General features: G+C 38.7%; 10 protein-coding genes and 2 long non-coding RNA genes across 16 annotated transcripts in view; 8 read left to right on the top strand and 4 right to left on the bottom strand.

Moving 5' to 3' along the window:
• LOC149095628 (protein kinase C-binding protein NELL1-like) overlaps window positions 1-13,026 on the top strand; it is a 31,514-nt gene extending 18,488 nt beyond the window's left edge. The window contains exon 13 of the mRNA XM_089281845.1: window positions 12,662-13,026. Within this exon, the coding sequence (XP_089137971.1) occupies window positions 12,662-12,753 (92 nt within the window). The 3' untranslated portion in view covers window positions 12,754-13,026. The remainder of the gene's footprint in view (window positions 1-12,661) is intronic.
• Window positions 1,103-2,819, top strand: LOC149095629 (uncharacterized). Of its 2 annotated transcripts, XR_016204803.1 has the most exons (3): window positions 1,103-1,233; window positions 1,384-1,444; window positions 2,326-2,819. It is a non-coding gene; the product is annotated as an uncharacterized LOC149095629 (long non-coding RNA). The 2 variants fall into 2 exon arrangements; XR_016204802.1 differs by lacking the exon at window positions 1,103-1,233 and having other exon boundaries at window positions 1,250-1,444.
• A 5,384-nt stretch (window positions 13,027-18,410) lies between the features above and the next one.
• Window positions 18,411-19,541, top strand: LOC149095630 (uncharacterized). Its single transcript, XM_089281846.1, has one exon. The coding sequence runs from the start codon at window positions 18,411-18,413 to the stop codon at window positions 19,539-19,541; it is 1,131 nt and encodes a 376-aa protein (XP_089137972.1).
• A 12,865-nt stretch (window positions 19,542-32,406) lies between these two features.
• Window positions 32,407-40,907, top strand: LOC149095631 (uncharacterized). Its single transcript, XM_089281772.1, has 3 exons — window positions 32,407-32,655; window positions 32,891-33,319; window positions 37,722-40,907. The coding sequence occupies exons 1-3, from the start codon at window positions 32,539-32,541 to the stop codon at window positions 38,073-38,075; spliced, it is 900 nt and encodes a 299-aa protein (XP_089137898.1). The 5' UTR covers window positions 32,407-32,538; the 3' UTR covers window positions 38,076-40,907.
• Window positions 38,795-40,277, top strand: LOC149095632 (uncharacterized). The gene is made up of 3 exons (XM_089281847.1): window positions 38,795-38,897; window positions 39,068-39,459; window positions 39,768-40,277. Exons 1-3 carry the CDS (start codon window positions 38,795-38,797, stop codon window positions 40,275-40,277), a joined length of 1,005 nt encoding a protein of 334 aa, XP_089137973.1.
• A 7,168-nt stretch (window positions 40,908-48,075) lies between the features above and the next one.
• On the top strand, window positions 48,076-59,416 carry LOC149095633 (uncharacterized). The gene is made up of 4 exons (XR_016204795.1): window positions 48,076-48,195; window positions 57,394-57,571; window positions 58,386-58,476; window positions 58,848-59,416. It is a non-coding gene; the product is annotated as an uncharacterized LOC149095633 (long non-coding RNA).
• A 5,538-nt stretch (window positions 59,417-64,954) lies between these two features.
• LOC110056344 (DNA excision repair protein ERCC-6-like) lies at window positions 64,955-84,622 on the bottom strand. The gene is made up of 22 exons (XM_089281760.1): window positions 84,450-84,622; window positions 82,881-83,059; window positions 81,941-82,173; window positions 81,465-81,590; window positions 80,886-80,992; window positions 80,087-80,130; window positions 79,359-79,487; window positions 78,987-79,079; window positions 78,066-78,259; window positions 77,120-77,228; window positions 76,094-76,212; window positions 75,470-75,686; window positions 74,824-74,937; window positions 73,687-73,735; window positions 73,527-73,572; window positions 72,416-72,559; window positions 71,288-71,436; window positions 70,774-70,874; window positions 70,012-70,269; window positions 69,329-69,447; window positions 68,887-69,054; window positions 64,955-67,161 (listed from the first exon to the last, which is right to left on the bottom strand). The coding sequence occupies exons 1-22, from the start codon at window positions 84,532-84,534 to the stop codon at window positions 67,029-67,031; spliced, it is 2,916 nt and encodes a 971-aa protein (XP_089137886.1). The 5' UTR covers window positions 84,535-84,622; the 3' UTR covers window positions 64,955-67,028.
• Window positions 84,623-84,675: 53 nt separating this feature from the next.
• Window positions 84,676-93,478, top strand: LOC110066151 (uncharacterized). 3 transcript variants are annotated; one of them, XM_089281780.1, is made up of 7 exons: window positions 84,676-85,139; window positions 86,086-86,135; window positions 86,775-86,895; window positions 87,737-87,851; window positions 89,735-91,860; window positions 92,274-92,541; window positions 93,286-93,478. In XM_089281780.1, exons 5-6 carry the CDS (start codon window positions 91,762-91,764, stop codon window positions 92,505-92,507), a joined length of 333 nt encoding a protein of 110 aa, XP_089137906.1. In that variant the 5' UTR covers window positions 84,676-85,139; window positions 86,086-86,135; window positions 86,775-86,895; window positions 87,737-87,851; window positions 89,735-91,761; the 3' UTR covers window positions 92,508-92,541; window positions 93,286-93,478. The 3 variants fall into 3 exon arrangements, with proteins under 3 accessions (XP_089137906.1, XP_089137905.1, XP_089137907.1); XM_089281779.1 differs by having other exon boundaries at window positions 84,676-84,979; XM_089281781.1 differs by having other exon boundaries at window positions 84,676-84,979; window positions 92,274-92,510.
• A 658-nt stretch (window positions 93,479-94,136) lies between these two features.
• Window positions 94,137-99,618, bottom strand: LOC110066150 (mediator of RNA polymerase II transcription subunit 20-like). Its single transcript, XM_020773353.2, has 5 exons — window positions 99,184-99,618; window positions 98,642-98,790; window positions 97,898-98,061; window positions 96,388-96,477; window positions 94,137-95,365 (listed from the first exon to the last, which is right to left on the bottom strand). Exons 1-5 carry the CDS (start codon window positions 99,195-99,197, stop codon window positions 95,153-95,155), a joined length of 630 nt encoding a protein of 209 aa, XP_020629012.2. The 5' UTR covers window positions 99,198-99,618; the 3' UTR covers window positions 94,137-95,152.
• Window positions 99,619-101,124: 1,506 nt separating this feature from the next.
• On the bottom strand, window positions 101,125-109,258 carry LOC149095634 (uncharacterized). Its single transcript, XM_089281762.1, has 9 exons — window positions 109,007-109,258; window positions 107,822-107,948; window positions 106,938-107,102; window positions 106,317-106,389; window positions 105,064-105,393; window positions 104,366-104,463; window positions 103,378-103,461; window positions 102,915-103,124; window positions 101,125-102,174 (listed from the first exon to the last, which is right to left on the bottom strand). The coding sequence occupies exons 1-9, from the start codon at window positions 109,072-109,074 to the stop codon at window positions 101,734-101,736; spliced, it is 1,596 nt and encodes a 531-aa protein (XP_089137888.1). The 5' UTR covers window positions 109,075-109,258; the 3' UTR covers window positions 101,125-101,733.
• Window positions 109,259-109,341: 83 nt separating this feature from the next.
• Window positions 109,342-114,079, top strand: LOC149095635 (mesencephalic astrocyte-derived neurotrophic factor homolog). The gene is made up of 4 exons (XM_089281777.1): window positions 109,342-109,556; window positions 110,996-111,120; window positions 111,585-111,726; window positions 113,138-114,079. Exons 1-4 carry the CDS (start codon window positions 109,466-109,468, stop codon window positions 113,296-113,298), a joined length of 519 nt encoding a protein of 172 aa, XP_089137903.1. The 5' UTR covers window positions 109,342-109,465; the 3' UTR covers window positions 113,299-114,079.
• A 1,210-nt stretch (window positions 114,080-115,289) lies between these two features.
• On the bottom strand, window positions 115,290-141,948 carry LOC149095636 (uncharacterized). 2 transcript variants are annotated; one of them, XM_089281764.1, is made up of 11 exons: window positions 141,800-141,948; window positions 139,360-139,400; window positions 138,733-138,860; window positions 137,526-137,592; window positions 137,311-137,383; window positions 136,290-136,370; window positions 134,934-135,288; window positions 133,917-133,990; window positions 132,416-132,511; window positions 120,010-120,201; window positions 115,290-118,673 (listed from the first exon to the last, which is right to left on the bottom strand). In XM_089281764.1, the coding sequence occupies exons 1-11, from the start codon at window positions 141,938-141,940 to the stop codon at window positions 118,602-118,604; spliced, it is 1,320 nt and encodes a 439-aa protein (XP_089137890.1). In that variant the 5' UTR covers window positions 141,941-141,948; the 3' UTR covers window positions 115,290-118,601. The 2 variants fall into 2 exon arrangements, with proteins under 2 accessions (XP_089137890.1, XP_089137891.1); XM_089281765.1 differs by lacking the exons at window positions 115,290-118,673; window positions 120,010-120,201 and adding an exon at window positions 123,118-123,329.
• Between the last annotated feature and the right edge of the window lie 848 nt (window positions 141,949-142,796).

Genomic DNA, 142,796 nt, shown 5'->3' on the forward strand with positions numbered 1-142,796 from the left:
GGCTCACTGAATCACTGAGACACTTGTTTGGATTAATTTGGCCACTCACGTGGCGTTTATTTAGAACCATTCAAATGCTAAGGTGTCAAATTAATCAATTAAACATCGCTATATTTGATTCAAAGAATAAAGTTGGGGCGAAAAACAGCCACAAGCCACATCCTGTGGCGAGCCCCAACCCAAGCCGCAGGCGCGGCAGGTATATTCTGCAGGGTGCAGGGTGCAGGGTGCAGGGTGCAGGTTGAAATTTAATTATAACTGGAAAACCGCTGGCACTAAAAATAATTAATAACCTACATACTCGTCAGGGGCTCTTACATAAATTAGTACGCCTCTTTCACATAGTGAAGACACGATCGATCCGCGGTAAGTGTCGCGATAAGTACTTATCGATCGACACGCTGAGACCAGTGAAATCTCTTGAAAACCATCTGGATGGCCGCTCGACAGATGTTTCCAGCGATTCCAGATTTGGCTCGGATCTTCCCTCAACAACAGAAGATTGCCATCACAAATGAAGCAAACAAATGAAGAAATGAAATAACATAAGATTTTAACCGACGGAATATACTAGCACAAGCTCAGTGTGCTTTCATTTTGGTACTCACAGGGAAGAAACCAAATTCAGCAGATATTTCAGATGATATTTCAGATGATATTTAAAATCATAGGAATATACGCTCCTCCCATCGCTTCGGCCGGTTTGGCACTTAGGTGGAAGCTGCCTTTCTGAGCGATTGTAAGCAGAGTCATGTAACAGTCAAGGTAAGTCTACCAGCTGTACGTTTCTTTTAAGTGCCAGCGGTTTTCAAGTTATAATTAAATTTCAACTTGCAACCTGCAACCTGCGCCCTGCAAAATATACCTGCCGCCGCAGGCACGCACGCACGCACTATGAAATAGTGCAGAAACGACCAAATATAAAGATAATGGAAAATATGTAATATGAGGGCATCAGGAACACCAGGCCCTTCTCTGACATGTCCTTGAAGCCCCAACGAGTAACGGCTAGTTCTCGGGCTCGATGGGCACGGCGGAAAAACTGCTGATTGACTGAAAAATCCGTTGTCTTGGAGCATGCTCAAGCGCTCGCCGCTGACAATTTGCGGCTGCAAATGAGTTTTGAAAATTTCTGAACATTTTGCAAGCGGGAGCATCGAACAGCAAGAAATATTGTGGACTTTTACCCAGTTAGAACTTCTACCTGTCACAGAGAATGCGGATTAAGCACAAGTAAGTATGTTGCAAATGTTAGCCTGGTTTTGTCGCTTTCTTTGAGTGTTATTCTTTGTGTTGTGATTTATTTTGTTCGTTGGTGTCGTGTTCATTTTGTGCCAAGCGGAAGCACCTTCTTAGTTTATTTACAATACTCTTCTGCTGCAGATATTGGTGTACAGATGACTTAACACAATGAACACAGCATAATGGAAAGTTATGTTGAAAGGTAAGCCAAGTTTTCCTTCCTTTCCTTCCGTAAATGGTTGATTTTTGCAAGTGGCAACATTTTCTAGTTCGTGTGTGGCTTCGGAAACTTTTTGGCTCGATGAGTCTACAGTTCAAAAGTTGAAGATTTTGTTCGCTATCATTTGAATTACCCGTGATATCTTGACTTGCCTCTGCCTCTGCTATGTTCATATAAATGAGTGACGAAAACCGTTGACACTGTACTGTAAATGAGCTTAATTTTGTAGATTTAAGGGTATAAATCTTACATGCAATGAATGTTTTAAACGCGTAGCCCACTTATGTTCAGTCCGGATATCAGCATACTATTCAAGGTGACACATTTCTTTCTACGTTTGGATATATCCTCTGGCTTTTGTTGTCTACAATTTAAAAGTTCTTGCAGCGGTGCAAGAATCTGATATGACAGATGTACGCCAAGTTTTTTGTTTTGTTGTTATTGAATGGACTAATTGCGTGGTTTTGAAAGAGTTTTTAAAAGTTATCTTGTAAAGTTATTTTTTGACCTGAAGGCAGACTTTTTTGAGTTTAATTAGTCTGATGATGATAAGGTTAATGAAATGTTTTTATTTATTTATTTTTATTGAGTGAAACCTCAAGAAGTAACATTCCTTTTGTTGTACTTCATGATTATGTTGTACTACATGATTTAGATTTCCCGGTTACAAAGCAGGTATTCAAAATATAGGTTGAAAGAAGTTGCGTAGTCTTCAATGCTCTAGGCAGTATTGTATATAATGTATGAACAGTGCAGATACTAAGTTAATGACATTTCTCCTTGCAGTGTAATAAGTATGCAAAGGATGAAGTTAAAGTATAGCTTAATCTAATTTTACATTTTTTCCTCTTTTTTTTAAACAGTCAGACCTCAGATTTTCACAGCTCTCCTCCTCTCTTTCAATTACTTGATTCTCTGGCTGGAGACAGTGTGATGTGGCCACGTACATCAAATTGAAGAAGTTTTTTTCATGGGTGAAATGAATGCCATCTTCCTTGGAGAGGATACTAAATGATATGTCCCCTTTTATAAAAAGATTAAGGAATAATAAAATGGATAATTAAGGAACCAAATGCATGGAACAAGTATTTCAGGATTCCCCAGTAATTAATAAAGAAAAATGTTTGAAGACAGAAAAATTACAGTTTGGTAAACAACTTGGTTGGGATTTGACTTCTTAAAAATTTGTAAATCATAATATTTTGGTGTGGAAGTTTATGCGATATTTAACAATTATTTTTTGCGATCGAGGTGAATAGTGGCTGTTATTCACTGAGATTGACAAGTTTTTAGTATATGTACAAAGTGATCTCAACAACAGATGAAAAGGAAACCATTAAAAGATAATTTAATTGAACTCTCAATTCATGCGTGGAAAACATGCAAGCGGCATGAAGATGTGCACAATTCCTTACAGAATCTTCTAACATGGCAAGTCTAGTTAACCTGCGATAAAATCCTCGTTGATCACAATCTAGCAAAATGGTCTTTTAACACTTTTCAAATCAGCAATCTAAATGAAAAGTCTTTTTGCAAAACAATTTCGTTGTTCAATCAAAATTGTCATTTTCACTTGAAATGAAAATTCAAAATTCAAAACTTTGAAGACTTTTTGGTATTTTCTGGTACAGTATCTTCTTGTATTCTCAGGATTTCCATTTCAGAAACACTGGCAGAACATAAGTTTTTGCCGGCCATTTTGTTATTGTTTGGATCACGCATCATTCACTTGTTAGGGAGTGAATAATTATCAATTATTCCACGAGAGCGTGTTGGATATGAGATAATAGATAGCCAACAAGGCGCGTAGCGCTGAGTTGCCTTTAATCTTCTCATATCCAACAGGCACGAGTGGAATAATTGTTTTTTTAAACAGGCCCCCAAAATATAGAAAACTAGACTTAAATAACAATAAAAATGCTCAAAAAATCATGCATACGCTTTCCATATTTGTAGAGCATGGTATAATGGCTCATAACCCCTGATGGCTAAAACAATGAAAACTCTCAAATTGCATTATCCAATGATCCAGTTTTTTAATGATGCTCATTGCTTGTGTGTTTGTGTTGGATTTTATTTTTATTTCAGTTTAGTTTTCTATATTTGAGGGGTGTTTTTAATGAAACAATTCTAGTCACGCTTGTTTGGTCTTTTTGTTTGGGAATGGGAGAGGTTAACTTAACAGTAGTTTTTACATGTAGTTATTTTGGAATTGTAAATCTCCAAGTTGCATTTTAATTAGATAAACATTTTGCTAAGACATCATTTGCCTGATCTGATTAATTTACTAAAAGGTGAATTGTGGTGCCAGAAGATAACCATATCCACCTCAAGGGAGGTCAATGGAAATTCTGAGGAGTGGGGTGGAGGGGGGGAGAATTCAAAACTTAAAATTTTGAAACGGAAAGTATGAAGGCGAACTGGCATTTTCAGTGGGGTGTTCAGAGGAAGGGGTTTGCTCCAAATGCATGTCTTATGATATGAGCTGTTGTTGCTTCACTGATGTTGATAGAGATTTGAATATCTTCTGTATCTGCTATAGTCTTATTTTCTACAGTACACCCAACCTAGAAAGCCAGGTGATCACAATTTGTCTGGTCCCTATCCTTCAACCTACCAGAAATACAAGACTCCAGCTGACATAGCTCATAGGGTCATGGATACAAAAACCATCCCTCCGCAATAAGGTGGTGATCCCATAGGATGGTTGAAAGTTGGGGGAGGGAGTAAACAAAATTTGGTGGCAGGGTCTGCCAGGGTATGGAATTTATCTGGAACACAATATGAAACAGTAGAATTTTGTTGCAGTGTAGGCTACTGAACCTTCTCCTTAAAAGTATCTGGGAGAGATGGCATACGGTATTTGCTTGGAACAAGACTTAAACTTACTACTGGGGGAGGAGGGATGGTCCAGTTTTCATGTGTTTTCACACAATGGTGCTTTTTGCAAAAAAAGCATGCTTTCCAATGTGGTCAGTGTAAGATGCAGACTTTGGACTGCAGGCCAGGTGTTAAAATGCAGACTGTAGACCTTTTAAGTGTTACTGTGTGTTAACAGTAAATAGACCAACCTTATTCAAGCCAGAAGAAGTGAGAGTTTAGCCTAAATAGTTCTAGGGTTAGACTGAATATCACTCGGGTTAGCTGGGAAGGATCTAGGGGGATTTGGCTGGTTCGGTCGAACCCCCTAGATTAAAAAAAAGAGATAAAACATAACAAGCTAACTTGGCCTCAGAATAACAAAAATCCCGTTTCCAATTCTAGGACCACAATTTCAAAAATTTCCAGCGTGAAAGCCACCGGTCCCTGTACAGGGGACCGCCTTTTGGCAGTTCGTATCTCGAAACCACTTCTCTGTATCCGGATTCCCTTCTCTGTATGGCGGATTACGTTTTTCGTTAACACAACGGAGAAATGTTTGCAATAACGAAGCCCACAGCTGCGGGGAAAGCTGCGTAGCCAAGGAACAAGAGTCGTAGTAAGTGCGAAGTAACATAAGCCATCATATCAAACACAGGCTGACATAAACAAAGAGCAATTTATTTTATCCTTCAAGCTGTATTACATATACAATACAACTTTCTACAATGCCATATTAAACCTCTATAAGCTTACTACAAGTTTTCAGCTCATGGCAGTACATGGCATCCACTGAAGCGGCAAAACAAGGCACGAATGAATAGCACACAAGCGAAAAGCACAACGAAATTAGGCATTAGTGTGTACTACTTACGAATTCGTCCTCCACTTTCCTTTCTTCAGGCAACGATACAAAAGTCCATGAACAAATAGCATTTAAAAATTTTCATCAGCACGAAAAAAAAAGTCATATTTTATATGTTCCGTGAAATTAAACAAGCTACAAGAAATTGCGGTTCAAAACCTTAAAGAACTTGACACGACCTTAAGAAAAGGAAAAACGGTACCTCGGGTGAATATGGAAAAGCTGAAAGTTTCCTTTCGGAAGAGCTGTCTTTATCGCCAGAGAAAACTGACAACACCGTTTCGATCCTCTCGATCACAGTCAAAACATCAGCACGGATCATTACCCAAAGTAGCCGAGTTGTTTGTAACTGCTTTGAGCGAACAAGATGTTGCCAAAAGCCATAACAATGACGTGTTCGTTTTTGATTCGTCGTCCGCCATTTTGAAAATGGAAAGGCCTGAAGACGAACCGAAATCTACTGCGCATGAGCAGCGGTTTTTCCGCCGTGCCGGGCTCGATAAGAGCACGTGTTCCAGCGCTCTAGATGAACAACCACTCTAATATAAAATTGTTGCCCCAGCCCTTGTCTGACAGGCAAACTAACTCTGGAGATAAGCTAAATTGTGGATCACGTTATGATTAATCGTAATAATAGTAAGAACACTTATAATGATATTAGACAAAGCCGGCACTTGCCCGGTCTTTGTCGGAATAAAATCCGGAAAGCCGTCGCAAAATCTCAAAACTTACGATTATTACATCTCACTGGAAAAGTTGAAAATTTTAGGTCAATTTTAATTTATAGTATGTAAATCTTGATTTACATTGTTTGTAGATTACAATTTACATGTTAATGTTTTGTAAGATAAAATTACAGGAAATTTACAGCTTTTAATACAGCATATAAATGTTCTGTATATAGTGATTTATATTGTCTTTGTCGACAACGATTATTTCAAGAGCATGAAAAAACCTGTAAAATATTTTACGCATTTTTGCAGTATATCCCGTTGTAAAAACCATGTAAATTGCTTTACTAAACCATGTGAGAAACGTGTAAATAATTCAACCGAATACAGAGAAAAGTCTGGAAATGTTATGTTTGTAACCCTGTAAAAACCATGTAAATGAAAAAAGGGGGCCTGTAAGAAACATGTTATATATAGATTTAGCCAAGTGTAAAAGCGGAGCTTCTGGGCCGGGTTGTTCAAAGCCCGATTAAGCTAACCCAAGATAGGCGAGAATTTTAATTTGAGTTTTGAAACTTTACGGTGGAGTTTTCCATTTCTGTTGTTTGGCCTTCTGTTTTGAGTTTCAATTATCTCAAGGTCCTCAAAATACACAAAAAGCAGTGAAAAACGTTTGTATACAAGAAAAATTATACTTCAGTTAACTTTTATAATCCTGGGTTAGCGTTAACCGACTTCCGAACAACCCGGCCAACAAGTTAACCTGACATGAGCCCGCGATCTAATCGAAACCAACACTTAGTCAGCGGTTAACTTAAAAAAAAGCACGTAACCTCGATGAGCTCTAAACTTGAGCCCGCGATATGGTCACGTGATACTGGTCAGCGGATACCTTGTTTTGACAAATGTCAATTGACCATAACATGGATGTCCAATATTAAAGAGGTAATTACGCTACAAACTGAGGGTGCATGTCTCTGTCAACCTCGCTTAGCTGGAGTATGGCCGCCATGTTGGGCAACTCCGCTGCTGTCGTCGTCGTCGTCGTGCTTACGCGCCCACGAGCAATACCGCTAGCCATGAAAACCATGAGAAAATCAACTCATGGGTTTCTTTTTCTTTCCCATATGAGTATGGAGCTCCGCTAAAAATTATGTGAATGAAAAAAGGGAGCGTGTAAGAAACATGTAAAAACCAAGTAAATGAAAAAAGGGAGCCTGTAAGAATTATATAAAAACCATGTAAATGGAAAACCTAGAGGATGTACCGGTGAGGTGACATGTAAATCAAAAAGGGGGACCTTGCGAAGGCTGTCTAAAAAATTTAAATGAGATAATGGGGGCTTTTTGCAAAACTGTAAAGACCATGTTAATGTAAAATGGAGACTCTTAGAAAGCTTATACGGTAAAAAACCATGTAATGGAAACGTGGGGTTATTGAATAGAACTCTCGTGTAACGGCTCAACCAACGGAGAGTGTTCAAATGATGTAAATTCCAAGTTATCGGCGAATTGGAACTTTCACAGCTCGAAATGGCAAATTTGCTCAACTTAACGACAAGCGTAAAGTTGCCTTTAAAGTTGGAGAGACCTTTACGGCAGTATTTGGCCCCAGTTATGTTGTCTGGGGTACCCGGGGGGTATCTGGGGTATCTCTGTCTCTCTCTGTCTCTCTCTGTCTCTCTGTCTCTCTCTCTCTCTCTCTCTCTCTCTCTCTCTCTCTCTTGCTCTCTAAGGCAACTTTATCGAGCGTTTATATCTGAAAACGTTGTCCCTGTAGTCCGAGTCAAAGTTGACCCTACATGATTACTCATAACTGGCCCTTATAGAATAATCAATTGTGCAAACATCCCTCTTTGTTTAAGTTTTCCTCGGTCATTCGATCAAAGTGGCTTTTGCGGAGTTAATTTTTACTTCTTTGACACTAATTTCTGCTTTAAATCCTAAATCTAGACATTTCGTGACACTCGCCACGCCAAGAAATGTCTCGGTTAGGCGAGCCAAATTGTTCATATGAAAAAACGTTGTCTCCCCTGCCAGGGTTACCCTACCTGCCGAGATGAGACAACTCGCCCACCCGTGTTGTCTTGCCCCCTGACGGGCTCGCGATCCTCTTGTAAACGGTTGGTTGAATTTTGCAAGGAAATAAATAAAAAGTTACCTCGGCCAGGGTAACTTGGGGGTGGGGGACAGGGAAAATAGGAGGGTTGTCTCAGGTAACCGAGACAATATAAATGGGGCCTTTTAAAGGCGCGTTAAGTTAAAGTGTAACACCTCCGTTTAGCTCCGTAAACCTACCGTGGAGCCCCCATTAAGGTGCCTTTTACGCTGAAGCATTTAAATTTCTCTAAAGTCCAAGTGTGTGCAATAGTATGTTTTAAGTTGAAGTTGGACTGGAAGGTATGCACCAAACGACATCGCTGCATTGATCGACACTGCACTAAGCTGTCTTCTTGTAAACTTTCGGTACACCCGAACTACAACAAAACTAGAATTGTTACTGCACATGCAAGCGTTCCAAACTCACGTCTCGGGAAAAGAGAAAAATTAATTCTCGGACACGTACGTATTTATTTATGAAGGTCCATGAAAGCGTCACGCGCTGTGTGAGTCCAAGACGGAAAAAGCCCTGGTGACTGAGTTTGAACTGACGAGGTGTTAGGTTAGGCAAGGAACCGTTGAGAATGAACGAAATATCATCGATTTAGAGCGTTAATTATTCCGAAATATGACCATTATATTTGTACGATTAATACAACTAAGTATGCCCTTGTACGTTCTCTGTGGGCGCGATCCATTCAACCAAAATTTCCGAGCTGATGTTTGAAAATTTCTCGGTGTCAAATGGATTGTGACGGGTTCGACCGGTCTCATTCCATTCCACTTCGCGCCTGTTGGGTCACTGTTTGCTAAGGAACTATGGCATAAACGCAATAAGGTGTAAACTTTAATGTTTGTTTAATTAATTAATTTTAATTAATCAGTTAGCCTTGTGGAAGGGAGGCTGGGTTGGGTAGCTATAGGTACCCTTGTGCATTACAAAATGTGTTATATTTACGTTGGTTTCATTGATAACATGGCAAAAATATATATTTGGTTTTGGAAATCGTACGATATCCTTGTAATGCTATTCTCTGGAGAACAAAAGCAATTTGCTCCAAACGCATGCGCGGATTAGTTAGCGTCAAAGTCGACTATATGTTAGGTGAAGGATATATTTCATACAGGACTACCCGCGAACGTTGAGTGCTTTTCCTTGTGGTAGAACATAACATGTAAGACGCATGCGTTCTAGCATTGCTGGTGTGATAAACTCCGTTCTCGAGTTCAGATGCACGCTTTTTTTTATTTTTTGTTATTAACAATTATTCGCCAAAGGCGAAGTGAACATTGGCGAACATTCACCGAGACGAATTCGAGATAAATATTCACCAATGTTCAGTATAATTTACAGAGGTGAATATCAAGGACTAAGAAATAAAAAACGCGGACGCAATTGTTCGTGTGCATACACGTATGCAGTTGTAGTTTTAATAATAATAAGCTTACATGTACATCGATTGTCAATCAATTTACTCATTGAGTTCGGCAGTAAAACAAACGAGCGAAACACTACGAAAAATAAATTCATGCGGTACCTTTGTTTTACCGTTGCTGACTTCATTCACAGTTGTCATCATCGTCTAAAAATGAGTAGCTTTACTTTGAAGAAAACTAAATTTCGGTCAATCGGTCTGACCTGCTGGCGATCAACGTAACCACTGCGTTTTCGATTCTTAAAAGCCTTGAATACGAGTTCTTGAAAAGATGTTTGGTCCAAGGGCGACAGCAGTCGTTTTGAAAATTCTCCATCCTTTCAATTATCCTAGACTTGGAGTGATGTCTTTCGAAAAAATGAAAACTTCATTCAGCAAATGTCCGCCATATTTACGCGGGATATAATTTCGGTCAAGCAAAGATCTCTTCCTTCGATACTTCTTGTTGAAACGCTCCTCAGCTGTATTACTTGATAGAATTGTGCATTAGTTTGACGGGGTTGCATTGTTAACTCCAAAGCTGGCAACAGAATAAGAATGCACTGTTCCTTGACTCGACGTGGCTAGTTGACAATTAGATTAGGCCTTGTTTATCGTGAAATGAGAATTTGCCTTTTGAATAAAACAAAATCGTAAGGTTCCTCTTCGACTTTTCAGCAGATATGTATATATATTTAACTTTTATATTCCATTTACCTCCAGCAGTGAGTTAAAAAATACACATCTTTAGGCGAATAAAAAGCTCTGTAATTATAAGATGTGAGATTTTACTATCTCTTTACGGGTGCGAAAACCTTTTTGGGACCTTCGAGAAACTGAACCCTGGTGCATTACACTGTAACATGGTGACCTTTAACACTTTAATATGCTCTGGCAGCTTTATGGCATAAACTCAACCACTTCAAACATTATTTTTAATGCTTCGAAATATCACTTACCTGTGTTAGTGAAATAGCGTTAAATTTAAATATCTTAGATTATTAGATTGACACTTATTGTTTGATACAGCAGCTCTAAGGTTTCATCATAGAAAGGAAAGGCTATGTTTACATACATGTAGTACCAGAACAATAATTTATTAACTTATGTTGCGTGATGGGAACTATGGTACTAGATAGGCCTTTCCATTTCAACAGACCCCTATAAATTGTGTTTTTTTTTTTTTTTACACTTTATCACAAAAACAGCAAGTAAAATTTTAGATCTTTACCGGTCTGAATACTGTTTACAGTAAATGTTTTTCAGGGATCCAAAATGTTTGTACTGTTTGGATTCCATACATTTTTGGAAAAAAAGAGGAAACTGTGACTTTATAAACATAGCCTAAAAGATGTCTGAAGCCTTAGTTTGTGTTATGCAATGTAGTATGCCTTTGGCATCAAGGTTTTATGGTGAGTCTAAAATGTCAATCTCTATCTTGTGGTAAACGTTTTTTTTTTCTATTTTCTGTTATTTCAAAAGAACAATTCACTCTATGAAAAAAGTTGATCAATACAAGTCTGTATACGAGCAACGTGGCCCAACAGCCTTGGGCTTATCCTGCTTTCTGTCGCATGGAGTGACTAGGAGTATTTCTACTCCCCCCTAGATGAGATGCTAGTCGATCGCAGGATTACCCCAACATTAAATTCGCTGGTTTCCATTTATACACCTGGGTGGAGAGGCACTGTCAGAGTGTCATGCCCAAGAACACAAGAGAATGTTCTGGTTAGGGCTTGAGCTCGGATCGCTCGATCCTGAGTTGAGCGCATTAACTATGAGGCCATCGCGTCTCCCACATTTTTCATAAAAATAATCAAGGCTAATTTAATCCTACAATAATTAGTAAGAAAAAACAGTTTATTCATTCATTTTATGACAAAGTTATTATCATTTCGTTACATTTGACTTTGTGAATTTAGTATATATTTAAGACAGTTATCCATTCGCAAACAATTTTAATTTAGTAATACGCATAAATTGCAAAATTTTTACTAGTTGTAGCTGACATCAGTATAGTTCTTAATCATTTTATTATTTACAAATTGAATAGGGCTGAACTTGACGTGGTTTCGCACAATCTAAAAAAGGTCTTAAACTTTAGTCTTCTTGAAAAGGGCTTGAATTCAGTTAAAGGAGCTCAGTCATGGTATTCTGAAATTTTTTGGCCATGCACAAAATTACATTTAAGTCATCTTGTTATGGATAGAAAGAAAAAGAAACATGTTTTATTTGCTACAATATACATTGTAAACCTTATTCATGACTTATAAAAACTATTTGCATTTTACGGAGTTTTTACTGACTGCAAGAAATTTCTCATTCTGTATTTGTATATTTTCTACTATTATCATTAAGATCGACAGATTTGATTACAATATAACAGTACATTCCATGCATTTTTCTTCAAGTCATTTATCGATAACGGTTTCTGCCTTCGTTTTTCGATTTACATGCTATTTACAGGCTCCTTTTTCAATTTCCATGTTATTTACAGGCTCCCTTTTTTGATTTCCATGTTATTCTCAGGCTCCCTTTTTCCATTTTCATATTATTTACAAGCTCCCTTTCTCAATTTACATGTTATTCGCAGGTTCCCTTTTTCAATTTACATGTTCTTTACAGGCTACCTTTTCCCATTTTCATATTATTTACAGGCTCCCTTTTTCAATTTACATGTTATTTACACGCTTCCTTTTTGGATTTCCATGTTATTTACAGGTTCCCTTTTTTGATTTACATGCTATTTAAAGTATTTTGGCAATCTCTCTGCCTTAAATTTACAAAAAAAAGTTATTTCACAAGAAATTTACAGGCTATTTACAGCATTTGCAGGAACAGTTTACATGTCATTTACATGATCTTAGCCCTTTGCTTTAAACAATTTACAGTGTTTTCTCCATCATTTACATGTTTGACTTGAAAATTTACATGTTGTTTGGAGCGTCAGAAACATGTAAAAGAGGAAAATCATGTCAATTATTCTTTACGGTCTCTTTTGGATTATTTACATGTTAATTACATGTTATTTATATACTCTGTAAATTTTCAACTTTTCCCGTGGATCTCTGTTTTTAGATACAAATTAATTAAAAATGGCTTTGCGGGCCCGAAAAAAGATTCCAGGACTTTCGAGAAACGGGACGTCTGCAAATTATGTGAAAATTTTTTTAGTTCTCCCAACTCAAATTTTTGTTGTAATACTCTATTCTGACACTGGATTACTAAGAACTAAGAGGAGTCACAAAATTTTTTCATGCCTGATTTTCGTTTTCTTTTTCCTTATTTAGGTAAAGGTCTCCGAGGAGGCTCCGCCCAGGTCAGCGGCTACCTAACCACCTTTTTTCTTGGTGTGCTTGGGAGCCTGGCCCTCACAGCATAAATGGGACTTCCCTGGCTGCTTGCTTAGCTGTTGCTAACTGGAATCTTTTGAATTTTTATTAATTGAAATAATATCTGTAAACTTCCCACAAGTTAAAGTCTTTACACGCTTAATTCGATGATTTATGAACTGGACTTCACTAATTCAATTAAAACCTGTTTCGATGTCATAAAAGACTTGTAAGGCCCACTAATTTCTGCAATACTGGTTAAGCTCAAAACAGGAAAAACACTATTTATTTTTAAGACAAAACATTTACATATCGAAGAGAAGACTTGTATATGACAAATTTCTCAAGTCTCTGTTTGGCTCATGAACGCTATGGAAATATTTTACATTGCTATGCTGTTTGTTTACAAATATTTTCATGGCTGTTTACAAATATTTTCATTGGTTGAGTTTAGTTTCCGAGCTTCTAACCAAAGGAAACGTCTGTTTTAAACTAGCATTTGGTTTTTTAAAGTGTATTTATGCAATTAAAAGTCTCTCTTCGAAAGTCTGGGTCTGCAGATGTGTTTCGCACCAGTCCGCAAAACCAAAAGTTGTAAGACTGTAACGAGTTTCTAAAGCCAGTGTTGTGGTGCGTCGGCGTGCAAGTTAAACACTAAGTTGATTAAGCTAAAGTGGTAAAGATCGTAAAGTAACCACGGTAACGTTGTTTTTCAATTTGCTACGTCAAAATGTCATCGATTTCAAAAAACAACTGTTGCGCCAGTAGATCTATCCTAGCTTTACCATCTGCTTATCAAGGATATCTGGTGACATTTAAATTGATGACGTCAATGGCAGTAAAAGGAGCACGACCATTAAGTGCCAATATATGGCTACTTGGGCGTCAAAGGGTTAAAAGAAGCAGGATTACGTCACATGCTCAAGATTTTGCGCATGTGACGTATTCATTAAGATATATGCTCAACGTTTTGGTCGCGGTTAAAAGGTATGACTCGAAAGGACATCATTAAATATTCAAAACAATGACGTCAGACGATGCGTCCCGAAGAAGTGGTTTTTTTGAGGGAAGAAAACACCACTGATTTGACAACTAATTACCAATGATGGGTAAAGCTGATGAAGGTAGGTAGATAACAGAACGACAAATTTACAAATATTATCCAGCTTTATCAAGATGCACCCGTGAGATAGCCCCTTTAAATTTAAGTGAACTTTAGTTCACCTCTCGTACGATGTAGGTCGGTAAACTTGTGTAACTGGTAACACACAATGAAAAAAGGCCTCAGTTATTTTTTGTCACTGAAAAAGAAGCGTTTGTTAACATGAATAAATAACTTCACCGCAAAGATCAAGCCAAAAGGAATCGCTGTGTGGAGTTTTAAAGCTACATTCCTTTCTAGGTACTAGAGTAAATTACAGGGACATGTATTATCTAAAAATCGTAAAAATGAGGCTAGACAGGCCGTGGTGATTTTTTCCATACAAATCTTGCAAATTTAGATAAGTCACAGCTTTACCATCTTTAAACAAGTACCGAAATGTTTCAGTGTATATATGTTATTTGCCGGCTTTCTGTCGGTCCGTATGGTGAAAAACTGTGACCGAGGCAGCATTTTCAAGCCCGAGGTCACAGTTTTTCACCATACGAACCGACCGCAAGCCGGCAAATAACATGTTTATTTTTTTTTTCCTGCAGTAACTCAGATAGTAGACAAAGAAAGATGTATTAAAAAACAGATTTTTTTCGAACTACTTTGTGTTAGTTGCATTTATTTCACTAGTTAAGTTCTCCAAAATTGCTTTTCCGGTGTGAAATTCCGTGCAAAGTTTGAAGTTTTACTACAGAAACAATTTCTGTCAGTCGTTGCTTTTGAAATCACTTCGTCACTTTTCTACTGTAAATTGAATAGCAGAAGGCGAGGAAATTCGTTAAGTGTATTCCACAGCAATTCTTCTAATTACAGCAACGATCAGAGAGGTAAACTCGACTGAAATTGACTCAAATTTTACGGCGAGAGAAACAAAGGATTACGCACCATTACAGCGCCAAGCTACAAACAATTAAGCAGACTCTCACAACTTCAAAACACTCAATTGAATTTACTTAGTGACTTTCCTTGCCATTTTCAAGTGAACAGAGATAAACTTGCATTGACTAATCGTCTATGGATGTGCAAAAAAGGCAAAAGATTGACGATTACCGCTAACTTTTAGGAGCGAGATTTAGGCAGCGGGAAAAAATCCGGCCCGTGGGCCGTATCGTAAAGAGCTGGACAGGTCACGTGCGTATGATTAGCCAATCAAATTCGAGGATTTAGGATTCCGGCCCGCTCAGATGCTTGAGAAAAAATAAAGTGTGTTATGCCACTTCCTTGTGATGTTACCCGGTGAGTGCTTGTAGAAACTTGACCAGATAACGGAAGTCAATGGCAGCCATTTTTGCATAAGGTTCGTAGGGATCCTTTACACGTGAAGGCAATCACAATTTGTTTGTACTTTTTTTCTTTCTGTGTAAAGATCTCAGAAAACACGGAGAAAAGAAGAAAAAGGGCCTCTGAGCAACTCAGGGATGACATTACAAATGGAAAGGCGAGGGGAGAAAAGCAGGTATATGTTGAATTTCCACGGGATTCCTACCATGCTAATCATTTTTAGGACAGGTATGTCTGTTTGTTAAAGGCCAAAACAAGTAAACAGGTATCGCCCGACCGCTACATTTTGTTACAGAATACACGAAACAAAATGATGCCTGGAGTAAACAAAATTCTGCTTTTGGGCTACAGGTGGCTGGAATATCTCAAAGAATCGACCCAAGAATAATGGAAAGAATACAAGCTTTCGCCGGGAATGGTGTCCGAGATGTAAACGAGATGAAACGTTACATCCATGTGTATTCAAAGAATAGTCTATTTCCGTGAAGCACACCTCCCCTTAAGTCTAATAAACGCTTCTGCCCCAGCAAGAGTACCCTAAAAAATCGCATGTACAATGCAGTTATCAAATAGCGTTTTGGCAAAGGTTGACCAGGCGAACCTCATTGAAAAAATCAAAGTTTGGCGAGCTGAAAACAAGGGTGATTTTCGAATTTCGTCCCTATGTTGACCCAGAATTCAAGGATGCCGCCGCGGACAGTGAAGACAGTGTTGAAGAGGGAGAACTTGAAGCGGACGATCTGGAGGAAATGATAGTGGACGATTGCACCTCGAATAAAGGCGTGCTATTCGTCCACAAGACGAGCTGGCAACGACGTCTCCTTAACAGATATGGGAATGAGCTGTCCCTTTTACATGCCACCTATAGGACAACGAAATATTCTCTGCCCCTCTATTTCCCTGTTTTACACACGAATATGGAATGCAAAGTCGTAGCTTCGTTTGTAACACAATCGGAAACCACTAACGCTGTTAAAGAAGATTTGTCTGTCATTAAGAAGTGGAATCCTGATTGGGCTCCAAAACACTTCATGGTTGATTATGCTGAAGAAGAGATTTTGGCAGTGGAAGATCTTTTCCCAGGTACCTTTGACATGAGTGGAAATTGGTAATATCGTGGGTTTTTTGTTTGATTGTTTTGTTGTTGTTGTTTGTTGAAATATACTTTAGGAACATCCCCGGTCATAAAATAGCTTAGGCACAGCGCATACAGAAGAAAAACAGTTCAGCGCATGCCCGCAATTGCAATAATGTGTAGATCGACGTGTTGATCGAGGCTGCCTTATATTGGACAATAAAACTACTTCTCTTTTATTAGAATGTCTGATCTACATATGCGACTTTCATAGAGATCAGGCGTGGGAGCGTTTGCTGTCAAAAATCAGCAACGGAATGAGCCATTTAAAGACGAAAGCCCTGGCTGCAATGAGAAGGATTGCCCGTGCAAGCACAGTTGAGGTGTTCGAGCAGAGGGTGCAGCTACTTAAAGACGACGAGGAACTTTGGGGACAGTCTCTCTTTAGAAAGTGGTTTGAAAAAACTTGGCTGAGACAACACAAGGTAAGTCTATTTTCCCACTGTTTGTTAGTGTGACTTTACCTCCAGCGACTCGAATGCATTATTTCATTTTTAAGCGTATATCTCTTGAACGTTTTCCAGATTCAAGACTAGTCGAAAAACGGAATTTATTTAAAGTGATATGTGTGGAGAAGTTTTCTTCCCAACAAAGTGGACTACCGGGTGATGGTAGTTCTGAAAAGAACTGTCGTTGGTGACTAACGTTTCGACAACGTGAGCAGAAGTCTCCTTCAGAGTCAAGCGACTCACTTGACTCTGAAGATGATAACAGTTCTTTTCGGGATCAACCATCACCCGGACGATCACTCCAGATTAACCACTGATAATCCTAGGTTCAAAATGTTTCCTTAAAATGGACTACCTAGTAAGGCATGCGCTAAAATAAAAACTACATGCCTGTGATGTTTTATTTATCACATTCCACGCGTAATCCGCTACAACAAAACTACAACATGTTTATACTCATTCTTTTTGTTTGTTTGTTTTTTTGTTTGTTTTTCAGCGCCGGGTTTGGGCATACCGCAAAGACAGAATACTAGTCAATGTCAACATCAACAATGGCACCGACCGCCAAAATTGGGTTTTAAATCAGAATATTTGGTGGGAAGACGTAACTCCCTTGAGTACTATGCTTAGAATTCTCATAGAAGAGCTTCTCCCAGAAAGCTGCGACAGGTAATACACTAGTTAAAGGTCATAATATGAGTCCGTAATATCACGTCGTTTAAGTTGCTCGCGTCCACACGCCTGTAAGAAAGAATCCCAGCCAACGATTTTTTTTCGAAATTGCCTCTTCTGTTTTGTTCACTAGGTCATTCCCGAGCGGTCAAACCCCCTCTTATTTTCCCTCCCACCCTAAAAAAAGAAATTTAATGGGGAATTAGCCTTTTAACCCTTGGCGGGCTGTAAAAGAGATTTGAAAAAGAAGTTCTGTTCAACAACGGTCTGAGGGTAAGTACCTCCAGCAGTTTTCACCTTTTAGGTGCTTATATCAAAATAATTAGTACAAGTGACATCAGTAATAACTGATAGCAACGAATAATAAATTGATTAGCCAGTGACCTGTCATTGATTGATTGATTGATTGATTGATTGATTGATTATCAATTAGTCAATGATTACTCATTTGTGTCGGTTGGGTTGAATAAATTTACCTCGAGTTTCAGAACAAAAGTCATTTCTGCAGTTTTACTCCCAACAGTTATGTCGAAAACAATGTTAGACTTTCCAGTCAGTACCGCCAGTATAATGCTGATGTGCCACATTATCTGCACGATCGTCCTCCTTCGCTTGTCAATCACTTCTTGGATAGGCCGTCTTCAGCTGTCGAGATAGGCCAAGAATGCATTCAAGTGAGAGATGAAGAACGAGGCACATTTAAAGTTAAAAGCTTGGATCCCAACACCCAGGGTTGCTGGTATTGCTTGTCGTTTGATGATGGTGAAAGAATGCCACATTGTGAATGTCTTGATTGGGAGAAGCACCGCCCTCCTTGAAAGCACTTCTTTGCTGTGTTTAGGTATTTCAAAGGTTGGGGATTTGACAAATTCCCTGCGCATTACAGAAAATCTGCTTTTTTAACTTTGGACCATGTTGTCGTGTTTCTTAAAGAGCCAATTGCTAAAATTGACGAGGGAGAGGAAGCGGAAGATGCGATACCGGAAAACAAGGCTCGTGACTCAAATGTGATTTTCGATGACGAGCCTTCAAAACTTCCCGATAGACAGAAATCATGTAGAACGTACCAAAAAGGGTGTGAGTGACTGTGGTTTTGAAACTGAAATTGTCTCAATGGATTTAGATTACAAAGCTGATCCAGTTACATCCGATCCTAACCCTGCACCAAATTCAACTACTCCCACTGGGTTACTGGAAGCTAAATCCACTACATGTACTGAACCTAATGTTAAACCTTGCGTTCAAGTTGCTCCTAAACCACAGAACCAACCTAAAGGAGACTGCGACATCCAGTGCACTGCAGTACCACCAGCTACTCCCACTGCAGTAACACCAGCTACTCCCACTTCAGTAACACCAGCTACTCCCACTTCAGTACCACCAGCTACTCCCACCGTAGTACCACCAGCTACTCCCCCTGCACTACCACCAGCTACTCCCACTTCAGTACCACCAGCTGCTCCAAACTCTGTCCTTTCCAGCACAGCCAGTCCTATTATTATTGACGATAATTCTCCTGATCCTTGTTCATGGCTTGAAAACTGCTTTCCTGATGATCCTGATAATAAACTTGTTCTCTACCCTGAAAGCAAAGCAAGCATCTTAAAAGAGAACTACTGGCTTGCTGATTCAGAAATCCATGCAGGACAGCTGCTTCTAAAGAAAGATTTTCCTTATGTAGATTGCTTTCATGATCCAGCAATAAAAGGTTCACTTGTTGTGCCTGCAACATCAGAGTTCGTACAGATTCTGAATACTGTGTCTCACTGGGTGTGCCTTAGTACAATTTCAACAGCACGTAGTACTGGCACAGTCAAAATCTTTGATAGCATGTATCAAAGGCCCAATTTAATTGCAATAGAACGCGCTTGTCGTATGCTGATGTATCCCGGTTCTACAGTCAATTTCATTAACGACAAGGTCCAGAGACAAGTGGGTGCCAATGACTGTGGCTTATTTTCACTGGCCTTTGCAACTGATCTGAGTCATGGCTTGGACCCTGTCCATCTAAGGTATGATCAAGGATCTACGCGGCAACACTTTGTTAACTGCCTAGAAAATGGAGCGATGAGGCTATTTCCCAGAACAACACGAAGAATACCTTTTCATTTGGGCTGCAACAAATCTGCTGTGCTATTTACTACGTAGTGCAGCTACAAATGCAAAACATGGTATCATCCCGCATATGTTAATGTACCAGCATGGGCAGTAAACAGTGGTAAAAAGTGGAGATGTAGCAAAAGCAAAGATGCTACGCAAAGCAATACCTCTCAGCAAAATCTGACTGAACGGTATTGGCATTACATGTACGTAGATATATTCCACTAAATTTAACACCTCAACATCCCTTCCAGACAGCTCCCTCCCCCCCCCCCCCCCCCTATGCATTTGACATTTAAATTTTCAGTTTGTCAAATGCCCCTGCCCCTGCCCCTGGGACATACTTGGAATAAAAATGCCTGCGAGAAAAGGAGTTTTTGTGATTTTCACATGGAGATAAAATTTTAATATACTGTAATGAAATTGATATAGTGATTGCACGAACTAAGGTGCGCGTGCTAAGATGTATAACGGTTGTATTTGAATGTATGCTCGCACAAGTTCTAAGACCAAGAGACGGTTATATGGCGAGTACGGAATGCGCAGTGTACTCGTAATACAGGATATATAAGAGAATCACGTTATGTAGTAGCCGGTGTGTGTGAGTAGACTTGCCGTGTACAAGTAAGCTGAGCGTGAGGAGCCGAGTAATTAACCTCTTTGAGTGGAATTAAACTCTTTGAGTGGAAGTTGTCGCTCGCGCGCGTTACATTTGGTGTCAGAAGTGGGATCGAAGCACAACCAAAGTCAGCTGAAGTTCAGGTCAGATCGTTTTGTTTTGGTGTAGATAGTTGTCCTGCGAACGGCTGTTGTGTGGTGGTGTAGTAAAGCTACACGACGAGATATTTTGACTTGTAGTGGCGTACTGGTTGTTATGAAACACTTTATGTGGTAGTTGCCGTTGTTTGGTGGTTAAAAAATATATTTTAGGACATTGTTTATTGGTTGCCGTTGTTAGTTCTGGTTGCCACTAGTTGTTGGCGTGATTCAGGCGACCGTTAAAGTTTAGTTTAGTAGCGTTGTTTGAACATTGAGCTTCTTTGTGATGGCCGCGGCTGATCAGAGTTATTGCGAAGTCCAATTGGGTGCAGAAGAAAATTATTTTGGAGAATTCCATGTGGAACAGGACGTCGTGCAGAATTCGGCCACTCCGAACGAAAATGGTTGCTATTCCCTCGGTCAAGAATCACCAGCTTCGTTTATGTCAGCTCTCCAGGAATTGGGCAACAGAATTTTGAGTACCAGTGAAGACATAGAGCGACGAATGGCCGACAGATTTTAAGAACAAATCGACTGGCTCGACGGAAAAATATGGCGGCTAGATAATGCGGCCCGCGCAGGACCTGGCGGCGAACCGGAAGACGATTTAAATGGCCGAGAACCGGAAGTTCTTCCAGGAAATGCACGAGAACTGGAAATTGGCCGTAGGAACGTGGAAAACCTCCCTCCCTCGGCAAAGCCCCTAATTACGCCTTCGCCGTACGATGGAAAGACGTCTTGGGACGACTATCAAATTTAATTTGAACTAATTGCGGAATTAAATGGCTGGAATACGTCTACAATGGTCATTTACCTCGCCGCGAGTTTGTCAGGGTGTGCACAAGCCGTTCTTGCTGATTTGGACTCAAACTGGAGAAGGAACTATCAGGCCCTCAGGGAAGTATTGTCGCTGCGGTTTGGTAACGGTGGAAAGATGAAAGTGTTTAGATCACAACTGAAAAGCTGCATCAGAGGAAAGGACGAGTCACTTCCAGAACTTGCACAAGCGATCCAGCGACTCGTAAGGCAAGTATATCCAGAAGCACCCCTATCCGTTCGGGAAGTTCTAGAAAAGGACTACTTTGTCGTATATCCGAACATCAACGTCTCAGACCAGGCCGACTGACTGCGAATATGGTAGATGCACAAGTTTCAGACAAGCAACGCGATACCTTCGATTCATCCATCAGCAAGATACTGTCCGAAATGAAGAAAGATCGAGAAGAGAAGAGGCGTCTAATGGAGAATTTAATGAAGAAAATTGAACGTCCTGTCTGGAGCGTCCTGCCTGGAATGGAGCTCGCTAGCTCGTGGGGCCCAAGACATGTCGTTGTAGGGAATTGCTGGAACTTTGGGAAGCCTGGACATTTTTTCGCGTAATTGCCCAAATCTCTGTTACAACCAGGGAAACGAGAACGGGCCTAACCAAAAGGCCTAAGTTCGGTCCCGTGACGTTATCAACGGCCCCTGTATCCAAGAGCAGGTACTCTGCGTGGAAATGAAGATCAGCTAGGACTGTACATCTCCAGTAAGGTAGAGGGAGTGGACATCAAGTTTCTGGTGGGTACGGGTTCGGACATAACGATTTTGAGCCCAGCAGTACTGGAGAAGATCAGTGCACCTAGGCGACCAGTGCTTGAGAAAGTCGAGAACCGTATGATTTTAACACATGGCAGTGCAAAAGGAGGTGTGGATTGTGGACATGGACTTGGAAGGGATTTTGGGTATGGATTTTTTGTGCCGGTATGTTTGTCAGATCATTGCAGCTCCTGGAGGCCAGCTGGAGCTATTCATCCCCGAGTTGACAAGTACAAGTGGAAGTGGAGCAAAACTGGCAGAGGAGAGGAAGCTCAGCAATTATCAATGCTTAAGGGTGGTAGTTGAGGATACGGTATTAGTCCAAGCAAATAGTGAGATGATAGTAACCGCAAAGATTCTGGGCAAGTGTGATGGGGGTCTGGCAATTCTGGAACCGACACTGGATTTTGTTCAGCAAAGAAAACTTAGTCCACGTACATCGTTTTAAAATGTTCTTTAATAAGGTAGTTATGTATTGGATCTTTTTCATCATTATCAATTGCTGGTTTTCAGTGTCACGCAATTCAAAATAGATAAAATAAAAATCAAAACCGGTCAATAGATAAAGTCCAGAATCTGGGAAATGAAAGAAAGTAAATATGCAAAGACTCTCGCCAAAATTCTGGTCACAGCAATTTTTCTTATGCGAGATAAGCGGAGAAATTTTTTACCCAAATTTACAGAGATTTGTATAGAGACGCCATGCTGGTGCCCATCCGTATGGGCACTAACATGGCGGCCGGAAACCAACATAAACATCTGTCACTGAGTTTTGCTACAAAAACGTGAATTTATTCCTCGAGATACTCTAAAACATTAAAATAATACTTTTTCTAAGACATGAACTGTTCAGATAGCCAAGTTCCCAGAAATAAGACACGTTTTTAACCATCATGACAGCTCTCTAGGCCGTCACGTAAATGCCGCGTCACGCAAAAGCTTAGAAATTCAAGCGTAGTGTATCACAAAACCAAGAGCCCATTCGGAGCGAAAATTTGTATGAATATTAGTTTTCAGCTGTTCTTATACATCATTTAAGTAAAATCTCAGGAAAATCAATAGCTGGTTTTCACATGACGTCACTAAAATTCGAACTACAAAGCTATTGATCTTTCTGAGATTTTACTTAAATGATGTATAAGAGCAGCTGAAAACTAATTTTCATACAAATTTTCGCTCCGAATGGGTTCTTGGTTTTATGATACACTACGCTTGAATTTACAAGCTTTTGCGTGACGCGACATTTACATGACGGCCTAGAGAGCTATCATGATGGTCGAAAAAAGTGACTTATTTCGGGGAACTTGGCTATCTGAACAGTTCATGTCTTAGAAAAAGTATTATTTTAATGTTTTAGAGTTCCTTGAGGGATAAATCCACGCTTTCGTGGCAAAACTCAGTGACAGATGTTTCTGTTGGTTTCCGGCCGCCATGTAGGTGCCCATATGGATGAGCACCAGCATGGCGTCTCCATACAAATCTCTATAAATTTGGGTAAAAAATTTCTCCGCATATCTCGCATAAGAAAAATTGCTGTCACCAGAATTTTGGCGAGAGGCTTTGCATATTTACGTTCTTTCATTTTCCAGATTCTGGACTTTATCTATTGACCGGTATTGATTTTTATTTTGATCTATTCTGAATTACGTGACACTGAAAACCACCAATAGTTTTGTAGTTAGAATTTTAGTGACGTCATGTGAAAACCAGCCATAAGGTCATCAACAAAAGCCCTTCGTAAATTATGTTTATGGCAACTGCGCCAGCCTGAAAACTCATTAATAGGGTATCTAATTCTTGGTCAGGTCATCAGGATAGGGTACAAGGAAATATCGCAGATTTTGTCATAAATAGGGTGAGGGTTTTGTTAAGCGAGCCGCACATCCCCACCCGATTTTTCTGGGAGTATCCCCGCCCACCCGAGGGGCCTAACCTTGGGAAAGCATATGAAGAGGTGAAGCTAAAAAACACCTAAATTGCCTCTGATTGGCATAGAAAACCTCACGGGAACCAAAGAAACACACACGTAAAGCGATGCAGGTTTATCTTTATTCATACTTGCTATTTTTCAGGCTTAAGAATACAACCTTTTTTCCATAAATATCCTTAATATTTCGACTGTCGCGTAGCCTGAGTACTAGTGTATGTAGCTCCATGGACGCTCATTTGCAAGCTTGGGCCTCCTGTACGTCATGCTTATGATTTCCTTTGAACGGTCTTTCGTTTTCAAGATATTATATGAAACACTGGACACATAAAAAATAAAGATTTTCCAAAAAAATATTACATTGCGCATGGTATTTGCATCTCTCCTCTAGGTGAAGAAAGTGTCTCTTGTATTTGATCATGATGAATTGTATTAATATTTAGGAAATAGACAACATTTTCCGTGTATCTGCGAGTTATAGAAACACGAGTGGAAGTTTAATAGAACCGAGAAATGCTGTGGGAACCCGAGCCGCTGGCGTGTGTTTCCAAAGCTCTTTCGAGTTCTCCCAAACTTTCACCAGTTTCCAACTATCGCGCGATAGAAATCGAAAGCGAATAATCCAATTGTTCTAGTATAAATTTACTAGTCGTTCGAAACTTTATCTAAATCCTCTTCACACTTCGAAAACGCCAAGAAGCGGCCGTCATTTTGTCGACAAGGACCCACTCCCTCGGTACTCGCTAGCTATCACGGAATAGATAGTGAGTAGCGTAGCCAATCAGAGAACGGCATTCGCGATAGAACGCTAGTAGATTTATACTAAAACTCGATAGAAATACGGAGAATACGTTTTCTAATTCTTCTAGAAAACACCGCGACGAGAAAAAAAAGGAAAACAACTTGTTTACTTTGATTATCAAAATGAAAATTCTCTTTGCTCGTGCCATCATCACGTCAACAGCTCGTGCTAGTTCTGTGTTTCTATCGGGTTTTAGTATTTATTAAATCCATTTTGAAATCACTGGTTATCCTTGCAATCTGATTGGCTCTCCGTGGTGCGATTTATTCACGAATCGCACAATTTTTTGTTCTAAATCGCATTTTTTTTTTCTCAGCCACTGACAATGGAACAGTAAAACAAAACAACCAATCATATTTCAAGTTTAGTTTAAAGTAATCAATAAAATTTCAAGAAAGTGAAAGGCAAAAAGCCATTGTGTGGAGAATTTTGCCATTACTATTGCCAAAATTTTGTTGTCATTGTTGTTTTTTTTTTCCAAAAAAATTGACGAATTTAATTAATTACAGTCTCTGAATGACGATCATGAGCTCCTTCAGACTGAAGACCTACTCTAATGGAAGTTTCCAACTTTCATTGTCCACTTTGACGAATATTTTGGCGATTTTTCTTCAACAACTGCTCATGATCCGTATGATACCATAAAATAACATAAACAAACGAAAACCACACAACAACAAATTCAGAGCCGTCTCAAGAAGGTAGATGTTTCCAGGTTTCCGGTAGTTTCAAACGAAGCAACAAAAGAGCTCGACTCTGTCGCTGTGAATAAACATAGTCAAAATACGCCCCGCTCCACACAACAGTGAATGAATGAACGTCTTACGAAGCTGGTGCTAGTCCCGCCATCTTGGAAATATCTTGAAACAAATGGCCCCGCAAGAACTTGACAAGGTCCTAAGTATTGAGGCTTTGGCCGAGGTCACACAAAGAAACGGAGATGATAACGAGCTGGACTCCCTTAAAATCATGCCATTAAACGGTAAGAAAGAAAAAAAAAAAAAACTACCATCCACTGGGCATCGTGCACTCGAGGGAGTTTCACAACTTAAAAGAAATCCATCGCAGAATTACGCAGGATGCACCTTCAAATTCCTTCTCCAAAGACAATGAAAAGTCTCAGTCTCAACCACAGAAGAAAGAAAGGCCTCCCATCATTGATTCAGGCGACGAGAATTGAACTTTTATACCTGAAGTAGACTAGAATACTTTCGTTATGACTTCAAAACTGCTTGTTTCTTTGTCATGCTCGGATGAGTTTTCGTCACGTGACATCGTTTGCATACTAAATGAGACGTCAAGGCGTTTCTGGTTCCGCTGTTTTTTAACAAACCGGCTACTGGAACAATACACCAAAAATCTAAAAATTAAGGCGATAAAATTGTGCGATTTCAAAATGGACCCAATAAAGTGGCAATTGAACTTCGTGTCGTACAATTTTGGTCTGAAATCATACTTGTGATTTCAAATCGAACTTGCGCTGCGCGCTCGTTCGATTTTGAAATCACGCGTATGATTTCAGACCAATTGCACTCCACTCAGTTCAATTACCATTATAAATCTGCTAGCGTTCTATCACAAATGCCGTTCTCTGATTGGCTACGCTACTCACTATCTATTTTGTGATAGATACTGAGTAGCGTAGCAGTCTGCCCTTCTTAACAAAATGACGGCCGCTTGTTGGCGTTTTCGAAGTGTTTGTGAAGAGGATTTAAATAAAGTTTTGAAAGAATAGCAGATTTATACTAAACAATTCGCTCTCGATTGAGATTGAGATTGACTCGCAGCCCGAGTCAATTATCGTGATAGAAATCTCGAGCTGATAATCTAACTGTTAAATAGAAACACGATTATTAACCAATCAGCCCACGTATTTTCTTAGGGCTGTTTTCTAAATAATTATATATTTAGCTCGTTAAGGCAGTTTTTTACAACCAGATAAGTATATAATCGTAAGCAACATGGGCAGACGCATTAAGGGGCTGTGAAGTTCTGGAAATTATCCTAACAAAAAACACTGATTATGTCGATCAACATTTTGCTGTGTCTCCGTATGTTGCTGAATCTTATGCTTATGCGGCATTGAAAACCAGCCTTAACACAAACGGACAGAGAGGACTCCGCTACGAGATGGCGAAAGACAACGACTTGTTTCCTAACTTGAACTCTGTTGATTGTTATATGACTGATGTTGTAACTACTCATACGGCTTTACAGCTTTAATCTTAACCTTTAATCATTCTTGCTTTTTTCTTTTTTCTTTTTTTGGCTACAGCTTTTCTGCATTTTTTTTTTTATTACAATCTTTTTTTTCTCCGTTTTAGGACTGCTCTTTTAACAAGCTGTATGACAATACGGCACTCAAAGTCTCTTACCAGGGGACCATTCGAGTGTACGGCGATGATGCTTGCAACAGATGGTATTTTAAGTTTAACGGCAATGAATGTAGTGGTCCCATGCCAATTGACTCGGTGCTTTACACTGACTGGGTTAACATTGGAGAGATCCCAGACAACCACCGTCATCATTCCTTTGAAGGTTACTGTGAAGACATTCCACGCGGCACAGTTAATGTTCAACTCTGAGTAGGCAAGTGCCGTAGTGTTACACTGGGTGACGCCTTCACAGGATACGGTTCAGTGTCCCGGATTATGGTCGAAGAAGTACCGCCATCCCAGTAGCCAGACGTTTTGGGGAAAAAAGAAAAAAAACGAGTTTTATTGTTACATAGTCAATAGAAGGAAATGGTTTGGAAACCTGGCAAAGTTCTTTGTTGTATGTTTTTATTGGCCATTTTGGGGGTTAACCCTGCACCAAACCTGGCAAAATACAAAAGGTGGTTATATGTGCTCATACAACTAACTAATAGAAGCAATGCGATTATGTAATTCATGTACTGTAGTCAATGAGCTCAAACAAAACATGTGCAGGGTCAAGGACCCTTTAACATAAATCTTAGCCTGTTTGTTTGCTTCTTTGATGTTCACCGGACTTCCTAACGCTTTCACTCTAGTAACTATGATTGGTTAAATTATTACACCTTACACTCGACGTCAAACTTGATGGCAAACCCAAATTTATATCTGATAGTTACTTTTCATTCTTTGATTCAGTAGCTCTTAGTAATTTATTACTAACTACTGATGTAATTCTTAGCCCTAGTTCCTATTTTTTTTCTTTGAACAAAAAATGACTCCTGTTACCTTCAATTGAAACACGGGAAGTCGTACCCTACTTAGGCGGTAAATGAGTCTACGATTACAGTGATTTTAACTATGAACTGTTTCTTTAAAATTGTGACTAAACTTGTTGTGGCGTAGTCAAGTGCTTTACTAACGAGTTGCCATCACATGGAATGGTATTAAATATTGTGAATAAGCAACAGTCTTCCGATGAAATAAACTAAAACAAACTAAGATAATGCGAAGAAGTTGGAAACTCGTTAACAAAACGTTTGCAATCTATTGCTCAAAGTAAACAGATTTTTTGTTAGGTAGGAACTTTCACCTTCATGTTTTAAGGGCAATTTTATCGAAAAGTTCAAAAAAGCGACGCGAGAAACGCAAATAAATGCGTTAACTTTCGCGCATTTACCGAGAATGGATCGCCAAGACGCATCAATTGATCAAAAAAAAAAAAAAAGGCATTATCATAAATACCTTATTGAATTTGCTTTGCTTGTATGGGAGAATATTGGTCTCGCTCTGTTTTTTATTTATTTATTTATTTATTTATTTTTGTTGCATGTTTATCGAGCTCACACGCATCTCGGTCCATAAACCTGCAACAACAACAACAAAAAAAAGAATATAGCTTTTAATATCCTTCGCGAAAGGAAAAATGAACGAAAACTATATTGGCCCAGTGAGCCCGGCAGGTTTAAAGGGAGAGAAAGTAGAGGTAACGAACATGGACCCACGACAACGAACTAACTGGAAACAATGCGCATTGAGAGGATCAACGAGTACAGACAAGGGGAAAATAAAGTTGGGTTACAATTGCGTTTTGTGGAGGTGCGGTGGCCTCGTGGTTAGTGCGGTCATCTCCGGATCGAGCGGTCCTGGTTCGAGCCCTGACCGGGGACATGCATTGTATTGTGTACTTGGGGAAGACAAGTAACTCTCACAGAGCCTTTCTCCACCCAAGAGTATATATGAGTACTGGTGAACCTAGTGCTGGGTTAACCCTGCTATGGCTTAGCATCCCATTCAAGGGGAGGGGGGAGGGGGGGGGGGGGTTAGAAGTACTTCTAGTCACTTCATGCTACAGAAACCAGGATAAGCTCCGGCCTGATGGGCCACTTCGCTCGTATACAGACCTTACCTCTTAACCTTACAATTGCGTTTCACATGGTTCCCTTTTTTTTTTCTTTTATTTATCACTTGCATGCCACGTTACCTTTTTTCCATAAGCAGCACATGAGGGCATGCTGCTCATTACAATAAAGGAACCAAGGCGTTTATACTCATTTTAACATAGGCCATTGAATGACTGTTAGCTTGGTAATCGCATTATCAGATTACCGGCATCTTATTAACGCGGCTTACATCAAGCAAGTGAGACAACACGGGCTAGGTCATCCAATCTTATAGGCAATTCAATTTAAGCTTTTTCCTTCTGGTCCTACAACTAACTGTAATATCACAATAACGACCTAAAATTGTGGAAGAACAGAAAAGATTAACTCAGAAAAAAAAAAATTAAAAGCCAAAAACGGGCATGGATAGGCAAAATTGGAGAATATTAAAGGGAATTTCGTTAGGGTAAGCTAAAAGACAGCGGCACAAATCTGTTCAAGTCAATCTCAGTTTGTATGAAAGTGTTATTTGCAATGCTCCGAAATGCGCTGTGAAATGAATACCACAAGTCTTACGCTGGTTATTTCCTGCCAAATTTATCCAAGGACAATTGTAATAGCAAATTGTAAATAGCGCGCTTTAAACACATATGTTGACATAAGACAATGCCATGGGAAATCTTGCTAAGGCACAGTAGCCACTTTCAAAATTGAAACAAGCAGCGAAAAACTGACATAAATGCTTATCCTTACCAGTAAAGTAAATTCACTTGGAATAAGTCATTAAGTCTACAGTAAACTTGCAGTGATTTTTTCGTAAAAAAAAAACTCAGAAAAAAAACATAGAATAAACCAATTTTGCGAAAATTCTTTTTTCCAGTTCTCAGCGACTTTTTAAAAATTTAGGCTTGGATAAAAGCGAAAAGAAAAACCACGAGAATTTTCAACACTTTCTATGTTTCTTAACCGTAATTATACGACTTTCAAAAACAAGAAGGGGCCTCTTGTTTGTGCCAAACTGTTTTTTCTTCAGCGAGAAGTCCAATTAAATATGTTGCCAAACGAAAGATTCACTGAACCAAGCAAATCTCGGACTTATAGGGTAACCTTTCTGCGAAGTCCTCCATAACGAAAAATAATGAATGCCAATTGCAATCAAAAGTTTACTTCTGTTTTAAATTCCCTTGGTTTTTTTTTTTTTTATTTATTTATTTTTTTATATATATCTGCTAAGGTCTGTAATCGAAAGATTTCAGCCAGAAACCAACCAGAGGATTCTTTCAGTTAGGAAATAAACTTTCTTTTAGTGAAAATCTAGCCAATCAAATGATGTGTCTCGGGTTAGAGCCATCTTCTCCTCGTGCCAAGGCTCCGCCGGCTAAGAGGGACAAGCGGCTCTGGGGACTAGAATACGGTAATATTGTATAAAGACTCTATCAATCCCTTTTTGTCGCGTGCGGACTCCAAAGGAATCCTCGTTCTTAAAGGCTTTCTTAATCATTTCTAGAGCAAAAATGGGAAAACATTGGCCTATAGTCGTAGGGTAGTTAAAGAATTGTAAATGACTTAAATCGGACCGATAAGTTTGATCCAAAGTTGCTTACCGTCATAGGTTTAGCTGAAAAGTGAAACTGAAGATTAGAATTGATACCTTTCTCACCTACGCTCTGATGCGACGCTGATTCTATCGCTGACAACGCTGATGGTTGTCGAGCTTAACATAACACTGGATGAGCTTACGGTGGGTATTGTTCGTTTATATCATAATTAAATGAATGCGCGCTCTCTGAGTGGTCAATTGACGGGAACTGTCGTGACTGCGTAGCGTTACAACCGGATGTCATATTTAGTTCTTAGATGATTAAAGATGATTGACAAGTGAAATTGTAATAAGAGACAAGTATTGTGAAATAGGTAAGAGAGGAGAGACACGAACACAACGCAAACAACACGAGGATCGAGAGAGAAACTATTTTGTATTATTTTCGTTTCGTTTTGTCATAAAACCCGGGAATTGTTCACAACATCGAGAGTCTTTTGTGTACCGTACAACTTCGGGACACAATCAGCTATGGTTTATTGTGCCAGTAAACTCATGGAAATTTCGCGTGTCTTCTGAATTATTATATAAAAGCAATAGACTACAAGTTTCTATTGTTTAGAGGCATGATAAACCATAAAAACTTGTGGTCCATTGCTTAAATAGATAGTTCCGGTACGATGTAGTAACCTCATTCATTGCTAGCCTGCATTGTTTTTTGTTTTGTTTTGTTTTGTTTTTTTGTTCACTTCCGGATCAGGCGGTGTCTTGTCACATACATATCTCTGTCTAGGTTTCACTTCTAGTCCAAGCCAGATAAAACACGTGCGGCGACTTTTTTTTTTAAATTTGGAGCCATTATTTTCATAGCTAGTGCCCTGGTTGTTAGTATTCTGAAGCGGGTAAACTTTAATTTACACCGTGAACTAGTTAGTTTAGTTGCGCTATGATAATAAGTCTAACACATGTCAATTTCCTTGTTGTTTTGTTGCTAAGTAAAAAGAAAAATAATAACAACAATAGCTCACGAAGGGTTGCTACTTTAAAAATAACAGATTCACATCGAAGCACATAAACAACATCACACATGCACTCGTGTACTTTTCTTTGTTTCGGCGGTGTTCCTGAAGTTTTATTACTGTTCTTTCGCGTTTCTACATCTGACACGATCGGCCGCCTGGAAATACGTGAAAACAAATACAGTATCAGGCAATGGATTAACAGGAATAGATTAAAGGAACATATCTGAAAGAGGGTGGTCGGGCGGATTTACTCGTTTAAAATACAGAACGTGAACCGGCTCGAAGGATAATCAGCATAGGGTCGCAAGTGAGAGAGGTCAAGCGAAAGTGCCGTAAAGTATTAATAGCAAAAAGCGACCAACCACAACTTCGTAATAAGCATCCTCCGACACCTAACACAGAAAATGCAATGAGGAATGCGACAATAAAATACCATCGCGAAAATGTATTTACATCTGGCACGATCGGCTGATAATGATACCACATGCGGTTATCCATAACATAGATGGAGTTATTGATTACCAGTTACCCGGCTACAGTAGTAGCAATGTTACTGCGCTTAATCTCTCAGGTAAAATAACATGATCTGAATGGCTGACAGTTTTAAGTGTCAGAGTATTTATAGAAGTAAGGGCTTTTATTTCCATATTTTCTTTAGCCTCTCATAATTGAAATAGTTTCACAGAATAGGCGGACGCGTACGGAACGACAAGCCTGGTCCAAAGTTACTGGATGTCATGAGTTTAGCTGTAAAATGAAAATGAAGATTAGAATTGAAACGTGTTTCAGCTAAGCTCTTATGCCACGTTGATTCTAGTGCTAACGTGCACACTGCACGTGAGCAGAAGGTAACCAATCGTTTGGTTTCAGATTGGAATGAAGTTCCTGTTTTGCGGAATCGTGCTGAAAGGACACGGCACGATCGTTAGTTCTACTGCTAATGTGCGCACTACACGTGAGCCAAAGGTAACCAATCGTTTCGTTTCAGATTGGAATGAAGTTCCTGTTTTGCGGAATCGAGCTGAAAGAACGGGAATATACATAATAAAGAACATCTCCTTGGCTCTTCCAAAGTTCATTTTCTCAACGTTTTGAAGGCAAGCTAGTTCGTAAGAACCACATGCGACTAAACATAATGGATGTCTTCTCTTCATTGTTTATTGCTGTTTTCTTGTCGTCCTCGACAAGAACAAACGCCAAGGAACTGAAGTCAAACGCTTCGACTTCTACATGCAAGGTAGGTACAGGACTATTTCTTAAGGAGCGCGTAATTTTCGACTTGAGGGTATTCAGTTACAACGTACGGCGAACAAGAAAAGCAAAGTGAAAATAAAGGAACAAGATTAAACAACTGAAACTTTTTTCATAAGTTAGCACAGAGCTTTATCAGTAGAGCTTTAGCGTAATTCCCAGAGCAACCGATTATGAACATTTTACGGCTTATAGAAACATTTCCTTTTTGACTTCAACAGCCATATCCTCCTTCTGGAATACCAGGAATGCCGGGAATGCCCGGAACAAATGGCGCCCCAGGAATACCGGGAGCTCCGGCCGCTCCGGGTGCTCCGGGTAGAGATGGCCTCAAAGGAGAGAAGGGCACCATCGGAAAGCGGGGTTCACAAGGCGCTATAGGAATCCCAGGGAAAATTGGACCACGGGGTCCTGAAGGATCCAAGGGGGAGATGGGAGAAAAAGGAGAAAACGGTACGATGGGAGCAAAAGGAAGTGCAGGTATCCCTGGGGATGTTGGCCCCAGGGGCTTAAAAGGATCCAAAGGAGAAATTGGCATTGGAACAAAGGGAGAGAAAGGAGATACACCAAACAGGGACCCAAGACAGAGGGCTAATTGGAAACAATGCGCATGGCGATCTCAAACGGATATTGACAACGGTAAAATAAAGGTAAGTTATCGTATTAGGATCTACTAAACGTCTCGGCTTAAAACTTGCGGTCTATGAGGAAGTAAATTCCAATGATCCCATTACTGGGCATATTGGTCTTTTTGAACCCACTTCATCGTTGTGTAGGCCGGTAAGAAGTTTGGTAAACGTAATAAATGTTTATATCTGTCCTACATGATCGCTGGCACTGAAAAGTAAAATCATGTCTGACTGTACTGAAAACTTAAAACAAGTCAAATGTTCGAACTGGAACTAATGATATACAAACAGATGGAAACGCTCCCCGAGATGACGAAAAGTAACTTGTCTTCTTCTGCACTGCAAATAATAAAATTGAAGTCCTTTTTTTTAGGCTTGATGATTGATATGAGTTATCCATCGATTCATCGATTAATTGATGGATTGATTTATTGATTTCCGTGATTGACTGATTCGCTGATTGATACTTACTTGATTGATTGTTTGATTGATTGACTGACTGACTGACTGATTGATTGATTGATTGTTAGTTGGTTGGTTAATTGGTTGGACAATTGATTGATTGATAGGATTGTACCCTACCTATGTATATAGCCTACGATTAGTCTCTCTTTCGCTTAGTCCGTCATGCGTGACGCGAAAGAAAACCGCGGGAAAAAAAAAAAAAAGACGCGAAATCCTGCGGGCGAGAAACTACCGACAAAGCCAAAGAGTTTGACCTTTCTTGGCCGACAGAGTTTTTCCATGTAAACTTCTGCTCTTCTTAACCGTATTCAATAGGATTCTTCATCTTGGCTTCTTTTCATTACCGCTTAACCTCGGGAGATGTGTCGAAGAAAATCGCTCTACAAGTCCGCTACTGCCAAAGACGTTGTGAAAAGAAGACGAAATGGGCATCTCGCAACACGTTTTGCCGCTTCTGTAGGCGTAACTCTAAAAGCTATTACGAAGATTTCAAACGCAGAATTTCATTATGTGTTTAGATATTAAAACAAGCAGGAGCGTCAAAATGTAGTCTTGGTCACAGAACTTGGTTTTTCTCCCGACAAAAAACGTATCTGAATCAAAACCGAGCGAGTGACAAATGTGTCACTAAAATTTGGATCGTTGTTGAATTCGTGAGGTACAATATTATATCTGAAGGGAGTGGATTTCGTGCATCGCAAGATCACCGAACTGTGATGACATATTTGCCGATAACGGAATGTTCAGGCGAATATCCGGTTTGCCACGTTTAGGAAATTCTGGAAATTTAATCAGAACAGATTCACCAAACGAGGAAGAAACTTCAACGATTTGACTTAGGTTTTATTTTTTTTTTTTATCTCAGAAAAAGAGGTTAGTAAGCACATTGAAAACAAGATAAGCTTACGTTTACATGTTAATCTCACTAATACATCGTTCAAACTAATTACAAGTAAATCAGCATCCCATCTAATTTACTATGTTTCAAGCGTGTGCAATGATTCATTGACAACAAACATTTTGATGTCAGGCGTCAAGAGTTCGGATGTCAGCAAATCCTGAAATTTCTCCGACAGACATCGCTCCAGAGAGGCGCACAACCAACCTTTCACTCAGAAATGGCTGTCATACATCCGGGGGGGGGGGGAGGGTATTCCCAGAAAAATCGGGTGGGGGTGTGCGGCCCCCTTCCCAAAGTCCTTACCCTATTTATGACCAAAATCTGCGATATTCCCCACCCTAGTTATGACCTGACCAAAAATTCGAAACCCTGTTTATGACCTAGACCTTAAATCAAAACGTTGTTTCAGGCGTGCGTTATAATTAGTTCCCTAGTACAGACCAATGTTAAATTACTGTAAACATATTTTGTTAAGGGCTTTTGTTTATCTTCTTTACGGTAATGATGAAAAAGTGGCTTTTTCTTAAAAACATACCCATATCAGGGCTACAATGCAAACGCCATACTCTATTTATGACCAAAATGGCCAAAATCAGCTAAACTCGATACCCTATTTATGACTAAAACTGAAAAGCCATGCCCTTTGGGGCCACACGTACCTATATAGCCCATATAAGGGAGTACCCCCCCCCCCTCCCCCACCGGTCATACATTTAGGCTCGATTACCAGATTTGCGAGCGCAGCGGGAATCGAGCCTATCATGCATTTTGTATCGTGCATAAAGGTCAAGCACCGTCAGTTCACTGACTTGTTCTGTGGTTGCTGAGCGGCGAAATCACTAACCCACTCGCATTCTGGTTCAAAGCGAAAACCTTCAAAAACACTTGATAAATAGGACTAGGTTTACACTAGAGGAAATTGTTGCGAATTCGTGACGAATCCGGAACATTTTACTACCTGATTCGTTTCGCCGTTTACACACAAGTGGACGAATCCGATACAAAAACTCCCCGGTTTGGTCGTGTCTCCAGAGATTTTGAATCCGGAATTTAAAGTAGGAACTTTGAATCCGGAGAGTTTTGTCGTGTAAACGATATTCTCGACGATTTTCTCTCGAATACGAATATTTTCAGTCTGTGATCTTTTGAGTTTACAGTAGAACCAAATGGCGGATCTGGTAATATAGTCGTTGTCATATTCATGGCGGTCGCTGGTTGCCTCATTTTGCTTTAGGTCCAGGAAATCACTTTTATTATGGTCTCTGTCATATTCTTCAGAAACCGAAAATTTCGACGCAAACATCGTAGTCGTCCTCCACACTTGATAAGCGATGACGACGATGGCACGCGATCGAAAACCTCGACGGTTCTGGAGAAGACCAGAACAAATGACTGGTGGGACAACATGATGAATTAGGCCCGGTTCATGCGTCGCATTTCTGCCGTGTCGAATTCAATTCAACGAATTAAATTCGACAGAAATTGGACGTCTGAGTCGGCTGCCGCATTTCGGCCGCACGTTCGACCGTTCTTGTCGCATTATCCGACAGAAATGCGACACCGATTCAGACGTCGAATTTCTGCCGTGTCGAATCTAATGCATACATTGTGTTAATGTATTGAGCATGCGTAAATGTGTTCCCGCCAAAGAAAAAGAAGAAACTTAGCCATTCTCGACCTAATGCAACCTGAACATATTGCAACACATACTGCTCCGTTGTCAGCCTTCTCCTTCTCGTTCCATTGGCGGACAATGTTTAGCAAAATTAAAGTCCTTCGTCGCTCAGTATTTCGTCCGCCATATTGAATACTCTACGTTTAAACATTTTCCGCTGGCCGACATACCCGACAGTATAAATTCTGAATTAAGTGCGACACAAGTGCGACGTATGCATCCACAGTCGCATTTCTGCCGCACTTAATTGAATTGAATTCGACATGGCAGAAATGCGACGTATGAACTGGGCCTAACAATAGCGAGGTCAGCGAGTGGAAAGGAAACTTCAGACTGTCTCAAGCTACTCCTAGCCTTCTTTTTGGCGGTATTTTGTTTCTCGTTGTGGAGGCAACAAACAGCTTGTTAACCATTCCATCATGAATGTTCTCTGAGTTGTCATTGTATGTTAATGGTCAGGAATCCGAATATCCTTTCAGTGTAAACGTCTACGAATCCGAATACTCTAAAATTGATGAATCCGGAAACATTTACGAATTCGGAAACTCCTCTAGTGTAAACAGAGTTCAATACTCTTTTCCAAGCCTGTTGACAGAATCGCAATAACATCATGGCCTGCGAGATGCGATTCCAACACTTCGATTTGAAAGATTTCAATTCTCGGAGATCAAGATAAACATTCCTGCAGGACATCACACTCCTTTGCGCCCTTAGGATTTCGCACGGTAAGTTTTTTTCTCGCGGTGTTCTTTCACGTGACGAACGACGGAGGAACTACAAGTACACATTTTTTTTTTTTTAAATAAGGGTTTTGTTTGTTTGTTTGTTTGTTTGTTTGTTTTTTCAGCGGAGGCTGAATATTCTTGTTTTCCTGCCGATTTTAGGATGAAAATATTCTAGTAAATATTCTGATTTCTGTTTTCGAATGTATTTGGTGTCTGGATGTTGGAGCCAGCCTGCGGATATTAAAGCCTGAAATGAGGGACATATCTTCTTTCAGAAATGTTATTAGTATCGAACATACCACTAGTGCTTTTTTTTTTTCTTGCTAGCTCTACCGTTTACAGAAACGAAGATTTTGATACAGTTTATTTAAAAGCATATCATTGTGTTGTATTTACACATTTTCAACAGACAAATTATATTCCTTTAATTTCAAATCACAGCCTCTCGTTTATTCTTAAAATATTCTTAGTATTTCGCAATTTTCGGCTTCGATATTCTTATAAAATATTTTCTTATAAAAAAAGAGTGTAGTCTGCTATCTATGTGGTATTACAGCTTTTGCTTAAACCTCCCTAATTTATGCATGCAGTTATTCCTTTGTAAGCTGTGTCAGTATGCAAACCGATCCTTGGTCATTTTTTTTTTTAATATTTCAGGAATGTTCTTTCAACAAGCTGCACTACAATACCGCTCTAAGAGTCTCCTACCACGGAAACGTTCGAGTCTATTCACATCAAAAATGCAACAGATGGTATTTTAAGTTTAATGGCAATGAATGTAGTGGTCCCTTGCCGATCGAGTCAGTTGTTTACACTTACTGGCGTGGAGGGCTTTCTAATATTCATCGTAATCATTTCTTTGAAGGTTATTGTGAGAACCTTGCACGGGGCACAGTCAGCGTTGAACTCTGGGTAGGCAAATGTGCTCACGGTGAATCACTGGGTGACGCTTATACAGGATGGAATTCAGTGTCCCGGATTATGATTGAAGAAGTACCGCCATCCCAGTAGTGCTATTTATATTCATAACTGGGAAGAAGTGTAGTTTTAGCGGTATAAGGGATCAGTGTAAAAAATTGATAGAAATACAGTTGGATTTAATTATTAGATTTAATTAGGGAAAATACCATATATGCATATCCAAGTTTATATACTGTCCGGCATTATAACTGTTTGCTCGTGAAACAGCCGTGATATAACTGTGATATAACTCGTGATATAACTGTTTGCTCGTGATACAGTTGTGATATAACTGTATATAACTCGTGATATAACTGTTTGCTCGTGATACGCATAGAAATGTTACTGATATAATACATTGTAAGATACATTTATGGCAGAACATGATCATTTTAATCTGTATCTGATCTTGACTGTTCTCTTTGAAGAAAATACGTCGTGTAGTGGCTTAACCTATATTCTATAGGTTTTATAGCTACACATATTACAAAAAGCTTTATTGAAGAGAAAAAGAAAAGGCAATAACAGACTGAAGCTATACGGAAGTTATGCAATTTTCCTCGCCCATATTTTACATTCTGTTTTTGCAAAATTGTGCATAGTATTAACACTTTACTGGACAGTGCCTCCTAAACAGATAAAATGAATAAATAGATAAAGTTTGGAAGGACAAGTGGCACAATGGTTAGAAATCCGGGTACTTATGACTATGAGGTAGTGTATCGTCCGGGAGCCAAGCATGGGAATGCAGATGCATTGTCGAGGCAACCATGCAGTCGTGCGGAGTGTGGATTTCCGACAGAATCGAGGCAAGGCATACACCCGAGGATGATTCGTTTTGTGGTGCAGTTACAAGGAATGGAAGTCGGGAACGTAATTTAGGAGCATGTTCCTCTCAAGAAATGGAAAGCTGGATTGATGGAATAACGAGAGAAGAACTACAAAATGAGTAACGATGCGATCCATCTTATCACCCGTAATATGCTGGCTGGAATCTGGACAGGGACGACCTAAGTGGGAGTAGATTTCTTCTCTTTCTCCAGAGCATAAAGGCTATTGGGCAAAGTTTGAGAGACTTATCCTGAAGGAAGGAATTCTGTACTGCAAGTGGGAGGTCGCAAGTCTCCGACAAGAGCAAAGCTTAAAATTGGTCATTCCTAAGAGTCTTCAAGAAAAATTGTTGTTGTCTCTGCGTAACTCAGTGAAGGCCGGTCATCTGGGAGTGAAGAAGACCCTAAAGCGTGTCAAGCAGCGGTACTACTGGTGTGGAAGCAGCCGTGATGTAAAGGCGTGGTTCCGAAACTCCCTGCGAAAGTGCTCATCTCGAAGAAAACCGCAGAAAAAGTTTCAAACCCCACTTAAAGTTTACAATGTGGAGGCACCCCTTGAGAGGCTCGCCATTGATGTATTAGGACCTCTGCCGGAAACAGACCGGGTAATTCGGTACATTTTGGTACATTTTCGGTACATTTTTCTCGCAATGGGTGGAGACGCTTACCATGCCTGAACAATCTGCAGCAGCTTTGGCACATCCCTTGGTCACTGAGGTTATTTCCAGGTTTGGTGTTCCCTTGCAAGTTCACACTGACCAAGGACGTAACTTCGAATCGCTGCTGTTTAAGGAAGTTTCTCGGCTTCTGGATATCGAGAAAACTCGGACAACCCCCTTGCACCCACAATCAGATGGGATGATGGAACGACTAGATCGTACATTGGAGGCTATGTTATCCAAATTTGTCCAAGAAAACCAGCGAAACTGGGATTAGCGACTACCTCTTTTTGGCCATGCCTTATCAGTCTGCGATACATGAAAGCACTGGCTGTGCACCAAACGAGCTAATGTTTGGACGCGATGTTAGGCTACCTGCAGATCTGGCGTTCGGTTCTCCTCCGGTTCCAGTCACACCACCAGATTCCACCGACTTTGCCTGGAACCTGAGGGAACAGGTCAGAAAAGTACACCAGCTCGCTCGTGACAATTTGGACATTGCAAGCCGACGACAGAAGCGATTATATGACCAAAGATCTCGAGCAAATTCTTATCGGGATGGGGAGAAGGTGTGGTTGTACAATCCTCAGAGTAAGAAAGGCAGAAGCCCTAAGCTGCAAACTCCATGGGAGAGTCTCTGGGAAGTTACCAAACAAGTTACGGACGTAGTATATCGGATCCAGAGGACCCCCAAGGGGAAGCCAAAGTTTTTTCACCATCACCGCCTGAAACCGTTTCTCGAAAGGCATATGTCCAGCCAATGATTTTGAAAGTTGAATCCAGGAGTGCCATTTGTCAAGAGTTACCATTTCAGTTTGATTAAGAGGTTTGGAACGGTTCCTAGTTACACTTAAGTTACATTTAAGTCAAGAGTTAACACTTCAGTGTGATTAAGACATTTGGAACGGTTCATAGTTATATTTAAGTTACAATTAAGTTTAAGTAAGACATTTTCAACGGTTCCAAATTACAGTGGAGGTATTTTCGGGAAGGATGTTTTTCAAATCAATGCTTTCTCCTTCGTCGTTGTTTTTGTTGTTGTTGTTGTTTTTGTTTTTGATTATGTAAAATAGCGTTGTTGGCTTTAGAATGATCCTTGATGCGAGGACGCATCTCTTTTATTGGAAGGGGGGAAATCTAATGAAATTGATATAGTAATTGCACGAGCTGAGGTGCCCGTGCTAAGATGTAGAACGATTGTATTTGAGTGTATCCTCGCACAAGTTCTAAGACTATAAGACGGTTATATGGCGAGCACGGAATGCGCAATGTACTCGTAATACAGGATGTATAAGAGACTCACGTTATGTGGTAGTCCGTGTGTGTTAGTAGACTTGCCCTGTACAAGTAAGCTAAACGTGAGGAGTCGAGTAATTAAACCGCTGGCTGTTGGACTCTTTGAGTGGAAGTCGTTGTCGCTTGCGCGCGTTACAATACTTCGTCAAAGGAAATAGAGGCAGCACTGTATATTTTTCCTCAAAATACACTGCACATCTTTGGCTGGCCTTTTTCCTCCAGCCAGGATATCACAAACAAGCATACAAACACAGCTTGCCCAAATCCCTTCCCACTCCTTCAATATGCTGTCACAATTTTTTAACTCCATTTACTATAGCTTAGTGATGGCAAATTTCAACTCCCTAACCACGTCAAGGATGAATTCCCTGCGGGGGGGAGGGGGGATGTTGCTCACTTTTGATACCCACTCCTCTATAATAATAACAGGAAACAGAAATGTAAAGAAGATTAGTATTTGGGCATGAGATTTCATTTTATTTCAATTATTTTCAAGTGTTGTATTATAGACATTAACTCTCCATGCAAGGTTCTGCCATGTGTAATGATAAATGATGTTGTAATCTATTTGCTTTAGTGTTGAATAGAAAGACACCTCTGAAGCTTTTACATATAATTGTTATGTTGCAAAACATTCCTCAACAAATATATTTGATATGAGTAATTCACACTGAGATGACTCAAAAGGACCAAGGGGTGACTCAAAAGGACCCCTATTGACTGCAAAAATACAAGTTTTGCACAAAATACACTTTGCAAAGAAAAAAATATTTAATTTAAATTAGCTAAGCTTCGATACTATGCAAACAATTATTTCATGAAGATCAACTCTGAAATACTATAAATGTTTTAGCTTTAATTGCTGAATTGTCTAGAAATAAAATCTGTTCGATGAATGAACTATTTACACCGGGATGACTCGAAAGAACCCCTCTCGACTTCAAAAATGCATTTTTATATGTTTTCCACAAAATACTTCTTACAAAGAAAAAAATCTATAACTTACATTTATATTATTTAGTATAGTGTGATGTATAATGAAAAATCAAGGAAATTACAGCTAGGCTTTGTTATCATTTTATGAAGATTGACAATGAAATGCTATTATTATAAATTTTTTGGCTTTAATTGCTGAATTGTCTAGAAATAAAATATATTCCATAAGATCTTTACACACCGCGATGACTCAGGAGGACTAACGGATAACATGAAGGGACTCCTCTTGACTGCAAAAATACGTGTTTAGACATTTTCACGATAGAAACTTTACTAAGAACAAAAATTTTACATTTATAGAATCCTTAATACCTACCTTAAATGATAATAATTTCACAGAGAACTGAGAAGTACAATATATGAAAGAATTGGGATTTCTCACAACCGCCTCAACACTTGGCTGCCATATTGGTAGCTGCCGAACATTCTTCGGGACGCATCAACTGACGTCAGTGTTTTAAATATTTAATGAGGTCCTTCCGAGTCATCCCTTTTAACAGCGACCCAAAATTTTGAGCATGTATCATTGAGGCGCAAAGCACTATAAGGAAGAGACAGGAACCAAAAACAGAGAGAGGGAGAGAGAGAGAAAGAGAGAGAGAGCTTGATGAAATGGCACATTGGTAACCTTCTTGTGGCAAATTGGTAACTCAGTATGGCACACGTGCACTCAGTGTGGCACATTGGTAACCAATGGAGGACATTGGTAACCGATGTGACACATTGGTAACCGATGTGGCACATTGGTAACCGATGTGGCACATTGGTAACCAATAGTGGCACATTAGTAACCAGTGTGACTACATTGCTAAAATTAGAACTTATTGAAGTGTTTGTAGGATCACTAATTTCTTAAAGTTCTCCCGTCACTGAATAACTGATTGTTATTGATTAACAGAGGTGAAACTGAAATCAACCAATTTGCAATAAAACATCATTATACATGGCACTGAGTGTTTTATATCAATTGTTGAATAAAGCAGTGACTTGTGTTAAGCACCTCGTATTACCTCGCTGTGTGCGCTGTACGCGATAATCTTGCAGAAAAAACAGTGGAAATGACGTTATTGTCAGTATGGCACACGCTACCACCAGGAACCGTGGGCGAGTGGTTTCATTGTAAAGTTTTTGATATTTTATGGTGTCATTTCTATGGTCTAGGAGAGTGTTGACCATGGAAAATGTGGTTCATTTGCTTTTTATAATAACAACGAAAATTTCGCCAATGAGTTAGTGGCGAAATGAGTGCAAAATTGCGAGTGCGCACGCGACAGCACACAGATAACTTTTCTGCTTGAAACCAATGTTTACGTCGAAAATTTTGCCCAGGTGTCTTAATCGATTTTTAACAATTCACTGCAGTGACAGTTGTGACAGTTTGTTATGTCACGTCCAAAGGTTGTCTTGCGTTGTACTACTGGTTATGTCATTTTTATCGTCCATACTCTCGTCGACCATAGCTCTCGACTAATGAGGGTGCATGGATTGTCATAGTTATCGCTACCGCAGTGAGTGAACCTGAAGCGAACGAACGAGGCAGCAGATCTAATTGATGCATACGGGGGAAATTAAACACTTAACACTTAAACGCAAGGAATTGTTGTCGCCGGTAAGATCGAAGACGAAAGGAATTGTGGGTATGCGCGAATGGAAAAATAAACATGCGCTATTTTCCATGTGCTCTCTCGCGATGAAGCAAAAGCCTAAGAAGGGAAAAAACAACAGCTCAACCAACCCCAACGGCCACCTTTCTATAACGTACACCTCACTATAACCACGACATATTTCCTTAAGTATCATTTTAAATTTTTTTTAAGCTGTCTAACCGAAATATTGGGCATTAAATTTACCCTTTTCAGCCGTCCGGTCAGCCCTTCAATTGGTTTTATGCTTTAGAATTTTTCTTACCTACCGTAAACCGACCCATTAATTTTACTCTTATTGAAACCTACACCTCCAACGACCGCCTTCGTAGAACGGCTAGAGTGGCCGTTGTAGAGAGGTTCATCTGTATAGACTCAAAATGCACTCGCAAAAATTCACATGCCTACAAAATTGCCTAGCACGTCTAATCATTTTAATTAGGCTAAAGGAATTTCTTCTAACCGGACAAGGGCTTTGAATCGACTGGTCCTTTTCACCCTGAACATCTACTCATGCAGGCACAACTCATCGCAGAGAACGACCCCACCCACTGCAGGGTTGTTTAATTTGCAGGGTTTAATAACTCCTGTAATTAAACTGTTCAAAGTTTATTTTTATCATGAACCCGCCTCCAATTACAACGGATGTGTTGTTACGGTATCGCTTGACCGCCAGAAAGATATACTACGAAACTGTTCTACGAACCCAACTTATTTATTTAACAATAAGAAATATAATCTTAGCTGCAAAGGAGTGATTTCTTAACAATACAATCTACTACCAAACTGCTAAACTTAAGTCACCACTGACACGAGCTCACAACAAATCTCGGTGTCTCCAAAGAGATCTCCTTGCGGTCCACTTGACCTTGAACACAGTTCCTCAATAGCTTTTACAATAACGATAGCACTCTATAGCTTCTCCACTCGGTTTCTACCGAGAACTACTCACGAGACTTTATGGCTTCTTCTCTCGGTCTCTTTCGAGAACAACAACGAGACAATCTATACTACCTAGATGATTCTTTATATACATTTATGTAATATTCTAGAACATTCTTGGAGCTTCTATTTATGTAGCATTACATTATAATGACATTATTCTGGCACAAACATTACGTGACTTGACATTCTAGAAGTTTCCAGAGACTTACATATTTACATCCGTTCTCCATAACAGTATTATTTTCCTGAACCATATTTTTGGAATACCAACGTTAAAAGTCAAATAATTATAACACTGCTGCATGCACGAGTGAAACTGAAGGAAACGCCGGTTTGCTTGTGGCGTCATTTTACTACAACTACCAGGACTCATTAAATTTTAGTCCCGGTGAGTGTTTCAGGACAATTTAACAATTTTAAATGTAATTTAAGTCATTGGAAAATCTTAACATAATAAAAGGAACTATTAAAATTAGGGAAAACTAAAGCTTGAAAGACTGAAATATCAATTGCTTACACGGAGCTCTTAAACTTAATTAGTTTTGAAGAGTGTTCTATGTTGTGTTATCAGCCACACTGTAGCAATAGGAACGGTGAACGTCTATGAGATATACTCGCGAGCCTTCGCACTTTGATTAGATGTTGCTGAACTCACGATATGGCTAAAAGAACATACCATGAATTTTGAAGAGTGCAAAAGCTTGGTTATTATTTCTTTTCATGTTATGTTCCAAAATTTCATTTTTAATTATACATTGTTAATGTTCTACAGTGAATTAATAACAAAAGTATGGCACAATGTCTTTGTCTTTCCTGATTTTATAAATTTTTATCTTCTTAAGCCGGTTTCATTTATGTTAAATGTAACAGACTAACTTATAACCCATATTCTATACTTCTAAATATCACAGTTGTGAATCCAAAGGGAGTACTCCTTATGATCAACTACATATGAAGCTGCGCTACCTTTTTCAAGCCAGACGTATAGAAAAAAAAAGTGGAGAATTCGCGACTTCTGGCACAGACTTAACATTCGGGGCAGACATTTAAGCAATAAGTACAATCAGGAGACACAAACAGAGCTATTGATGCTTTACTCTCTCGCCGATATTAAAACACAAGAGAAAACATTGGAGAAATGATCATCAATCTCTGTAAGTAGAATTATGTCTCAGTCGTGCAAGAAAACTCATGGCACCGTCCTGACCCACTCATGTTGGTTTTCACGTCATATGACGTCATAATATCCACAATCATGGATCTAACATGTTGGATTTCTTAGCTTTTAAGGAAGTTGGAAAATAGCAAGTAAAAATAATCCAGAATGATGATTACTGACAAATATCAATTATACAATACCGCTTAGAAAAAAAAATCCAGTTTTACTCAATCCTCATGACGTGGAGACACAGTTCGCACATCAAAATCTCAACGACGAACAAATGAACAGGCAAGAACGTTTTGGTATTATAGGGGGTACCATTTTCAAGGAGGCAAGGCAGGGTTAGCATTTACCCCTCGTTCGTTGCACGTCCAAAAGAGAACCCAGCGTTTATATTTCTAAGACTGATGAATGTCTGGCTTTTGACCCAGTCAGCGACATTATTAATCAGCTAACTCATAAATTCACATTTACTTCATGTTATTGTTATTTCTGGAGCTTTCGAACTTTCACAAATTCTAGGGTAATTATTTTCATTTTTTAAGAGTACTTATTTGATAATCTAAAAGCTAGTGAGTGCAAGGAACAACACAATACATTATAACAACGCGACTCGAAGAAAAACTAGTCATACAGGTATTTCAGATTGTTACGGATTGTCATCGTCTCGTACACTCCATTGAAAGGTTATTTGCCCCCGTAAGATTTTTTTGACGCACACGAGAGTCTTAATTAATAAAGACGGTTTAATAAATCATAATATCACTTCCACATAATGACATAATGACAATGATTATACTTTTAAAAACACAGTACGTACTTTTAACCAAAGGCATTTTTCTGATTCAATTACAGAGCTCAATCCTTAAGATCGGATGTAACTCGCTGAATTAAAAAAGAAGAAGAAGTGAAACACAGGACGTTTTCCATTCAACCAAAAATTCCTAAAATTTTGAAACGGGGACAATTGGTACGAAAATCTCCACAAATTGTTGAATTTCCTTAAAGCGAGTCATTCAACCGAAAGTTCTGGAAATTTCGGCAAGAAAATCCAAAATCAAAATCAAAATTCCTGGTCTTTTTCGGAAATTCTGGAAAATGCTATTCCGTTCGGCACTGGAAATTCTGGAGAATTCAAACCAGACTCTTTCGACGAATGAAAAGTGCCCAGGGAGTTTAGCTGGAAAAAAAGTTAATCGAGGACTTCATGTAATTCTCTTGGTTATGTTATCGTTGTCACGCATGTCACTTTGAAAACGTGTTGGCCCCTTGTAACTACTATAGAAATAATAAATAGAAACATAGAAGAACATTAACAGCAACGACAACTAATCAGGAAAATATCAATAATCAAATGTATCCATTTCAATTTTATTTTATAGAATGACTGAGCTATTACGCGCGCACTCATTGGTCGATGGGTATGTTCAGAGGAAAGTATGTAAATACGTTTGTCACGTGTTCGCGCGTATTTTTTTAGCAATATTTAATGAAAGTAACACAGGGCCTTTTTCGTGATTACATAGCCTCATCTAAGCACTCGGAGGTTGTGAGAATTCTTGAAAGTTATGCAAACCCTCGACTGTGTCTTGGCATAATTGTCTCGAATTCTCCAAAAACCCCTAGTGTTTAGATGAGGCTATTTTAAGACGGGAAAAAGTTCAATATTGCTTAAAAAAAAAACTTATCCAAACAAATGTCATTTGCATAGGCCATAGAATGGTTGAATTTACAAATAGGTTACTTTGGAAGAATTGAACGATTTATTATTCAACCGTCTACATATATGCATTTTTTAGGTGTATATTTTATAGGTTTGCTTCAAGAGGACTTACGTGGGAAAAAATAAACGTCCTTAAAAATGTTGCCTTTTTTGGTCCCTCGATAATGTGACGAAAATCTGTTACTGAAGTGATGTTTTCTTGGTTCGAAGCCTAGCACTTCTAGTCTTTTCATTATCGACAGATTAGACAGCGCTAGTAAAGCATCATGCGCCACAACCCATTCACTCTAGGATAAATATGTCGTCCCTGTTTTTCTTGGGTTTCTCTTTTCTTTCTACTGAAGAGATCACTTTAGCTGTTCCATTTGTCCTATATCATATTACTCAAGAAAATAGCTATTAATTTTCTTTTTTGGTCTAATCATATTATTCGAGTTGCCTCGAAAGCGTTTTTCTTTTATAATGGGAAAGGAGAAACTCCGATCAGGTTCAATTCTCGAGAAAACAAACTGATCCACCCCGTCAGTTATCAAATCATAGAAATTGAGCGCGAGTAATCTAATTGTTAATTCCCGAAGTTAGTAATCGAACCAAATCAAACGTTAGATTAATCGACACAATCGACATCTCACAACAAAAGTGATAATCATCATCATCAGCAGCAGGAGCAGCAGCAAATGCAATCCATCGTTCGATTGTTGTAACGTCGGGTTAATTAAAATGATTCATTGCCGTTCTCGCCGGGTCCAAAATTCTTATTAGGCACCTCAAGCAACAGACGTCGCCGGCCTGACGTCGGCAACCGGAAACGTGACATTTCTTTCGAGACGTCACTGCGCATGTACAACACGTTGTGACCTGACGTTGCCCTGAGGTCGAGAACGTGAGAACGTGGAGTTTCACGTCGCGACGAAAACGTGAGTACTTAATCTTTTGTTTTGATCCCTTTTAGCTTACTTTTGTGCTACTTTGGTGCCGAACCAAGGTAGAGCTGCATAATGATTGCCTTTATGCTTAAAACAATGTTCTGGAAGTATTCCTGGACTCATTTTTTCTTGACTGAAAAATTGTTTTTGGCATGTCAAACTAGCCTTCAGCGAAGAGGTTGCTTTCATCCAACGTAATGCCGCTCAGTATAATTAGTTTTTTCAGATTTTCTCAACTTATAATCGGTAGATTGCTATAGCTTGAAATAACATTGATTTTATTTTGGCAATACCCTCGTCTTGGTATTTCGTTTAACGTAGAGGCTTTTTTAATCGACTCGATGAATTTTGTATTCGAACAGTGTGTACATGTACATTTTTAATGTTTACAAGAGCTGGCAAACTTCGCGCTACCAAATTGTCTCGCCTGGATTTTATTTCTTGTAAATACAAGATTATTGCATCCTTCGCAGAATGCTGTTTACGATTCTTTATCAAAAGAGCTGGCGAAACTCCTGTATTTGAGCGGCCGATCAGTCTGTCGAATGAAAAACGCAGTGAGCTGAGATTTTGTTCAAAATATATGTGTGTGTAATCTTGGCAGTCTGAAAATACACCTGTTTTTTTTTTTTTTCTCAATGAGCGGTGATACAAACTTTGGTTAAAAATCGCAATTAATTGCTTTAGCAATACACGTTTTACAAGTAAAATAATTTTTGCTCTTTACGTTTGACATTTCAAAGCAGGCAAAGTTTATAAACTTAAATTGTTTCGTTATTTTTCGCAATGATTTTACATCTCTTAGTAAAACATGAATAGTATAAGGTTTAATTCCATCGAGTTATTTTTAAACTATAGTTTATCTTCAACTCGTAGACGGAGTGAACAAAACAAAAAGATATGATGCTAGCCCGAGAAATCCTTCTTTAAGGATGGTAACTTGCTGTCGCGACCGCAACCTGAAGCCGTTCTAGCCCCAGTTTCTTATCGGTCGTCACGTCGCCGTCGTCAACGAAAACGTCTGTTGCTTAAGGTGCCTGTTGGGTAGTTTAAGTAACCACGACGGCGGCGCCCAGGATAACGTCGATTAAAAAAGATGAATTTATATTTTACCTACGAATCTCGCAGTACTCTTTAGTCATTTACTTTGTTATCACAGTCAAAACTATCACAAAACTCAGTCAGGAACACAGCGATAAATTTAAAATGGAATTTAAAAACAAAATGGTCGTTGCGGCTCACGTTCTCAAGAGAACGCAGAATTTGGTCATGTCATGGCTTTGATGTTTTACAGAGGACGGCAAAGAAATGTTCGAAGAGTCATGACACAAGTGCACAACCATTGTCCTGCTCAACAAATCTTTTGTTTAGCGACGTTCCCGTTGCCGTTGCCGTCGTGGTTTTCTTAAACTCGCTATTAAACTCGAAGTAGGTGTTAATTTAACGCTGAGTTATTATCATGACCAAAGGAAACTAACCAAGGCAACGATAATATGCTCAGGTTTTTTTTTTCCTTTTTTTTTCTTATTTTGCCAGCTGTAGATATAACATTACGAAGATGTCAGGCTTAACGCGATTGGACAAATATTATATTTCAAGGACCTTAGGAAAATATTATTCGCGGAGGTAGGGAGGTGTTCGACTGTAGCGTCAGAAAGACTACAGATAATCTCTTAGTACGTTCCCGAACACTCAATTCGAGGTTTATTACACAGCAGAATAAAAAATATTACTAAAACCTCGGTGGAAACTTTTGCCACCGAAAGCAAATGACTACGACAATAACAAGAGAATTGAGTTGAGTTGCTCCCTCTCTATATTAAAGGTGTAAGCTACTTTCTTACACTCAACTTATTTCATAGCGTCGTTTATGTATAATGAGTTTTTTTCTTCCTTGTCATCCTCTTCTTTCTGTCTTCTTTTTCTCTCAAAACTGTGATATGAACTGATAGTGTTGGTGACGGATGCTCGCTTTTAGTTCCAACCCAACAGCTGCAGTTATGCCTCGGTTTTTGTTTTTTTCCTGTAAAATGTTTGTGAGGATTTCACCTAGTTCAGTTCATTTTTGCTGTGTAGTCTCATCACAGTCAGGTCGCCAGTAAACCCAGATACCGGTTGAAGATGGTTGCAATCCAACTGATAGAGCTCGTCTCCTTTGTACTTGGTATCTCACAGGGATTTTTGCCAATACGACCCGAGCTTGTTCGTAGTATTCCTCTTTGGAGTAACTAATGCTCTGGCCACTGACAACGTTTGGAACCAATGTGCAACTTGCTGAACAAACCCATGACTCAAAAAAAAATGTTGAGTGTTTATAAGAAATATTATTGTTGTTTCTTGTCGTTAGAACATCACAGTTCACTACGAAAGCAACTTGAAGACCAGGCTAAAATGTAAACTAAGGAAACGCTTTTATAATAGGGCTAAAATCTGTTTTGAAAACATCTCCATCGTTACTTGGCCGATTTATTGCTTTCCTGCAATATAAACTCGTTTCCACGGCAACAACATGTATTGTTACGTTTGCCCGTTGTGACAGCAAAGCCAGAATTTGCTTTATTCAAGGACCGTTTCTACGGCAACAGTTGCCAATAGTTTGCTCCGTTACTACAAAACAGCCACGCATAGTTTTGTCGCTATTGTTGTGCTAAATAGGCCAAAATAAAGCGGTTTGCTTAATTAGCAGTTGACGTCATATATTACACCAGTGGATAGGATCAAAGATGCCGCGTTATATTATACCTGGAAAAGTTTCGTCTTCGTCGCTGAAGAGGCTTTACATTGAATGTCATGTACTTAAATCCTAAATTCCTTATTCTGTCAGATGGATTAACTGTGATTAGTTTGTTAAATATGTCCGTCAAGGTTTTGACTTAAAGTGGTTCCAGTTTCATATTGGCAACCAACGATATGATTGACGACTATTGCAGCCATAGAAATCTCCCTCACTAGAGAGCGACTAACTGTTGAGAAGATGTGCTTCAAGATTCTTCTCCATCTTTCTAACTCGATGATTTACTAGAATCGCAGTGACGAAATTAATGTTTTTACTTGATTTACACCACAAGCCTGAACTTTTACCGGGGTAGTGCCTTAAATATACGTACATGCAATTAAGGTTACAGTATACCTTCGGGTCGGCAATTTTCTTCAAATTTGGATTTTTGGGTCAAAATAGTGGTTGAAGAATAATCTCTAATTTCTGAAAAAAATTTTTGAAAAAGGCTAAATATTGGCGGAGAAATGGCGGTGTTACGTTTTCACCGGAAGTAAAAGTTTACTTCTTGATTGACAGCCCTATGGCGCGTATGCAATCAACCGAGACGATTTTCGCGGGAATTACCTATATGGATGTCACGAATTGACTACTCAGTTGATCAGCATTGTTGTTCTGATTACCCAGCATTTTTGGTATTAGGCGTGTCTCTATTAAGTTATAAGTAAACATAGACCACGTTTAAACCATGGACCGGTTCGAAAAAGCGAAAACAGCGAAGAACGAATGAAAATACATCAATGGGTGAAGAAGCGAAGGTTCGCCACGCGGATGAAGCTATAGTTACCGTATAAGACGGGCAAATATTCGTGGTAAGAGAAAAGAAAGGTTCTGTAAAAATTTCGGAACTTGACAGCAATAACAGGGATGCTGACAGAGACTCTTCTGATAAGTCCGATATCGACGAATCGTCGGACTCATTGAGACCATTTGAAATATTATCCATGCACAGTTTCCCACACACAGTTGCTCTCGGCGCTTTCTTTTGTTTGTTTCCTTCGCTCAGCCACTCTAACGTTCGTATCCTTTTTAGTCTTCCCCATTTTGCCAGACCAACTTCAAGAAAAACCGAGCTACAGAAAAATTATCTCTCTGCCTTCGGTTCCTTGAGCGCATTGCGAAACACAAGAGTTTTTTAGAGATTCGCGCGTAAATTTCACCAGGAGGTTAACGGTAGTAAACTTTCCCTGCACTGATTGGCTTAGTTATCTGAGAACCCAGTTGAAGGCGTTTGTGGGCGGAGTTTGTTTGCGAAGCAGAGAATTTTTCTTAACGCTGCTTTCTCGAATAAATTTTTTCACTTGAAGCAGACACTTTAAAGAGTTATAACTCAAAGGGAATTTGTTCAATTGCTCTTAAATTTGGACAGTGGCTAGCTTAACATATAAACTACAAAAGCGTGTCTGGGAATTGTTAGTGACGAAATACTTTTTCTTCGAGAGCGATTTTTGTACGATCACTCCACATTTTTTAAATCCTATTTCGAAAATGTTCTGTAACTTTTTACTGCAATTGAATATGCCAAAACGCAGACACGTTTTTTAAGCGCTTTGGGCCCTGAAACCGAGGAAAACATTAAATTGGCGAAAAACGAAATTCGCTTTGACTTGTAGCTTTCGAAAGGTGATTCAGGCGCTCGCATTTAGTGGTCGTGAAAAATTCCACAATTCATTTTCTTTCAAAATTCTTGGTATGGTTTGATAGCCAGCTCCATAAGCTTTAATTTGATATAGGGGTTTAGGTATCTACAGCTTAAACTGCACGCGCTACATCGCTTGCGCGCGAGACACCCCTGAAGGTGTACTGTAACCTTAAGTCGCTTGTTATTCAACTGCAAATATATTTTAGAAATGTCTCATGTTGCGCCGAAAGGCTAGCTATAGAAGCTAGCATTATTTTAGATTATTTTTCCACTGCCATGGTTCAAAGGGTCATGCATAAGTAATAAAAAATCTAAAAAAAGGAAGGTTTACAACAGCAGGATCTTTGTCATGTAATATATCAAACACGAAAAACCGTGTTTGACCACCTTTCCAAACACCGAGAAGAGAGTTGAAAATACGACGCGTAGCGGAGTATTTTTACGCACTTCGAGGTGTTTGGAAATGTGGTCAAACACTGTCTTGAGTGTTTGATATATCTATTAACCGAAACTAAAACTAATGAGAAGATGGAGAGATAAAATCGTAAAAATCTATGCTAATTAAGATCAGATATGCAAACACCGTCTCGGTCATAATTTTCATTGTTCAAACTTGACGAATTATTAATAAACTTCATAACGTATTTTCAAATATGTCCTCAGCCTCTGAATTTCGATATCTATTACTTCGTCATCTACTTTAGAACCTCTTTTTTCAAGACTTAGGTTTGCTCTTCGCACCGTCAACGAATATGGTTATTTACATGATATTACATGTATTCGAGACCTTTCCTACCTAAAACATTTTTTTTTCAGAAATCCATAGGAATCTCCCTAAATAGAGAGCGACTAACTGTTGAGAAGATGTGCTTCAAGATTCTTCTCCATCTTTTTAACTCGATGATTTACTAGAATCGCAGTGACGAAATTACTGTTTTTGTACTGGCACCGTAGTCCAGGGTTATTTACCATTTACTTAGAAAAACCGGTTCGTCAACGAATTGTTGAAATGGTAAGCAAATATTACTGATGGTAAGCTGCGTTCAGATTGATCATTTATCATTTACGTAAAAACCCCAATTTACCAAGAGGGCCTAAGATGAGTTCGACTACCCGGTCAGTTCCTAGATGGCGGCTGGTTTGGTAACGAATTGCAAATGTTAAACATTTTTTATTCGGATATCTGGACTACCTGTCCGTTTATTTCGGATGTTTTCAGGTTGGTCGAGACAAAAATGTCCAACCATTTTCAATCTGACCGAAATTTCCGGAATTTTTGGATCAATGGTAAACAACCTATATCTCCGAGGAGCTATTCAAGCTAACCCAAAGCTGATTTGTGACGGTACCGGTAAAAGAAAATTTGCATAAATCAAGCCTCTCCTGTCAAGGCTTGAACATCCAACTCTATATTATTATCTCGGTATTAATGTTGGTGCCCATATGGATGGGCACCAGCATGGCGTCTCCATACAAATCTCTATAAATTTGGGTAAAAAAATTTCTCCGCATATCTCGCATAAGAAAATTGCTGTGACCAAAATTTTGGCGAGAGTCTTTGCATATTTACCTTCTTTCATTTCCCAGATTCTGGACTTTCTCTATTGACCGGTTTTGATTTTTATTTTTGATCTATTTTGAATTGCGTGACACTGAAAACCAGCAATTGGTTGTATAAGGTCACTACAGAAAGTGCAGATCGGGTCGAAGGACAAAACAAATTAAAGAGAACAAAAGCAACAAGTCATTTTACCTATCTTTACTTATTTGTCCTGTAATTTAACCAAAGTTCTGTACAAGCTTTCGACACATTACCTCCTCTTATATATAATATAATATGTATTTTAATCTAGGCAGCAAAATTCTCACAGTGAGCAGATGATGACATCGTGCTTTGATTGTCATTTTACAATGAGTCCTGCTGCTTGTTAAAACTTCTGAACCTCAATACGCGAGGGGAGTCTCCTTGATATCGGTTCTTGGTGATGTTTTTTATTTTATTTTTATTTTCTTTTAACACTAATCATAAAATTATAATTTCCTCGATTGTGATTGGTTTAAAAAACTCCTATTTTTCACTTGCCAAGTTGTTAAGGGACAGTTTGTTATTGGATAGTTTGTTATCCGACAGTTCAATAAGCCAATCACATTCAAAGCTATAGTTACGTGCGTGCGTGTGCGCGCGCGCTTTTGTGTTTTTGGCGCCTAATTGCCGGTAGGAGGCACGGTGGGCTTAGAATGCTTACATCTCCTTTGTAGGTATTTTCCCTTTCTTTCATAACTTGGCTATTCTTCTTTTCTCGGAAATTGTAATTTTTAGCGGACCTCCGGCGGCCCGAAGGGCCACCAAGCGGAGCCCCATACTCATATAGGAAAGAAAAAGAAACCCATGAGTTGATTTTCTCATGGTTATCATGGCTAGCGGTATTGCTCGTGGGCGCGTACGCACGACGGCGACGACGGCGACGGAGTTGCCCAACATGGCGGCCATACTCCAAATAATAGCTTGACAGACATGCAGCCTTAGTTTACCGTGTACTTCCTTGATATTGGACATCCATGTTATGATCAATTGACACCCGTCAAAACAAGGTATCCGCTGACCTGTATCACGTAACCATATCGCAGGCCCAAGTTTACAGCTCCTCGAGGTCACGTGGTTTTTTGAAGTTGACCGCTGACCAAGTGCTGGTTATCCATTGGATCGCGGGTTCATATTAGGTTAACTTGTTGAAAACAGGGCAGGATTGTTCGGAAGCCGGTTAACGCTAACCCAGGATTACAAGTTAGCCAAATTATAACTTTTTCTTCTGTACAAATGTTTCTGCTGTTTTGTTTTGTGTATAGGGTGATTATTAAAACATAAAACAGAAGGCCAAACAATATACAAAAAACCTCACCTCAACTCAAATCAAAATTCTACCTTTTTCTGGGTTAACTTAATCGGGCTTTGAACAACCCAGGCCAGGAGCTACGCTTTTAGGCTGGCCTAAATCTATATATTATGATTAATTGGTAATAATACTTCGTGTCGTCGAATTCGGTCTGTAATCACACTCGTGATAAACAAATCGGACTCCCGCTGCGCGGACGTCCGATTTTGTTATCACTCTTATGATAACCGACCGAATTGGACTCCACTCAGTCCTATTACCTTAAAAAAAATATCTGTCCCCACCATTTGACTCGACGGTTCTTGTTTAGATGTACAGTATACCCGCTAAAACTTAGGGTGAATATGACGAAGTTAATGTGTATAATAAAGGAAAAGTAGGATAAGAGTTATGGCCATTTCCTTTTCCAGCTCTTCATTTTACATTTCAACTAAATTTATTTTTTAGTCCTGCCATCGTGTTATCTTTTAAAAGTTCTACCAGCTTGCCATTTTGTATTGATGGAGACTACAGTCTGTCAACCCGTGCACCAGAGTACCTCTACCGTAAAGCATATTGTCTTTCAAGAGCTCTTTCCTAGTTTGCTTACACCGGACAAACTGTCGCCAAACTGACACCGGTTTTAATCAGAAAATTCTCTTAAGTTAAATCCATATACCTTTGTTATTACTTTTTGTCCGAAAACCTTTTATCCCATTAAAAACAATCAAACTTGCTCATTTTAAGTACGCGATCGTTTTAAAAAGAAAAATCAGCTTTCCAGGGTAGCGCATACGTGTTCTTGTCAGTAATACGTGAACAAACGCACGTTTGAGAAGTGTAAAAGAACATTCTTACCCTTTAACTCAAAATTTCCCTGGTGCCTTTCGTTTCGTGCATGATTTGTAGGATTCAAATCAAACTACTTCCTAAAATTAAGTTCCCTGTCAGCTAACAGTGACTTTCTTTTAGCTATACGTGCATAATTTTTGTCGAGTAATTACTTGGTATCTGAAACCTTATATTTATAGAAATACAATCTACCACACTGACATATAATATTCTACGTTAATAAAGAATGAAGCCTTACGATTGGCTCAGGCATGTGTGGTGTACTTTTTCAAACAGTCTGTGGGGTTCCCTAGACCATTTCTCCATTTTTCTTGTTCTAAAAAAAAAACACTAGATCTTTACTTCAATGTACGAACGGATTTCTTGGGGCTTCGTGTGTCATTTGCCAGGATCGTTGTTAAGTCCAATTTTATGATCCTTGGTTTCAATTCTGAAAGCAATTGATGGTCCTTGTCGAGGACGAATACTGCGTCTCACAAGTTATGATAAGTCTAACATAAAGTACGCTAGGGGTAAACTTCGAAAGGTTAAATAATAATAATAATAATAATAATCTATTATTTATATATTCAAAGTATTCACGAAATTACAAAATGTCGTAAGTGTTACTTACCGATAATAAAAATGTTCAACTTCGTATTGGGTAATTATATAACTGATTTCAGAAACCTTTTACCTCGTGACATTCAAACCATGAATCTTAATATACCATTTACGTGATATTTATCACGGATTGTAGCGTCAGCTATAGTTCACGATAACAATGGCCTGAGTTAACTGAATGTATCCTTCGTTGAAGTATCGCGCCATATTTTAGTATCTCCAACAAATGTTTGTTCATTTTCAAGGAATCCTGTGGCTTGAAAAAGTTTTGTTCTATAGCCAATACGCGTTCTTTTCATGTGTTATTAGCTTGCATGACAAATTATCTATCGGACTGCGTGTCTCCACGACTATTACTCGTAATTAGTACTTCGTCAGAACCTTTATTTCTGCGTCGGAACTATGACATTAATTTAATTTTTTTTTTCTATTAATTCCACTAGGTGTTTAAAAAAAAAACGCATTCGACTGAAGCCTCAGTTGGGATCAGACTGTCAACTCAGAATGGTTTCCAAAGCTGTTCTTATATGTGCGGTGTTCCTCATGCTTTTTGCTACAGTCCATTTGAGCAGTTCAATGCTTGTGCACGGAAGAGTTAGGAAGAACAAGCGCCCAACCCAAGTAAGAGCTGTAATGATATCTAGCGTACATATTGATAACCAAGCATGGACACAAACGACCACTGCAAACTGTTTTGAAGCAAACTTTATGCCAGATTAGAATCAGGTTGCTCGCGTTTGTTTAGAGCCAAAAAGAAATCGCAAAACCCTTCCTTGAGAAACATTGGGCGAAAGGACCATTGGGCGAAGGACCGTGTGCAAACGTTGTCTAGAGATTCATTGTTGTGTTTTCAAGAGAGGCACTTTACTATTGCAGCTAGTACCTCTTTAACGCAGCTTGGCAGCTTTGGCGTGGTAATTACAATTAACCCCACCGATCACTTATACTGGAACAGGTTTGTAGAGCATGTATCTTATTCCAACGAAAGCAGGCAGAATTCTGGCTTTGTGAGAAATGTACCGGGTAACAACAGGGAAGGCACGGTGGCCTCATGGTTAATGCGCTCGACTCCCGAGCAGGTGGTCCGGGTTCGAGCCCTGGCCGGGGACATTGTGTTGCGTTCTTGAAATACTCCTAGTCGCTTCATGCTACAGAAACCGGGATAAGCTCCGGCCTGATGGGCCACTTGGCTCGTATTCAGACTTTACCTACCTACCTACTGGGTAAAGATAATGTATGATATTTTATTTTTTACGGGACTTGGCATGGGCATTGTAACCTTATATTGACGGTTTTTTCTTTCCAAACTAGATGTTTCTCTTTTTCAAAGACAAGCTAGGACTTTTCTGTGCGAATCTTTCATTTCAAATCATTTTACGTCTTTCTTTTATGATCTGTTATTCATAATTTTACAAATCAAAATTTTATACTTTAGAAGCAGATCAAAGCAAACTGGGAGAAAAGAAAAAAGATGGAGATCAGTCTCGCAAAGTTGATGAGTCCTGACACACAAGTGACAGAAAGAGGTTAGTTACTTATAGATCACCCTGCCTCGATGTAAATTTTGTTCATGTTTTACTATTTCCTGATCTTTTCCCTTTCCAAACATATTTTGTTGAGCTTTACGCCCCACGTATTTCTTTTAGTAACCAGTTAAGTTGAAATTTCCGCAACCTTTAAATCTATTATTAAAATCATTGAAATGCTTATCCTTCATCTTACTTACGGTCTCTATTGCCAAGAGTCTGATTTTTTGGCTTTCCATGTCTCTTCTCTTTCGTTATTGCTATAGTTAAATGATTTTAACCATTATTCTTTTTAATGTTATTTGTTTTTACAAGCGCACAATTACTTCATTGCGTGTCTCATTAAAACCATTTTTTTTTTATTGCAACAGATCACGCAAATAAATTTCAGTATGGACTGCTGGATAACTAGCCACTGACGTTTATCAAACATGGATTTTTGATCGTTTACTGAAGTATAGGAGAATCTTTAATTGTTTACAGTATTTGCCTCATTAGCATAAGCAATATAGTTTTGGATGGAGCTAGAAAAAAACATTAGTTCTGAATATTAAAAGGGCACCGGCAGCACGATTAACTTTCCCAAGGAATTTGATCCCGATGTATTGAATACTTTTTTTGCGACACGAGTTTAAAAACTCGAAATTTTACAAAGTATGAGCTCATTAGCGCTTTTGCCACCCAGAAATTTTGCAGTTTTTGAGGGTCAATTTCTCCTCGAATATTACACCCAAGGAGCCAGAAATTTTACCAATCACTAAGTTTCACACACTCTTTAAATGTTTGTAGTCAATTTGAGTCTAGCGTGATGCCTTTTCTGCGTAAAGTCCTATGTTAATGAGGAAAAATGTAAACAATGACGTCCGAAAAGATTCACCTATACGGGTAAAGAGTTGGAAACATCTAAGAGTTGGAAATAAAGATACCACTCAAAACATGATTAGTTGCACATATATATAGTTTCACATTCCTTATTTAAAGTGTCTTTCTTTGACTGTCCAAGTCGTCTCAAAAAAGCAAACTAATTCTCGGACGTGAAAGATGGGGGATCACACGAACGGTGGGGCTTCAAATCTTCTTATAATTTGACAAAACAGACTTCGCACAGGGGATCTTTTCTGAGGTAAGCTTTCATCGTTGGGGGATCTGTGATTCTTTTTCATGACCGTCGAATAAACCTGGACAAAATCCCCCCCCCCCCCCTCCCTGGACCAGTAAAATGTACACCATTCTTGCCCATAGACAACACAACAGTTTCTTGTCTGTAACAAAGCACCTTTGGAGTATTTTAATTCCTACAGCAAGTAAATGAATTATTCCTCTCTTTTAAAAACAACAACCTTTAAGTTTTTAGCTAAGGCATTTCAGAGTGGGACTTCCTCTAAATTAACCGATTTCAAATTGCAGTGAAATCGTTCGGGTCGCCATCTACCACAGGCCCCTCGGACAAACAGAGTTCAGTCAAAATTAAGAATGAATGCATTCCTCAACTTCGTTTTGCCCAAAAAGGTAGATTCTCGGGTTTGTTAAAGTTTTTTATTTCCCTCTATATACCAGTCATTAAATCTTGTTTCTTTTCACTGCTAATTAAGTTTGCGACAAGCAGTCCTTTCGCACGAGTATCCATATTCATTCTTCTCGTAATAATGGTACAACTCTTCGCCAGCTTTACAGCTAGGTGCCCGGACAGGCGGACACGTGGGAAAGTACGGTCTGGGGCCCGTACCCATTGCAAACACAGTACATGGTGCAATCCTCGCTAAGGACGCAGTTCACCCACCGGGAATAGTTTTCCTTTGTGATAGCAGCCCTTAAAAGAAAAAGAAAGCTCGTTTCTAAGCAACAAACAAAACCTTATCCTCATGTTAAAGCTCATCTTTTATAAAAAAAAAAGTTCATTGAATGTCTTCAGACAGGTTGTTTTGATCTAAGAAGTTTCTTTTGGGGGGGGGGTGGCTAGTAATCATAGGAAGAACAATTTATAACAGATCACACTAATCAATTTCTGTATGGATTTCTGCGTAACTGACCACTGAAATTTATCAAACATGGACTAAGTAAGTAAGTAAGTTGATCGTTTACTGAAGTATACGAGGGTAAAGAGGAAGAAACATCGAAGGGTTAGAAATAAAGATGACACCCAAAATGTATGACTGATTATTCAGATATTATGAAAATGTTCATATTATATTATTTTTTATCCCTGCATTTCCAAACTTAAGTAAAGAGCCTTTTTTCCCACATATTCCTTCTACTAATCTCAACGTCATTTCATTGGGAAACTAATGAAAAATATGTATTTTCAGTAACATATTTTCAGTAATGTATTCCCAGTGATATGTTTTCTGTAATGTATTTTCCGTAATATGTATTTTAAGTAATGTATTTTTGGTAATGTGATTTAGAAAGGTGTTTTCAGTACTATACTTTCAGTAATGTATTTTCCGTAATGTATTTTTAATGATGTATTTCAGTAGTTTATTTTCAGTAATATATTTTCAGCAATGTATTTTCAGTAATGTATTTACAGTCATTTATTTACAGTAATGTATTTTCAGCAATGTGTTTTCAGTAATGTATTTTCAGTAATGTATTTTCAATAGTGTATTTTCATTAATGTATTGTTAGTGATGTATTTTCAGTAGTTTATTTTCAGTAATATATTTTCAGCAATGTATTTTCAGTAATGTATTTTCAGTAAAGTATTTTCAGTAATGTATTTTGAGTAATATATTTTCAGTAATGTATTTTGAGTAACATGTATTTTAAGTAATGTTTTTTAGGTAATGTGTTTCAGGAAGGTGTTTTCAGTATTTTCAGTAATGCATTTTCAGTAATGTATTTTCAGTAATGTGTTTTCGGTAATGTATTTTCAGTAATATATTTTCAGTAATGTACTCCCAGTGATGTATTTTCAGTAATGTATTTTGAGTAATATATAATTTAGGTAATGTATTTTCAGTAATTATAATGTGTTTTAGGAAGGTGTTTTCAGTACTGTATTTTCAGTAATGTGTTTTCAGTAATGCTTTTTCAGTAATGTATTTTTAGTGATGTATTTCAGTAGTTTATTTTCAGTACTGTATTTTCAGTAATGTATTTTCAGTAATGTTTTTTCAGTTACGTATTTTTTGTGATGTTCTTTTAATTGTTCTACCGCATTTAGCTTAATATGGTGGTAACCAGCTCTCAAGCCAATAGCTACTCTGGTTACAACGCTCATACCTTTTTAGTCATCCGCTAACCATATTTTAAAAAATATATATTTTTCTTTCTACATTTATAATACTAACTAGTGCACAATAAATTAAGTTGAAGTTGAGGTTGAAGTTCGTAAAAGAGAGATTTTTAAAATGATTTGAAAATGTAACATTTGTAAGGGAAAGTTCGAAACTGTCATTGCAAAGAGAAAAACGCTAGTTTGGAAAAACAAAACCCTCACTATATGATTGCCATGGCCAAATCAAGTCCCGTAAGAAAAAACACTTCATACATAATTAATCGTTGCTCACGACATTGTAAATAAAATCAGCAATTCTGCCCGCTTTCGCTGGAATTAGATGCTTGCTTTAAAAACCTGTTCCAGTTTAACTGATCGATGTGGATATTATATGTGCCACGTCAACGCTTCCAAGTTGCGCGAAAGAGGCACTGACATAATTAAAGTGCATTCCTTGAGGACACGACCATGAGTCTCCCTCTTTCGCTGGAATAAAATGCTTGCTTTAAAAACCTGTTCCATTGAAACTGATCGATGTGGATAATTACATGTGCTGCGTCAATGCTACCAAGTTGGGCGAAAGAGGCACTGAGAAAGTAAAGTGCATTTCTTGATGACACAACAATGTGTCTCAAAAATTTTTTTTCGTTTATGCATATTTCTCCCACTGTTCTCCACGCCCAGGACTGATATTTCGCTTCCAAAAGAACGCATAGACTGGCATATAGTTTTCTTCAAAACAGATTGCGGTGGTCGTTTGTATCCTTGTGTTTAACAAAATGTACACTAGATATGATTTATGTTCTTACTTTGGTTTGGCGCCTGCCCTTCCGAACACTTCTCTGTACCAGCATTGTACTGCTCAAATGGACTGCAGCGAAGAGCACGAGGCACGCCGCAAAAATAAGAACAGCTTTGGAAACCAATATGGATCGCTGAGAATCTGAACGGATCTGAGGTGTACGTCGAATGTGCTTTCTTTTTAATAGCAATAGCCCTTTTCGCGGTCAATTTTTCTCATTTGCTTTACAATGTAATCCAACGTGGATGCGAGGCAATTTAGGGCTAAGACTACATACAAAAAAGCTCGAATTTGCCTCACATACATGCTAGATTTTATTGTAATGCAAATGAGCAAAGGTAACCGTGAAAAGGGCTATTAGGATTAATGACAAAATGTATGCAAATCAGTTTTATAAGATGCTAGCGACTGACAAAGTACTTATGAACGGCAGGAAGGAAGGAAGAGGAAGAACCGATGATGTTTGGATCATCCAGCAACACATCTAAGTACTTTTTGAGGGATTATGTAACCATAGCAATGGTAATCTTTCCACCTGTGGGAATAACATGTTATTTTTACGTGTAAAATAACATGTTATTTTCACGTGTGAAGATATCATGTATACGCGCGACAGCTCACCTGGTATTTCACTGGTGTTTATATAATAAGTATAAATATTTCTTGTATACAAATGCTTTTCACTACTTTTGTTTTGGCTCGGCTAGATCTATATATTACCCAACATGTAAATCAGGACACGCAATAATTGAACAAAAACAAGACCACCAAAGGCACGAACCTGAGAAAATTATCAAAAACTGCACCCTTGCATTTTCGAATGCCAAATATTTCTTTAAGCTTAGAAAAACATCCATATAAACAGGAACAATAAGCCAGTTAAAGATTAATGACATTGATATTTTTACCTACGATGAGAAAATCTTAACTGATCTGACTTTCTGGATTATTGGATAATACAATTCAAGAGATTTCATTGGTTGGGCCGTCATAGGATGTAAGTAATAACACCATGCTCTGCAAACATGCTAAGCGTGAGCGTGATTTTTTGAAGGCGTTTTCATTTTTTATTCTTTGGGGCAGTTTTCAATCACTGACTATCTACTATCTCATATTCAAGGCCCGCTCTTGAAATGATTGTTAGATATAAATTTGTGAATTTTAACCCTGAGCTAGTGTGTAATGAAAACACAATATGAAACCCGATTTGTATATTCCAAACATGTTGCATCAATTAAAATCGATTGCTCCGACCAAACGTCAGCAGAACGCGATAGAAGATTGCGAATCATATATGTTGAAAAGATTATATCTCAAAAGGCGCTAAAAAGCACTGGGCCTAAAAAGTTTCGATTTCTATTCTCGATCTCATTAATAATTCATCCATTTTAGACAAAGGAAATCATGACCATGGCGGTGTTTGGATATCTGATTTTAATTAGTGTAGATTTTTACGATTTTGTCTCTCCGTTTTCTCCCTAATTTTAGTTTCGATTGGGAAGATATATCAAACACTCAAGACAGTGTTTGACCACATTCCCAAACACCTCCAAGACACACCCCAGTGAAATCAATTTTTGTTAATTGTATAAGAAATAATTGTCCAGGGATCAATCTCACCTAAATTGGACTGTGAACCAGGTAACAAAATTGGACCATTAAATGCTGAAAACTTATTTACTTCAAATCAAAACTACCAAGGCAAACGTGGTCACGTATCCAAACTGCATTTATGAAAAAGAGTCACATGTACTGGATCTGTTAAATAAAGTAATGTAATAAAATCTTTCGTGAAATTTACACTGAATGTCGTCTGATGTCCACTAAGGGAAAAAACCTTGCCTCCAGTAGAGTTAATCTAAGAGGTCCATACAGCTGGAGTTTTTCCCGGTTTCCATAAGTAGCCATAAGCGACTAGGAGTATTTCTACCTCTCCCTGAATGAGATGCTAGTCCATCTCAGGGCTAAAACCCAGTAGAGAAATTCACCGGTACCATTTATACGTGCGCAGCTGGGTAGAGAAAGGCACTGTGAGAATAACGTGTGTTGATTAAGAACACAACACAATGTCCCCGGCCAGGGCTCGAGCCCGGACCGCTCGATCCGGGGACGAGCGCACTAACCATGAGGCCACCGTGCTTTCACATCTTAATTTAGAGCACAGTAAAAAAACCTGACCATCCGGGTAGGAACCCAAACCACTCGCTCCGGAATCCTATCCTATTTGGCCTCAGTTCCCTCCCGCAAAAACACTTTTAATTCAAAACTATTCAATTTGGCATAATTAGTCACTTTAACTACTCTAGAAAGTACTACGGCGCTTGTTATATTTTTCGACCTTTTGGCATGCACTGTAGATTCGAAGGCTCGCGCCTTTGTCAGGGAATGAGCTGCTTTTGCAGCAACTTGGTAAAGACATTTCTGGTGCAAAACAAAACAAAACAAAACAAAACAAATTTTGTTGAAAATGTCATTGTTTTAATCAAAATAGATTTATGCAGCCTCCATCGGTTTATATTTTCACTTGGAATGACACTCTTTGAATAAGCGCCGCCGCGTTTTTGGCAAGAGGTGGCTGGCGTCTACAATAGAGGACGTTGTTTGTGAGAGCAGTATAGCCGCGCTATCTTGAACACGCCGGGTTATCTAGACAGAATTCCAGCTATGTCGAATTCAAATCATTTTCCCTTGAATATACTTTTTCAGCCACTTGCTATCTTCCGTTTCCCGTGAGAAAGTAGAGTTCAGCTGTATTTCAATGTCAGGAGTAATCAACGGAGCCGCTCCTCAAATTATCCACTCCTCGGTCTTAAATTCAGCTGGCTGGGAATTTAACTAAGACAGTGATACCCTTACTGGGAATTTTCCTCCACACGAAACTTGCTGGGTAAAAGTTCTGAAACGTAGTTTCCTGGCTGGGAAAAAATTGAATTTTTTACAGTGCATTCTGGAATTCATTGGCCGGACCGTGTTTGATGGCGACCACATAGGCCATGTGGCGAGTGTAAATTAATAAATCTTTTGTTAGCCGCACAAGGTGACTAATAAATGAAAATTTGTTGGCAAACAAAGGTGTACTGTAATAATGAAGTTAAGTGTTGTCTTTGTGCTTTGTGCTGTCATTTTGGAGTCAAAATTAAACATATCGGCAATATTTTAAGTGTTGATTGGTTTACTTTAACACAATCCGTACGACAGTCAACATATTGGCCGAATCAGATAGGCTGGTTGGAGTGGTAGTTACTTTTCCTATGTTTTTACGTTCTGCTCAGGATTCTGCTGTTCCAAAGAAAGCTCGGTAAGTATTCTATCTACATGATGGTTGTTTGATGTTAGTCAAGGACCTTTTGAAAAAAAAGAGAATAACAAATTTACTTTAGTCCTCTGAGTTCAACTTTGGCAAACTGGCGGGCACGCCGCCATATCATTCAAGTACTGTTGCACTCTTCCAAAGCCGCGCAAGTGATAGAAATCAGGAGAGATCACAAGTACAAGTGTCTCAACGTATTTATTCAAGTTGCTAGTAAGTAGCTCATGTAGTAATAACACTTCGTTGCAGGAATCTACTCCTCGCGATTTAACTATATTTCCAGGGTGAAAAAAATCACTAATTCAACCCCCATCCATTGTGAAAGCAATTCTTCCAACGCTCAGATCGGAGTTGAACAGTGTGATTGCTTTAAAAATTTACTTTTGTTCCTTCGCTTTTTTCCGTCGGCAAACATATAAACACATAAAATCATCTGCGCGGCACCTAGCGATCTTTCGATTCTGCCTGGCCTGATTCGCGGACATTGTGCTGTTTTAAATTATTTTTAGCCCGCGAACAGGCTCCCGGTGAAGACGGAAAAAAAAATTCGGCGAGCGCGAAATAGAAGAATGAGCGAAGCAATCGGGGCGGGACAGGGGAGCTCCCTCGCTTCGTTCGGGCTCACCGGGAGCCTGTTCGCAGGTTTAATTTTTTTATGTGGCTCGATAGGATTTCAACATTTCTTAGTTTACAATAACCTTAATAGGAATTCTTTCCTTTTCCTATAATTGTAAGCATTTCGCGATCTTTATCAAGTAAAACAACCTGCTTTGAAAATGCGTCTGACAAAACTCTATACATTTTCCTCAAACTCTGTATTTGTTTTTGCACAATGCCAACGAATTCGTACCAAATTAACGTTTTACTGCGAAATTTCAACTGAACCCAGTTTTTTAGCGCGCCTTTGACCTTAAACCCGACTCCTTGTCGTCTTTCAGCTTGTAAAATCTGTTACTATTAAAGGTACCTGATCTCTTTTAAGTTGGGTTGAACTTTAAAGTCCAAAACTTAGTTGTGCGATTATCATTTGACTTACAATCCAGAATTTACTAAAGCACATCTTTCAAGATTTTAAAGATTCACTGAACCCTAAGGCACTTTTAAGCTGCTTGAAACATATAAGGTGAAGATATCAGAAGACTTGGTATAAATTCACTTCTGTAATTACACTCATGAACTATCTTTGGTGATTTTCCTGTACTCTCGTCCGCAAAGATCAACTATGGATGCAAATTCATTTTCTTCCCTAGCTTAAGAATCTTCAAATGGAGCTCAAGTTCGCTATCCATCAGTTCTAACGCGTCCATGTACCCCATTAGAGCGTCTTCTATCTCGCCATCAAGTTCTTGCTGCCTGCAAATTAAAAAAGAATACCACATCAGCCTGATCCCACAAGCTCTTCCTCTTCCTCTTCCTTCCTCGTGCCTTCTCCTGGTTTTCACACGGCCATTTTCACGTTTGTCTTACATTACTGATTCGTTGTAATGAGCAGTGGAAACCAGAATCGGAAGGCACAACTCGGAATCGACAACTCAGTGGCCTGTGTTGCAGCAAAATCCCCGGTTTAGACAGCCTGCGACGCAGGCTACAAATTGGAAGCTTCCGTAGAAACCCTATTTGAAACGTGCAATCAACCATTGCACAAAAATTATAATAAAAAGAAGTTAAACCACAACAGCTCTGACGATCAGTATGGTGATATCTACTACCAACAGTTATCCTTTAAAACTGCGAGGAAGACAGCGTGATAATCAGCCAACATGGACGAGGTAATCGACGTCATTTTGAAAGATTAATTTACATTGTCTGACATTCGGAACCCATGCAGAATGTACGCGGATGATACCAGCCTGACGCTTGCTAGTACTGATATTGAGCAAATAAACAATCGCCTTAATCACGATCTGAGCAATGTGTGCGAATGGCTGTCTGCTAACATGCTTACCCTAAATATGACAATTCCATCAAGGCAGAAGTTATCGCAATTTATGGAAAGTTCCTCTCTTACTATAAACGAGAACGCAGTTGAACAAGTTACCTCCGCTAAATTCCTTGGAGTTTATGTCGATCAAAATACAAACTGGGAGTGTCATATTGAAAATATCTCTAAGGTAGCTTGTGCCATTGGTGCAATGAAACGAATTCGGCATCTCACTCCATTTAGTGTTTTAATTAAAGTTTATAATAGGCTTGTTCAACCACATTTTGATTATTGCAATGTAGTGTGGGGTAACTGTAACAAGGGCCTTTCTGAAAAACTGCAAAGGCTTCAAAATCGCGCAGCTCGCACCCTAATGTCGGCGAGCTATGGGAGTAATTTGGATGATTTGTTCTGGGCACTAGGGTGGCGAAGACTCTACTATCAAAGATTGGAAAGGAAGTGTGTCCAAATGTATAAAAAATTGAATGGTATGACACCTGATTGTCTGAGATCAAGATTCGTATATCTTGACAACGTAAATGCCTATCGTTTAAGGAATACCGAAAACAAATTAGTTCTTCCACAACCTCGAACTGATTATCTTAAGCCAGGTTTTCGTACAGCGGAGCTCAATTGTGGAACAACTTACCTGTAGACCTAAGACAAGCAACTTCACTGACCGATTTCAAATCTAAATTAAGTCGCCACAGTTTAAAGTAATATCTTAGTTTTAAGTAAAGTTTTAGACACGGCCTCCATGAAAAGCAGTTTTTTTTTATTGTAAGTAGGCAGATAGGTAGATAGTCCAGTAACTTTGTTGACTGATGGAAAAATCGGTATAAATAAAGTTATCTTATCTTATCTTATCTTAACTGATTCATTTATCCATGAATATGGTGGCCCATCAACGCCATAGAAAAAAATGCTTCAGGATGGTGTAATTTTTTAAAGTACGCGTTTCAGTTTTATTTTTTCCATAATATTATTTGATAGTTTGATTTCATTTTTATTAAACTGCAGGTATTTGAGACTAAGGACGCCCTGACTATATACGGTCATTATGCCAATTTGTAGAATGAAAACATGTTATGTTGGTTATATCAAAATCATACGCAGAAATAATTAAGATATCATTCAGAACTCAGCGTGTTTGTTACCTTGCGCTGTTTAGACACGCCTCGTACTGTTCATGTTCCTCTTTGCTTGTTACGCATGCGCATTTTTGTATCAGAACGAGATCGGAGACATGTACCCCCATGGGACACTGACGTACAGACACCTCAGCTTCAACCTCGTCTCCTCCACTGTTTGTCGTCTTCAAGTCGCTGTCATAAGATTAAAAAAAACTGCAATTAGATAATAAAAATTAAACAAAAGCAAAACATGCAGCGTAAGTGACCTGAACTTAAATTAATGTCAGTGGAAAAACTCAATGCACAGATGATTACTTATATTTTCAAAACTTAACCCCGCCTCACGGCGACCCCTTTAACACGGTCTTCATTACGCTCAAGTTATTCTGGCCCGAACAAACGTCCAGACAGTCATTTTATTTAAAATTCATGAACGAAACGAATGAGAAGCATCTGCAGAGCTTACATTTCAGGTGAAGGACTTTCGTTTCTGATGTGAAAAGAAGCAAAGTCTTTCACTAGTTCCTCTCCTTCGTGTTCTTCATCAATCGCTATAAACTCTACTAGTGTAGTTGGTGATGGAGCCTTTCCAAAGAAAATTAAGATAAATGAACCATGATTAGTGTAAAAAAACAACAACAACTTGCAAGGTACAAGTTTTCAAGGGATATCTATGCACATTTTAATCCATATTTGGTTCTTATTTTTTCATTCCAGAAAAATCATTTTATTCGTCTTGATCTTCCTCAATTGCGTTCATCGATTACAGATTTGATGGCATAGCTTCCTTATCCTAATAAGAGGAATACAAGTTATATTTAGCATGGTTTTCAACTGAGTATCGTAAAACGAAAACCAAACCAATTATTCCACCCAGTCACAAAGACAATACAGTGGACCAATCAAAACTCGAAGGAATGGCATTTAGCTTAAGTAAAGCGCAGGAAAACGCGCAACGAGTAAATCACGATTGGTTTTAGTTTTACTTCTGATTGGATAAAAAATTGGCGCGAGTTTTTTAACCCAATTGTGAAGCGCAGTTGATGCAAAACCGTTGCTTTTTGACACTCAAATGAAAACCGGTCTATAGTACACAAGACAGTTTAAACCAGCAAGTGACAGGCAAGGTAAGTACAGCTTGAAACACACCTTAACAACCTGCTTAGGCTGGAACCTGGTTGTATCCTTTGGTGTCGGCTTAATGAACCTTTCGCTGTCGATTTTTGCTTGAATTTTCTGCCGAGCATTCATGTTGCTCTCGCTTAAAGGCATTGAATGAAGTAAACCCTTGGGTAACGCCATTCCTTCATGACTTGTGAGGATCCCCCCTGGGGGATATATCCCACCGGGTTGGCCTGGTCCTGATTGTGCCGCTTCAGCTGCTACTAAATTCTGAGCTCGAAGAACCTGACAAGAAGCAAACAAACACAAACATCGTGAATCAGTTCCGCAATCAGGAACATTTACCATTTACCATATCATTTACCCATTTCCAAAACCGAGAGCTAACCGTAAACAGGCTGACCGGAGCGTTATTCACGCTAACCAGAGCGCTATTTAGGCCTAAACGTGGTCTGCAGTCTGCAAATGTTATATACAGCCTTCAGTAATCCAAGAAGAATACGCAAGCAGTTGCATAGAAGGCCGAAGTGTTCGTTAATTGGAATTATGATGGCTTAGGGTGAAGGACAATTTGGTAAATAGAGAATTAAAAGAAAATTTCAAGTACCAGAAAATTACCAGCAGGAATTTCCATCTGAGTATTAGCCCCAAAAGGAAAATTGGGGAACAAGTACATCGACTCTCTCTGGAAAGAATCTTTGAAAGAAAACATATACTGATGATGATAAAATATGCAATTAAATAAGAGAAACTGCAGATGTCACTCATAATATTAGGCTAAATACTTACTCTAGCTTCAATAGCAGCGTGATCAGTCGCCGCAGAACCCTCGGGTGCCTCCACAGCTTCTTGGCTGTACATTAGATTGTGGTCGCTAATTCCAAATATGTCTGCAATAAAACGGGTAAGCAGACAAAACCTGGCTACGTTCTATGGTTGCAAAGATATGCAAGACATGCTACAGTTTAATTAACACAGAGATAACTAGATCCACTTATTGATCTGCAAATGCTGCCTTTGAGCACAGTCATGATCATGAAGAGTAGAATTTCTCGTGAGGTGTGATCGGTCTCGTTTAGAGTTAAAGGTCTTAAAAGCCAGAAAATGCTGTGAGATGCCATAACCGTATATACACAGTCTCTTAAAAAGGACACGCACACGCGACAACCCATCGGAGGGTAAGCACGTGTTAAACGATCCGGTGTAGTATATTATTTGATGTTGATATTTTCTTGAAGCACTCTTTACCCAAGATTTCTTTTTGCAATATTGTCACAAAGTCGTCCACATTTTAGCAACTTACTCAATGTCTTCATAAACTTGATGTGTCTATCAAGTTCCCCGTCTGTTTTTCTGTGACATGAGTGCATCTCCTCCAGTTGCATTTGAGTTTTGGATGTATAAGGATCATCCAGTGTGAACAGATCACGGAGTTCTTGACGTGAGAAATATCTGCAAAATAGTCACAAATCATCCTTTTACCTTCTGCAGCTTTAGAATTTGGGTTTAAAGGTGGTGCATCATCGTATTTTTTTAAACAATACATAGGTGAAATATACACAAGCTGGAAGTCAGATAATTAAAGTAACATAAGTGCAGAAAATAGCCAAATACTTTCAAAAACAAATTGAGAAAGGAAATTGGTGTTCACGGGAGGCAGAGAAACTCGATTACCTTTCTTTTCCGAGTACTTCTCTGATTTTGAATGCATGGGAAAATAATTTCCGTAACACTTAATTGCTCAAGACACAATTTGCAGTAAGTATACTTAAATACATGTCAAAAGAGTTTACAATTAAATTTAAAGGGATCACATGGAACTAGTAAAATTTACAGTTTCTCCTCTCTTTCGTCTCTGAATTTCCCCAGAATATGAACTAAATGTATTAAAATTGTAAATGCGATTGAGTGTCCCCTCTATACGTTCAACTTTTAATGATAAATTTGTGGTGCTTAAGTTGTCGATCTCGATCTTGCTGAACGTCGCTATCTTTCTGTTTTAAAGGAGCTCAGTCACGATATTTTGGCCATGTGCAAAATTACCTTTGAATTGAGGGAAACCTGAAAACAGTAGTGTACTAAGATAGAAAAACACCAAAGAGATAGCAATAAACCATAAAGGAACAAGGATGGTTTCGGATGGAGAGGATTAACACGGATTACAAACGACGAACTTCAAAATTTGGGCTTAGCTTTTCAAGGTACCCAAATATCTGGGGTTTTTTTGCATAACAGTTTGCTACTGTAAAAAAATATTTTCAATGTCTGTTAAAAAAATGGCTTTCATAGTTTTGACGAGGATGGCTTTCCCCTGAATTATTATTAGCTCTTCATCTTCTTAACCCTCTTCTCAGGGTTCAAGAAAAATAGGTTCCTCCCCACCCCCGTCGACTTCCATAACACCCTCACTCCAAGATAATTGACGCGTTACCTAAAAGGATTTTTGGACGTCCCTGTAGTCTGCTTCATCAACGCTTCCTTAAAGATCTGCTTGCGGTAGATTTTTTCTTCAAGCGTCCCACAAGTGATGAGGCGGTAAATAACAACAGTCTTCTTTTGTCCAATACGATACACCCTGTTTACAAAACAACACGTTGGTTAGTGTCTTTGCTATGTTTTGCGGAAAGCCTTTGGCAAGTTTTGGAATTAAGCATGCAGCCTTTTCTTATCGCTACTTCAAGAGGCCTTTCGGAAAACTAAAATGTACGCCAGATTAATTAGATGGAACATTAAACCCTTCTACGAATGTCAAATGTAAAAACACAACTGGGAGCTAAAATGAACTGTTCAAACATACGTTCTTTTGTAGTGCTATGGGTCGAGCCTTTCGGTTTATTGAGCTGTGACCTCAATACCAAAGAAAGGACAAGTTTAGCATATCAAACTTTGGCTATTGCTATGGTTTGAATTTTTAAGAAAATGGACCTATTGTTGAGCCGTTGAAAATTTCGCTCGGGCTTTCGGGTAAATCCAAAATTTAGTTCGCATCCGAAGTGGAGATACTTCGTTTGAGATCTTTCGATCTTTCTAAAGAAACATCTATTACTCCCTAAAAGTTTGGAAGAACCTTTTAATTAGGCTTTGTTCGAAAATTTTCAACTGCCAGATAAATTAATCTTCTATCAGACTGAACCCATATCTCCTTGTAACACAATGTCCCCGTCCGTCCCCCGGTAAATCTGTCGTTGATGAAGGCTACTATATCCTTCACCCACCCTGAGAAGGGTTGATTTTGCCATCAACTGGTCATTAACGACGGTTTTGAATCTCGCGCTCGGAAATTTGCCAAGCGTCGGTTCTTTAAAACCTTTGTGACGTTTGTTTTCTAAATAGAAAAATCCCACAAATGGTAAAGCTTGTTTGGGAAAAACTTCATCAGAGCAGATCAATGTTTTGGCCTTTGTATCGGTTATTCCCCGCTATTACTTTCCAAAACGTCAAGTTAAGTTGAGGTCACCATTTTTAAAGGGTCACTACTTTAGGAATTTGCTGAAAAGTGTACAATTTGGTGGGTTATTGTTACTGCGGGAACATCATCTGACCTGTCCACAGCTTGTGCATCAGAGGCGGGATTCCAACTAGGATCAACTGTGGAAAAATCAGAACCAAATCAAGACCAAAGACAGATTGTAAATTTAAAGTATGCAGCTTACGAGAAACTGACATCGTAAGATTTTTCTATCAGGGTCAGTATCAACTTACAGATTACCACACGATCAGCTTTGGTGAGCGTAATGCCAACACCGCCGACCTAGAAAAGAAATCACAAATCAACAATCCTAGTCAAAAGTCTTGGGGCACTTTGCACTTTTGCCAACACATAAAATTTATGGTCTTTCCGTCCATCTTCCCCGCCCCACCCCCAACACAATGTTGATTCATCCAAAGTACACCCGCTATTCCAACATTGCTTTGGGGGAGGGGGGACGTGGAAAATTGAATAATGACCTCCCACTTCAAAATAATGCGTCACAAGTTCGCATTTTGACAAGTGTCCCAAGGAGTTTTGGCCAGGATCAAAGTTAGCACTTCTCACCCATTTCTTCTCCCAGGCTTTTTTTTCGCGTCACGCTCTACGTACGGACTATGAAAAGAGGGACTGCTCCTACATGTAGCTCCGGCTGTGGCTGACACATTCTGTATTTTTTCTTGATTTCATGTTTCCATACTATGCTAACCGTTTGTGCGTTTGTATATGTGTATTTCGGTCATTTAAAAGCAGTATTAAGAAAACCGGAATGCTTAGGAGTCCATTTCTACACTAAGGATAAGAATGCCAACTTCAAGGTGTGGTTAGACTGGTGGACGTGAAAATGTCGCTTAGCGCATAACCTCTTAGCCAATGCAAAATGAGAAAAAGTTTATTCTCGACTTTGATTCAACTTCATGCAACACTTGCTGCCGTGAAAACATTGCTAGGAACTTTCAGTTTCGAATGTGTGAACTACGTTCTTTTTTTTGCAACTTTACAGTGCCACAACTAAAATGGTGAGAAACATTGTACAAAAATTGCCTTTTTGTTCAGCTTCTTGCACTGAGATTCACCAGGCTTGAAACAAATTAAACTTCTCCCCGAAGAGCCAAATGAGTGGCCAACACAATACTAACATTAGATTCATAAATCATCAGGATTAGTTTTCGAAGCGTGTAAAAAGGAAATGCATTGATTGGGTTTTGGACCTGATTGGGTGACAGACATCATTGAACAAACAAAACTCTTTCAAATGCTATGGCAAAAAAGCTAACGACAAGAAAACAAATGTAAAACTAACACCCTTGCAAAGAGTCAGGGAACTAATTGGTTTTAGAGCATGTTGGCATAGAATTTTAACAACTTACTTGTGTGGTAAGAAGGAAACACGTGTAGGATGAGTCGTTCTGGAATGTGTTGATGATATGCTGTCGCTCAGCTGTGGTTATAACGGTGCCATCAATACGAAGAATCTTGTGACCCTAACATGAAAAGAATTCAATATTTATCAATATTAAACTTAACTATCTTTTAATAGTAGTTTTTTTATCAAATAGTCTCTCAGTGACAATGTACCTGTACCATTAATGCATTTCTCCTCTCAAGTGCCTGATGTTAGAGTTGTCAAACCATCATTGTCTTAGCTTGTCTTCGATTGTCTAAAAGTAACTTCTGACTGAACATTTATTCTAGATATAGATCGAGGTGTTTCCAATTCTTGATCGTTGGCATCAGTGTTTTTTGATGTACAACTGAGAAAATATATCAAGCAAGAACCCAAGACAGTGTTTTATCGCATTTCATATCACCTTGAAAATTGCCAAAATTACTTCTTGCACATCATATTTTTTAACTCCCTTCTGAGAGTTTGGAAATTTCATGAAACACTCTCTCTCTCGACCTCAATTTACTTATTTCTTAAAAATCAGACCCCCTCCCAGAGACACCACTGCTAATGTATCGCTGAATGCACTAAAATGAAGTACACATAAACAAAAATAACAATTATCCTACCACATGTGTGATGACCCTCTGAATAATGTCCAGCATTTTCCGGGACTGACTAAACACTAGGCACCTATGGCCCTCAGACTTAAGGTTCTCTAACAGTGACACTAAGAAGACCATTTTTCCTGACTCCTGAGTGAGCACTTTGTCAGAAGGACCCAACCCCTTTGGTTGAGTGGCAAATGATCTAGCACTATCTTCTTCGCTGTCCATTTCAACAAACCTGGAAAATGAGAATTTTCATTATGTGAATTATTACTATTGAGAAATTACAACTTTACCGTCATGAATGAAAACATATAATCGACCTATACCCAATTCAAACTACTGGAAGTAATTACTGTTCAAATTGACCTTGGCAAAGTCATATCCAGTCATCGCTTTCCTTGGCCAGCAGTCGGGAAACGAGCGACCCTGGAAGGTTCTGAAATATAAGACTAGCTTTAGCCTAGCTGACACATTGCTCCATCGTGTCGCTGATGTTTTACTACCAAGCAAAATCGAGCCTTTACGAAACTTCCCAGAGTTGCTCGTTTAGTAAAGCTTGTGGAACGAGATTGTATGTTTGAGTTAGACAAGGATCACAACTTTCAAATTGCTTACTGTGAATTGCAAAATTGTGCAACAAACCTGGCTTCTTCGTCCAGGCCAAGCTGCTCACAGGCAAGAGTAGAAAGAAGACGAGGGTGATCACAGATCTTCTTTAACACATTCAGTTCGGCCAGTGGAGATCGAGTGCTCATTAACATCTGCAATAAGGTCGGAACATTTAAATTCCTTTTTACTGACCTCTAATCTTTTTCTCTTTAACTAGCATCATAGTCCTCATTTACATGGACTATAGAGACATTTGTTTGCTAAACAGGTCTGTGATATGTATTGTTAAGGTCAATAATTTGCTCCATTGGCCTGAAATGCATGCAGAGAAGTACTGATCCTGATAAAAATATTGCTAAGTGCAACATTATGTAAGGGGAATGTCTCTCTCCTACAATCATAGCCAGCTCAGAGCTGACAGACAATAGACCAGTTTCAATATATTAAAATTCAGCTTGGCAGTGAGGCTTAGAGGACACAAACAAAGGAAATTGAATGATCATTTTTATTCATTTCTTTTGTTTCTGTCCTCTAGGCCTTACCATTAAGCTGAATTTTAACATATTGAAAGTGGTCTATTCTATCAACTGATGCAAATAAAGAATAAAACTCACACACACACACCAATTCCAATTTTATTCTCTGAACATAAATTTTTCACTTTAATAAAGGTCACCTGGAGCTGACATGTAAGAAAAAGTAGTTTTTCATGTACAGGATATAATGGTCATCACAACTATACATGCAAATCCAGAGAGTAGATTTCTATTTTTAACATTATGGCAAACTTTAAATGACCTTCATTACTAAAATCATTCACATATAATCCCATAACCCTCGCTAATTTTGTGACTAATGATAGACTTAGGAAAGGACCTCTCTGTATATCACCAGTAGGTGAGAGAGCCTCCTGTAATAAATAATATTATTATAATAATTATTATCATTATCATTATCACTATCACTATCACTATCACTATCACTATCACTATCACTATCACTATCACTATCACTATCACTATCACTATCATTATCATTATCATTATTATTACAACATACCTCTTTCACTCGTTCAAGACCCAGAAAGTCACTGTAGATTTTTATTTGGCTGTCAGACATTTTCAGCCAAATGACAAAGTCATTTTTTCTTGGTAAATCCTCAGGCATTCTAAAAGATGCAAAATATTAAAAATTAATAATTGGTCCACTGTTCCTTCTTTAAACAAAACTGGACTTTCAGCGTAAGATGAAATAGGAGGTAGCAGGCCGAGGCTTCCACTTCTCATAATGATGGTTAATTAAGATTGTTACTTTCCCGCACAATGAATCATTGTCAGTAATAAAATAATAATGGACTTCTTTAGGATTGCTCTTATAGTCCAGTTATTTCAAGGGAAAGATGACTGGCTGTAAAGTTAACTAAATGATTGGTAAAATGCTTTGCTCTCTTGATTTAGAGATTTGCTAAAAGTGTAAAAGACATGACATGACATACAGTCAATTCAATGGTGATTTTCCTGGGTATTTAGAGTTCTTTTTTCCAATATGTTTTAATGTGTCCAATATTTTTTTCCCCAATATGTTGCATGTAGATTCAGGTTGTATATTTACTTTAAAGCAGGCCTAAAAATATCTCCTGGTGTGTCAGGTTGTTTAAACATTTAACCATGGATTAAGTACAGTGAGTTGTAGTAAACAATGGTGCTTACTTCTTGCTGCAAATAATAAAACATTGTCTTTCTTGAGTTGAGGTCAGAGCTTGGATTTGGCTTTTGATAGTCACAGAGCAGGTCCCAATTTTTCAAAGACTGGATAACGCTATCCACCGGATAAGTGATTATCCACTGGATAAGTGTTAACAAAACAAACCACGCTATCCACTGGATGGTGATTTATCTAGTGGATAGTGTCATACTCCTTTCAAACAACCCAGGCCTGAGTACTATGAATGAGCTATGGTATAAATAATACTAGGTATAAGTAAGTGTGACAACAGGGGTCATACTTAGATGAATAATTTGGTCTGTTTTCTTTTTCTGATTCTACTGATTCATCAACTCCATCAGTTTCTGTTTCGTTGTTCTCTAGTACCATTGCTTTGGTACGACGCAGAAAGTGTGGCTCAATTAGCTTGCGTAAGCTTTCTGACATCTCATTTCCAATGCGCTTTTCATAAGCACTGGCATCCCTTTCTCTTGCCTGAAATCAGAAAATGGAAAGGACAAGATGAACAAATGTCAAATGTTCTTCAGATTACAGATGGAATTACATTAAGAGAAATTACCAAGTTCAAGAGTGAAGACTAATCTTTTGTTTACATCTGTTTTTATCCGCTTGGCAATGTGCATCTTCATTCCCTCTCTATGAAGATAGAAGAAATTTTAAGAGACTCGAGAACAGAATTTTTGTGGACAGTTTTTTGGAATCAGGATCATTTAAGACAGATTAAAACTACAGGCAAGGGGAAAACAAAAGTAATTAAAAGTAGTTAATATCCCTAATGAACAATTCCCTGATGCATCTCATGCTGTGACAGGACTAGCGAGTCTTTAATTTGCAACACTTGACACAATGAAGCATTCATGGATCTCATCCGATCTCTGCAGGTGCCAAACATAATTTGACAGCATTGCAAAATAGTTAAATGCAGTCATATGCCATTACCTGCTTTTTCGTGCCTGTGCTGTAAAATTTTCATGAAGGTATCAAGTATGTAATTCTATTTCTAAAGACAATAAGACCTGTGGTAAACTGTGGAGCAAGTCAGCAAATTGTGTGTGCATCTAATTAAAACTACTTGTAAGAATCCGTTTCTCTTATACATGTATTCTTTTTCTTGGTTTTTCCTCTCTATATTCTAAGTACATCTTTTGATCTAGGAGAAATAAATTGACTGGATGACTTTCTTGAAATTTTGTGAACTAACCCTCACAATCGGATTCTCATACTCTTGCTTGAACGTGCGGGATGTTCCTAACAGCTTGCCTTCACAAGCAAAGTCAAACAATGCCCACATTTCCTGCCAAAAATTAGTCAGAATAGGTCATCTATCATTAAACAAAATATCTCATATTCTAATACAGTGGCATGTACTAGCAATTGAAGAGTTTCTGATTTGTTTATTTATATTAAAGTTATTCAGTCAAAGTGCTTTTAAAAGGGCATATTTCTAGAATTTTTTATTCCATAATGGGGCTGTGAATTTCTCTTTTTAAACACATGAAAAGAAATAAGCAGAAGTGTGGCCTTGAAGTGAGTGGTTCAACATTTTTGTCCATTGCGATACAGTAAGACTTACCCTTAGGTTATTCTGTACTGGTGTTCCAGTCAGAATAAAATGGTATTTTGCAGGGATTGCTCGGAGGTTTTTGCTGGTCTTTGTTGCTGTGTTTTTGATTTTGTGACCTTCGTCCAAAATGATGTAATCCTTCAATGAAAAAACAATCCAGGAAAAAAGTGTTTACAAATTGCACAGTTCATCCTGGCTATTTTGATTAAAAGATCCGTCACACAGTGCAAATGTTTTAATACATATAGGACTGATCCTTTCATTTCAACAAATGATATACAGGATATTTAAATATAAACTCACAGTGCAAGTTTTGCAAAAATTTAATAAATGACAAAGCGAATACTCAAACAAAGCCTCTTGGATGAAAATAGACTAATCAGAATGTTAAGAGCGGTTTTCAATTGAGTGTCGAAAGTAATTAGACAATTACTTTGGTTTTGGTTTTGGTTTTGGTTTTACTACGGTTTGAGATTGGCTCAGTAGTCTAATTGGTAAGTAATTGGTTAGGTTTTGGTTTTACGACACTCAATTGAAAACCACTCTACTACATGTCATTGATGCTGATCTTTTTTATAAACAACCAGTGAGTTTGACACATCCAGACAATAGAGCTACAAACAAAAGTTTTCCATCACAAGAAGCCAAAAATAATAAAGATTAATAATTTATAAGATCTGTTTTATTTTGATGTAGTTTAGATAAACCATGTTAGAATGACTGTATATGTTACTTACCCATGTTATTTCCGCCAACTTTTCATGGCTTGTTAAAATCAAACCTATGAGATATAACATCAAAGAGAACTGCTAGTTGGAAGAAGTGTTCTGCGACAATTTTAAAGTAAACACAATAAAGAGCTGTGAAAGAGTATCTATATCAACAATGATTTATTTTCAGCTTGCTTCAGCTTAGTGCTCATAAGTTTGGTGATTTTGGTGGACATAGTTGTGGCAAAAACTAATTGAGCTAACTTCAATTGTAATAACAAGTATTTCCAGAAGTGACTCATGCTGTACATTTTACCTCTGTAGAGGTTGCTGGAATCTAATTAAACTTGATATTAACATAACTGAGTACCAAACATTATCAAAATAGGTGACAACGTACAAGAACTTGCAGGTATTGTATAAATAGGGTTCTGTAGCCATTCACAATCAAAGAAACTATGCAAAATGCTTAAACTTTTCATAGCCATGTCAAAAGATAATGAAACAATACAATTGACAAACTCTGGTGAAACCCTTGCATTGGATATGTGACAGAATTCATGACAATATTTGTTGTTCCTATTTTAACCTGATCATCATAAACCTATTCAAGACAGGGGTGTAGCCAGGATTTTTCAAAGGGGGGGGGGGGGGGGGGGTTACACTGTGTCAAAGTGAGGGCACTCACCAGATTATCATGCCATTCTTGCCACCTGTTGTTGGTTGTTTGCTTAAAAAAGGCTTACAAAAGAGGGGGTCATGGGCACCCCAGTACTAGCTAAGCCCCTCATTTATAAAAAGAAAACATGACTGACAATAAACCTACCATAGGTCGTCAAACAAACACCCCATCGTCTTTGAATTTTTTCTAGGTTTCTGAAGCGTTCCTTTTTGTTCGTTCCATGAAAAGATTTTACACGAATACCGGGAGCCCTAAAAATGACAATTCTTACGCATTATTTCATTATAAAGTGGTTTCTATCGTTTGAAGCGACTAAAAATAATAGCAGTCCAGCACCTGGCTGTGGTACTCATTTAGCTTGGAGAGTATCTTGCTTGACAATGAACACAACACAGTCTAATGTTTCTACACATTGTTAACCCACTGCTATAAGCCATTTTGGTGATGAGTTTATTTACATTGAAACAATAATGCTTCTATTTTGACATATTTAGAATAAATAAATAAATAATTAAAAGATAAAATATCTTGAACAGCTTTCTGAAGTTATCAGAGCCTGACATTGCACGCCGAAAGAGGGCAACATGAACAGCTTGCGGTGCATTTTAATACACCTTTGAATGCATGATAAGTTATAGACTGATTGATGAGTCTATTACACCCTGGGTCAGTTAGAGTACTGGTCAATGGGACTGAGTATGATCATCGAAACTTGACTCCTACCATTTGTTGAATTCATGTTCCCAGTTTGGCATCACTGACACTGGCATTATAATTAAGACCCTCTTGATCAACTTTGCATCAAACATACCGGCAAGGAATGATATGACTTGAATAGTCTTCCCTAGCCTACAAACACAACATTTCAAAACTTCGTTAATATCTTTTATTCATTTTCAGTTAATTTTTCCTTCTCTCTTTAACAGTCAGGTGACCATAAGTTGATTGTGGAGCCAAAAGATCTGTCAGTAAAAGATTTTTGATTACAATGTTTTTGTAACGAAACCAAAATAGCAGACCTGGAAGCTTATTGTTAACCCTGAGCCAACCAGTCATAATATTTTTCAATTCTCAGTTGAATCTTTGACACCTGTGACACTGTGACCAGACAGGTATCACTGATGGCAGAGCATTAATTTGGTACACCTATACAATGTTTAATAAGCACATCACTGTGCACACTATAGTATTGTTCTCACCCCATGTCATCAGCGAGGATGCCTCCCATTCCTTTATTAAACAAACTCCAAAACCAAAGGATGCCCTCCAGTTGGTATTGATATAAGCACTTGTAAATCTCTGATGGCAGAGAAAAGCCTTCACCAACATCACAGTAAGACATTCCGTCATCATCACCATCACCATCTTCTTCTTCATCACCATTTCCCTCTTCTGCCTGTCCCTCTTCCGACTGGTACATTTCTATAGCTTCCTGGCAAAAATTATGAAGGGACTTGAAAATTTACCACCTTAAGCATAATTAACCATAAGAAAAATTTTGTGATAAGTCCATCAATTGAATTGAAGTTACTGCATGATATCTCCCTTATACAGCATGTTATTGACAGAGACATATCTTCACATGTCTTGTTTTTTCATCATTCACTTGTGCTTTCAGAGAGAAGTTGTTTGTATAGACTTTTTACTTTCAAAGCAACTTTTTATTTATCACTCCACATATAGTCAACATGTTTATGACCCACAGAAAACAACGAGACTAGCAAATCGAGAAGCTGAGCAATGTTACCATTCACTGGTAGTTTTTACAAAACCTGTTCTGCAGTGTCTTCAAGGAAGTACAGTGCAAAACCTACCTAGATATTTTAAACTCTGTATGAACTGTGGACAAAGTTTATTTTAAAATAACCTGCAAAGGCTCACTTTGCGCGGACAAAGAGCTTTTTAATGCTTCAAAGATTAGCTTTTGAAATTCCCTGACAGTGTTAAAATTAACGTTTTGACTTCTGGTTATAAATTAGCACTTCTGGTTATAAATTAGCAAATGAGGGTAGTACCTTCTCATGACGTCTCAATGTTTTATTTATTAGGACTGTTAACTACAGTTTAACTTTTTATGGGACATACAAGGTGCACACAATGAGAAAGCATAGACAGCTGAATGGCAAATGTTATCTTTACCTTGACTCTTTCAATTTTTCTCAGCAACTTCTCAGACTCAAATATCTCATAGGCTCTCTGAAATAAGTCCAAGGCTTGTTCAAGACATCCTCTTCTTCCTAATTCTTTGCCTTCTTTAATCAAACAGTTGTACTTGACCTTTTCCTCTTCAAGGTTGTCAGGCTTCGCTAAAGATGTCACTGTAAAACAGACATGATGGCATTTTGCTGTTGTTACTTTACAAGTATGTTACCCTAAAAAATACCTGGACAGCTAAAAATAGTGGTGTTTCACCCTGAGCACCTGACAGAGACCAAAATCTATGATTTGCACTCCTAAGTGAGATGACAAGTATCCTCAATCTTTTCATGTGGCAGTCAGTGCCCAACCCACCTCCCCCTCCCCCTCGGGCCCAGGTATTTTTCCTTCAATCAGTAAGTAGTGAACAAACCAACCTGTGAGCAGGCATGTTTTTTTTTACATGATCCTCTTTATACTGCAATTATCTTTCTCGCTTTTGAATCTCTCTCCCAACATTGAAAATGTGCAGTTCCAGAAAATATCCATACTCCCCCCACAGAAGGGACTGTTTAAAGGTTTACGCCTAAAGTCGATTTGCTACAAACTGAAGTCATTTCGTTGCAAAAGTAAACTTGAGGAAATATTCCAACTAAAGTGTTTTCACCTTCGTTAATATGTTCAGTGATTCTGATTTTCAGGGTCTCTCATCTTCAACCCTCTCTCACTCCGGAAGGGAGGGGACATAAGAGACCCTGGGTACGACGTTGCCATTTACGGAACCACTAATAGATCGTTTTCACGTGACGTCATCAAATTCCAAAATCCAAAACTAAAGAGCCACGAAAATTGTTGGTGGAGCACAGAGCTCCACCAACATGGCGGCTCCATAACTGGGCTCTGTAAATTTGCGCAAAACGTTTCGACGAATAGCTGAAGTTTGGAAAAACACAGAGACCCAAAACTGGGAGAAGTGTCTTCTTTACCTGTCTCCTATAATATTAAAATTTCTTGACTTTATCCACTGAATAGTTTTCGATTTATTTTTTGGTTGCGTGACAGTGAAAAGCAACTATTGGAACCACTAGTTTATTGTGTAGCAAAACTGCTTCCCTCTAGTTCAAACGAGGTAAGAGGCGGTTGTGTTGATTCGCCTTCAGTTTGTATCGAATACTTTAGATTTGTGTGGAATCGACTTCGATTTGTATTGAAACGAACGGACACTTAAAGGAGCACAGTCACGCTATTTTGAGTTATTTTGGCCACATACAAAATCACCTTTAAATGGTAGGAAACCTGAAACTAATAGTTTAATAGAAAAACACCAAAGAGAAAACGATAAACCGTAAAGGAAAAAGGATGGCTAAGGATGGAGAAGATTAACACGGATCACAAACAACGAATTTGAAAAATTGAGGCTAGACTTTTCGATATGCGCAATTAAACCATAGTTAGTGGATGATTACACCGTGACTGCGCTCCTTTAAGGTTAAATTTTGGGTTCGGTACACGGGTCGGATGGGCGCTTTCAGTGCAAGAAAGCTGTTAATTGGTTTGTGTAGACTGACTGACCTGAGTGATGACTTATCTCTTTAGCAATAGTGAGACCTTCCAAGAGTTCTTTGGTACCGTCTAACAAAGCGTTGTACTCGGCCATTTTGAACCGATCCTCGACGATTCTCGAAGGAAAACACAATCAAATGCGGCGCCAAAACTTATATATGACTTCTCACGTGACTTTCCCTCTAGTTCCCAGGCTCTCTGTTGTTATCTAGCCACAACGCTTTCACATGACGTCACGGCGGCCATGTTGGTACCTTTCGTCCCAAACAGTCCCAAACCAGTCCTGTGGGAGTTGAACTCTTCCCCACGTAACCACTTTTCTACGTTTCAGTAAAATTGCATGCAGGCGGACCACGTGAGTTAAAAAGCAAATTATTCTGCTACAGGTTCGCAAGGGAATATATTTTTCACAAATGAACACAATGAAAAGCGTGCTGAACAGCTATAAACGCTGCATTTGGAAAGGATGGCGTTTCCTAGCGCTTGTCATCTTTTTGATCGCCGCACGGAAGTCACGAAAGGGGGTAACGAAGCATCTGGTGAGGATCATTGACTATACATAACGTTATTAATATTGATTATTTGCAATCGAGAAGCAAAACAAACTTGTCGAAGAAAACAATTTCTGCGTTCGCATCGTTTCGGCTGATGTTGTTCTCACTTGTTGCAAGACTTGATCGAATCTTACCAGGAAAAAAGGTAAGATTTACAAGAGAAATCAGATTTTACTAGTCACCTGCTTACATAATACAGAAGCTGATATAACCAACGTGTCTTGAAGGTTAGTCAATAAATTTTAGCTGATCGGTTTAGCCTGTCATTTAGTAAGTAAAATTAATTTGGACACTTTATCAATTTTAACTAGCTTCCCCCTTTCTCTACTAACCACTCCATGCTAATCTCTCCTCTATATTATTATTATTATTATCATCATCATCATCATCATCATCATCATTATTATTATTATTATTATTATTATTATTATTATTATCATTATTTTTACACTACCTTGTGGTAGATGTGGCCGCATTGCAGTTTGTTGGTCCCTCAATGTTAGTGTACACTTTAAAATCTAACAATTTGACCTAATATTATTTTGAATTCTTATTATTTTCAATTTTTTGCTTACATTTCCATACACCCACCCCCAGATATAATACCCACTGTTTCAGTGGAGATTTGGGAACCCTTTTATTAGGCGATCCCATGCCTTTACACCTGAAATGCCACAAAGGTTTCTAGATATATCTACTGCTCTAAAGGGTGTTTTTGAACAAAAAGTTAAGATTAAGGGAACATTATCAGTTGATTGATTAAACATATTTGTGGACACTGTAGTGTTGTAAAAGAACTGAGGCCAGAACAAGTATCCAGAGAATTGACTGAAGCTGTCCTCATTGCCAGTGGTCTGGCATTGGGCAACATGTCCATTAAGACACTACATTTTATTTAGCCAGTTCTTGCATCCGCACTCCCCTTAGACAAGGCTGTTCAATCTGTTTTCTTTTAACCTCAAGGCAGTAGAAGATTTTTAGTTTCATTATTGTTTCTTCGGTTTTATTATTATTATTATTATCATTATTATTATTATTATTATTATTATTACAATGGCTAATTTTTGTCAATTTTACTTACTATTGTTTAGAGTGGCATAAAGAGGACCATCACGTCAACGTGGTTGTAGTTGGACCAGAGGTTAGTCAGTTCTCATTAACTCTGTGATCCATTCAAAAGTGATGCACATGATTATATGTTGATGTTGCAAGAAGAAAATATCGACACAATTTAGCCAAGCTGTTCAAGAGGTGATGAGAATAATTTCAAAATAAAATCATCAACTAGGCTAGAAATATTTCCTTGTTGTACAGTGTACCACATGAGAAATGAGGTGGCCTAAGAATCTCCAAATCAAGCGGCCTGGGATCAACTGACAGCCTTGCTCATTGTGTTTTGTTTTTGGACAAGACACAGTTTTTCACAGTGCTTTTCCTCACCCAGGAGTGGTCATGGGTACGAGTGACCTGTTGAGGCAACCTGACAAAACAGTTTGAATTGTTTGACTGTTTTGATAACTTTTCAGTTTTTAGCTTGACACTGAATTTGCGAGAGAGGTCAAATGCAAAGTCCAAAGATACAATTTTTAATAGTAACTGTAATACCAGCTACATGTACATGGGTATTTTTTTAACTTTAGTTAAAGGGTTCCTTGAGAAAATTTTTAGAAATGACACAATTTGGTGGTATGAGAAACAACTGTTAATGTATGCTGTATTATGAAAGAAATGTGAAAATGGGGAAACTAAAATGTATTTGGTGTGTTTGAATATCTTCCAGATTTCTTAGAGTCATTGTATTGCCATCATTACAAGCTTGTGACCTTCATGCAGCAATGCAAACTTGTGTTGCTGTTGTCAACAGTTCAACCAGTGAAGGAATGGTATCTGCAGTTCTAGAGGTATGTAACTGCTGTGACACGTTTACCTCCTAAAACTCATCCCTGTTTTGTTAATGTATATTATTATTATTTAATATTCATTAATTTCCGGGCATATACATGTAGAGATATGTAATAATTGAAGGGTTTCATGCAAAAAGGGGAATATTGCTTTTTGGGCCGATTTTCATTTTTTCAGGATCAAGCTAATTTTTGGCAGACTGACTTGTTTTGACATGAAAAGCATCGTTCTGTAATTGTTTTTGGTGATTTGGGCTTCGTTTTGGAGAAATAATGTATGCAAAAAAATCAGCTCAATCCTTCAAAAAATGAAAATCGGCCCCAAAAGTGATATACGCCTCTTTGGCACGAAAATATATATTCCTGGTGCAAGCAAAGTAAAATGAAAATTATGAGCGAGCTTGAGGTAGACTTGAAGCGTTTGATGAAAGCAGCGCTCCACACAAGCCAATGATGCTTGTTTTGCATGTTTATGGACCGAGACGGCATTGAGGTCCATAAACTCGTGAAGAAAGAACGAGGCCAATATCAGTTCAGCCATCTTGACCGAACAACTGTGGTCAATAAAGGATTTATCATATGGCTTACGGGCATTTTTTTCTTGCGGGACACAACGGGTAGTCTCGAGCCAGGTAGCCAATCACAGCGCAGGATTTGGTTCATCTTGCATAAATGTTCTTACTACACAACACCTGAGATGGTCTCTCCAGATTTCAGTTTCGTGGGAAAGCTGTTCCAAACATGGCAGCACATGGTATTTGAGTAACCTATGAGTAGGTCCTGTCATTTGACTCAAGTCACGGTTCATAACGCCGTTCCGTATTGATATTTCTTTCATAAGAATGCAAGTACTCGATGACCTTGGCGACTGATCTGAGCGCGCGGTACGGGAACAATACTTCAATGAAATTGACAAGGATGGATCTGACACTATCGATTCTGAAGAGTCCTTAGTGGTAAGACTCGGACTATAGCATAATAAAAACACATCAAAAAATAATAGCAAAGAAGTTCACAAAACTTTCTTACCAACTTCTGTAAAAGATCTATACGCTAAACTGAGCTTCCCCCCCTAACTTTAAGAACTCCTTCCAGCTGCTCTTTTCTCGCTTTCCCTAGATGACAAGTCCTGGTAATTTATCAACACAAAAACACTGCACTGAGATCTCTCTTCACCCTTTGTGTGTGTTATGAAAAGAGAACTTTTTCTATCTCTGTGCCAAGTGTAACCAGTAAAGAATCAAGGATATGAAAGGGAACGTGGGAGAATAGCAATGCTATCCGTAATTAATAGCATTCTACTAGTACACTAATGCGAGTGCTGTAATATGATTGGCTGGGCCATTGAACATTATCAGCCATTAGTGAGAGTGGCTGGAGGTCGTCTAGGAAATAGCGACGGTTTTTTTTTTGTTTTTCCAAAGTTTTGGAGGAAAATTTTGATGCAAATGGATAGGTAAATTCCTGAGAAGTGTAAACGAAGGACATTTACGGTTTCTTGACTTGTAAAAAAGTAGAAATTATTGAAAAAAACTGATGCACGCGCGCACACAACTTCAATTTTAAATGACAATTCAATCCAAGCGATCTTTTTCAGGTGCAAAGTTTAATTATACGTCAAGTAATTGGAAACCGTTATTTGAAGTAAATTTTAGTAAGAATTCTACTAAAACAGTTAGATTATTCGCTCTCGATTTCTATGAGGTGATATTTGATTCGGCCTTCGGCCTCATCAACTGTCACCTCATAGAAATCTCGAGCTCATAATCTAATTGTTAATTAATCCTCTCTTGGAGTTCTAAAATATATAGCAACAAAAAAAACACAAAGAAGGCAATGCCGGCGTATTCTGTGGCTGCAAGCTTACCCAAGTCCACCATCTTATTTTATATATACCCTATAGGTGATTTATGATCCAAAACAACCCCACTTCAGTATACTAACCCCATCACTCTCTATATGAAACTCCTTAAATATACCCTCCCCTCCAAAATGGCTTAACTAAACGTGCCTGAATTAAAATCTTAAAATGTTCTGCCTTGTTCACTGATAGCTTAGTGCTTTAACTAATCGGAAATTGTACACTACTTCGGAACTACAATGGAATCTCTCCATAACGGCCATCCTGAGGACAGAAGGAACCTGGCAGTGGCCGTTGTAAAGAGGTGGTCGTTAGTGGAGCCAGGAGGTTCGACTGTAGACATACATGAAGACATGCCGGATTGATCATCGCAGCTATACACACAACTTAAGCAGTTGTGAAATTAAAGCCTGAAAAAATTTAGGCCTGAACTGGATTCGAACCCATGACCTCTGCGATACCGGTGCAGTGCTCTACCAACTGAGAACTGGTCACATTGTGAGTTCGTAATATACCCATAGATGGTGAAGAATACAAGTGAAATATGAAATATCATATATTTGGACTGCGGAGAAAGATATGAAGACATGATTGACCATCGCAGTTATACACCGTGGCACAACTTTAGCAGCTGTAAAATTAAAGCCTGAAAAAAATTCAGGTCCAGAGATATGATATTTCATATATTCACTTGTATTCTTATGAGTATTTTATATATACACTTGTATTCTTCACCATCTGCGGGTATATTACGAAGTCACAATGTGACCAGCTCCCAGTTGGCTTATCGCAGAGGTGATGGGTTCGAATTTCGTTCAGGCTTGAATTTTTTTCAGGCGTTCTCCGCGGACAAAATGTACAATATTTCATATATTCACTTGTGCAGAGTCTGTAGACATACATGTTTTAACAGGTTTTAACAAAAATATAATTTTCCTTACTACACCGTCGCTCATGTGATGTATTTTCATTTTGCAGCTCATCTGTCAACTTCGGAGGACTACAGATGTATTTAACGAAAGTGAATTTGGTCAGACAGGCAATTTGTGTAAGCGTGGTACAGATAACATTCAGCGCGTCAGAAAACTGAGTGTCGCAAAGCAAATGCTTGCGGGATTGTTTTAACACGACTTCGTTAATAGTGTGGACTGTATGATAAAGACTTCTTTGATAATTGTAAAATATTGATGGCATTGAAATTCTAACTCTTGTGAACTATTTACACTTCTTCAGTATGACGAACCAGGGCTTCTTAGAACTGTGTTTAATTACAATTTGCAAATTGTATTCAGTGTTTTTTTTTGTTTTTTTTCGGGAACCGTTTAGTGAAGGCTTCCAGTGATTTCAATAAAGTAATTTTCCCGTATTATGAGACGTTTTAAGGGTATTTCATTTGATAACACTGGATACCTTTGCTGTTTAAATATTGGGAAAGAGCTACAAATAGATCGGCTGGTTCCATGTGGGAGGCTTGTCCTAATAGTTTCCATCAATAAAAAATAATGAAACCTTATCTCAATATTAAGACAAAAACGAGACCAAAGTAGAGAGAAATTAATCATACAGAGCACACGGTCGTCCACAAGGAGTCTAACGAGTTTCGGTTATCATAAACCATCTAAAAGGTGACAGATAAAAAAATAAACGTGATGTATTAGAATATGCATGCAAAAATCTTTATAATAAATAGGTATCGTTCACCATTTATTTATAGATGCGTTTCTTTGGGGTGATCTGGATCAAGATCAGTGATCCAAGATCACTCAGATCATGGTGCAACAAAGGAACCAATGAATCTATTTCGGCGCAAGGTAATAAACGCCGAAAAGCTTGGAATTTGTGAAAACGATGCGAAGCGCTAAATGGAACACAAACTTCCACTCTCAACGGCCCAGCGGGAAAGTGGGACTCTTCTTCAGAAGTCCCATTTCTCGCGCGTGGTTCCTTTTACATTCCAACTGGAATTTTGGGACTTCTTTTCAATTGAAAACAACCAAAATCTCACAGCGCCTCCAAGGAATACTTCAAGTTGGGCTGGAAATCTTTCCAATGACGGACGCCGAAATCGAGCGGTGCAAGCGCACGCACATTTGAGAGCAGATTTTGTGAGTCAGGCACAACACACATTATATAAGTGATACTTTTTTTTACTTATGTCTTCGATCGTTTTGTGTTTTTATCAAACGACTTACTTTAAAGTAATGTCATTTTAGCCTCCACGTTTACATTCTGTAATGTATGATAATTTTTGCGTTACTTTTATGTGCGACTGAGCATTAGGGGGAGAAGAGAAGTTTGCGCGTTATAAATTATAACTATAATTCTATTACAATTATAATTATAATCATAATTATAATTATGTCGAGAGAATAAAGCTAAGAGTGGAGCGTAATTTCCGCCTGGTCTTAAATGTTTTTAATTAGGCCTAGATCGCTTTCAGGAAGCAAAGAGACAAACAAACTGACATCAGTTTTGTTAGAAATACACACATTACACTACTCACTGAATTCCGCCCAATTTAGTCGCTAATTTAACTAAGAGTTTGAAGAGTTTTTCATAAACCTTTCCTGTCATGAAATGCTACGGATCAAAGATAGTAATCAAACAATAGAGTCCTTAGACATGGGTCGTCAGCATAAAATAGTGTTTATTTGCAAGCAATCCGTGGCGTTTGCCGTACATTCCAACATATCTATCAAATCCCCTCAGTGACCAATGACCCTAATTGATTTGTTTAGCAAAGCTTTGTTCTAAAATTAATTTAAGCGTGGGGTTTCGAGTACCCATAACCATACCCCGGGGACAGTTCCCCGGAGACATTGTCTCTTAGACTGACATGTCCACCGAGCCTCTTTACGTGGCCACTTCAAAAGAAGTCATTAGGTTCTCGTTATAAATCTCTTGCTCGCTAGTTTCTCATTACATTTCCAATTAGACGAACGAGTCGCTAATCACAGAGCCTTCATCTCAAACTTTGGCCGTACAAATCAGAACATCTGCTCAAAATGGTTTCAAAAACTGTTTCTTACCTTTTGATGTGTGTCGTGGTACTCACTGGAATTACTAAAGTCCGTAGCCATCCAATGATGGAGACCATGACTGAGGTAAATACACATGACTATACGATATATTAGCCATATCAGATATAACGAAAAGCGATGTAACGATATTAGACTGTAGTGATCGATCAACAAGTTTATTCACGGGTATGATTACAGAAGGGATTACACGAGACCAAGTTCTGTTGCCAACTTATCGTTTCTAACAAAACTCTAGGAAATAATTTAGATAAATTAAGCGAGACGTTTTTGGCAATTTATTATCCGGCGCCACCAGACCGTCAAATTCGCAGACAAAAGACAGTTTTAAAGACCTACGATTCTCGGTTCCTACGATTTTATTAAAAATAAACTGGGGCTTCGAAACAACCCTATCTGTCACGGACAACGGGAATCAACATTGTTATGTAAGATAAAGTTTTGTTTGCCGCAGTTAGAAGCTTTTTTTCTCTTTTTAGAGCTGTTACTACGAAGGAAAGCCATACTCTGTCGGTGAACTTGTTCCACAAGAGAACTGTAGCATGCTTTGCTTTTGTAATGGGTACGGGCGTCCCAACCCGTGCTTTCCCATGTGTCAACGCCTCCCGATACCACCCTGTGAAGTTGGTGAAGAGTTATACAGTTATAACGAAGAGAATGAGTATGGCTGCCCGTGTGAAATGACTGCTTGTCGCGAAATTAATGACGACTGAAAGGTACGAAGAGAGACTCTTCTCCACAGAAACGGTGAGTTTTTCTGCAAGAATATAAATCTCGATCGTTCAGGAATGCATTGAAACTCGACGGAACTCGACAAAAGTCTGTTTTCCTAAGAGGCCTGTCGCGGATGGCGAATGTCTTCAGTATTTACAACCCACCAACTCCAAAAAAAGAGAAGTTCTTACTCTAAGACGCTGTCATCTTTATTTCGGAATTTTTGCTTTCAATGTGGTTAGAGACAAGTTCGTAAAACGACAAGGCATTCGCCTGCGAGAGACCAAAGCAAACGATTTACACCCCTGGGAGGAAGGTGGGGGAAGGGGGGGGGGGGGGGGGTAAGAACTTATCACGTGCCCGACGTACAGAAGTATAAAAAAGCGAAACGCGAGTAGTTTTATATTTTTAACCTTTTAAACTAATTTTTATCTAATTTTTTTTTAGCATATTGTAAGGTTTATAAAGTGTTACTTTTTTAGCAGGGCTTCTATTGATAGCAGTTTTATTTATAGAGTTCACAGAGTTACTCTGAAAAAATAATCGTTTTACTTTACTTACTAAAATACCAAAAGGTATTACAAGTTATGGTTTTCAGGGCGATAGAAGTAAAAGCACAAATTGGGGCATACATGCATTTCCTTTCCATCGAGCAGAAAAGACCGTGAGCTTCGAGGCAGCAAGGGTAACAACGCCTATCAGCATCGCCGCCTACACTTTTACACTTTTTCAGGACAACCTTTCTGAGCCTATGTAAATGTGTTTTGTTACCAACAGATGGCACAAACCAACAGCTGATGCGTAAATGTAGAGTAGTGGCCATATAAGTTTGTCCAACGTCGACAATTGGTTGTGCAAGGGTTTAGCTGAGTTTATGCATTGATGGATTCGAGTGCCAGCTACAAGAATTGGAGAGACCTTGTTTCAAAATATTGTACTTGAGTGCTTCCAATAAAGATGTCGAAATCTACCACTGTTTCCAAACAGTTGTAAGTTATTAAACACACTTTCCAACCATAGCCATTTTGCAACGCCATGTTTTGAAAGGTTCTCTGGAAAGCAAACTTTTAAGCATCTTTTCGTCTTCATATGGAAAATTAGCCGATCCTGTGGCGCGAACTTTACTCAGCGTTTTTCCAGGCATTTTCCATCCTACAGGAAAACATCCACGCAACGCGCGAGCAACGCGCGTGGTAACGTCCGCGGAAGAACTGGGTACCAACGTCTAACAATAACTTGAGTAGGATTATCGTGGATCTACGCCCTTATAAATTACCTGTCTTTGAAAACAAACAATCATAAAAATTGAAATAAGTCTCATACGCATACGTTTCCGTCTGTTAGCGCATATATATATTTTTTCGTCTTGACAATAGGTCATTTCCGAATTACCTTGAGCCTCTGTTTCAAAAACAGTCCCCGTGTAAAATCTTTCTTGTGAAAATAAGTTTGATTTGCATGAAAATGAACCTGTAGGTGGAACTCATTTTCATATGAATGGTTTTCTCACGAAGACTCGTTTTGACAGAGGCAAAAGACAACTCAAAAATAGAATATTAGGTTCGATTATGCCTCTCCACACGAGATCGATAACAGAAACAACACTCAAAAGACGAGGACGCCTGATAACGAATCTGACAGGCCCACATTGAGCATACATTGTTGACACGTTGTTTACACATTGTGTGTGCTCTGTAAATACGTCATGTAAACTACTCAAAACCTTGAAAACATAAACCTACATATGTCCGGTGATGAGTCGAGTCCCTTGTGCGCAAGTTTATCTAGTTTTTCGCAAGTTTTTCTTCAATACAGATCGTCCAAGCATGCTCAAAGATTTCAGAGGTTTAACATGGCATTTACGGCAAAAGGCGAACGGCAAAAATTACCTCTGATTTTATGTTCTTTTCTCTAAACCTTAAATAAAAAGATTTAAATTTATCATCTATGATGACGTTTTTGATTGCTGTTTAAAGAGTTGGAAATAAATTAGTCAAAGTTGAAGGGAAAAATATAAACAGAAACTCCTACTCAAAAGTTACGATATGTACTGAAATCAAAATTTGCGCTGATCACGAATAACCTTAATCACTCTTTGAACAAACAGTACGGGCGTTTTTGTGGGCGAGCGCTGAATAATTTTGTTCTCGTACTTGGTCAGAGAACTACAAGTTCATTCTTCAGCCTAGACTGTTCACAGACTCTCTATTTTTCAACGCACGCGACGGAAAAAGCGAGCGAAGGGAGCGCACGCGCAAGCGCGAAGCACGAAGGGGTGGGGGCGGGAGCGAAGCGAGCTAAACGAAGAATATAGGCACATTCCCTCTATTTATCTTGGTCCCTACCCCCTACCCCGTCAATGCTTCCGTTTTGCGCTGGCGTCCAGTTCTCGCGTCCAGTTCCCGCTGGCGTCGCAATTCTACCCGCGCGTTCAACGATCGAATAAAAATACGAGAAAATAGAGGTTTGAGAACAGTCTATCTTCAGCCTCGCCAGACCCCCTTTTGTTTCCGCATCAAAGTTGGCAGAGAGGCAGCTCGCTCGCTTACTCGCTTAAATTACGACAGCACTGCCAGGTAGGCTGATCACATTATGTTAGCCATGTTGTTTACAAAAGTATTAAATACTAAAACTGAATTCACGATCATTGAGATAAAGGTGTTCCGGCTGATTTTCTGTAGGTGTTGAACACTTCGATGTATTGAAGTATAGTGTCTGAAGGGCAAAACAGATCGGTGCTTTTGTTGCTGCACTTGGGAGGGAGAGGAACAGTGAATGATGGATCCATGAAGCTTGACAGGAACTCAGCCATCAAACCCCAACACTGCTGAACGTCCATGCACGGCTGATATTCCAACTGAAAATCACGTAAAATACTTATATGTTATCTGTTGGCCGGGAGGTCCGTACTGAGAAAAACTAAGACGGAGGGCATAGTTTTTCCCAATATGGACCGAAGGAGGCCAACCAAGGCCGGCAATTAACGTGCTTCAAATCAGGTGCACGCGTGCGTTCGCCCACACATGGACTTAACTAGCGATCAAGTGCTTAAAATTTATCTTTCTCTTACCGAGAAAAAAAGACAACATTGAACGCACGATGAAACAAAATCACACAAAACATGTTTATTTCTCGTTCTTTAATCCATTGAAGGTGAAGGCAAACTCGAAATAGTAAGTTTAGAATAAGTTCAGGGGTGAGAACTCGGTGGGGGCGAACTCGCCATGGGGCGAAACCGGTATCATTCCGTTTGACAATTCGGACGCAAATACTGTTTGTTCAATGTTAACATTTACCACTTAATAACTGGTCCCGAGGGGAACAGTGAATTTTGTTCCCGAGAATCTCAATGTTTTCCGAGACGACCAGTCATTAAGTGATTTGTTATATAGCAAAACAAAACAATGGCAAATTTTGAAAAACGCGCTGAGATTCCAGCGACAACATCAGGCCACCTTGAACTGCACGCTCTGATCACGTGCAACAGCGGTCAACATTTCGCGGGTAACAGTGAACTGTTTTCCGTTTGACGTCATAGTTTTTGCAATGTTGCGCGCTCATGGCACTATCCAGCGGATAACGTGGTTTGTTTTGTTAACACTTATCTACCGGATAGCGATTTATCGGGTGGATATAGCGTTATTCAGCCTTCGAACAACTGGGGCCTGGTGAGCAGGCTCCGACAGGAAGAGCAAAGACGGTACAGGCTGAGAGTGAAGTGGCCGAGGGGGAGAATGGGGAGGGGGTTGAGTAGCCGGGCCTCTTCCCCCTCCTCTCTCTTCTATCCTCTTTCTTCCCGCTTTCTCTTCGCCCCATTCTCGAATAGAGAGCCTATTCACAGGCTACTAGAAAAAGAAATAAACGAATTGTCTGTTTTACCTCCACAACCAGACCTTTGAAGCTTGGGCCAGCAGAAACTTGACCAAACTTCAGAACAAAGTCTCCATACTCGTATCGTTGCCCTTTTGCCTAAAAGATGGAAAGACAAAGTCAAAGCATTTTATATGGTCACTGTTGATATAACTAAAGTGAAAGTGTGAACTACCTTTTGCAAGAACGTTTTTACAAAATTAACTGCACATACAAGGAGCTGGATGACATGTGATGGCTACCATCCTAGCCACCCAAGAGGAAAAATTTTAGTCTCCCTATGCAATGTAAACTATAGTTGAGCACACCCAGTTGATGCACTACAACAAACTGTGTGTAGCGAGGACTTCGCTCTATTTATATGATGCTATATTTATATGCGGAATGTGGGTGACAAGATGCCTGAATGTCTTCTAGTCTGTGTTCTTGCAGTGCCTCTTGGTCTCCTCACTTAGGAGTGGTATATGAGTTCAAAAAATGGCTAGGGCAACCCAACCTTGTGACACTTAGCCTGTTCCAGGCTCTTGGCAGTTGGGGATGAGCGAGCGGACTTAGTCCTCCCTTGTTTTTTTTCCTGCTCACCCTCTTTTTTTCACTCATCCCCAACTACCAAGAGCCTGGAAAAGACTAGGTGATATTCTGTCAACTAGAGCAGTTTTCAATTGAGTGTCATAAAACCAAAACCAGTGTAATCACTTTGACCAATCACAAAGGACACACTCAGACAATATGAACCAATCTTAACTTGAAGTAAATACATGAAGCTGATGTGAAGTGCGGGAAAACAAGTGTGAGTGAGTCACAATTGGTTTTGGTTTCCTTTCAGATTGAATGAAAAAGTGGCACAAGTTTTTTGAGACAATCGTGTACTGAGCAAAGTCATGCAAAATTTGTTACTTTTTGACACTCAAGTGAAAACCACTCTATACTGATTCAAATAGTGTTTAACTATTATTATTCAACTTTCATACACTGTACGAATTTTGATCTTCTGATTGGCTGACTTGTAACATGTGATACTGGGTTGTGATGAAACAACCACCTTCACATCATTATCATGGTGTAATAGCCATGGTGTAAATTCAACACACCACTGTCATTACACCATGGCTTCGGTTGACTCAAATATAGTGGTTTCAATGCAGTGTTTCTTTGTGCAGTGTATTCAATTTGAATAATAAAAATGTTAATGCACTCACTGCTTGTGAATTATTGGGATTTACCTGTACTCGTTCACTAACAATGAACTTGAAATTTTCAATACCGCACTCAGCAAAGCCTCATGTGGTATTGAAATTTCTTGTTCATTGTTAGTGAACTTGTGCAAGTAAATCCCGATAATTCACTCGCTGAGTGTGTTAACCTGTAATTAACCTGAGGACCGGAAACTAAAATGCAGGGTTTAAGTTAGGAGGGATACAAAATAAACACTGATACTACAGTTCATACATCACAAGCAAAATACAAGTCAAGCGTCTGATAGCATTAGTTAGTATGTGAGGGAGCAGGAACTAAATACCTCTATTTTAGATGTTTTTCTCGGAGTGTAGAATGTCTTCAGTTTAGTCATCAATGAATCAAAACCGGAATCTGCTACAAGACATGTTCCAGTTTCCAGAACGGCAAATGATGTGTAAGGAAACTCTGTGCTATGTATCAGATGGATCAGCTTGCTTGCCGTGTCTAACAAAACAGGACCAAAAAGCACTTTTTGAACATAAGTATAGTATAACACGTGCTTTGATTGGGCAGACTAAGCTATCTTCTGCAACTACCACACTCATGAATTGAATGTCCAGTACACCCGGGCCCAATTCACCAAGTAAATATCTATTTACTAAATAAATATTAAAAACAAGTCACGGACAATTTGGTACTCAGTGGTCATTGGTACGCCAGAATTCTTGAGTTGTCACACAGATTGTTCTCAACTCCTCGTGGTGCTTGTAGAATGACTGACCTCAACAAACATGATTATATGTACATATACCACTGACAAGTGCAGGGCACACGTAGAACACTGCTTTAATGGTGGGGCAGACACCCTGGATTTTACCAATATGTCACAATTTTTTTTAAATACACCAATGTTGCACCCCCGAAAACAAAGAACTGCCATATTAAACCCCCATCTCTCCATAACAGCCACCTCTCCACACAGGCCACTTTCCTCCATCCCAAGGTGGTCGTTGTGGAGAAGTTTGACTGAGTCACTATTTTTAGAACAATCACAACATGAGGCAAGTAAATATAGAACACTTACTAAAGGTTGCTACCGCTTGGTAAGTCTCACAGTTGACGAACCAGTTACCAGTCTTCTGGGCACCCATTAATTCTGCACGTTTTTGTAGTTTTTCCACTAAATGAGCTTGCTGCCCACTTTTACCCTCAGGTAACTCCACAGGGATTACACTTGAAATTCATTGAGATAAAAGCAGGTGAACCATTTAAATAATCACATTCAAATGCCACAAGAATGTGGTATTAAGTTTACAGCCGAAAGTAGACGTAGACTTAAGCTTACATTAGCTAGAGTCCTAGAAACGTTTTTCAATAATGTTTGATCTGTACGCAAGAGGGTTTTCCAAGAGTCCACCTTCGCATTAACTTTGCCATGAGAGTAGATGAGAAGGTATAGTAGAAAAATGAAAAGTCTGGAAATATCTAACATTGATCACTACTTTAGCAAGGACGCCTGGATCATGTATGGATGGTCAATAAACACACGAGTATTTAAGAAGTTTACGAACCCAAAGAGGTGAACGAAACATTGTATAGCTAGTTTCTACTTATCATGTTACTCACCAAGTAACTCCCATGTTTTAAAATAAGCTTTTACACAGCACGTGTGAAAATCAGACGCGAAAAAAATTTAGCTGCACTTTCTTTCGGACACTTATTTGGCGGCCATCTTTAAAACTTAGTCTCCCGCTCATTTGCGCGGTTGGAACTACGGTTGGAACGCCTGGTTAAGTCAAGCCTTGTTCCAGTAGGTGCGCCAGTGCCGAGTAAATGTTAACAACCTGAAGCGATTGGTCTAAATGCGTCACGTTTTCCCCAACTAAAACTGGGGAATATCCGAGGGATATTCCCCAATTTTCAAAACCGCATGCATAATTATAATAATAATTTATTGATTTATAGTGCGCTTTTTAACATACCAGGTGATTAAAAGCGCATTACAACAATAAATAACCTAAAACTATACAAGTATCAAAAATCTACAATAAAATTTAAAAATAATAATAAAAAAAACACTACATCATTTATTTATATATACATATTTAAGAAATATTAAAAGCTAATTTAAAAAGATAAGTTTTAAGATTAGACTTAAAAGTGGAAATACATTTGATCATGCGGAGGCTAACAGGAAGGGCGTTCCACAGAGTGGGCGCAGCCACACTGAAGGATCTGTCACCAAATGACTTTTTCATTTTCCCCGAAGGATGCTTTAATAAAACACCTTCAGCAGAGCGCAGCGAACAGCGTGTAATAGTCTTAATATGAATTAAATCAATGATGTAACTAGGTGCCATGCCATAGAGGGCTTTGAAAGTAAGTAATAAAATTTTAAAATTAATTCTATATCTTACTGGTAACCAGTGTAAATTTATCAAGCAACGATTGAAAAAAAAAAAAAACAATAGCCTCCATTTGGCGCCGAAATATGCTCGGATATTTGTCCGAGGAGGTGAGGTGAGGTGAGGTGAGGTGAGGTGAGATGAGGTGAGGTGAGGTGAGGTGAGGTGAGGTGAGGTAACTTTATTTTAAGTCGTAAACTGGTGGGCTCATGACAAAAAACGCACGACTAGTTGCTTTTGCTTTTCAAGGCGATATCAACTTTTCATTTCCCTATGTTGAAATTTTACCCCAGTACTATATCTCTGGAGTTATGAAATTCAACGACGCCATTCAAGATAATAGTGAAACTAAAGGGCCTCTTATGACGTTATAATCATCATTGAGATGCATACCTTATCTTGTAGAGCGAGCTCTAAGCTGGAATTAAGGTTTCCCGTGATGGCGTTTTAAACATCGAAAATCCCCGGCGAAAGTCCAACAAAAGGTTCCCTCCCTGCTCCACTTGTGCATTCGTGGGAATGTGACATTTAACTACTGCGTCTGTTGCGTAATTCAATCAGAGTTAGGTGGCCAGATGGTCAAATAATTAACGCTCTACATTTTCGTATGTGAACGTTATTTACCTCAGTTCGCCAGCTCAAATCTAAGGAACGTTCCAGCCATCCAACCTATCGATCATCGAAATTTCTGCCAATCCCTTTACATCCTGGAGATGTAAAGCAAAGGATTTCCTACGCTTTCCGCTATGCAAATTGTAACGGGTGTTATTTGTAGGTTTTTATGAATGTCTTGGTATCCTTTGGAAGACACGCCGATTTAAACGCATAATTTGGGAGATGACAGAGAATTATTAAGACCGTTATTGACACGGCAGTCATTACGCTTTCGCAATATTTTCCCATATCATTACCCGAGTGCTGTCCTATACGTTGTCCCGCTGGAAATCCACAACTGCTTGTATCTGACTCTGATACTGGTGCGTCCTTCAGAATATCGTGAAATATGAGAACCAGATCAAGTTTGGACGCTTACTGAAAAAGGTGCGAGTAATAAGCAGCACAAAGGCAAAATAATTATAACCAGGCGTCAAGGAACCGTGGATCGAAAATTCGATTAAATTGTAATTCCCCCCAAGCACGAGTGCAAAAGTCAATACTAAGGTAGGATCAGCGTTTTCCCTTTTATTTACAAAGTGATTTTATATTAAAAATAGAAATACTATATCTTTCAAAGCTCTTTTTGGGCACACAAATATATCCGTCTTGCTCTAACACGTTACTCTAGCACGTCACCCTGGCACGTGACAATTCACATGAAGACAGCAACTTCATGTGATTTGTTGGCTTCTCGCTATTTACAACATGAAATCAAGGATTTCTATAACTTTAAACTTTTTCACTCTTTTGAAGTTGCACACATGCATATCGACCCATCAATCGTATCTCTTGAACATTGGCCTACAGTTCCACTTGGCCAACATAGATAGTCGAGCGAGATTCGAAAAACGCGAGGAAAGACGCTGACCGCTGGACAATCCATGACGGCGTACACGTAGTCTACTCAAAGTTCCAACAAAACGATGACTCCGTTCGAGGACACACTTTCAGGAATGGCTTCTCTTTCGGCTGTCGTTGCTCACCAAGTTCATTTGATAGGCGACATTCTATTATGGTTTACACGAACCGCTCTTCGCCTTCAGTGTTACTTGGTCAGCAGAACGAAGCGCAAGCGCAGACTTTCACCTCGTCGCTTCACTTTAGGACAATCTTATCACTGTATTTTCCAAGTTTTAGTTTGACCTAAAAGAAAGTCTCCACAACCGGGGGCACCTACTGGAGCATTATACTCCAGCAGAGCACTTAAACTGAGCGGTTCCCACGGTCTACCTCTGCTCTTCTTAACCTCTCTTGCACCCATGCTACTTGGAGGGGCCGAGACAGTTCCTCTAAAATTGACCTTTTTAGGCAGCCCTGTACTAATAGGGGCCATTTCTGTGGAGCATCCTGGAGCTTTATGCCGTTTGCTAAATTCTCCTTTACAGGTTGCCATTTCTTCAGTGAGGAATCTGATTTTTTCTCCCCCGACAACAACGTCTTGTTCTTTCTCCGGTTCCTGGGTGGTCTCCCGGGGGGAGGCGGGGACGTGTAAGGAATGGCGTTCCCCCTCCGAGTCTGTTAAAGCCAGCGCTGGCAATGGTGCAAGACGGTTCGCCTAGAAATGAAAATCAATGCGAAAAAATCAATATCAAAAGCGGAAAATACATGCAGCTTGGTTCCTACAAGCAAACGGAAAAAAGTTTTCACGAAACTTCGTAAATGGAATTTAACCACAACTAATAAACATCTAAGATCCCTTGCATACGGCTGGTACGCCTGAAATTGGAATTGACCAATCAGGATTCAGTTCGCGGGAAAAACTGTACTGTCTTGATGTCAATGTAAGTTTACAGGAAACGCATTGAAGTTGGGCAATATTTCTCTCGGGACACGGCATTGAATACTCACGAAAAGGGATTTATAATTCCAAAAACCATAGTCTCCTTCGCAGCCGTTATTAGGGTCGTCACGCAACGGAGAGAAGCGTTGCGTGACGACCCTAATAACGGCTGCGAAGGAGACTAAAAAAACCATTGCTATCAGTTTGTAGGGGTAAGGGTAAAAAATGTGAATCGTTCTGTGTCGCTCGTCGCTCGTCCAATGTCGCCAGGTAGGATAATAGTTGTGTTATGTTATACAAAATATATTGTTTTTCGTTCATTTAAGCCCAGGATTCTCGAGTTTAGCATTCGCCATTATGTATATTTTTGTTAGCTGCGAAGAAAAAGACTACTGTCGTGTTGTTTCGGAAGAACAGCTCAGTTTTGACTGCCTCTCGTACTGCGGGCGCAGTCAACGTATGCAAGGCACAGTAGCAGTTCGCTCAAAATGCACGTTTGAATTCGATTCACTTACCATCGGTATTTCCAGTATCTGCTGAGGATTGTACCTCGGAGGTCGACTCACTGTCCCCTCAGAGGGGTCCCCTGGGTCCATGGTTTTCACCAGTAGCTTTGTTTTATCGCGGTTCATGTGAGCCACTCTAAACATGAGCTCGAGACGATGCCGGGTGAACCTAATGTCTTGTATTAACTGACTCTCGCTTACACGATCTTCTTCGAAGACCTTCAGGAAAAGAAGATAAAGTATCATTAGTAAATAGCAATGATAACCTAAATCGTCCGTTTTAAGGCCCCGTCAACATAACACAGGAGAAATTAAAAAGGCGTCTTCAATCTCAAAATGCATCAAATGTAAATTCCGTAAAGCTTACAGTTTTCCTCGAGCTATGTACGCTTCTCGGAACAGATAATGTCCGCGGACAAATATCCCAGCATATTTTCGCGCCAAATAGAAGCTGTTGTTTATATTTACTCACATCTTCCTCATCTTTACAGAAGCTCCTTCGGACTGTAGGGATGTTGTTATGGAGGCATTCTCGAAGAAAAGCTTTATACGCATTCTGGAGGACCACAAAAAAAAAAACTAATAAATAAAAAATAAAAAGTGCAATTACGAAGTAACATGGGTCACCACTTCATGAATTTGCTATTTGAAGACAAGTGAAAAAAGCAGCAACAGAATTGGTGATACAATCGTCTAAATCAAACGCAGCAATCAGTTGCACGCGAGAATCGTAACTATAAAAAAATCTCCTCCACAGGGTATCCCTAGGGTAGGGTAGGAGAGGGGGAGGTGAAGAGGGGGTGCGGGAAACGACTGGAAAAGCGTTCTCCGCGCGCTTTCTTTGTTTCCTCTCCCCAGCCTCCGACCTGCCAGTCTACAAGGTCAAGGTAGCACGAGAGAGGTCTCGGAGTGGAGAGAGTAAACTTTCCGTAATAAGCCCAGAGCGTATTTTTCCTTCAAAGAACATTTTTGGTCGGATTAAATTTGGAAGGTTAACTTTTTTGTGTGCGTAAACCTTTAAATCATAAGAAATTTTGCGTTTCAAAGATTGAGAATACATCTGTTTTGAAGTACAGATAAGAACACTGCAAGGCAAAACTCTTTTCGTTTTTACAAAAAGAAAACCATGTGAAACACAAAGCAAGCTATAGATTCGTTAAATCAAAATCTCAGATCACCGAGCATACTTAGCGATATACAGTAATATACAGAACAAGGTCCACAATGCCAAGATGCTAGTTTTGATTTACATGAAGGCCCTGCAGAAAGTCCATAACCACTGGATTATATTCTCGAAAGAAGGAGGTTTATAAGACCAGAGCTCTTTGTCTCTTAGACTAATTATTCCAAAAGGATAGGAGCCTGCGTATCGTTTCAGAATACCGCGATATTTTTTTGTTTGTTTACCATAATAAACATACTACACCCCATTCTCCACTCCTCCACATTACTGTTCTTACCTTAACATCAAGAGGTATTACGTCATCTTGTTTTTCTAGTTTAACCTGTGAATTTCTCCTCAGCGTACCCCACAGTTCTCTTGCTCCAACGCCGCTCACTTGGTTATCAAAAAATAACAACAAAATATGCTTTTCATTTCATGGCATTTGCATACAGTACACTCTCCTGAGGTAGCGTGGCAGAGCCGATAGGGCGCCAGACTTGAAATCCGGAGGTTACGGGGTTCAAGTCTCGCTCTGACGACTTAGCTGGAATTGTTTCTCGCTAGTTCAATTCCTCGGTCATGTTAGTAATATTGCCAATGGGTCTGCCTCCCCCAGTTGGGATTCTTGGGGTTTAGAAATGTAGTCAAACACGGTCTTTCGTGTTAGATATATTACTTGAGAAAAAACTTTATCGAGCGTATCTCCACCCACGTTGCAATTTGCGGCAAAAAATCTGACCTACTGTAGTTCCTATCCGCACAACATGTTGCCGCACTTTGCAATACGGCTGGCCTTGCGCCCCATAACGCTTTTCGTTTCCCTTGCTGTGCGTCAATTTGCACGAAAATGTTGTCCATACAACCGGGTCAAAACATTCGTTTTCTTCTGCACCGCAAAGATCGCGCGTGCACTCAAGTTCGCGCGCACAATCCGCACGCACGATCCGCACACACGATCCGCACGCAAAAACACGCACGTGCACGCATACTCACATTTTCTTTGCACCACCATCGGATTAAGAGTCTTCTTCGCTCCATCGCGGAAGGTCGGATGTAGAAAATCTTCTGCATCAGGTCCCAACAGCTTCAGTAACTGCACATCTACAGGGTCTAACAACAATTCCTTAAAGTTATCCGTCAAGAGTGAACTCTCTGTTCCAGCAGGTCCACTGCTTTCTAGACTAGATTGTCCTGGAGTTTGAGATTTCGAGCTGTCGTAACTACTTCGCTTGTCTCCTGATAATTGCGATACATGGACGGGTTGGTGGCTGCTGATAACGCGAACATGGGATTTTAAACTGAGAGCTTTCTTCCTGTCTTGAGCTGTGAAGACAACATTAAAAGTTACAACCTGAAAGAGATTCAGTGCTGATACCCATGAGGAAACACCCTGTAAGGTCCCGATTACAGTACGTGGGAGAACTTTGAAAACGGCATTTTCACTCTGAAAACGCATCAAATGTTTTCCGTTCACACTATGCCGGAGAAATTTGAAAACGCAGCAAGCAGTATTTTGGATTCGTGTTTGAGGAAAACTCGAGCAAGAAAATCACATGATCATAGTGAAGCCATCGTTTTCGAAAAGCTCCTTTTTCAAAATGTTTTTCGTTTTCAAATTCGTCCGGTTTGAAGAGCGTTTTCGAAAAGCTCCGTTTTCGTAACGGATTAGTGTGGAGGGGGCGCAAGTAAGCGCTTGCTAAAAGCCATACTTCTGTTTTTAGTTTAAGAAATATAAAACATTTTCTGGGTATCTATGGAACAACAGAGGTCTAAACAAGTGGAAGTTTGGAAGCACGAGAAATGCTGTGGGAATACGGGTCACAGGCGAGTGTTTCCACAGTGATTTCGACTTCTCCCAAACTTTAACGAGTGTTTCAATAAGTCACGAAACACAGAGACAGTTTTCTTTTTTTCTTTCAGAAAACACTGGGAAATAAATAAAACGGGCAAAAACTTTTCACGTGCACTGAAAGTCTTCGATGCAAAATTATTTTACTTGCACAATTTTAAGTTTAAATGACACGTTTTCACGATACTCTTCCTCTGCTCTGAATCCATAGAGCTAAAATCTGTCAATTTCGATTGTTTCATTAAAACGGAAAATTATAAAGCATACTAGTTTACAACAAGCGTGTTACTAGTTTAAATTATAATACTGCTATGAAGTTTAGGCAATGAAGTTTTCTATTACAAAATGTAAATTACATGCAAAAATAAAAGTTCATTTCTACAAATCTTTCACCTACCTAAGACATCTCGAACAAAGTCGGAGTATTCTTTTGACTTAGCCATCTTGTCAAGGCGTTTGGCTTCTTTTATCTACACAAAAAACAACAAAAGATTTTGGAGAATTACCACCTGACAATATAATCACAAAATGAGCTAGATAAAAAAAAATAACGTTTAATAAACAAACTGTAACTAGGAAACTTGAATCTAATTACTTAAAAAAATACTAGCTGCTATCCTAAAGTCACACACTCTGATACTTGCTAAAAGGTTTCAATACAAATTTGCACCAAAGAATGGATTCATTTCATGGTGCTGTTGATAGTTTTTGTTCTCAGCATCTAGAGTTACACTTTGTACAAATTCTTTAAGTCAAAATGTAAACTAAGATGAAAGCTAATTCATTTGTTAATTATTAATGATGAAAACACTGATAATGGTATTAATAAATAATGAGACAAAACGAAAATTAAAAGCAGACTGAATTTCAGATCCAAACATAAATTTACCACAATCAAACTGAAGGTTGAATGAATGCCAAAAAGTTCCCTCTCTTCTTTCTTTCCTAAAATTTACTACCTTTTATTTTTGCTGTTCTCTACACTCTTCAGATACTCAACAGATAAAGTTGGACATACCTTCCAACGCTTTTGTTCAATTTGCGCTTGGCGTTTCTTAAATAGCACGTCTTGTCTTTTAATGAGTTCATGCTGAATGGAGACTCGTTCTTTCAAGTACTGGTAGTGTTCATCTTTCTCTTCCTGTTTGATTTTGGACCACATCTCGTAGAGACGAACACATTGCTGATTAAAAAGGAAGAAAAAATAACTTATTATTTTCACAGAACTTTACATCTCATAGAAATGTTACTACTGAATGTAAGTGTCCTGCAGCACCTGCTTGTCCTTGCCTTACCTGTATAATACTTGTCAAACAATGCTTAATTAGGCTGTCACACAAATACCTGTCACACGGCACTAAGCACCATGAATTACATGTATGTTGGTCATGCTTGACTCACATTTAATGTTGTTTGCCCAACAGTACTTATATTGTAAATATGCAAAATTATGTTCATCACAATGGTTATCACATGTTTGTTACATGTATGCTTGTTACGTCACAGATCTCCATTGTACCATACTTTTCACATGATGGTCATCACACACACATCAAAAAGTGTTTCTCCTTTAGTCATAACTACTAGTACATGTACTTGGTGCTTGTCACCTAATCCTTCTCATTCAATGCTTGTTCACAGTGTTTCCTTTCCAGTGGTAGAGCAAGATCCCTTTATAAGGTGGGACCAACTTCGAGCCTTAAATTAAGGTGGGGGGCTGTCCTCTAGATTCAGTCCATAATACTTGCAATTCTTGTTATGCAATTACCCCACAGAACGTTTGTGCACAACAATGTATGTCACACATAATGCTTGTCACACAATGTTGATTACATGTAGTGTTTGTCACACACTCTCCAACAAAGATTGTGTGACAAACAAATTATGAACAAAAGATCCCACCTCTTCTCTGTCTTTAGCAGCCTTAGCTTCCGCTTCAGCCTTCTGCTTTTCAGCTTCTGCTTGGTGTTTATTCTTGCTCTTTTTGGAATGCACAGAGCTTGCAGCATTGCTGGTTGTTTCAAGCACCCTATATGAAAAAGTGACCAAAATCTTCTGCAAGACTGTTTTAAATGAAATTTGAGATTCTGAACGAGGGATACTTTTTCCCCAGAATCCCTGATTATTTACAATGTCTCTGTGCATACAAAATTTTGTTTCCCTGTGTTGCTTTATCACTGAGTTGCAGACAAAAACAAGACAGCACGTGCCTTGAGATGTATGCCATTCAGACGCAAGCATGAGGTCAGTTTTGTTCCATAATACATCATTAGAGTCAATTTTTTTTGCTTACTGTCTGGCACAGGATATGTACAAGCATTTTTGCAAATTCATTTTTTGTGTGTGAGAGTTTCTAAAACAAGTCCAGAGTCAAGCTGTACATTGCATGTTCTTTGATGATGTGATTAGAGTTCTGAATGATGACTTTATGACCAATGTTGGTTATTTACAAGTATGTCCAATATCATGAAACACAGTTGCAAAAGTTGCATAAAAATATTCACCCTTCCTGATGTTGCAATGCAATGCAGTTTTGTTTAGACGTACAGAAAAACAAACACACAATTCCAAAAAAAATTCTTACTGGCTTTCTTACATAGGAAGGAAAATCTTTCATTAATGTGAATCATTTTCTTTTCTTTCGATCTATAGTGATTGAAATCTTGGTACCAAAGGAATTCATGTATTTAATTTGCCAAAGAAATCGAGGAAGCAACATTCATGATAAACAAATGAAATCAGCAGTTAACCTTAGGTTCTAGAGAACGTAAACCAACTTATTTTCTTTTTTTAAAAAAAGAATTTAGACAGGGTGACCCCTTCAGTCGCAGGACTGGTATCAACGGGGGCCCTGTATAACGCAAAATAAAAAGAGCATGTATAAATAATATATATCTATAAAAAACTAACTACTTTAAAAGATACGCTGAAATGTTTAACTTGATCAGAACAATATTAATAATAAGTTTAAAAACAAGATTCCAAGCCCAAATGTTCCTTAAATTGGCTTCAGGCCCTTATTTTGGAAAGTAAACATCAATATTTAAAGTTTGAAGCCGAATAGTCATGCAACGTAAAACAACTAACTTTTGCTTTGTGTTGCTCTTTTGTGTGTAGACACCGGGCAAAGCAGGCAACACTGACGACAGAGACATCGCGCTAGCGACTCATCTACCAGTATTTCTTCTCTAGTACACCATCACCATCATTTTCGTTCGAAAATTCGAAGAATTCTAGAACGCCATTGGCGTTGCCTTCTGGAGTTCCTTGATTTCCATAGCAATAAACATGAGTTATCTCTCGTTTGTAAGACTGGTGACTAAATTTCAAAACTGAAACGCTGGCCAAGAAATAGCGGGCTTATCAAGCTAGAAGCCGCTGGTTTTGAATTTTGTCGGCGTGTAAATGTCTGGACCAATCAGAGTTCGCCAACTACTCCACTGGCATTGGCATTTTGCGTAATCAGCCGGTAAACGTGAAAGATTTTTGGAAACAGTCCTTGCAGATCTTACGTTATATTTGTCTGATCCAGCTAGTTTCTTAAAGATGTGGTTATTTATTGTGCTTTCACTAAACGCCTTGCTTGGCTGTTACGTTTTACCGACAGAAGCGGCGTTAAAAGAGGGAGAATGCGAAGGTTAGTGAGTATTATGTAAAACTTACCTCACTGAGTTAGAGGAAGTTTTATGACACGTATGGTTTTTCAGTTAGCAGCACAATGCTGACGGTTGGTGAAGTGGCGATGATTTAGAATCAGTAGCTTTATAAACAAACGAAGGGGCTCTTTAACGTGTTCGGCAAAAGCCTTTGAACTGCAGAAGCAAATTGAATATTGTCAAATTAAATTTAAGTTTAATTTCACATGTACCGCGAGACTTCGATGTGAACGTACTATAATGCTCGACTTGACAAACGGAAATGACCGAAAATACCTAACAGAGATTTGACCAAATTATTGCAATTGTTTATGAGTGAGTCTTGATTCTTAGAATTGTACGGTCAATCAATTAATTGAATTCATGGTATAAAGCTTATATACCTGTTCATATACCTGCAGGTTTATGTTATAAGAAGTGTGTTACAGTGTTTTGCCAAGTTAATCCGTTCATTCAGACAAATCAAACCAATATTAAAGTTTCGTGAGAACACAACCAGATGTCAAAGTTTTGGAGATTTATAACTGATCGTGATGTTCAAATAAATGACGCTTTTTACTCTCTGATGTACCCAGCTGTAGATAAATTTTGCTCTCCACCATGTATCATTGTTATCTAAAAAAGATGGATACTCTGCATAATGTGATTGGTCAAGATCATTTAACGTGACTGTAGAAGACATAAATTAAGTTGTGGTATAATGGACACTTATTGTAGGGCTTATTTTCAGGTAATTTGTTGTAATGATTTTATGACAATGATCAAGCTTTTTTAAACCAACAATAAATTTGAACCACAAGATGTAAAATTTTGTATATATTTAAAAGTTTGTAAAAGAGATTGAGTAAGCGCAAGGGGATGTTCTCAAAAGAACTCAGCTTGGTTCTGAAGTTAGCATTTGACTGGAAACCTTTGAGGGAACTTAAGGAATTTCAAATGAACTTCCAAAACCATTTGTCAATTAAAAGTATTGTAAGGCACACTGTTATTTGCTAACCATGTCAATCTACAGGGTTTATCAAAAACAGGAGAAAGCATGACAATATTTAAATCACATGGTCTACAAGTGTGCAGCAGCTGTGCACCATTCAATAATATGTGAAATTTGTTGTTCAAATCTCAGCTACGGGTCGATCAAACCTTTGCAGGCTGTGTAGGCTGCAATTGTTTTATTTTGTTTAATGTGTAGAACTCCAGAAAATACCCATACCTACCCTAAGGAGAGTCATTGAAAATTTTATGAGGAGGGTTGCAAAAGCCAAAATTTTTAAAGGAAAGTGTGAGCAAAACCTTTAATTTTTAGAGGAATGTGAAAGAGGGTGGGGGGAGGGCTCTAACCAAAACACCCTTTGTGGGAAGGGTATTGATATTTTCTGGAACAACATGTCCAATATGATTTTGTTTGTTTCATTCCTTCCAGTTTGCATAAAGTTTCTGACAAATTTTGCTAAAAAATTGACCGACAACGATATGAAAAGTGTAGACAAGATTGATGAAAAGTTTAGAGCTGTCTGCAAAAAAGCAAAAACCAAGGAAAACAGATTTGTAAGTAGAGTCATGTTCGTGATGGAAATGTATCAAATATGTGTACATGGATTATCAGTAACATGTATAGATTTACATAATTATTTGAAACCAGTGTTAATGCCCTAGTCTAGGGTTTTTCTCCAAAGGTTGCAATATATAATTTCAGAGGAATGGCTTTTTTTCCTACACTCTCATACTTTATTTTTTTGTGCTCTTCTACCTGTTTTTCTTTTCTTTTTTTTTTTTCATCATAGCTTCATGTGATTTTTTTTTGGTGTATGGCTCACTGGATGCAAATGAATGCATCTGTAATTTACACCATTTTCGTAAATCCAGTCATACAGTTGTATGTAAAAGGGTTTATGCCATGCCGTATAAAATACTGCCAATCAGAATACAGGAAAGAGGATCACATGATCATAGGACTTAACAGTGGTATAGATGAACATTGTAACTAAGGTAGACTGTATTACATTTATCAGTGTTACTATGTCGGAGGCACTGAAGATGCAGCAACTGGAATGGTGAAGGAAATCACAAAGCCACTGAGTTACCACATGCCTGCAGAGAAGATATGTGAGAAGCTTAAAAAGCAAGATGCACAGATTTGCGAGTTGCAGTATGGTTAGTATAAATTTGATAGTACAGTTCAATTTGAGATGCTATATACAAGTCTAAAAAAGTTAAAAATTGAGATGAATTTGACTTAATTAGTCAAAAATGTTCGGTTTTTTAAATTTTTAACTTTTTCAGCCTTGCTACACAGCATCTTAAATATTAAGCAAATATTATGGACACAGTAATTTATTTTAGAGGGACTGTCTAGTGTCCTGTAGCCACTTCTAGGTGTCACATTAGTTGGGATACAGTGCATACAAAAAAATCCTGTGCCATTTTTCTCACTGTGTCCCAACTAGATGTTACTGAACAGCTCAAAGAGGCTGAGTTTCCTCATAGTTAGTACACTCGTCTCTCGATTGAGCAGTCTGGGTTCAAGCCCTGGCTGGGGACATTGCATTGTGTTCTTGGGCAAGACACTTTACTCTGAGAGTAAAGAGACAGTGCCTCTCTCCACCCAGGTGTATAAATGGGTACCAGCAATTTTAATGCTGGGGGTAACCCTGTGATGGAGTAACATCCCTTCCAGGGGGATGTAGAAATACTCCTAGTATCTTCATGCTACAGAAACCAGGATAAGCTCCTGCCTGATGGACCACTTGGCTTGTATGCAAACTTTACCTACCCATTATCATAGGAGAACTACTGAGGTTGCATTGTACATGCAGACTTCATTAGTGTGCTGTATTATTGAACGTGGCCCACTGGTTCAAAGCATGCTGGACACTGAATCATGAGGTCCAGGTTGTAGCCTTGGCCAAGGTTACCGTAAACTGCGTTGGGCCGATACAGCATCCAAGGCAGAACTCAAGAGGCATACAATGGACTCCTAACTGCTCTGTGAATCAGAAGTCATATGTGTAACAAGAAAACTTTCGAAGTTGTAACTTCCTACTGGATATGATTTTCTCAATGTCATTAATAATTCATAAGTTTTAACAAAGGAAATCATAATGGTGAAGGTGTTTGGATAACCAAGGCTGTGGTCTAAGAAAAATTACAAGGAGCCCAAAGGTTCCTAACCAAGAAATCCTGCGTGCCCAGCGCTTAAGCTTATATGAAAAAAGTAAGTTTTTCTAGTTGCCTAAAGGAAAAATTTGGTAGCCTGTGGCACCTGGGTGCTTCTAGAGCACAGCCCTGTTAATGAGCGTACATTTTTGCAATTTAATTTCTCCATTTTCTCCTCATTTTCAGTTTCAATTTATAAGAAGATATATCGATCACGAAAGACCGTCTTTGACCACATTTCTAAACAACTGGAAGTTCATCAAAAATACTCATCTATGTGTCACATTCTCAACTCTCTTCTCGCAGTCAGAGTTTGGAAATGTAGTCAAGCACTGTCTTTTGTGTTTGATATATTGCCTCTGCCATAGCTGTACCATCTAATTGATATATGCTTGAATTTCCGTTACAGACCAACAGATTGACCTTAACGCAGTTGATTTGAAGAAGCTGCGAGTTAAACAGCTCAAGAAGATATTGAGCGATTGGGATGAGGAATGTGTGGGATGTTTAGAGAAGACAGACTTTATCAGGAGGATCGAACAACTTAAAAGTGAACACCAAGAACTCTGAGCATTGTAGAAAGTTATTCAATTTAAGAAAATAAATGTTGGATTTTATAGGCTACACATTCAATCAGGAATTTTCTACTAAAAGGTCATTTTTGTTTTATTCCTGCAAGAGCTCTTGCTTTTTCTGTCTTGGCTAATATTGGCTTTAACAGAACTTTCTCAGCCATTTGAAGAGACACAATACATGTAACTGCACTGGCAATTTGTCAGCTTTGACTCACTTTTGAGACTAAAGTTGGCCCCTCCTTGGGAAAACTTTACTTAGGCTATCATGTTCACACTTGGTGCCCAAGTATGCTGGCCAAGCATGATTCTTGCTGGGCACTAATGTGACCACACGTTTTTCCAAGTACTCACACCAGAATTCGGGCGCAGTGCCCGACTTTGTTTTCTGTTACGAAAATGGTACTTGGGTCTTTGGACTACACCGTGTCGGAACACAACTTTATTTTGTGCCGGTGCTCGGCACCAAGTGTGAACACAGCCTTAGCCTATTTGAGACATTCCAGAAAAAGAGATTTTCACTGTTATCTAAACTGACATAATTATTTAAGAAACGTAAGTGACAGTGAGATAAAAGTTTGATTCGGAAGTAAATTTCACATACTTTTAGCAAAAGCAAAGCAACATTTCTTCAACAGATCCTTGAAAAGCGTAAAGATGGTTTTTGTCAAGTTTTGTACACTACAGTACCTAGCAAGGTGTTTCTCGCTCAATGTATATTTAACTTCCCCGGTTGAAGAATTCCAAGAATGTTATTAAAGTTTCATATATTATCATCATCTGTTCTTGTTTTTGATTAATTTTCCAACACAGTGTGAACAGGAAACATTAATGAAGAAATCCAGATTTATACAAGAAAGAATACCAACTAAACGCCTTCCTAAAAGACAAGTCTAGAGGAGAGGTCTACAAGATCGAGTTTTCAATAAACGGCCCAGCGTTTAATCGGGGATTGTCTGAGGATTCTAAAAGCACTTTCCTTTCGACCGAAAATTCCGGTTTGAATTCCCATAAATTTCCGGAGGCGACTGGAATGTTGTATTTTCCGAACTCTTTCCGGAATGTCCAGTAAAAAAGACAACCTCGCAAGGTATACGCGAATTTTCCAACATTTCCAATCTTGCCGACCCTTGCAAGGTATTTTCGTTCCACCTGAACCTCCCCTCCCCTGCGACTCGATGATATAGGTCTTGCTCCGCGTGCGATAGACTTGCCACAAGTCCACCTTTTCTTAATCCTCGACTTAAGAGAGGGTAATCTTCGAGCGACGAAGTCGCGAGGGCGAGCGCGAGCGACGTAAGCTGGTTGGTTTGGTTTGTTGGTTGGAAGAATTGTTGGAAAGAACTTTTAGAAAGTCGGCCCGAGCGAGCAAGATGGACCAATCAAATCCTGCATTGTGATTGGCTTCCTAAGCGAGCAAGATGGGCTCCGGGACGGTCTTTCGGCACGCGGGATTGCCCGCTGTCTGCCCAAGATAATTGTGTCCTGTATGCCGTATAACAAATCCGTTATCGGCCAATCTTATTCGGTCAGGATTGCTTGATATTTTGAGGCGTCTTTAAGGACTTCGACTGCCTTTCGGTGCATAAACACACAAGAAAGATCCTTGCCAATATTCAGCCCTCTTCGCCTCACACTCGGTTAATAATAACCCATACTTGTTACATGGCTAAGTTCGTTTAGAAGGTCTATAACTAATATCGACCAATCAGGTTGCTCCATTGCCGGTTAAATATTTTCTAAGCATTGGGCACTGTCCCGAATGATCCCTTACCTCAACTATTGACGATTCTCTGGTTGTTTTGTGGCTTACTCAGTTGCGCCAAAGAATTAACTTATCCGTAACAAATTCTTTTTCACTTTCTTGTAATTCTCTCGTCCTTCTTTTTATTCTTCTTTTGTCTCAGAGCAACAATAACACGGATGATAAATAACACTTTATACAAATTGAGATAAGCTATAGGAATGGACAAAAAGAAACCCAACATATGTTGTTTCAGTCTCTTCCATGTTTTATTCGTCATTTCCCATTTATGGCACGGCCAAGTATTGCACGTGCTATATATAATCTTGTTTGAATATTATGACAAGTCCAAAAGCCAGTTTCCTGCTACTGTTGCAGTTACCAATTTCCCGCGTTTGCCACTGGCGACTCATTACCAGTTACCAATTCCCCGCGTTTGCCACCGGCGGCACCTTAATTCTCTCGTGCTTGCTACCAGTTAGCAATTCCCCGCGTTTACCACCGGCGACACATTTTTCCCGCGCTTGCTACCAGATACAAATTTCCCGCGTTTGCCACCGGCGATATTTTTTCCCGCGCTTGCAGCCTGATTGTTTTTTGCACTGTTTGACTAATAGAGCAAATGTCTCTGATTTTATACTTTGGAATTTTGGGAATTGTCTTCCAGAAATTAACATTAACCTAACAATACATCGGTCACACTAACTAAACATATTTGACTAACAAAACCAGTTTAAGATATCAGCTGTCGTTAAGTTTGATTTCACTATCCATAACATTAACGCTCAGAACAACTTTTACTTACATATTCTGAAAGCTTGGTGGGAAAGTCGTACAACTTCTTGTATCAAGCCAAGTCAAACTACAACGAGTCAGGCACCAGATTTACAGATAAGTTACATGATCCGTCGCAAACACTACAGCACAGCAAGAGCTCAAAGATGGTATAAAAAAACGTGGTCCAGGTAGCCGTTCGAATTGAAGAACACATATGTACACTTAGTCTAAGAAGTTCCATTATAAAACTGATCACTGTATATGTTTTACTGAACGATGTTTAGCAAGAACTCAGGTTGAACTGACAAGATGCCATAACACAAATAGTCTGATAATATAACTAGTCCGACTACAAAAACTGCTGAATTCGAATATCAAATCGGAAACAACCGAACTGTTGAAATTTAATAAACAAACTCATAAATAATTAACCAAGTTAAAACAAAATTAGTGTCTGAACGTGGTCTTAATAAGCAATTTTTTTACGATTTTCATGGACCTTTTCAGCTTGGGCTGTTTGCTGCCCCATTTTAAACCATGTGAGGATACTCTTGAGAATTCTCTCTTTCAAATTTTCAAATACCGCCCTGGCCAGCTAAAAAGTTCAATTCGCCCTATTCTCCATATCATGCAGTTTCGATTGAGAAGATAATATTAACAAACGAGAACGTGTTTTACCGCATTTCCAAACACCTCGAAGTCTAATCTAGGCCAATCTTCTTGGTGTTTGGAAATGTTATGAAACTCTGTCTCTCGTGTTTTATATATTACTTAAAAGATCTCTGAGTTTGTTGATAATTTTGCGGCCACAGGATGTCTAAAGTGGCGTTCGCCAATGTAGTAAGCTCGTTCACTGAAAGGTTCATTTACAATACAGCGCTGTATCAATCATAGTTATCAACGGAGCGCGTCGATTGATATTTCCTCTGGGGAGATATTAGAAATGTTGTCTTGTTGTTTGCATAAAATACTAATTAAAATTTCTAAAAATGATTATCGCTTTGTGAAAAGTTCACTTCACCTTTGCAGTAAATTTGATTTATCTACACGTATGCATAACTTGTGAAATTATCTAGGAATTACGCGATTATATTCCTATTCTATAGCTTGACGAAGCATGTTATGAAGCGGTAACAACGATTGCATCATTAATAGTATCTATAACAAAATTCTCTGCGCGCCTATTTTTCACGTAATCGGCGCGCGATCACGTGGGTGTCCAATAACAGCTATCCAATATTAACTACTTTCTGTAATAATATATATGAAAAAATACTCGATTCTGATTGGCTGAGAGCAGTGCGGTTCAAGTGTAACACCAGTGCAAATTACACATCGTAATTCTGGATTATGATTGGCTACAAAACAATAGGAAGTTTTCTAAGCCAATGATATCACATAAAATGATGACGAGAATTTTGTGCCGAAACTTTGAAAAAAGTTTTCTCGAACGAGAAAAAATGGCTTCAAGAAAGATCTTCCTGCACTTCCTCCACGCGAATTTTTTTCATGTTTATGTTATTAACAAGTAAAGCGGCTAGTTCAATTTCAGCTTTTTGAAAACTCACTCGTGCAAATTAATTCCAATTTGAACGAGAAAAACCGTATGATTTACTTCACTAATTGGATACCTGTAATTGCATACCCACGTGATTCGCACGTCAATTACGCGCGCTTTAATCCCTTCCTTCGCAATGTTTCCTACAGTTTTCAGAACTTATGAAAAGCACTAAGACATTTTTAATTCCGAAACTTGTTGTAGATACTATTAATTAGTAACTGGACCTCGTGTTGTACAATTCAGGGAGTAATCGTGCTCGTAATTTTAGACCGGCCTCGCACTTCGCGCTCGTCCGATTTTGAAGTTACTCGTGCTATTTCTCCCTGAATTGCACTCCACTCGGTTTAATTACTATTACTAACTTTGCAATTGATGACTATGATAACTGTAACGAGAACAATAAAATGATGTCATTGTTACGTACGACAATGACCATAAAAAGAAGCTTTGAATCAAGAGAAACAATGAAAAACCAAACAGTAACGGGAACCTCAAGACAATCGGTTCCATGTCATCAATTCTCACAATTTCTTCTAACGGAGCTATATCACGGATGGAGAATCTCTCGACGTTTAGCGTGCATGCTTTAAGATTCCTCCGTCTAACGCCTCGTCTACACCACGCGGGAAGGCACTTGAAAAGCAGCTTTATTTCCACGTTTAGGCCAAGCGCTCTTCAAACCGGAGGAATTTGAAAACGCCGACTTTGCGTTTTCGTGTGGACGCAAAACGGAACTTTTCGCAAACGATGGCGTTACAACAATCACGTGATTTCCCTGACTGAGTTTTCCTCAAAAACAAAGCCAAAATGACCTGCGATTGTTGCGTTTTTAAATGCCTCCGGCGTAGTGTGGACGGAAAACGTTTGATACGTTTTCAAAGTGAAACTTCCGTCTTAAAATTCCTCTGTCATTAATCAAATGGTATTTTTCTACCTTTTTTAATATTAAATCATTATTTTAAGATTTCAGTCGACGTTGAAGGCTATCGACACATCGTAGAAAAATGGTTTAAAATTTTGTGAAATAGTTCTTTTTCATTCGTTGAAAACTTTTCATTTTGCGCTTAAACAAATTTCAAATGTTGTCATCAACGATAAACCTTGACGGCAATATCGTCTTCTTTTAGCGTTACTCTTGCGCAGCACTCCAGGTTTGTCTTCCGTTCAGCACAGGCACACCAACCTTGTGACTAAAAGCCATCCACAGTATACCATGCCATTAAGTTGGGAGCTTGTCCTGTAAACTTTTGAAGTATGCCTCATGAATTTTACTGACAAACTCTGAATCATTCTGAAAAGAGAACAAGCACAAAAAGCGGTGATGGTTATTACATGGGTCAAGAAGCATGGTGCATTCGGTTGAATGGAATTAAAATACATAGGAACTTCCACTGGATGCAACTGAATAGGCCTTTCCCGCATTCTAACAAACAATAGCACCAAGTCGAGGTCAGGGTGGACAAAAATTCAGCAAATGTATGAAAATGTCCACCCCAACCTCACTCTGGTGCTATTGTTCGCACGCACTGAAGTGGAATGCGGGAAAGGTCTATTGAATTTGTCCATTGATTTTGTTGGCCGAAAGTAAACGTAAACTTTGGGCCATCGAGTGCATTACCACAACACATTTCCCTTCAAATATGCTTGAGTTTCAAACACAATCGGATGAAATCTATTCGTGAATTGGTTTGACCAAGTTTGGTTCAGCTTGTTCAATAATTAAAATCACAAAATGGCCACGAGTCTAACATCCCAACGGCGCGACTCGCCAAGATGTATTGAATTGCTTCAAGGACTTCAACTTGAAATAAATTGCTTAAAAGGCCAAAAAAAAAGAAAGATGATCAAACCAATTTGAATAAGGAAGGCGTATTTCAGCGTTGAAACTGTTTTCTTGTTCGCTACCACTTACGTGCAAATGTAACGTTTTGTTTGGTTTGGTTTGTACAGAAAATACAAGGAAGAGACTAAAGGCTACCAAAACGATCGAATGTTTTTGGCCCGAAGAGTCGAAAATTTTTGGCGACCAAAAAAATTTGTGCTGGCGACCAAATCTAAAAACTTAGGAGCCAGCTGGCCCCAAGGTTTTTTTTCTAAAGTCGAGCCCTGCCCGGCCTCAGTACTGAGGAACCGTTGGACGTTAGTGGGCCCTTTGCACGATCCGGTCACATGGTACAAAATTACAGATGCTGGGACGCAAGTTGCACAGTGGGACTTCCAAAACAAAGGCAGGTCAAGGTGGACTGGTACGAGTTGCTTTGTTCTGGAAGTCCCACTGTGCAACTTGCGTCCCAGCATGTGTGATTTTGTACCATGTGACCGGATCGTGCAAAGGGCCTATTGTGAACAAACATAGCGCAATTGTTATAAACCTTGATTAAGCGGACACCCTCTATCAAGCGGTCACTTGGGAAGGTCCCGAGGGTGTCCGCTAAATAGAGGCTTCACTGTAGAAGTATTTCGTCTCCACCCTGGATGGGATGCTTGTCCATCGCAGGGTTACCCCTAAGGGAGCAACTTACTTTCAGTAAAACTGCTTGAGCCTGTTCAGAATAAAAAAATCTGTGGCTCTTCTGGTAACCGTTTTCGATTTATAGCCATGCAATAAATTCAGATACCTGTATTACCTTTAATAAATAAGTTAGTGCTTGAACAAGTTGATCTTGAGTCAGGGGGGAGATTTCCATCTTGGGGGGCTGTTTAGGCTGCGGCGGTTGTGTCAGAATAGCTACTTTCCCAGAAGGTTGGAAAGCTAGAGGTGACATGAGAGAGGCCCCCACTGCAACCCCCTGATCCAGTGAAGGTTTCTGAGGAGAATCCTAGAAAAAAAAAACAACAATGTATAGCATTGCCAGAACTACGTTTGTCGATTACACGTATATTGATAATTATTTACTATTATTTGAAGTGCTATTCAAAAAATGGTTCGCTGTGCATGCAATGGGCTACATCTACCCTCTGTGATTACACCGCCTTTCGATGATACAGTACTAGCCAATATTTAACAATTAGACTACAAGCCTGAATTTTCTACATCAGAAGTGTGGCAGCTCTCGTAAGCTTGTATTTCTATTTGTCATCATAGTGTGGTAGCTGTTATTGTTTAGGGGGTAGGGGTATGGTTTCTCCCGCGACATGCCCTCCGTAGATGTAAGAAAAATAGCCAAGTGGGACTCGTTATTCGACCCTTATAAGATCAAAATAGCCGCCTTAATTTATAAAATTTATAATCACACAACTCCATCCTGCTTGGAACATTTAATCCACAGGAAAGAGTCTAAGTATGACCTCCGTCATCAATATCGTGTTAGCGTGCAACGTTTTGAACCTTACCATATGAAAAACTCTACATCATACAGAGGATCCATTGTTTGGAATTTTTTTAGAACCATCCGCTGTCAGCGCCAGAGATTATGCTAAAAGGGCACCAAAGTCTCCCACCCTCAGAAACTTGAACTTTAGTGAAGGGTCACCGTGCCGCAAATGAGTCCCCAAATTGACAGTGACTTCGTCTTTTATTGATTTTATTCATTTACGGCACAACTCGGTAAGATATACGGCGGTATTACACTTCAAAACATCTAATAAGATATATCTGTGTTCTCGGTCTGTTTGCAGGCACGAGAAATCGAAATTTTTTGTGAAGACTGCAGATTGGCCGCCCCTCTTGGTTTTTTCAGGGGCTCTGTGCCTCGTTTTCGTGTCCATCTGCTGCGTCATTCTTGTTCTCTTTTATGGCTTCTTTCGTTGCGACGTTTTGGGGTTTTCTTTGAACTGGTTGTTCACTATGATTGCATTCGACAAAAAAGGGAATGCAATCGCAATGCAGACTGGAAAGAGACTTCTTGGCTGGGCGAAAACAAATTACATCATCGCAAAGCACGTACGTATACGAGACGAATTACTTTTTCGATCGTTCGCGATCGTTCGTTTCTAGTAGATTTGATTCTGGACCAATGATGCGTGGCCTGTTTGGTCATTATGAGAGTTGACGTGCTTTTGTCACATAACTGAGACAACAATTACTTATTCTGTTCCCGAACACGACTTTGAATCGTCGTGGCTTTGGGATGTAACCGTGGGAACAACGATATTTCATTGGCTATATTTTGATTAGATTTGTCAGTTGACTTTACTAATATTTCCAGTGTTCAGTATCCAACGAAGGTCAAAATTGAATCGATGGAAGAGTACTCTGAAGCCAAGATCTATAAGAGTAAGCCGGAAGTAAGGAACAGCAATGTAATGCTGACTTTTTTTATTCATCAGCGGAAATAGTAATTATTGCCAGTCGCACGGAGTTTGTTTAAACCGACACGCGTGCGCAAATGTCACAGATGTTAGCTGATATTTGTGCTTCCAGCTTAGAATACTGGATGTAACACAAGCATTCGTTTTAAAAGTTAGCCTTATTACCAGTAAAAGTGAAAATGAGATGTTTAGCATGAATTTTGAAGGCGAATGAGTAGCCTTTGTCAGTATGTTGGAACTTTTTTCTTTAAAAAAGAAAAACTTTATTGAACTTGTTGCATGTACAATAAAAAAAGAAAAGAAAAGAAAAGAAAAGAAAATGGCATCAGCAACTGGAGCAGAAAACAGGACGATGTCCCAATTGATATTTAACCCCAATAAATACTAACAAACTGGTAATTTTAATTATAATCGTAGAGGTAGTAGTATAAGTAGTAATAATTATCATATATTAGACAACGGTCGTAAGACAATACGCGCGCTGATTGGTTAAAAATCGTGTTTCTACTAAACAGTTAGATTATGAGCTCAAGATTTCTATCGCATGATAGTTGACGAGGGCGCAGCCCGAGTTAACGATCATGCTTAGGAATCGAGAGCGAATAATCTAATTGTTTTAGTATAAATCTACTAGTCGTTCAAAACTTTATCTAAACACTCTCCACGGAGACTTGGAAACGTCAGGAAGCGGCCGTCATTTTGTTAACAAGCGCACACTGCTACGCTACTCACTATCTATAAACAGAATAGATAGTGAGTAGCGTAGTCAATCAGAGCAGCATTCGTGATAGAATGCTAGTAGATTTATACTAAAACTCGATAGAAACACGGAACATGTTTTCTATTTCTTAATAGTAGACTTTGTCATTATCTTACACATGTCTTAAAACTTCAGCCGTTCACATTAAGATAATGATTTCAGTAGCAGCAACTATTATCACAGGCGCAGAACGCACTCCTAATCCTTGATTACTACTAGTTACTAGTTTTAAGACATTCAAACTACTGTTTTTTTGTTGCTTTGACGCTCTCGTCCCTAGTTCCCAACTGCGAGTACAACGTCATGTCGGGCTAACTTACTGAGCAGCCTCCCCTGGGAAGACACCTCAGGTTGTTCTTTTCGTGCGTGCTACAAGAAGCACCGCGGCAATGGATGCGAACATAGTTGTCACAAAAGTCCAGCCGCCGAATAGCTCTTTATTGATTCCCGGCGAAACTTTGAAAAATTCGCAAAACCCATTCCATCCTCCAGCTTTCGCTATCCATTCTGCCATCTCTTTTCGGCACATGTACTCGGACAGCCATCCGACAACATCTTCTCCGTCACTCATGTGATTATCACGGCGAGACACAGCAACAGTGCTAGCAAAGCAATACAAGGCCACGATCCTACCCCAGTTTATTCCTCCGCTGAACACTTCATCAGCAATGACGTTGAACATTGGGGCTGTCACAGACAAATTTTTGGTATCGTTGAAAAACGCTTTGTTCTTTTCTTCCAATTCTTTGCAAACCTCCCGAAGTGTATTAGCAGCCTTGGTGTTCGATCTGTAGGCTAACTCGCCGAGTTTGTGGGAGCAGATGTAGTCGAAAGCCAATTCCCGGCACAAGTTCTCCTCTTTAAGAGGCATTCGTTTGTTTGAAGCGAGAGAAACGTCAGTCTCAGCCATGGGAACTGCATATTCTTTCAACTGGGCTAAACATAGAACAGAACAAACCACTAAGTTGAATACGCATAAAGCCGAGTTACGCGCTATCGCGAGCGACTGTCGCAGCAATTTCTGCACAGGGTCGCTCACAATCCGTCAGTGAAACCGTTGATAATTTTAAGTAAATGTGTGAGATTTACCGAAAGTTTCGTCCAATAGCGACATCTAATCGTCGAATAATCTCTTGCTTATAATAGTTTATTATAAACAAGCCTACAAGGTCCAGTGGGCCAAACATTAACCCGATTTTCTGTAGCATGAAGCAACTGGGGGCATGGTTTCTCCCCTGCATCCCCCTGGATAGGATGCTAGTTATTGCAGTACTACTCCACCCCACCCCACCCCACCCCACCCAGCATTTTAGGTTTTCGTAAAGGAAAGCTGGTACCCAACTACAGCATACACCTGAGTAGAGAGAAACAAGGCAAAGTCAAGTTTGTCTGAGGAAACAGTCATAGGACAATATGATTCCTCCACAGTTTTCAATGGAATACTGGCGAACACTGGGCAGGATGGAAAATTATATTTCACTTTACAGAGCACCTAAATGCTTCAAGTATACCAAACAAGATGCTCTGTAAGTTGTGGTGGTGGTGATTTTGGTTTTATGACTAGTTACAAATCTTTGAGTCCTTTTGTGAAGTGAAGCCTCCATGGGCTGAGATATTCCAGAGATTATTCTGAGATATAGCTTGCGAACGCAGACGTATTTCCGCTGTCGTATCTCTTACTTTTCTGGGGAGAGAAATGACAGCAGGAAAGATGTCTGCGTTTGCAGGCTATCTGAGATATTTTAATTTGTCTGAAAATTTGGTAAAACAACAGGAAGAGTTCAGTACCATAAATTTAGACTTTATCTTGTATTCTAGAACCTTTTTCGATAAAATAGATGTAAACTCCAAAGTATTTAAAACATTTCATTCGATCTGATTTGATTTGCAGTCTCCGTAATTTGTAGAGCACTTGTGCTTGGCTATATAAGCTATAAAATTGTTGTTATTATGGTTATTATTATTATGATTACTATTACTGTTATCATTATCATCATTATCATTATCATTGTCATTGTCATTATAAGTCCTTAAAGTCTTGCCGCTTTTAACTTATGGTGCCGAGTTCAATCCGTGAGCCTAGGGCAGTCATAATTATTATTATTATTATTATTATTATTATTATTAAAGATTCGCACAGCTATTATTATTATTATTATTATTATTATTATTATTTACTGATCAGAGATTTTAATTCTGTAGCATTGATCTGCTATCAATGCCTGTATCATAGCTTGAAAAGTCACTAAGGGTAAGATCTTCAGAATTTGCTCCTAATTTTTTAAAACACGTAACCACAGTCACAGATTGCATCCAGTGTAGGCTGATTCCAATAGCCACAAGGTTTAACTGACAAAAAACAAACAAACAAACAGACAAACAAAACCAAAAAAAACACTTAAATAATAGAGCACAACAATATTTTGGAAGACAAGAGAGCTCTTTAAACCCCATGTGGTTGTTGTCATTATTTGATTGGCAGGAAAGACAGGAAAAGGGATGTTGAGAATTTGGTTGGATGTGGGTGATACCTTCCGTAACATGTACACCCCTAAATTAAAATAAAATTCCTGTGATTTTGAAGTTAGAATGACCACTGTAGTTAAGGAAGCACCTTAAGTGGTTAAAAAGAAGCCTGAAAATATACCCAGGCTTGAACAGTACTAGACCTCATGACAATGTGATTGCGCTACTCATTGCTCTATCACCTAAGCTAGGATGCTAAATTGGAGCTAGTCAGTAACGAAAGATTTCTCCGAACCACCCCAACATACGGTAATAAAGCCCCTTAAAGAGAGTATTTTCAAATTCTTTACACAGGGGTATGAGACAAACTGGCAAATGACTAGGTCCACTTTGGCATCCTATCTTAGTTGTTATTATTACAAGTCTTGAACTAGAAAATGGTAAAAAGAAATCCTTTATCTTTTAAGATCATTGTGTCGTGACAAACAAGATGATTCTGAGCATAAATGACCATTTTCCCAGCAAATCATAAGAAACTTAAAAAGGTTGGGCTGACTTTTTTCAATCTATGCACCTCTTTGGCTATGAAATAGGGTGATATGAAGTATTAAATTTCGAGATTTCTTTCTATTTGTTAATATGTAGCATTAGTATGATCGTCACCGTAAACAATAGCAAACATAACAAAGTTATTCGAAGTTTGACGACTGCACAAGTGAGATTTTGAAGAACTTATTGGCAGAGGACAGTTCTGACAGCGAGAGTGATCAATGCAGTGGGGGAAGGTAACTGATGGACAAAATCAAAAATCCCCTAAACATGAAGCTTGGGCATGTTGGAATAACAGTAATAACACAACAGTTTGAATTTCATTATCAGTGATATTATGTAGGCATTATATTTTGCGATTTTAGTTTTTGCGTGTCCTATATTTCGCGAGTATTAAATTTTACAATTTTAACACAAAATTTAGTGAGAATAAGGTATACTGGCAAAGAGTTTAGAGTGACCGATTATACAAGGGTTTGGTCAAGACTCAACACTTTAAATCGAGCAATTATCTACATCACTTGCAGGCTGTAAAAACACCTTAAAACCGACAGCAGTGCCAGCTGTATCTTTTTGGAAGTAAGGCTCTGTGGTGAAGAGGAAGTCTCTGAAGAAAAAAGTCCCCTGTTAAGTGAAAAATTGTGGTGAAGGAATCGGAAACAAGAACCGTGAACACAGCAAATGTAGCTATCAGTTCCATGTGCTATAAGCAACGTTCAAAGAATCCCAAAATTAATTTATGGTCCAACATCACTTCACAGTTAAAAACTAAAAGCAGCAAGGAACTTTTCATGATGAATGCTTTAACCAACATAACCTTACCAGGCCCTGTATTGGATGGGAAACCTTTTTACAAGTTTTTAGTGATACATTTGGAAATGCTGAGAACTCTACGGAAAAAGGATTCTCTTTGTTAAACCTTCCATCTTTACATTTACTTTGCAAATGTGGTAGAAAGAGAACTCCAGAGAACAGTAGGTAATCGCATCCATCTGGATAGCCCATTGGCATCATGTCATATGCCAGCTTTCGTGTCTCTGATCGCAATCGTGCTTTCATTAAAGTTTTTCATGCATTTAATCTGCATTGAGCATTTGATCGCACCTTCACTGAGCCGTCATGGTGCCCTCATCATGCTTACTACATGCCCTCATAATGTTCCTGACAATTATTATGCACAATGCAACGCATAATGACGCATGATAACCGAGCCTCGATGCATGATAAATTATCGAGTTTTAGCCATTTTGTTCACTTTGAAAACACAGTCAAACACTGGAAATTTGTCTTTAGTTTGGTTGTCATAAACATTTCAAAGTTAATGTGATGATTGATGGAAATTTCAGTTTGGGTGCATCCCCAAAACAGCTGTTTGAAATGGATATATCTTTTTTCTGTGGAGGCATGTAAGATCGAAACTTTTTGTTTTTGAGAAAAATAAGGCTAAAATGGCAACTATTTAGTTGGGTGCAATTCGAAAACAATGGCTTTTATCTTATAAACTTCGTCCATTTTGTATATTTTTCACACAGCATTATACACGTAGGCTGTGCTATCTTTTTCTTCAAAATCAAGGTTTTTTTAATGGAGGCAGTGATAATATGAAGGTAAATCTAGCGTTGTGTCATGCACTAAAGGTGATCAAGAACATGGGCAAATGATTCTCTGAGCACACTTTGATTTGCTTGATAGCCTGTTGTGTTTTATCTCTAGACAATGTAAAGCAAAAACAGGTTTTAGATCACATGGTTTGCATTAGCTAATGATAATTATCTCTACCAAATTTTGCTGCACAACAGAAAATGGCTGCAATTCAAATGGATGGACATTTTCATGGTTAATGATGCCAAATATATATTTATTTAGTCATGTTTCTTGTTTGGGGGAGGAATTTGCACAACTTTGATTAGGAGGATTTTGGAAAATCTTAGAAATACGTTTACAGTTTTTTAGCCTAGATTTGGTCTTTACACTTCATAAAAATAATGTCAGTACAAATACTCTTTTACATACATTTTGCCGTGAAAATACTGCTTCTGTGGTGAAGTTACACAGGCTTAAAGTCTGCCAAAATCCTGTACTTTGGACAACCTCTGAAATTTTAGCTGTGTTTCCCACCTCCCCCGCCTTCCCCCCAAAAAACCAACCCAATATGGTGCCATAATCCGTGAAAACTGCTAACTCCTGAATACCCTGTCACTGTTGTTAGCAATTAGCGGCATTTTCTGAAGAACAGAAGTACGGGTCAGAATACAGTAGACGGTATTCTTATTGAGTGACATGCAAATAAGTAGCATGGTATTCAGCAGTTATTAAACCTTCAAAAAAGGGGCAACTAAATTTATTCTTAAAGACTGATGACTGCTATGCTGGCCGCCTAAAGAAATTAAATTTGTTATCATTGGAAGAGAGGTGATTGTTAGCAGATGATACTTTTTCATGTAAAGTTCTTCACGGAATAATTGATATTGATGTTGAACCTCATGAACCTCCTTATTAAGGAAACTGATCACTATTCGTTTAGACAAAAGGTGAGATATGCGAGAACAAATGTTCTTAAATATACTTTCATAGAGTTGTGGGAACATGGAACTCCCTTCCCCTTTCCATTCAGGAGGCAAAAAGTGTAAATTCTTTTAAAGCTTTAGTCAAAAAGTTTCTTTTATGGATTAGTATATTCTTTGAATATATTTTATCGTTATATCATCTAATATTTATTACTACCATAATTTAATTTGTATCATTATTTTCATTTTAGTACCATTGGTGATTTGCTTTAATACGGGGTCTTTGACCCTTTTACTTCTGTTTTTTGTGTGACATAAATTGTAATAAATAAAAGATAAAATAAATAAATAAACCTTACAAGGGACCCATCACAAGTCAGAACTTGAGGTGAAATGTTCGCCCACTTGCTCTGGCTTGCATTATATATAACAACCACAAAAGCTCTCTGTGTTCTCTGATTGGCTACTTCCCGAGCAAAACCTTGTATTTCGCCCATTACTGAGACAATTTATTCCCATTTGGAGCCAGGTATGAGCAACTAAACAATATGGCGGAAGCGAAATTACAACATTGGCAAAAATAATATTCATTGTTCAAATCATCAAACGAGTTCGTAACAAGGAAAAGTGCACTTACCTTGACGAAATTTGTCTACCTTAGCACTCAAATCCTTTCTTCCAATTTTTATAAGCAGTTCCTCCAGAAGATCGAGGTTTTGAGGAGAAATCCGGGCATTACGTTCCAGAGCGTCAAATAAGTGCAACCCGTTCTCAATGTTTTCTGCTCGCCCACGCGGAATGAAATCTAAAGCGAGATATTTCATCTTCTCCACATCTTGTCGGGTAAGTTCCTCCGAAAAATCGAAAAGCAGTATTCTGAAAGGACTCAATTGATTTTCGTGGAGAATACTCTCCATTCCCGTAGGAAACATTAGCTCAATACTGTTGTCAGATGCAGCAACGTCGGTCATCGTGTTTATAGATACCAACCTCTTTATGCTTTGCCCCCGAAAGTTTGTTTTCGGGCTACGTATGCGCTTAGGCTCGCGCTGCGCATCAACCTCGTTCCCAGGGTCTCTCATCTTACCGCCCCCTGGAGCGAGCGGAGGCGGTGAGATGAGAGACCCTGGGAACGAGGTTGGCTACGCATGGGCTACCTAGGGGGCTCTGTAGTACTACGTATCACGGTGATCACGACGATCACAAACCCCACCTGACTACCGGACGTGACTACCGGACGTGACAATAATAATACTAAAAAAAATCAAAAACCATTCAGCGGATTAAGTCAAGAAATTGGTATATTATAGAAGATAAAGAAGACAGTTCTCCAAGTTTACGAAGTGTGCGTTGTCCCAAAGTTGAGATATTCGTGGAAATGTTTCGCGCAAAGTTACAGAGCCTAGTATAGAGCCGCCATGTTAGTGTTCCTCTTTGGTACAAATGACGGCCAGAAAATAGTGTAAACATCTGGAACTTGCTTTGGTTATCTAGGACACTGATTACCTGCACTGGACAAACAAGCATTTAAATAAGCACTTTTCTAAATACTATAGATTCTTCAACGGCTAAAAATCACGAGATAAATACATATTTTTCGACAAACGCGATCGTAGCTTATGTCACGCACCGCCATAATTCTGAAATTCAAAATGCGCTGGTTTCCAAACGAAGAAGGCTATAAAAATATCAGCTTTATTGAAGTGTCAATGAATTTAGTATTAACTACTAATTGGGGACAGAGCAAAAAAAGTTAAAATTATTTACAATGAAATAAATAAAAAAAGAAGTGTGTGTACAATCAATCTGCAAAAATGTATGTATATGTAGTACATAAAAACAGTAGGTATATTATAGGTAGTCTTTAAGAAAATTTTACAGAGGTTACAACAATTATTGGTGTTGTACGGAAAAGACGTTAGGTCTTTTTTCCTAATGTTCTTTTTACATGATTCGATATTCAGAGAGCCTTTCAATTTATTACGTTGATATAAATTTAGTACCTCGGCTAGATTCTAGAATACCCGGCCACTAAAATCTGGAGCTTAAAAACCTGCTCCCAGTCCCGCAGTCATCTAACATTATACGCGTCCCAGCATGCTTTGTCCGCAATTGTTTGTGCGTTTATTACCGATGACGACTACAAACCGGACGTTATACTCGTTCTGAGCCAATGTCGTGCCCAGAGTCTTAGTTCCCCTTAACCAGAGGTCGGGAAACGAGTCAGCATGCGCAGTGCGGGGCGAACACTCTCGGCACCATTCTTGTCTCCAGAGGCCGCACTCCTGTTGGTCAGCACCAAGAATCGCGACCTCTGGGAAGGCCCAACATCGGAAGTCTGCGATTCACGGACTTCCCGTCACTCTGCGCATGCTCAGAGTCAAATCTGACAAATCTGATTGGCTAAGCGTACGAAACGAATACTCTGCGCATGCTCAGAAAATCGGACCTGGCCAGAGGTCGCGATTCTTGGTGCTAACCAAAAGGAGCGCAGCCTCTGGGGACGAGAATGTCTCGGCACGAGACTGAATTTAACTTCAAACAACAAACATGACCTCGAGGCTCTGGGGAGTAAAGTAAGGATTCCTATGAGTTTATTCCGCAGAGCTTAGACATGATATCTTGTCTACGAGTGAATTTTAATATATCGAAATTGGCCTGTTGGGGACTTTTTCCGTGGTGGTCTAATCTAAACACGGGGCGGGGGGGGGGGGGGGTTGGGAGAATTTGATACAGTTATGTATACCGTCGACTGCGGCTTGAGTTTGCATAATTGTCGAGGGTTCCCTAACCCCCAGAGTGTTTAAATGAGGCAAATACCAAAAAAAGGTTCTCTATTGCTTTTGTAAACTATTTCTCAAAAATAATCCGACAAATGAAGGAAAATGTTGTTTATCCACTTCATGATTGAAATAGATTTTCTTAATACACACTCTGGGCAATCATATTTACTACCTCTTCACTCTTGATTTTTTTTTTGTAGATTTAACACTCACTCCGTTAAATTTGGTAAGCATTCCCTTCAGATATTTCAGGCCACTTTTTCGGTCACGTGACGTAGTTAGACCAATTACGTGCGAGTGAAAATATTTGATGGATAATTTATGAGGGGGGTGAATAAGTTTTCAGACAGATGGATTTGGCCTTAAAAGCGCACGGACTGTGGATTTTTGCAGTAAATCGAGTGGATGCGCGAATTTTGAAAACACAGTGGATCGTGGATCAGCTGTGAATTTTGGAGTGGATTCCAGATTGTGCCTGTCTTAATTTTCGAATCTTGGGTCCTAAATGATATCTGGATCATAGATCTTTCTTCAGCCTTGGTCAGTATGTTAATGAATTCATCCAAATTATTTCTTTTTTCGAACGAACCTCATTTAAACTCGGGTGTGAGACTGTTATTGGAATTGTGCTGTGTTAAAGTCATCAAACATGTTGCCCTCCTTACTATTTATGCGAAATTAAGCATGGCATTCACATTTACCAGTTTACCTTTGAGCTTTTACACTTTGTTTCCGGATGTGGTTGTGGATTTGAACAAAAATATTGGCGGATCGACGGATTTGGCGAAAATAAAAAGGCACGGATCGGCGGGGCTTGCATACCCCTATTCATCCCGCTCATTTATAAAGCCTGGTATCTGTGCTGTACGACTGACATTGATTGATTGGCAGTGGAAAGCTAGCACTATTGTTGCCAATCATGATTGACATGGAAAGCTGCTTTTACAAGTGCTTGCGCCTCTTTCTCTGTCCTTTTTTGTGGGAGAGAGCGTTTTAACTACTGTTTCTGCTGGGGGATAGCAGTCCTTTTGTTTGTCCATTTCGCAGAATTTTATAGTCGGTTTTCACCATTCAACATTCCTTTCTTGTAGCTCTCAAATAAGTAGGCATATAAACAGTATTCTAAAATAGCCCAATAACCCAACGGAAACAGAAGTTTGATACACTTGAAATTAATTCTTCGCCAGCACTCTTTTGATATTTGCTACGCAATAAACATGATTTTTATACAGTCAAACTAGGTCAAGGGAACCCCCCCTCCCCCTCCCCACTAGATTCCATAATGGAAGGATTACAGGCAGGCAGTGTAGGACACGGTTAACGTGACAGTATTCGACCAATCATGTACATGCTCAGCATGTCTAAATTACTACTTAGATGTAAGTGAAAACAAGCTTTTGCCACACAGCTTTTCAAGCTGTCTGACAAAATTAAACAGTTATTTCATTTCTTTCTGAAATACACAGGGCTGTCATTAAGGGCCATAACCCGTAACACCTGTTTCGGCCGAGTATGCTTGATGTTCCCTGTGGAAAATGCTGTGGGTAAAATTGCTTGTTATTGATGGAGTTCAACCATAAAGTAACAAATTTGCTACGGGGGGGGGGGGGGGGGGGGGGAGAGAGAGAGAATAAGGCTACAGGTGGCTAAACACTTACTGATCATGATGTCCAGCCCTGATAAATTCCACGATTTAAAAGTAACAATACAAACTCACCTTTGCCTGGGACACTGGTGTGTTATGTGAAGCAACTGGTGATTGTGTGGCTAATGTATCTACACTCCTTACATCCTTCTTGTCATTCTGAAATAACTAATTAAAAACAAATGATCCAAATACTTCAATGACGAAGCTCTCTTCTCTAACAAATGCTCATCAAACAGTTTACTTTTACAGTTCCAGTCGTGAGCCATCAATCTTCTGAACTTTAATTGTATTAAATCAAGATTAGAAATCATTCCTCCTCCCCCTTTCCTACGCTGTTAGTTGCTTGTTTGCTTTTTTGTTTATTTTGTAATTTCAAGTTTTCCTTTCCTTTTAGTTTTTTTCTTTCTCTTTTTTTTTCTATTTCTTGTTTTTTATCCTGTTTGATTTAATTGTAGCTAATACGTGTTGTCAGAATTAATTAATTACTTTATTTTATTCATTTTTCTAATGTAAGTAAGTAACACCTGGTGTAAATAAGTAATGTACATTGTAGTATCGGAGTAGCCATACCAGAGTACTTTGTTACTGTAATTTGTAATTTGTGATACATGTAATTTGTTAAAGACGTGTTACTTTAAATAAATAAATAACCTCATTCAAGACAAAAAAGACAAAACAAAAAACAAAAAAAATTAATCTTCTGAACTGATTGTGAAATATATGCAATGTTCCAGGGTTAGTTATCAGACAGGTGCACTGTAGTTAATCGAGACAAGATATTCCACTTGATAATTGCAATTTCTTTTTGGTGTCTGCTTGATGGTGTAAGCTTGACAATGGATTATACAAATAGTAGTATACTGCCAGTCTTAATTATTTATTTACTTATCTATTCGTTAATAATTTACATATCAATTACAAATACTATCATTGGAAATTGCAATTACTATCATAGTATGTAATGTATCAAACATGAGAGACAGTGTTTCATCGGGGTGTCCAAACACCAAGTAGAGAGTTGAAAATACGACGCACAGCGGAGTATTTTTGACGAAATTCAAGGTGTTTGGATAGCCGATGAAACACTGTCTTGAGTGTTTGATACATCTTCTCGATCGAAACAAAAACTAAGGAGTAAACGGAGAGGTAAAATCGTCAAAATCGATGCTAATTAAGACCGGGTATCCAAACCTCCTTCAGGGTTGTGATTTTCTTTGTCTTAACTTGATGAATTACTTATAAGTCTGAGAGGTAATGGTCTAGGGGTCCATTTTGCATGTATTGTTGGCCTACTATTTTACATCTTGCTAGCATAGGCTCACATAATGTAGTAAAGTTTGGAGGATGGCTAGCATCCTTGCATTGTGTGATCTCTCAGCAAGACACACCAACAGCTTTGTGCTGAAGAGACCTCAGATGAACATCTGGCAGAACTGAGAAGCTGTTGTGTTGGGGTCTTTCTGAACTGGTAATTATACTAATTTTAATTATTGACTTAAGTGTAAAACTATTTAAAAAAACATGTTTGTACATGCATTCTGAGGTCTGACCAGAGGAGTTCTGACTGTACCTTTCTTTGAGCCCCTGGTTTCCCATTATCAATTGAAGAATCATCTTTTGTCCTTGCTATTGGTCCTGAACCAACTGAAATCACAATCAAGTCACATGAATTTTTATTACCACAAAATGTGCTAATAGCAACTTTGTAGACCAGAATAAATAGTAGCACAAAAAAGTTGCCTGTATACTCAAATATACCGTCCTGTAGTTTTCTGAATGTTCTACCACAGACTTAAATCAAGGGGAAATTGTTGTTTGTCAGTGAAAATTACTAGCTAATGACGTTGACAGTGTTCTAGTTAGATGTACATATACTGTACATGTACATAGTTACAATTATTATAAAAGTCAGTGGCATACCGAGTGGTAACAAATTGATAAAAACTTTATGATATCCTCACATGTGAAGATATCATCTTTGATAACATTTCTCTTTTGTCCCTTTAACTACACTTAAATTTGTTGATGTATGATTGAAACATCTTCGAATCTTGTTCGGTTGTCTTCCGCAATCTTCGGCAATCTTCAGTAATCTTCGCAAAATGTTCGGAAATCTTCGCAAAATGCTCAGAAACGTTTGTCTGGCCTTCAGAACAATTTTGGATAATCTTCACAAATCTTTAGAAAATCATCAAAAACAGCATCACCAGCATGTCTATATAATAAAAAGAACATTGCACATTAGCTCAAAGATATGAATTTTATGTTCTTGTGACAAAAACAATATCTCATGAGTGAAATATTGTTCTTGCCAATTGAACATAAAATTCATAGCTTCTCACCACCGTGTAATATCCGGTATGTATCTTTGCTGCGAAACCCAGAAAACCAGAAATATTTCTGGAATGTTATAATTGTCTATCAACTGAAGGGCAAAGCCAAAAAAGGTGCAAGAAAGCTGGAAACAATCTCCATTGTAACCATTTTGGATATTTTTTACATTTAAAACACACCTCCAATTCACCCACTCGTAGAAGAATTCAATCGACAACATAAATAATGCAAGCTTGGCAAAACGCTTTCCTACCTGAACTAGTAGGGGCTTTAATATCTGACAATGTGAGACTTTTAACTTTTTCCATTCTCTTGCTTGACTGTCCTTCTCCTCCTGGTAACACACCATTTTCCTGTCCCTCCCCTTTAGGTGTTGCTTTCCCCATGGAAGAAGGTGATGACAGGTAGGGGGCAGGGGTGGAGTAGGCACGTTGTTTTTTTGGTTGACTCTCCTGAGTTTGGAACAGTTTTTGAAGTTGCTCCATTTGGAGTTGGTTTTGTTGAAGGAATTTCTGCTGTTGATCCTTTTGCTCTTGTGGTATCTGTTGCTTTTGAGATGTGCTTGATGAAAGAGAAGCATTTGCTCCACTTGGACTACTTGTCTTTGACTGCTCATACATCGAAAGAAAAAAACAGCAAGAGTTTAAAAATATTCATGCTGGACCTACATGCACTTAACAAATCCTTCAAACAATTCAACTAACATTATGATTGGGTCTTGTTGCCACATGTTACAGCCAAACGTTGGAAGATGTGGCATAGCTACCTTGTTGAAAACTTTCATCTAGTAGTATCATAGTTCAACTACCTTCTAACAAGTACTTATGAAGTGAGCTAACCATTCCACCATTTCTATCTACTAGAAAATAATTTGTTCCACATTAGATCAAAATCTAAGTAATGTTCAAAAGGTTTCAAATGAATACAAAAACAAAATTCTACCTTTTCACAATAATTTGTATTTTTTCATGTTATCATTTATAGCAAGTTTTCTTTTAAAGTAGACTGTCAGGCATATAATTATTATTCATTAATAAAGGCATGGAGGTGTAAACTGTACATAGTCTGGCTTTAAAGATGATTTCCAGTCCGTACTGCGCACCCTAAAGAGTTTCTTTACATTTTTTGTTTTGTTTCATGTAAAACATCACAAAATGAAACCATTTTGCAACTACTTGCATGAAGTAAATGCAAAGTTTCATGTCAACTTCCATTATGGATGCAAGACATGCGAAGCTTTATGCTTCGTTCTTTCTTGTATCACTTGATAAAACAACTTCGCAGCTGTAAAAATCAATGAAGCTGTTGGAAAAGAACTTGAAAGGCCTCAAGGATAAGGTATGAGATAACATCGATACGCATTCCATTGAGTGAGACTTATAAATGTTTATAAACATTAGGGTGCTGAGACTGCGCAGTACGGACTAAATATTATCTTTATAAACCATTTATAAACCTTTGAACAGGACATGTTAAATTATACTGATACCAACCAAAATTTTTCAGGTCACCCATTCCTTTCCCGAATCAGCAGGAAACCCAACTCATATTCAGTTAACAACACATCAATTTTTGGACTCAAGAAGGAACACTTATCACAAAGTCCTACCTGATTGTTAAATCTCTCCTGTGCCTTTGCAAACAGCTGCATTATATCAACTTTTTCTTCTGAAGCATTTGTTTGACTTTCCTTTGAACAGAAGATATTACAAAATTTGTGTACACTAAATGGTTGGATTTAGTTAAATTAATAATATTTCATTAAAGGTACAGAACGCAATTTAAATATATCCATTCGTTAAAAATTCTTAGAGAGCTGGGTGCGATAGAATCTTGTGTGGGGAGATTCACTCTAGGAAACCAATTTTACCTTTAGAGAGAAACCCAAAGTTTTAGGGAGGGAAGGATTAAAAGATAATTATTAATTTATTAAAAACATTTTTGGTGGTGGGGAATCAAACCCAAAATTTAAATGTGGAATCTTGAGATTCAAGTACACCTACAGGTACAAGCAAACTCTTTAAAATAATAGGGTGGGGGGATGGGAATTTGTCCACCTAATTTATTACAGGCTGTTCACGATTTAAGAGTAACAATACAACGCTTTGGACAAGCAGACCTCAAATTTTGTTTGCCCTGGTCAAGTCTTGGAAAGTATACATTTTTTTTTTTATGTTTGTTATTTTGTTGGCAGAAATTTGCCTGGGCCCTTGCCCAGAGGGCAAGTGAGTTAATGAAAATTACTTGCCCAGCAGGAAAATCTACTTCTCTAGAACATTACTGGATGGCACTTTTTTCAAACCCCACTGTTTGTCAATGAAACAGAAAAAAATAGAATTACCAGGTGAGGACACTTAAGAATGGGTTTCTAACGGTTTTATTGTTAGTCCAGGGCTCAAAATAAACTTGAGTTCCAGCTTGCCCTTGGGCAATTTTGCTTGCCCTGGGCAGCTTGCTCTTTTATTTTAGTTCATACATGGCTTGCCTAATCCCTTGCCCATTGGGTAAGAGAGAATGAAAAGTTACTTGCCCAGGAAGAGAACCTACTTGTCCTGGATGCCTGGACAGCACTTTCTTCAAGCCCTGCTGTTACATGTAGTCGACAATAGATTGTGGTAAGTAATATGTACCTTTCTCATTTCTGCAGTGGGATGTGGATTGACTACAACAGGGCTTCCCATCACACCTGTCTGAGAACTAAGCCTTCAACAAAAAAACAAAGTACCAATCATTAGCTTATGCTAAAGGAAGATATTAATCATTAGCATTCTGCTGATTAAAACTTACTCACACAGCAATGACTATAAATTACAATCCATCGAATTAAACGCTAAATTTTACTCACGTTTCCATCAGTGTTGCCAGCCTTTTACACTCATCACTGTCATAGAACCAAATACCAAATATGCCTTCTGAAATAGTGATAAATATCAATATTAATAATGTGTTCAGTTTTTGTGTTGATCAGAAAGATCAAGATTATAGAAGTGCATGTACATGTACATACAGTCTTTCTAAAAAATACCCTCTGTTTCATACTATATTTAAAACAGCAAGAGAGAATATGGCTTACTATAGAAACTGACAAAATCAAAGGTAGTCACATGCAGTTATGGCCACAGCAGGGAGATCTAATGATCCCATACAGGTGTACAATGCTAGACCAATGTGATAGCCAGCTAATATTGTTCATGACCAATTTCACTTTTAATCAACAGGACAGCAACAGATCAAATTACAGATCCTGTTGTCCCAATTTATTTATAAAAAAAAAAATGAAATGTGAAATCCTAGGGTGTGACTTGTAAGAGTACCGTACATAATTGAAACACTCAGGAAGCTAAGTACTGTTAGTGTTACAAGTATCGTTGTAGAGCAGGGTTGTTTCCAGACAAACCTCAGGATCGCTGGTAACAGCAACAAACTAATTTATTTCTGAGAGGTAACTTCACCAATTTACAGCACTAAGCTTCTTCAAATTTGAACCAATCTCTCCTACAGAAGAAACTCTCACTCTAATATATATGAGGCTTAAAGTTCTAGAAACTTCTATTAGGCGCTAAATTATTAAGTAGTTTGACACAGTTTCTAATCTGAGTAATTACATAAGGATCAGAATGTTCTGGAATGTCCTTATACAAATTCGTCACCGCTGAATGACTTCCGGTTCAAGATTGTTCTAGAACTTGACTTAGACAATTTTTCGTAACAGTTAGCAACTGTTTGTGATCAGTATTCTTCCACAAATGTTAGTAGGGTTGATCAAGTCTTCATGTGTACTCAAGCTAAAGTCCACCAAAGGATATAATTTGCCCGTAATCAGGGGCTTCACCCAGCAGGAGGGTAACAGGATTTTGCAGGTGGACAAAACTTTTTGAACTGAAATTCTTTATAAGAAAAACTTTCCTCTACAATGTAGATGGTCAAACCAGGCAGGCAAAATCATCTGGCTCACACCCAGTCAATTTGCCTGGTGCCCAGCCCTTAATGAAACCCCTGCATAATGCACTGTTGCTTTACAGTGTGCTGTGTCAAGTTGTGTTTTTACTTACTGGTGTTATTTCTGTATAACAGAAAAGGATCCTGAAGTTTAAACTCCATGTTATTTGTTATTGGTTCCATCATATTATTCATGTTTAGTCTGTTCATTATGAAGAAAGCACTTGTTGGAGTTGTGGACCTAAGAAGAGACGTAAATTGTGTGACAATTAAACTTAGTTAGTTACAGTCTGTAGAGAATGCAATGAAGGACACTTTCTGTTTGAAAGAGTTAATATGTGATAATGAATTGAAAATTGAAAAGCAGCAAAATCAGTCTCCCAGATAAATAATTGAATATAACTTGTACTGATTGCAGAAATACAGTTTGAAATAAATAATTATGTCTAACAAGTAAGAAAAATAGTTATGTATAAATCATTATTATGATTATTATGATTAATCATAGAGCTTGACTATGTTTGTAGCTGATATAACACAAGCTCTGATTGGTTAATAATCCCATAATACCCATAAGCCAATTACAGGCCTGCAAAAACAAAACAAAAGATAATTGACGAACCATTTTATGAGCCATATAGTAAACTACTTATTTACCTGGAACATTCAGTCTTCACCCTGGGTTCATATGTACATTTAGTTAAAGTTCAGGCATAAAAGAACTATAATGGCATGCTTACCTACTATAAACAAACAAAGCTCCTTCAACTTCTGTTTTCTCCTAGAAGAAAAAGATGTTAATTTAGTGAGAGAAAATGACACCAACATGTATTAAGAACATTAAACTTCCATTATTATTTTAAAATTGCCTGAAAGGTGAAAATAAACAGTAGCTCATAACCTTGCATTTAGTCTCAGAAAAAATTTCATCGGCGTGCTTGTAAGATTTGGCATTTTGATGAGTGTCTCCTGTGATACTGCCAGAAAGGTGATTAGAAATAAATGCTGTACATGTGTATGTATATGTGGCCCAATGAAGACTTAACCACGAATGTTTCTGCTCTCACTAATAATAGCCAAGTATAAATCTACTAGCGTTCTATCATACATGCCGTTTTCTGATTAGCTACGCTACTCACTATCTACTCTGTACTGGATAGTGAGTCGCGAAGCATTGTTCCCTTGTTAATGAATTGAGGGACGCTTGTTGGTGTTTTCGAAGTGTCTGTGAACAGGATTTAGATAAAGTTTTGAATGACTACTAGATTTATACTAAGACAATTAGATTATTTGCCCTTGATTTCTATGCATAAAAGCTGACTCGGGCTGCGTCCTCGCCAGCTATCACACGATAGAAATCTGGAGTTCATAATCTAATTGTTTATTAGAATGTACAAATATAGCCTCCAGCTGATTTGATATTTCACTAGATGTCAAACTCACCAGGAGTGATAAGAGGTATGTCAGATGTATTCACAGGCTAGAGCTAAAATTGATTAAGTAGACTTCATCGTCTTTTACTTCAATTCTAATTAATATATTTAAATCATGGTCCCATGTTTTCTGGATGAAAAATAAGGGGTCCAGAAGGGGTAGAAGGGTTCCAGAAGAGGGTTCAGAAAGGGTCCAGAAGGAGATCCTGAAGGGGTCCAGAAAGGTTCCAGATGTTTTAAACCGACACAGCACCCCACTCCTGTTGCCTCAACTTGACCATGCAAAATTTCTCTGCCAATGCTGCTTTGGCTTTTGCCTGTCCCTGCAAAAACCTCTCTTGTACTTGTGTGCTGACACTTAAAATTTCATCTTTAGAAAGAATAATTATTCTTTCCGCCATGTAAGAGAATACCAGATTGAGGCTCCACCAAATTATTGGACAAAATTGTGTGATAGTGTTTGAAACATACCAGCAGTTCAGACAATTGCATAACATGTTAAACAATCATTCATTGCTTGTTCAGCGCTTTTATTAGAAGCCTACATGGCTGAGTTTGTCAACAAAACTTCAAAAGTGTAACCCCTACAACACTTACTGCCTACTTATTTCTCAGTTCAAACAAACTGATAAAATATTTCTTACATTTACCTTGACTGTTCATGTATATAAAAGTGTACACATCCATCAAATACGATTGCAAATTGCAAAACATTCCGCCATTTTCAGCAGTATCGTAATAAAACTTTAACCTTGCTTTCAAACTATTGCCATGTGGTCAGTTGAGCAAAGATGCTGTCAAAGTGTACTCCCATATACAGTCTGGGCAGACTGATTTGTTTACATTCTTTTGAAAGAAACCACGTACCAAAACAGTCATTTGAATAAATTCATTTGACTTCAGAATTGTTCTTTCATAAACCTATTGTGTTCTTCTTTGCTTATGGATGAATATCAACTGCACAAAACGAAACGCTTCATTCCAGTGATGAAATTTCGCCAGTCAACCCAACTTATTCTAAAACTTTAGCGCCTGAAGTCGCAGGTAAGGCCTTGTCATCTTCGCAATTTCTGGAAAGTCGTGAGCCACGCAAAGGGCCATCGATCAAAGAAATGAAAGACTTAATCTGTTCATTGTTTGGAAATTCATGCGGCCTGTTCACAGTTTTTACATTAATTTTGCAGTTGTGAAAGAAGCCAATGTAAGCTTACTTCAGTAAACCAAACAGAGATAAATCATTTACGAGCAGCGAGTGAAAAAGATCGGTTCCAGCATATAATCGATCATCATCGACTTTACTAACTTTGATGCCCAGAAAGCTGGAAATCGTATTTCCAAGAGTTTCAATTTCAGACCCCCCTAGCAAAGGTGGCCTTGCGGCCACTGCTATATCCTGAGCCGCCTACTTTTATACTGGCAGACATCTACTTCAAATGTTATTGAAAGCACTGCTTGTTATCATTTAAGCTTATTAATAGTTCGTCGGATTTCACTTTATCAATTAATTATTAGACAGTTAAAATTTACAAACGTCAGACCTATTTAAATAAATCGACACAACAACTACACTGTAGTAAAAGAGAATATGGAAAGAAGCTGAACTCAATAACGTCTAATGCTTGACGTTCTCCTATTATAAAAACAAGTTAGACTTAACATGCTTTTTAAGCTTACAATGTAAAACTGTCAGACGAAACCGAAAGCTAAAATTCACCATCGTGTTAACTATGCGTCGAATACTACGTACCCAAGCTTGCTTTTCCCCATTGAACTTGTAAAGCGCCACTTGTGAAGCTGTGTCTTCAATATTCACCACATATTGATCACATTTTTTGATCGCACTGAGGTTTAGTTTTGCAAACGAGTTTACAGCCCTTTCCGCCGCCATTTTAAAAAGTAATTGGATGTTATGTGGTGTAACAGATCACCAAGTAGACACTCAGCACCAGGTCCACAGTGTCTATGTGGCTAGTGGCGGGGGCCGGGGAAGGAGAGCCTGCCCGCACCGCTCATATCCGTTTATTAATCGCTACGGCTGGCGCTGATACGGCTGCCGGAAGTAAATTTTCCCCAAAATGAGACACCGCGCATGTACGTCGGTTGCATCTAGCCGTAGCGTGAAATCTGACTACGTGAGTCGGGATGTTTTGTCGTAGTGGCTACTACGTCGGGTTTATTTCGCTTCTCTGGCCCTTTTCAACGGACATCTCGGCATTTTAAGAATTCCATTGGATACTATATCCTTTAAACTCAATTTAAGTCAAAGATTGTGTCAAGGTTGCCTTTCATAAGCTTGTAAATCCGTATCCTGAATTTACGATAAGTTTTGGCAAAGGTGTTGGAATGGCGAAGCGAGTCAAGTGAAATATTCGTGTTGAGCACGAGGTTGTTTTTCTGCGGTTAAGTTTGCTTTGAGGGTTTAGTGAGGATGTTTTATATCCGGATAACTTGATATATTTGTGTTCTTCACTCGATATTTTTTGAGATAATTGTCTCTGAAATTATATATTTCATCCATCAAATTGTTATGGTACAAAGTGTATGACATATTCGCTTCCGCTCAGAAATAATCTGTTCGTCCTACCGAATAACGGCCATCGTCCTTTGAGCGAAACCATTTGGCTGTGAGAAACTAAATAAAAGAGATTTTAAACTCCTTAGCCGATTTTCCTTTCATCTTTGTATTTCGCTTTACCCGCTAAACTTAAAATTTGGCAGACCACCGAGACGTACTCTCCCCAGAC

Source organism: Orbicella faveolata, unplaced genomic scaffold, assembly GCF_042242905.1.
Source record: "Orbicella faveolata isolate gen_17 unplaced genomic scaffold, um_ofav_v1 contig_5, whole genome shotgun sequence".
In the NCBI taxonomy this organism is placed as follows: domain Eukaryota; kingdom Metazoa; phylum Cnidaria; class Anthozoa; order Scleractinia; family Merulinidae; genus Orbicella; species Orbicella faveolata.

Excerpts from the sequence above, each read along its gene's own strand:
- LOC149095630 (XM_089281846.1), top strand. The coding sequence starts at position 18,411 with ATGACGAGCCTTCAAAACTTCCCGATAGACAGAAATCATGTAGAACGT.
- LOC149095631 (XM_089281772.1), top strand. The coding sequence starts at position 32,539 with ATGCGACTAAACATAATGGATGTCTTCTCTTCATTGTTTATTGCTGTT. Across the intron at positions 32,656-32,890 it reads CTTCGACTTCTACATGCAAG|CCATATCCTCCTTCTGGAAT; the intron begins GTAGGTACAGGA and ends TGACTTCAACAG. Across the intron at positions 33,320-37,721 it reads TTGACAACGGTAAAATAAAG|GAATGTTCTTTCAACAAGCT; the intron begins GTAAGTTATCGT and ends TTAATATTTCAG.
- LOC149095632 (XM_089281847.1), top strand. The coding sequence starts at position 38,795 with ATGCAGTCGTGCGGAGTGTGGATTTCCGACAGAATCGAGGCAAGGCAT. Across the intron at positions 38,898-39,067 it reads AAGGAATGGAAGTCGGGAAC|AGCATAAAGGCTATTGGGCA; the intron begins GTAATTTAGGAG and ends CTCTTTCTCCAG. Across the intron at positions 39,460-39,767 it reads CTCTGCCGGAAACAGACCGG|AAAACCAGCGAAACTGGGAT; the intron begins GTAATTCGGTAC and ends AATTTGTCCAAG.
- LOC110056344 (XM_089281760.1), bottom strand. The coding sequence starts at position 84,534 with ATGGCCGAGTACAACGCTTTGTTAGACGGTACCAAAGAACTCTTGGAA. Across the intron at positions 82,174-82,880 it reads GAAAAATTGAAAGAGTCAAG|GAAGCTATAGAAATGTACCA; the intron begins GTAAAGATAACA and ends AATTTTTGCCAG. Across the intron at positions 78,260-78,986 it reads ATGAGAATCCGATTGTGAGG|GCAAGAGAAAGGGATGCCAG; the intron begins GTTAGTTCACAA and ends TTCTGATTTCAG.
- LOC110066151 (XM_089281780.1), top strand. The coding sequence starts at position 91,762 with ATGGTTTCAAAAACTGTTTCTTACCTTTTGATGTGTGTCGTGGTACTC. Across the intron at positions 91,861-92,273 it reads TGATGGAGACCATGACTGAG|AGCTGTTACTACGAAGGAAA; the intron begins GTAAATACACAT and ends TTCTCTTTTTAG.
- LOC110066150 (XM_020773353.2), bottom strand. Across the intron at positions 98,062-98,641 it reads CCAAGCGGTAGCAACCTTTA|ACACGGCAAGCAAGCTGATC; the intron begins GTAAGTGTTCTA and ends CTGTTTTGTTAG. Across the intron at positions 96,478-97,897 it reads GAAAAACATCTAAAATAGAG|GCAAAAGGGCAACGATACGA; the intron begins GTATTTAGTTCC and ends TCCATCTTTTAG.
- LOC149095634 (XM_089281762.1), bottom strand. The coding sequence starts at position 109,074 with ATGTCTCTGTCGTCAGTGTTGCCTGCTTTGCCCGGTGTCTACACACAA. Across the intron at positions 104,464-105,063 it reads GATGGTGGTGCAAAGAAAAT|TGAGCGGCGTTGGAGCAAGA; the intron begins GTGAGTATGCGT and ends TTGATAACCAAG. Across the intron at positions 102,175-102,914 it reads AGATACTGGAAATACCGATG|GCGAACCGTCTTGCACCATT; the intron begins GTAAGTGAATCG and ends TTTCATTTCTAG.
- LOC149095635 (XM_089281777.1), top strand. The coding sequence starts at position 109,466 with ATGTGGTTATTTATTGTGCTTTCACTAAACGCCTTGCTTGGCTGTTAC. Across the intron at positions 111,121-111,584 it reads AAACCAAGGAAAACAGATTT|TGTTACTATGTCGGAGGCAC; the intron begins GTAAGTAGAGTC and ends TACATTTATCAG. Across the intron at positions 111,727-113,137 it reads GATTTGCGAGTTGCAGTATG|ACCAACAGATTGACCTTAAC; the intron begins GTTAGTATAAAT and ends TTTCCGTTACAG.
- LOC149095636 (XM_089281764.1), bottom strand. The coding sequence starts at position 141,940 with ATGGCGGCGGAAAGGGCTGTAAACTCGTTTGCAAAACTAAACCTCAGT. Across the intron at positions 135,289-136,289 it reads AGGAGAGATTTAACAATCAG|TCAAAGACAAGTAGTCCAAG; the intron begins GTAGGACTTTGT and ends ATGTATGAGCAG. Across the intron at positions 132,512-133,916 it reads AACCAGGGGCTCAAAGAAAG|TTATTTCAGAATGACAAGAA; the intron begins GTACAGTCAGAA and ends GTTTTTAATTAG.